General features: G+C 49.5%; 2 protein-coding genes across 3 annotated transcripts; one reads left to right on the top strand and one right to left on the bottom strand.

Annotated features, from left to right (window-relative positions):
• The first annotated feature begins 46,853 nt into the window (after positions 1–46,853).
• ABCG1 (ATP binding cassette subfamily G member 1) lies at positions 46,854–113,854 on the top strand. Of its 2 annotated transcripts, none has more exons than XM_058523156.1 (15): positions 46,854–46,932; positions 53,839–54,082; positions 90,925–91,042; positions 92,888–93,020; positions 95,522–95,572; positions 99,123–99,268; positions 99,559–99,682; positions 100,773–100,887; positions 103,682–103,866; positions 104,005–104,106; positions 105,038–105,206; positions 106,060–106,160; positions 106,258–106,416; positions 107,632–107,750; positions 108,907–113,854. In XM_058523156.1, the coding sequence occupies exons 1-15, from the start codon at positions 46,891–46,893 to the stop codon at positions 109,133–109,135; spliced, it is 2,037 nt and encodes a 678-aa protein (XP_058379139.1). In that variant the 5' UTR covers positions 46,854–46,890; the 3' UTR covers positions 109,136–113,854. The 2 variants fall into 2 exon arrangements, with proteins under 2 accessions (XP_058379139.1, XP_058379140.1); XM_058523157.1 differs by having other exon boundaries at positions 103,682–103,830; positions 108,907–113,853.
• A 14,744-nt stretch (positions 113,855–128,598) lies between these two features.
• Positions 128,599–131,388, bottom strand: LOC131392985 (trefoil factor 3-like). Its single transcript, XM_058523366.1, has 4 exons — positions 131,307–131,388; positions 129,774–129,920; positions 128,790–128,903; positions 128,599–128,612 (listed from the first exon to the last, which is right to left on the bottom strand). Exons 1-4 carry the CDS (start codon positions 131,386–131,388, stop codon positions 128,599–128,601), a joined length of 357 nt encoding a protein of 118 aa, XP_058379349.1.
• Between the last annotated feature and the right edge of the window lie 11,474 nt (positions 131,389–142,862).

Here is a 142,862-nt window from a genome sequence, read left to right on the forward strand (position 1 = left end):
GCCTCATCTTCTCCCTGAGGCCTGAACTTCCCTGGGGAAAACCATTCCCTGGCCAGCCGGTGCGGAGGCAGCCCCAGCTCCCAGCCCCTCACACTCGGGGTCAAGGGGCTTGTCCTCCGCCCACCCCTCCCAGCAGGGATCTGTCGGGGGATGCTGATGAGACTGGAGAGGGGGAGGTGGCAGGCAGGCGGGGGGAGGGGCAGGACGGAGAAAGAGGATCCTGGCACCCCAGCTTCCGACTTTGCCCTCAGTCTGCTCTGGGGCAGCAAGTCCATTCTGTGGATTTTTCTGACTCTGAGGCCCATACCTCTGAATCTGGAAGGACTTCGGGACGTCTGGCTCAGCTAGATGGTGAAGGATGAGGTCTGCTGAGGGGGCGTGGGGGGAACCTCAGAGACATGAACTAGTCATCCTGCTTCCTGATGTGTATTCCGCATGCATTTGTAAAATGCAATATGCTCGTCCCTGTCCCAGCCGCTGACGGCACTGACCCCTGCCCCACCTCCCTCCACCTGCTCTCAGGTGAGAACACTCGCCAGGCTGGAGGCAGGCGCCTCCACGTGAGCCAGCAACTGGAAACCCGAGATGTGGACTCTGGACTGGGAAGGCTGGGGGTGGGGCCTGACACTCCCGGTCCAGCTGTGGCCCAGCAAAGGGGCATTTTCTGCTCTGCTAATCTGTTTGAAGGACATAACGTCCAGCGACGGCTTTCTCCCAAGTCATTAAAGGACAAAGACAGACAAACACACCACCGGCCCCCCTGGCACAGGGCCACGCCGCGGTCAGGCATCAGGCAGATTCTGCAGCAGCATCTGTTGGGAAACAAAGCACAGCGGTCCTCGTCCCGAGGACGCGGGCTAGCTTTCAACTAAGCACTGTTTCTAGAAAAAGAGAACCAGGCTTCCCAGAGAAGCTGGTTCGTAAGGACGCACCCCTTCCCGCCTCTTGTTCCCGCAGCAGGAAAGATATCATGGCTCACTCACGGCCGTGCAGAGCGTCACCCTTACGTTCACGACCTTCTCTAACCCTCATGACAGCCTGCAGGGATCAAACTGCCATCCTTAGTCCTCTTTAGGGAAGCTAAGTGACTGCCCGAGGCCCCGGCTAGGTCAGCCCAGGCCCCCGGCTGTTACCCACGTGGCGTTCACAGTGGTCACGGAACCAGAGATGGAAATACGCAAGTTGTGTACTAGTTTCCTGTTGCTGCTGTAACAAATTACCACAAACTTCGTGGTTGAAAGCAACACAAATGTATTACCTTACTCTTCTGGAGGCTGGAAGTCTGACACCAGTCTCGGCTCAAATCGAGGTGTCGGCAGGGCTTGTTCCTCCTGGAGGGTCCGGGGCAGACTCCGTTTCTGGCCTTTTCCAGCTTCCAGAGGCCGCCCTCATTTCTTGGCTCGTGGTCCTTCCTCCGTCTTCAAAGGCAGGATGGTGGGTCGAGTCTTTCTCCCTTCATGTCACTCTGAGCTTCTCTTCTGTCTCCCTCTGTCACATTTAAGGATCCTGGTGATTACTTTGGGCCTGCCCAGATAATCCAGAATAAGGATTATTTTAATGCCTGTTTTAAGGCCAGCTGATTAGCAACTTCAATTCCATCTGCTTCCTTAATCCCTTTCGCCATGTAAGATAATACATTCACAGGTTCCAGGATTGGGACCGGGAGACGGTTTCAGCTGGGGGAGGCACGTTCAGAGCTGTGCCCTCCACGGCCGGCTTTCACTCCGTAACTCAGACTGGCTACCCTTCCAAGGTCCAGGCTCTACTGCAGGGGTGAGCTGAGGCCAGCTTGTACTGGCTTTCCAGAGCTGAGTGTTAAACAGCTGTTTTTAATAAATTACATAGACATACAATTAAATAAATTATATTAAAACAAAGCTAACAAATGCTCAAAGCTCACCACTTCCTAATTATTTTACTGCATGTTACCATCATCTACGCTCAAGGTTACTTACCTCTTTCATATCTGAATGGCAGGAATCCTAGGTAACACTGCCTACCACACATATCTTCCCAGCTCTGCGTTCAGCGACATCCTGGTGGCAGTTTGAAGTCACCCTTGGCGGGAATATTTATACCACAGGAATCAGCAAATGCTACAAATCAGGCCTTGATTTCTTTTCTTTTCTTTCTTCTTTTTTTTTTTTTTGGTGAGGAAGATTAGCCCTGAGCTAACATCTGTTGCCAATCCTCCTCTTTTTGCTGAGGAAGATTGGCCCTGGGCTAACATCCTTGCCCATCTTCCTCTACTTTATATGTGGGACGCCTGCCACAGCATGGTTTGACAAGGGGTGTGCAGGTCCATGCCTGGGATCCGAACCTGTGAACCCTAGGCTGCCAAAGCAGAGAACGTGGACTTAACCACTACCACTGGGCTGGCCCCAGGCCTTGATTTCTTTTTTTATTGGTTGTTTAGACTTAAGAAAGTGGTGGAGAAAATATTAGTAATGCAGGTTAACCTAAAAGTGTGTCACATTTGTAACTGTTAATAGTACAGAAAATTGTCAAATCATAATTGAACTGCAACTGTAGGTTGGCTACAAATACAAGAGTTTGGCAACAATCAATGAAAGCATTCAATGTGAATCAATTGGCTATACAGAATTTACAATAAAAAGTACCATCTATTTTATTATTATTTATAAACTACACGCTACACTCCCTGTCAATAAAATGGGGAATAAACTGATGTACAGATGTACGCTACACTCCCTGTCAATAAAATGGGGAATAAACTGATGTACAGATGTATGCTACACTCCCTGTCAATAAAATGGGGAATAAACTGATGTACAGATGTATGCTACACTCCCTGTCAATAAAATGGGGAATAAACTGATGTACAGATGTACGCACATCTGTCTTTTTGCAGAGAGCTTGTTGTTAAAGACTTGCCAGCACACCACTGCCTACCCCTCTCCCAGTCTCACCCCCCAGCACCTTGTGCTCTGTGCTCTTGCCCTCTGAACCCCTCACATTTTCCAGAGCCCTCCCTGCTGGTACACATGCTGTTTGCTCAGTGTGACATGACCCCACCCCACTCCACCCCTACCCCATGGCCCGGCAGATCCTGAAGGCACAGCCCAGGAGTGATCTTCCCCGGGAGGCTGTTCTGGCCCCGGGTCGGGTGGAGTGCCCTCGTGTGTTCTCGTTACTCCGCCCCATTCTCCCCATCTCGGCTCACAGCACGCCCCACGGAGTCAGGCTTGCTCCTCTGGCTTTACCACTGGCCCTGGCAGAGTAGAGTCTGCTCAGGTCCCACCATGTGAGTGCTCAGTCAACATCTGCGCAGCAGATGGGTAGAATATTCACGGAGGGAGCTGGAATTGTTCTCGACTGGCTGGGGACTTTCCGTCTCTCCCAGGACACAAACGAAAGAGAGGAGCGAAGAGAGCACTGGGGCGGATGCAGTCCTGAGGAGAGCATGCTCCCAGCAGGTGGGCTCGTCTGGGACCCCAATGGAGGGGCGTCGAGGAGTGTCCCCTACCAGGCCCTGTGTCTGGGGGGAGGGTCCCTCAACACCTTCTGCTCCAACACCTGGCATCCCTGACAAAGAGTTTCTCTATGCAGATACCCTGGGGTGGGGAGCCTGGGATTTAGGTAGATTAGCGTCCTCCCCAGAGGGATCCCTGGAGCTGAGATCCTGCACCAGGTGTGCTCGGAGGATAAACAGGAGCGAGGGTGATGCAGTTAATAGGGAGACGGCTCCCCAGGGAGCCCCCGGCACAGACGTGGAGGCTGTCTGTGTGGGTCCCCCCTTCTTCCACCCTAACAGGGGCTCAGCGGCAATGGAGGGAGGCGCCGATGGGAGACAACGCGGGCCTCCCCGGCTTCACGCTGTTGTGCAGCTATGATGGGTGGGATGATGGGGAGGATGCCAGGAGAGATGCCAAGTCAAGCAGTAGTAACAGTGGCAGCGCTGGTGGCATCTTGTAGCGCCAGGGCTGGGCTGGGCCCTTTCCTCATGCACAAGCCCGCGTGGGCAGCGCTTGGAATTACCCCATTTTACAGACGGGAGACTGAGATTGCACCTCGTGAATGTCGGCACCAGGACAGCCTCCTAGACCCAGGCCCTGAGACCACACAGAATACCCCCGACCACGGTCTTAAAATATTTGGCGCCAATTGCAAGTTACTCTCCTGGCTGGAGGCTGCAGAGCTCCCACAGGGGCGCCTGTCACGCCCTCTGTCCTCGCCCGCCCTGGGCTCCACACGGGTCCCTCTCCCACCCCCGGGGGGAGGCACCCAGCCTGGTGCCCTCGCTCGTTCTGCTTGGAGTTTAGAGTCAGCAGAAACCACCAGGAGCGCCCGGGAAGACTTACTGGCCTAGGAGACAGGAAGGAGAGGTGGGGGACAGAGACCCACCGCAGAAGGACCGGCCGCCAGCCGCAGGCCACGGGCAGCGGGGGCTCGGCCGGCCCCGGCCCCACCGCTCTTTCCAGTCCTGCAGGACCCACCCGGCTTCCTTCACACGTCTCCCGGGTGTGGCGGGGTGACTGTGACTACCAGGAGCCACATTCTCCTACCACCCGAAGGAGTGCAGACAACAAGGTAGGGCAAGAAGAGCTCGGGGGCAGCCCCGCCTGGGAACATCGCCAGGCTTTTCAACGGCTTCGCAAACGTAGTTAGGATCGCTTCAGAGAGGGAAGGCACGGGCTTGAGGTGGAACAACGCACGGGCAAGGGCCAGCCGCGGTGTTTGCTTATCTTAGCTCAGCAGGTTACACACCCACACTCACAGACACGCGCACACATGGGCACCTAGACACACACACACACACACACAGACCCACGCACAGACCCACACACAGACACACACACACTCACACACACACAGGCACACGCACACACACTCACACACACACACACACAGACCCACACACAGACCCACACACACACACTCACACACACAGGCACACGCACACATGGGCACCTAGACACACACACACAGGCACACAGAGACCCACACACAGACCCACACACACACTCACACACACTCACACACACACACACAGGCACATGCACACACAGAGACCCACACACAGAGACCCACACACAGGCACACACACACACCCACACACAGAGACCCACACACACACACAGACACACACACACACAGGCACACACAGAGACCCACACACAGAGACCCACACACAGGCACACACACACACCCACACACAGAGACCCACACACACACACTCACACACACAGACACACACACACACAGACACACACACACAGGCAGACACAGAGACCCACACACACACTCACACACACAGACACACACACACAGACGCACAGACACACACAGACACACACACACAGACACACACACTCACACACACAGACACACACACACAGGCACACAGATGCACACACACACACAGGCACACACAGAGACCCACACACAGACACACACACACTCACACACACAGGCACACAGACACACACAGGCACATTCACACACAGACACACACACTCACAAGGCACACAGACACATAGACTCGCACTCACACACAGACACACAAACCGCCCCCAGTGGCCGTGACCGGGGCTGTGGTCTAAGGGCCGCCCTCCTTGCACAGCCTGCTCCTGTTTGCATGAACACTACCAGACATACCCGAGTTTTCAAAATATTTGTAGTTATAATCTCCTCTCCTCACTCCAACGGTCTCTAGGGGAAGACTCTATTATTCCCTATTTATTTTTCTGATGAAGAAATAGACTCGAGGAGAGCTCTGGGGAGGGGACGGGTAAGAAGAGATGGAAGGAGGGGCAAAGCAGGCACAGAGGGGAGGGGAGAGGAGCAGCAGGGGCAGGAGGAGGGGACAGGGGTGGCTGCAGAGATGCCAGGGAAGATGGGAACGGAGGAGCAGCTGGGGATTCTGTCAGCGGACTCGAGGCGAGGAGAGCCGGCAGGGTAGGAGTGAGTGGGCCGTGGGGACCTGAGGCAGAGGGATTGCTTCTCAGGGGGCCTGGCAGTGACGGGCAGAGCCAAACCAGCCGCCAAAGACGCGCCTGGTTTACAGGAAGACAACGAGCAGAGAGCAGGTCCTCAGACAGTGGGAAGGCAGGGTGGAGGAGAGAGCACTGAGGCAGCGGATGCTGGAGTAACGGGCTGTGGAGGGGCAATTCCTGGGCGGAGGGCACGAGCAGGGGGGCACTGCCAGCTTCGGAATGGAGAGGAAGCAGGTGGAGGAGGAAAACTGAGCGGAAATGTGTGGATTCAGTGGGGACAGTATGGTGCCAGGTGGAACAGCGGGACCTGGGGGTGGAGCACGTGCTGGTGGCTCCCGTCCCACTGCAGTGGGAGGTGAGGCCACCAGCTCAGAACGAGGGGCTGGCAGTGTGATGGGCAGTTAAGGACTGGGGCCTGATGACCATTTGAAAACACTTCTTATTTTGAGACAATTGTGGATGCACTTCAGTTATGAGAAGTAATTCAGGGAGATCTGACACACCCCCTCCCACTCCCCCAGTGCTAGCGTCTTGCGTGACTCCAGGACCCTGACATGTTTCCTTGCACCTGGGCTCCCTCAGGCACCCCACCCCCTGCCCCGCCCAGCCTCTCTTGGAGACCGTGTGCCCGACCTTCTTGCCCTTGGCTTCTCCATCATCTTTCACCCAACCAGAAAACCTGGCCTACCAACCTGCAGACCCCCTGGGAGGACCCCTAACGGCCTGCGCTAGTTTCTTGTGACCTCCGGGTACTAGGACGGAGCTGGCAATCAGCCAGGCTGGTCAGGTGTCTTTGGTTGTAAGCAACAGCATATGGATCTGGCTGAGAAGCCAAGAGGGCAGGATACAGGAACTCATAGAACTGGTGGAACAGCCAAAGAACAAAATTCAGAGAGGATGGTCTCCAGGCAGTTCCAGGGGTCCAGATCACTGCCCCGGGGAAGAATTGCCTCCACCCCTCCATCACCCTGATCAAAGCCCCAGGCCAGAGAGTTCCATTGGCTGGGCTTGTGTCCAATCCCCACCCTGGGGCAGGGGCGGAGCTCCTTGATGGACAGACCCCTAAGCCTGCACACTGTGGTCAGTGGTCAAGGGCAGCCCTCCGCAGTCAGAGGGCTGTGGCCAGAGGAAGAGGGAACGAAACTGATTAGTTGGACTCCCCAGACCTCAGTTTAGTGTTGGGGAGAATTATAGGTGAAACCAGAGGCCAGAAGCTCCCACAATACTCAAATGAGAACCTTGGGGTGAAGAGGAGGTGGACAAACGTGTTTTTGAGAATGTCCTGGGATGGACATTGTCTGATGTTGTACAGACAAGCAGAGAGTGCTGGAAACATGTACAAATCTGAGAAAGAATTCTAGCTCCCCGGGGTCATACTTAAAATTAAATCCACATTTAGTCCGTGTCTTGCTGTTGTAAAACTGAGTCACTATTAGCAAGAAGCTTCCGTGATATTCTATTTAAACTATGAGAGTTCATTTTATATAACACTTAACCTGAAGACTATGATGTTTGTTTTACTTATTTGTGCTGAGAAATTATATTTACTCACATTTTGTTCATCATAGGAAACTAGGTTTACTCACTGACCTTAATATTTAACTCACAGACGATCTTGTTTTAATAACCCAAGCAGCACGATAAAAGAATGGTTTTAGATTTTCTTTCAACAAGGAAAACACCTGTTTTTCTTATTACACAGAGAAAAAAATGCAGTAAAAATGTAAATGCTGATTAGGGCTGATGCACTTTTAAAATGCACTGCTAGACGTCTGGTTTAAAAATGGTGATCTGTCAGCATTCTCCTTCTCCCTGAGGAAGACCCGCAAAGAACAAGAAGGATGAGGACAGAAGTATAAACTATCTCTAATGAAAAGAGGCTGCAAGTGAGACCTCAAGCCATAACACAGGTGGAAGGGCTATCAAAAGCCAAGGTGTAGGAGAAATGGAGGGAGGATCCTGCAGCTGCAAGTTTTAGAAAAGGCCATGGAAGGACTCCCTGCTAAGGCAAGATCTCTCGGATGGACAGGGGAGGTGAGGTCCACGTGCAGGCACAGGGAGCTTCCCCAAACTTGTTCTGGTTCTGAGAAGCAGAGCGCGTGGGGCTGAATGAGGATTTTCCCAGCAAACCATGCTCCTAGGAAGCTGTGTGTGGATGTCACATCTTCTTATGAAAAGAGAAAGCATAACCTATGAGAGAACTAAGATCAAACGCATGTCAGGTCATTTAATGAAAATGAGATAAATTTAACAGTTAAAAACCCAATTCCGGGGCCAACCCCGTGGCATAGTGGTTAAGTGCATGCGCTCCGCTGCTGGCGGCCCGAGTTCCGATCCTGGGCGCGCACCGAGGCACCGCTTGTCAGGACATGCTGTGGCGGCGTCCCATACAAAGTGGAGGAAGCTAGGCACAGATGTTAGCCCAGGGCCAGTCTTCCTCAGCAAAAAAAAAAAAAAAAAGAGGAAGATTGGCATGGATGTTAGCTCAGGGCTGATCTTCCTCACAAAAAAGCCCCCAAAAAACAAAAACAAAAACCCAATTCTGTGCCCTATCTAGGAGGCACCCCTAAGCCTGTGAGACCGTGGAAGGTTGAAAATCCAAAGGATGGGCGAAGGTCCAGTGGTTAATGTTAGGTGAGGCTGACTTTAGGTAGAAAGGCACTGAACACCAAGAAGGGTTCTTTAGAATAATGAAGAATGAAATTCACAACAAATATGTCCCAGCCATGAATACTTAAATATACCAGATCTGTTTCAACATGTACAGAGTAAAAATTACAGGAGATACAATGAGGTATATACAGGATCATGGTACTAATAGGAGACTTTGGTGAAAACTAGTAGAAGACTTTTGTGACTCTTGTGGTTTGTTAACTTTTTTTTTTATATTTTCCCCAATATTTTACTATGAAAAAGTCTCAAATACCCAGAAAAGTTGAAAGAATTGTACAATGAATACTCATATACCCACCCCCTAGATGAGGGGTCAGCCAACTCCGGCCCACTGGCTAAATCTCACCCATTGCTTGTTTCTGCATGGCCTCCAAGCTGAGCATGGCTTTACGATTTTAAATCGTTGAAGATTACGGGAAGAAAAATATTTCGTGACACACAAATATTATGTGAGATTCACATTTCAGGGTCCATAAATAAAGTTGTTTCAGCTCACGCATTCATTTACATGCTGTCCATGGCTGGTTTCTTGCACCAATGGACGAGGTGAGTGGATGCGACAGAGACCATATGGCCTATAAGGTCTGAACTATTTACCATCTAGCCCTTTACAGAGAAAATTTCCTGACCCCTGCCTAGATTCTAAAATTAACATTTTTCTGTAATTTCTTTTTCACACATCTGTCCATCCTCTATCCATCCATTAATCCACACCTTTTTGGGGGATGCATTTTAAAGTTGTGGACATCAGTATGATTCACTCTTTAAATGCTTCGGCACGCATATCATTAGTTAGAGTGCATTATTAGTTAGTTTATAGGGTTGTTTAAGTCAAAATTTACAACCAGCAAAATGCATAAGGTTTAAGTGTAATTAAACCGTGTATCAAGATAAAGAAAGTTCCTTCATGGCCTTTCCCAGGCCTGATTGCCCACTGAGGCAGCCAGAGTTCTAATTTGTTTCCACTATAGACTAGTTTTGCCAGGTATAGACCTTCATATAAACAGAATTGCACAGTATGTGCACTTGCATGTAAAGGTTCTGTCACTCTGCGTAACACATTGAGAGTCCCCCTGTTGCATGTAATGGTCGTGAAGACCGTTTTACTGAAGAGGATCATTCCATTGTATGAATATGCCACCATTTGTTTATTTATTGTCCTGATGATGGACACCCAAGCTGATTCCAGTATTTCACTATTATGGATAAAGCTACAGTTTCTGGAACAATCCTTTCGATGCTTTCACTTCTCTTGGGTAAATACCTAAGAGTGGAAGGTTGGCTCATGGGGTGGGTGTATGTTTAGTTTTATGACACTGTCAGACGTTTTTCCAAAGTGGTTGTACCATTTTATTCCCAATGTCTGAGAGTTCTAGTTGTACCACATCTTTACTAACAATTGGTGTTGTCACTTTTAATTTTAGCCATTCTGGTAGGTGTGCAATGATATCTTGTGATCTATTTGGGTTTTCCCAATTACTAATGCCGTTGAGCATTTTCATGTACTTTTTGGACGTTCATATATCTTCCTTCGTCAAATAAAAGATTAGATGGACTTTTGCCAGGTAAACATTTGTGTATCAACATTTATTTGCTCACAGATGAACATTATAAGGTTAATGATTCAGTATTGTGTATATTTTTTGATCATGACGTAATTAAACTCTTTAAAAATTTTACTTTATTGAGGTATAATTTACATAGCCAACAATACACCCATTTTAAGTGTATACCCAGTAACAATGACGTGAGGTAAGGTTTGAGATTTATTTTTTTTTCTCATATGAACATCCTGTGGTCCCAGCACCATTTGTTGGAAAGACTATCCCTTCCCCCATTGAATTATCTTGGCATCTTTGTTGACAATTAATTGACCATATGTGTGAGGGTATATTGTTGGATTCTCCATTCTGTTCTGTGAATCTATATGTCTGTCTTTACATCAACACCACAAAGTAGTTTTCTGGTAAGTCTTAAAATCAAGTAATGTAAGTCCTCTAATTTTATTCATTTTCAAAAAATTTTTGGCTCTTCTAGGTCCTTTGCCTTTCCTTATGAAATTTTATAATCAGCTTGTCAATTTCTACAAAAAAAGACTGCTAGGATTTTTTGGAAGAGTCTATACAGAATTGATATGATTTCTTCCTAAAATGTTTAGTAGAATTCATCAATGAAGCCATCAGGAATTAGACTTTTCTTGAGGAAAGTTTTTAACTACAAATTCAATTTCTTTAATAGATACAGGGATATTCAGGTTATTTATTTATTTGAGTGAGCTTTGGTAGTTTGCATTTTTCAAGAAATTCCTTCATTTCAAGTAACTTGTCAAATGTATTGGCAGAAGTTGTTCATAATATTCCTTTACTATTCTCTTAATGTTTATAGTATCTATAGCGATCTCCTCTTTATAATTCCTAATACTGGTGATTTGTCTTTTCTTTTTTTTAATTTTTGATTTTTCTGGGTAGAAATTTATCAATTATATTGATCTCTTTAGAGAACTTAATTTTACTTTCATTAAATTTTCTTTTTTCTATTTTCTGTTTCATTGATTTCCACCTATTATTTCCTTCCTTCTTTATTTGGATTTAATTCACTGCTGTCTTTCTAGTTTCTCTGCAACTGAGATCATTGATTTGAGGCCTTTATCCTTTCCTTACATAAGCATTAAAAGCTATAACTTTCCTTTTAAGCACTACTTTAGGCACATCCCATAAATTTTGGTATGTTATGATTTCATTTTCATTCATTTCAAAATATTCTCTAATTTCTTTTGTGATTTCTCCTTTGGCCCACAGGTTATTTAGAAGCGTGTTATTTAATTTCCAAATATTTAGGAGATTTTCCACATATGTTTCTGTTATTGATTTCTAGTTTAATTCTTTTATAGTCAAAGAACAGACAGTACATCATTTGAATGACTTTACACTTATTATGACTTGTTTTATGGCCCGGGATATGGTCTCTCTGGGCAAGTGTTCCATGTATACTTGAAAGGAATGTTTTGTAGTTGTTGGGTGGAGTGTCTACAACTGTAAATGAAGCAAGTTGGTTGACACTGTGCTCCTGAGTAAAGATGACATTGTTACTAATTTTCTATCTACTTGTTCCAGCAATTATTGAGAGAGGAATATGTAAATGTCCAACTAAAATTGTTAATTTGTCTGTTACTCCTTTTAGGTCTGTCAGCATTTCCTTTATGTATTTTTGAAGCTCTGTAATTAGGTGCATATATGTTTAGGATTGTTATATCCTCATGATGAACTTATTCCTTTATCATTCTGAAATCTTCCTCTTCATCCCTGGTGATATTCCTTGTTCTGAATCTACTTTGTCTGATACTAATATAGCTGGTCCAGCTAATCTCATGCCTAGTATGTGCATGGTGTATCTATTTCCATTTCTTTACCTTGAATCTATCTGTGTCATCATATTTAAAGCAGGTTTCTTGTAGACAACCTCTGTTCAGGTTCTGCTTTTTGGTCTGCTTGGACAATCTCTGCCTTTTAATTGCAGTGCTTAGCCCATTTATATTTGAGATAATTTGGGGCATGGTGGGTTTAAATCTATCACCTTGTTCCTTTTTTCTCTTTTTCCTCCCGTAGTTTGAACAACTGAGGATCAAGTATTTTTTTTATTGCCGTAAAATACACATAATGCACATTTTAAATTGAGTACTTTTTTGTATTCCTTTTTATCTCTACTTTGGCTTATTAGTTACATGTCATTGTTTTGCTATGAGTGGTCACTGTATTGTTTTTTAGTGTTATGCACTATTGCATCTTTAACTTCTCCCAATCTACTGTCATCACATCACACCACCTCACCTCAAGAGTGTGAGAACCTTGCAACTGTAACTCTGTACTTTTCCTTTCCCCTTCCCTTCCTTTGTAACATTGTTTTCTTACATTTCACTTGTACACATGTTAGGAATCCCACAACACGTGGTCATCATTTTTTAAATCTGGTCTTTTAAAATCACAATTTAAAGAAAAATAATCTTCAAATAAAAATATCATTAACATAAAATGCCGAAGTAACACAAGTGCACTGCCTCTTCCTCTTGCTTCCAGAGTGGACTGTTTGTACTGCGATTGCAGCATTTTTTATGCTGTTTTTATTTATTTGTCTTTCTCTCACATTAGACAATAAAGTCCTTGAGAGCTGAAACAATATCTATTCATCTTGTAACCTTCGCACAGTGCCAGGAGCTCAGAGGAGTTCAACAAATGTTGAGCCACTCACTCATTTCCTGACTACCCAACCGACTGACTTACTGATTGGCGGCTGACATACAAATACTAAACACAGACAGAACATGCTCTAGCAGGCAGACTAGAGTTGCACATGGCCTCCTAATCACTTTCATATGTACCTTCTCCCCTCTGTTCTCACTCTCACCATCAACCTGCCATTCAAAATTTGACAGGCAGGAAGAGGAAAACATGGACTTCCAAAGCTCCCTTCAAAGAGACATGACCTTAAAAGGTGACAGATTAGGACTCAGGGTGGAATCTGACTTTGGCTGCCTTCCAGGAGCCGTTGGGTGTGCCCTGTTGGGTATGTCATTGTTTCTGGAGGCTTCAGATATGCTTGGTTGGGAACAAATGTGACTGCAGGTGGGGTCTGGGAGTGGAGAATGGGGCACTTCTGGATTGTGCTCTAGCTGTCCTGGAAAGTGGTCTAGAGCCCTGTGCTTGCTACTAGAGTCTTTGTGGACCTGATTGCTTCTGATCTCATCAGGGAAACTGAGGCAGCTAAGCAGTGTCATCAAATGCAAAGAATTCTCTGTAACTGAACTACAGCATTGACTGCTTAGTAATGCAGATGTTATAATTATCTGGGATGTGGAAATTTCACGCCTGCAGCTTTGAAGTGAAGGACTGAACAATTGCTAAAGTGGTTGGGCAGCTCAGGAATAGTTACAGCCAGCTCATAATGGGCAACAGTGAGTTCTGAAAATGAAGATGTGGAAACATTTCTCTTCTAGCATTTTGAATTCAGAACAATCAGAGCATTATGGATTTTACTCTGCTTTGCTGACCTTTCTCTAATGTTCTAATCCTTGAAGTGTTAAGAGGCTTATAGAGATGTTCACAATGTGCTTTAAAAAAATTTCTACATAAATAAATAAAAAAACAAAAAATAATATTTCCCCCTTCCTGCTAGTTTTACCCTTCTGTTATAGGAGAGAAGTTATTTCAAAGAGGAATCTTTAATGCCTACATAAAAATTTTTAAAAAGCTAAAGAGTTTTCTTTTTAATGTAAAATTAAAATTAAGTTCAACAATCTTCTTGTTTCATCTTTTATTTATTTAGCACTACATATTAAGAACTTCTCGATGGGTGAGGAGGCTAACATGCACCCATCACTGTGGTAGAAGGCAGATGGTGTTTCATGCCCCAAGACAGGTAGGGGACAGTTCCCCACAAATCATCACCCACTCTCTCTACACCTATTTTCGTCTTTCTCATGCACTTATGGATTAGCTATTAGTTTCCCTATTCAATGCACCACAGAACTGGAAAGGCCTTTGAGGATAATGTACTGTGGTGGTTTTCAAGCTTTTATTTTTAGCCAAGGAGCCTGCTGTCCGGGATTCAGATGGAAGAGGGGCTGCCCGGATGCAGGCAGGGACAGGAGACTTACAGCTCTGTCCCCTCCCCACCAGCCCACTGCCTGGTCCAAGCCTTGGACTGTGGCCAGTTTGAAACCCACTGACCAAGCCCAATCTCTTCATTCATACATGGGGAAGTTGTGGCCCAGAGAGGCGCAGTGACTTGTCCAAGGTCCCACAGCCCCCAGTGGCAGAGCTGGCCCAGATATGGGGTCTTGTGACTCCTGGGCCGCTGTTGCCACATTCTCAGAGCTTTGTCCCTCTGTGGTGGCCAGAGGTGTGGGTAGGGAGACAAAGGGCTGCCTTGGGAAGTGACCTGCACCTCTGGGCATCTGGACAATGGCCTGGCGAGCTACAGGGGTGGTGACTGGCTGAGCTGGTGGCTGGGAGTCCCAGGACCTAAGAGACCTGTCTGAACCTGAAGGTTAGGCCAAGATCCAACAAAAAAGCCTGTTCTGGATCCATTTGGGCCCCAGACAGCATGGAGAGCTCCCGGGTGTGTCTGGCAGGGGTACGGGGACCTCTAACCTAGAGACTGCGTGGAGACATCAGAATCCAGGAGATCCCCCAGGAGGAATTGGGGTAGAGCTTGTTCCTCAGGAAATGTCCCGCATGGCTCATGGAGAAGAGAGGCAGCCCATCTGCCCCAGAAGAACTTTCCGCATCATCATCTAAGATACCAAGTGACTCTGCCGCATACAACAGTGCCAACATCTCCTTTGCATTTAAAATGGCAGTCTACTGTTGGAACATAGAGTTTTCTGAAACTATTCAGCCTGATTCAACAATTCAAAAACTGCTCCAAGAAAGTGAGCCAGGTGTTGTTTTAGAAATTCCTTTAATTCTTCAAAAATGATAAGGTGCCATTCAGTAAATTACCACTCTCTAGTACTTCATGACATCTTCGCACCTGGGGAAGCTTCATCTCATAACTCTCTTGAAAATGTGTGTGTGAGAGAGACACAGATAGACAGAGAGATGCAGAGAGGGAGAGACGTAGAGAGGGAGAGAGGGAGAGGGTGCTTTGGGAAATAATGTATAAATGCAAAGGTTTGTCTGTACCGCTAAAATGTAGATCATTCCTCTCTCAATGGCCTGAATTAACAGCCAGTTCTATTTCTATTTTAGGCAACTATTAGCTGTAATTTCCTTAAAATGCCACTTTAAAAACCATTATCATGAAAGGCTGTGTAAGTCAGGACTCCCTCTGAGCTGCAACTACCTCAACCTAGCCTAAGCAAAATAGGGCATTCACCGGTTCCCGTAAGTGGGAAATCCAGGAGCACATAGTAAGCCCTGGCAGGGCTGGAGTGACGTCATCTCTCAAAGGCACCCCCACGGCCAGGCAGGGGAGAAGGCTGGCAGAGCCTCGGCTCATACCAGTGGACACAGACAGCTTTCCCACAGCTCAGGGGCAGAGGCCCAGGCGGGGACTCTGGCCCAGCCCAAGTCACATGAGCATGCCCAAACCAATCACCATGGCCCAGAAGCAGAGGGCTCTGATTGGTCAGGGCTGGACCACAGGTTAGCAAGTAGTCCGCCTTACCTGGGACAGGTGGAAAGGACTCCTCCCAGGACCAGGGGGCTGGTCAACTGAAAGAAAGGCTGGAAATTGCTGGACACACAAAACCCAGCAGAGTTAGACCCTGTTTTTCAGACCCCTGGTTTATCTATTCAGTTACCTTGATGCTGATAGACCCACAGTAGCACATACTCGGCCACTCCAGTCCTTTCGGCAGCAAGGCAGGGTATCAGCGCAGACATGTATAAACATACATTGTGTTTCATTTTAAAACCTTGTTGCCTGTGTCTTTGGTGCTGGAGCTTTAACTGTATTTAGCTTTCAGTCTGGCTGCATTTATCGTATAGAGTCCACTTGTTCCGGCAATCCACTTCAAGCTTGACTTCAAGAATTCAGAGCGATTTCGCAACACCTCTAAGTAGGGAACTTGCAAAACCGGAATGTCTTTGCAGTTTTCACTTTTCCACCTGCTGTCCTTGGCTGCTTCAATTCCCTAACACATCGACCTGAAGCTGCCAGAGAGGCCTTCTGCAGGGCATGCTGCGTGGATATTCCTGCTCTTCCTGGCAGTGTTCTTAAAAAATGTCTCTGTATTTTCCCAGTAGTTCTCAAGCACTTGGTTGCACGCCTTCATCCCAGGCCACCTGCCTACTGCAGAAAGCAGGCAACTTCTCACAGCCTCTTGGTAACTTGTGCCTTCTCTTAGCTGCCATTTAGATATTTTAATCTGATGGATTTTTATAAGAAATGACCTCAAATTGCAGTATTGAAGTTGGCTTTATAAAGCAGTGGTGAACTACTCTATATCTTTAAAGCTGGGGACTCTATCGTTGGTCATTTGGCAATATCGCGCAGTGGCTTCTGCCCTGCACTGCATTGGTAGAACTCAACTGTTAAGGAGCTCGTAAAACTTGAGGTTGGGGACCAAGAATTCCACAGCCCTGGACTCCTCACAGTGCCTGCCTCACAGGATGACTTACATCAGAGCGGACGCTTGATAAATGACCTCAAGACCTATTTCCGCGTTTACAAATGTGTCTTCTCCTTCCCATGTTCCACTCCCCAGCTCTGCACGTCGCCCTGATGCTCAGAGTCCCCCCCACACCGGCCGGCTCCTACACCCCGCAGCCCCCAGAGCCCATTGGGGGTTTGCTGACTGCCACACAGTCGCAGCAGGGGGACGATGGAACTGCTTCCACGTCTCTTTCTGGAATCTCAAAGTGGCGCCTACTTTAAGGTTCAACATCTGAATGTACAAAACCCAATGCTGAGCTATCAATGCATTTCCTGGAAGAGCTCAGAGTTACTGGTGCCTTCTCTCCCAGGAGCGCTAGGCTCCCCCAAAGCTGAGAAAGATCACCAGGTAGCTGGGGAGACACACCCGAGTGTCCCTAAGAACTCACAGAGGAACAGGAGAAATGCCAGGTGATGTGCTTCATCTGTCAAATAAAGAGCCTGAGTATGATGACCACACGCTCCCTCCAGCTAAAAAGGCTGACTCTTGGGAGCACAGTGGACTTATGCAGGGTTAGGGAGGAACAATTCCTCCCTTATGCAATGCCGTTCACCCAAAATCCAATTCGACTTCTTAGAAACATGGATTTCCTTCAGCAAAATACCCTTGGTTTCCTTTTAGAAAACAGGCCATCTTTAAGTCATTAAAACTTTCTTGGAAACATTTTCGCGTGGTTGCACTGGATGCTTCGTGTTAGCATTACAGCTAAAAATACACCCACTGGTTTTCTCCCTACCTGCAATTTTGACATCACTTATATCGACACACACAAGAAACTGACATTTGATGGTTAGATCCTCTATTTGGATTAAACACTTTGGAAGGTTTTTTTTGTTTTGTTTTGTTTTTTAAAGTTATGAGACAATCATTAGAGTGAAAAAAAACTTAACTTATTAAAATGTCCAAGTGCCATCAGAGATGGATCACCACATACGATGATTCTCTTTATTTGAGAGGCGGGTGGCCTGATGGACAGAACCGGGCGCTGCCACGTGCTGACCATGTAGCCTGGACCACGTGCCTCGTTCCTGGAGCTTTAAAGGGACCAGGTTCTAGAGGACAGGAATCTTCACGTTCACCAAATGCTCCCAAACTGCCCCACAAGCGGTTGTACGATTTTATGAGCCCCCCGAAAGTGTGTGAGTAGTCCTGTTCCTCCACATGCTTGGCGACTCTTGTTATCAGCCGACTTACAATGTTTGCAGTCCGACCAGTGTGAAATGTTAATCGTTGTTTTAATTTCTAGTTCCCTGTTGACTGACAATCTTGAACATCTTTTCATGTGTTTAGTGGATGCTTGAGTTTCTTCTGTGAATTTCCTGTTTATCTACTTTACACATTTTAAATGTCTGGTTGTTTGGTTTTTTTGCTCTTAATTTGTAGGATTTCTTTATGTAGTTGAGATATTAAATCTTTGCAGTTGAGTTGCACATATATATTTTTTATTATCAAACATAGACTAGCGTCTTAAAATGAATTGTCTACCATGCTCTCTTTTTCTATTCTTTGAAACAATTTGTATAAGATGATGATGATCTATTTCTCGAAGATTTGATGAAATTCACCTGGAAATCTGTCTGGGGTGCCTCGGGAGGTGGGAGAATTTTGACTACCGATTCAGTTTATCTACGGGTTATAGGTATACTCAGGCTTTTGTTTTCTTCTTGATTCAGTTTTGGTGATTTTTACTTTTCTAAAGATTATCCATTTCATTGCTGTTTTCAGATTCATTGGCTAAAGTTATTCATAGTATCTCTTAAATGTGTTTTTAATTTTCACTGCAATTGAATCCCACTTTTTATTCCTATTAGTCATAATCTGTTCTCTTCCCCCTCCTCTCTCCCACACCCCCACTCTCTTCTATACCATTCTGCTAGAGGTTTGTCTATTTTCTTAGTTTTTAAAGAGAACCCACTTTGAAGGTTTTTGCTTCTAGAGGTGATATGTAATGTTACAAAATCATTTGTTCTTCTTAGCCATGCGTTCAAGTGGCGCTGGTGAGTCATAATTTCTATTGTAATTTCCTACCTCGAGTCGTTTAGGAGAGCATTTACACTTTCTAAACACACTTTTGAAGTGTTTGTATTGTTGATTTGTAACTTAATTGCATTGAGGTCTGAGAACATGCACTGGATGATGGCAATTTTAAAAATTTGTTGAAACAAAAAAAAACAAAACAAAAACCTTTGCTTATGGTTGATTAACTTAGTCCCATGTGCACTTGAAAGAATGCACGTTTTCTATTTCTTGGATGCTAATGTGACTGCTGTGGGCAGTGAGGGTCTTGACCCAGCTAGGACCTGTTGAGGAGGGCATGGAATTGCCCCAGACTTCTCTGTCCAAGGAATGAAGGACAGGCCCCCGTTTCCCATCCTTCACCCTGTGGGTGAAGTTAGTCCCTGGGGTGTTAAGCTCCCATACTTTGGGGCTGCTCAGGGCTGAGTGCTGAGTGGGATCCTGCCTACATCCTACTTCCAAGGCACCAGAGGAGCAGGGGGCAGAACACAAGAGAGGTGGGGCCGGCCAGGCGTGAGGGGAGGCATCAGCCAGGAGGGAATGGAACCTCAAGCACCTGTTTGCCGAGGCCCCAGCTGGCGTCAGAGGGAAGCCGGCTGGATCTGAGCTGTGTACAGGCAACTGGTGCAGTTTGTTTCCTAATTTATTAATATCTGCTCTGCATTAATTACTTCCTTCCTCTCATTCTGCTTGTGCTTTTCTGCTTGTTCTTTTTCTAACTCCTGGCGTTAGAAATATTTCATTATTATTTTAACCTCCCTTGTTTTCGAAGGTAAGCTTTTATTAAATATCTCTTGGAGAAACATTTTAGCTGCATCCCTCCAGATTTAAGATGCAGTAGTTCTAATGTGGCTGTTTAAAATATTTTCTAATTTCAACATAGTTTCTTTTTTGACCCTTGAGTTAGTTACAAGTGCATTTATTACTTCCCAAACATATGTCTCCCTCCTGCAAGTTATCTTTGTGGTTAATTACTCACTTAATTATGGGCAAAGAATGTGATGTTAATGAAACCAAATTGGAAATTTTTTGAGGCTTGCTCGGTGCCCCAGATTTAGGTAAATTTTTGTAAATGTCTGTGTGTGCCTGAGAAATACCTGTGTTCTCGCATGTCACAGGTGCCGCTAGTGTCCGTCTACGCCCCCCGGAGCCTATCATTTTGGAACGTTCTTGCCGGCTTCCAACTACCAGCATCTGCATCTCCGTGTCTGAAGGCTTTTCTAGATCTACAGAAGGCAGGGCAGGTCAGGAGCGCCTGGGAATCCACACCCCCAGGGAAGCCAGCAGACAGTGAGGATGGGAGCTGGGGAAGGGACGCTCCATGCTGCAGAGCTTGAGAGTCCTATTGTCCTGTGAGTGGACCTTGGCATGGCTACTGGATGCTTCTGATTTACTGTTTGTGCTTTGCCTTAAATTTTATTTTGTCTGATATTAATATATATTCTTTGGTTAATATTTTCCTATTATTTCTCTTTGTCTCTCTCTTTACTTTTTAGTATAAAAATTTCTAAGCATAAAAGTAGAGAGAATAGTATTACAAACCACTATGTACCCTCGATCTTGCTTCAAGAGCCATCAACAAACCTGTTTTTATCTTCTGCACTTTTTAAATAATGAGGTTGTCTCTTAGTTTTTCTATTGTGGAGATTTTTTTCAAAGGAGCAATCTATTCATTCACTCATTCTACTAATTGTCTGATTTCTAATTCAGTAATTTCTACTTATATCTGTATTAAGTTGTTGTTTTTACTTTATGCCAGATTATTTCAATAATTCTATTCTTCTTTTCCAAGATTTCTAAGTGGCTCTCATATATATATATATACATATACATATATAGTTGTTATTTGTCTAATAATTTCTTTTTCTTTTTTAAAAACTTAAGCATTTTATTCATTTGTTTCTGCCAGAATCTCCTATAAAGTTAATTTTATCTGAAGTGAATTCATGTTCCAAATATTGATTTTGTTGGCTGATCACTGGGCATTAAGTTTCTTCCTGTGTTTTAGATTTTGGTTTGCAGGCTCAATTTGGGTGAGGCCTTTCGTTGCTGGTTCTCTGTGCCCCTGTACCCCGCTCACCAATCAGTGGTTTTGTGGCTGACACGGACCCCCACGCCCACCCAGGCCAACCTCCTGTCTTTCCCCGTGGTTGGGGGCTCCTGTCGAGCAGTGTCATCAGGATGGCCATGTTTGGCGTCCGTCCCCTCCCTCGTGTCCTCTCCTAGAAGCCGAGCCCACACAGCAGTCCGCAGCCGCTCTCTCTCAGCCGCATTTCACCAGCAGGCAGGGCTGACCCCTCCCCGGCTTTAGGCGGGGATGCTGCCTCTGTCCTTGCCTCACGCCTGACCTCCAGCTCCTGCTTCCTGCCCTGGATCCCAGCGGGGCTGTGGCTCCGCCCTTCTGTGCCCTACCTGGGCCACGAGGGTTTCCGACTTGGCTTTGGCTGCAGTTACACTTTCCAGACTTGACGTTCGGAGCAGCTCGAGCTTCCTGCACCAGCGTGCCAGAAATCCCCATCTCCCTTTCAGCTGAAGAGGTTCAGAGAAATGAAGCACTTGCCCAGAACCACGTGTCGCTTAGCTGAGGGACAGGAGTGGAACTTCCCGTCTCCACTTTCAGAGCTCTCTTCCTTCTGCCATGTGACTCCACGGCACTAAAACCAGGCTTTAAAATCGCCAGGAACCAAGTGGACAACTGCAAAAACTTATGTAAACTATTATGAAACCGCTTAGCAAATAAACCATTCAAAGCCAATCTTTTCTTTATTAGAAAAGGTAAAAATGTGTGTGTGTGTAGAAAAGTAATGAGAAGCTCCCTGAGCTAACATATCAGGGGCCTACTGGAAAATTGGGCCTAAGATTTTTTTTAAAAAACCTTAATGGTTATAAGTCGGGGAAATAATTTTTTAAAACCATAAGCAATTCTTGTGCCCAAATGTCAAGAATTCCTTTGGTCGACGATTTCATTGTTCTGGTAGACCTCCCATGTGTAAGTGACGTACATTTGGCTGGCGGCAGGAAGAAGAGGAGAAGGTCGAGACAGATGACCAGCCTGTGGAGACCTCAAATCCAGCGTGTGCGGAGCTGGCTTCTACCAGCTACTAAGAACCAATTGTCAAATCCAGTCACTATTCAAAATCAACGAATTTTAAACCCAAAGGTAACAGATACTCGGACCACATCACTTCCTAATTATTTTAACAGATTTGACTATTATTTATGTTCTTGAGGGTATTTATGCCAATTGCACCTTTACGGTGGAAGTGCTCTGTGGTGGTCTACCAACGCACATGTCTTCCTAACGCTGCGTTCAGTGACATCATGTTGGCAGCTCAAAACAGGTCAAGGGTGGGAGTATTTACACCTTGGAAATTGGCAAACTCTACAAGTCAGAGATTTCCCCTCCCCCCACAGCCAGTTGTTGAACACTGATCAGCACACCACTGCTTAAAGCTATAGCTTTTTGGTTTTCCAGGTTAATGAAGCCTCATCCTTCACATCTGTGTCATTTCAGCCAGAATAGGACCTGAGCAGAGTGAGGGGCTCTCTCACTCCCCTCCACCCGGAGGGGAGACATGGCATGGGGTGTCGGAGCCAGAGGGAGGTGTGGAAGTGTCCATGGTGGGGGGCTGACACGGGGCGAGGAGGGCGCCCCACACAGGGCTGCATGGCGCTGCACATGGCCCGGCAAGTCCGTCCCACTTACTGTGCCTTATGTCTTCAGAATTAATTTAAGGCTTGGAGAGAGACATCCTCAGCACACTCTCAGTTTGCGTCTAGACCATTAAGAAAGTTGTTTTGATAGTTCTGCGTACCTGAGAGCAGGCCGGAGGGAGCCCGTGGTGGAGTGGCCAGGAGCACAGGCCCTGGACTCAGAATGAACGGGACCAGGATCTGCCAGCCCCACCCTCTGTGTGCCCTGGACAAGCTACGGACTCCTCTGGGCCTCAGTTGCCTCACCTGTAAAATAGGGATAATATAGGGTGACCGGGTCATCCTGGTTTTAGCACTGAAAGTCTCATGTCCCAGGAACTCCTCTCCCCTCTTCCCCATCCTGGGAAAACTGGGACAGTTGGTCACCCTAAATCACGCCCCCACCTCTAGGTTGTCCTAAGGAGTGAAGTACACAACGTGACAAACAGCAGAGCAAGGTGCGAGCACATGGTAAGTACCTGATAAAAGGTGATTATTGTTTTCGTAATAATGGAAAGAGTTTACAGACATCTACTTGGGAGAAAGTGAAATATTAAAATCTAGTGTACAAAGCAGATTAGGGATTATAAACAAGCCAGCTTACATGGCTGATCAGAAGTCCATATTTATATTTTACTTAATTCTGCAGGCCAGTGACAAGCTGAAGGGACGGCTGGATGCCGGCTGCCAGAGCCCGCTCCCACCCCCGCTTCGTGTGAGCACCTCTAAGTCTGCTGCACAGGCAGCAGCTGCTCATCGGGATAAATGCAGGGGTGCCAACCCTCCAGGAGGGCAAACTGCCCGCATCCAAGGTCTGAGAGTGCCAGGCGTTAGAGACTGTAGGGCCTGGCGGCTGTCTCCTTCTCCTCCCCGAGTAGAGAGGGCTGCAGGGAGTGCGAGCAACAACAAAGCCAGAAGGAGAAACCAGGCTATTTTCCATGATCAAATCTCACAGCCGAGGCCATGAGGACCAGGGTGCCCTGGAGGAGCAGGGCAGCCATTCGTTAAGGCGTTTGCTCTCGAATGCGGGGCAAGCCGGCAACCAGAGGGAGCTTTGGCTGCAGCCTAGAATTCAGACCAAAGAGGTGAAGCCAGATAAAGACAGGCAAGAAGGGGCCTGGCTGGGCCTTTACTCGTTTTAAAATCTGTCATTTATCCATCTATCATCTATGCATCTATCTATCTATCTATCTATCTATCTATCTATCTATCTATCTATCATCTATCATCTATCTATCTCTCTCTCTATGTATTTATCTATCTATGTATCTATCTATCTATCATCTATCTATCTCTCTATGTATTTATCTATCTATGTATGTATCTATCTATCATCTATCTATCTCTCTATGTATTTATCTATCTATGTATCTATCTATCTATCTATCTCTCTATGTATTTATCTATCTATCTATCTATCTATCTATCATCTATCTCTCTATGTATTTATCTATCTATGTATCTATCTATCTATCTATCATCTATCTATCTCTGTATCTCTCTATGTATGTATGTATGTATGTATCTATCTATCTCTCTCTCTATCTCTCTATGTATCTATCTATCTATCTCTCTATCTAACATCTATCTCTCTCTCTATGTATCTATCTCTCTATCTATCTATCTATCTCTGTATCTATCTATCTATCTATCTATCTCTCTATGTATCTATCTATCTATCTATCTCTCTATGTATCTATCTATCTCTCTATGTATCTATCTATCTCTCTATGTATCTATCTATCTATCTATCATCTATCTGTCTATCTATCTATCACGTATCCATCTATCATCTATCTACCTATCCATCTATTATCTATATCTATCCATCTATCTGTCTATCGATCTATTATCTCTATCTATCATCAATCGATCTGTCTAATCTATCATCTATCATATCTATCTATCTATCTATCCATCCATCTATCATCTATCTATTTACCTATCATTTATTTATCTATCTATCTATCAATCTATCTATCTATCTATCTATCTATCTATCCTTCATCCATTCATTCATAAAGATGTCCTAAATGTGGTTGCTTCATGTGGGTTGAGCTCACTTTTGTCAATAACAAGATATCTTTTTTATATGAACAGCATGAAAGATCTGCAGTGGATGTGAGTGGCGAGCTGTCCTCTGAGGGTGTCAGGGAACTAGCCGGCTCCTCCACCTGAAGCTCCAGGCCCAGCATATGCAGCTCCGCTGGACAGCCAGGCCACACGCCATGTGAACGCTTGTAGGGCAACAGTCCCCTGTCTTGGTTCTGAGCTGGGCTGTGCAGAAGCAAAGTCTTTCCATGCGGCATCATCTATGTTGAAATCTCTGCTGTGTGAACATCCTCCACTATCCCGGGATTCACAGTGCACTCCCCTTGAGACCTATAAACACCTGTTTGCACCCCAGGAACTACCTCAGGGGAGGTTCCCAGACACAGTGACAACAGCGTTTGAGGAGGCAGCTGTAGATGAAAAACATTTTACAATGACAATAACAGAATTTTGGCATTTTAGAGACAAGGCATCTTTTAAATTATGTTGTAAATCAATCAATAAAATACTATTTTACTTCCCCAAATATATTAATATGCAACTTTGAAGAGACATAAAGTATGGTAAAATTACGGTGAAATTCAGGTGCAATACTCAATGGCTACGAATATACGACGTAGCTATGTTTTTCCAGGCACTGAAGTAAGAAACACACAACGTTCAGTAGCAGTGATTTCAGCGATCCAGGACACAATTTTATGTACAGAAAAGCAATCCCTTTCCCCCAGAACATGACCACTTCCTTCTTCCCTACACTGTGTAGACGTTGTTTGGTATAGAACGTTTTCAGATTTATGTGCCCAGCTGTAGAATCCTCAACAAGGAATGCTTCTATTATGGACTTCTGAAAATTGTCCAAGTGTCTGCCTGCATATAAGAGCACATCTTTCCCTGGGGAATTCTAAAAATATGGCAGGTACTGACTTTCCCAGCAAAGGTGTGGCCAGGATTGGCAAACACCCTCCGTCACTGCCCCTTCCCTCAGTAGACATCACTAATCGATCGGTGCACCAAGTTCTGCTGAGTCCGGGCTCTGCCTGACAGGGATGAAGGCTACGCCAGCCTTACTGGTTGATCGGACTTGGTCTGTGAGTTGAACCCTAACCGCTCCCATCTGGGTTAGCTTGATGGGGAGCTCTGGTGGCTTTACTTCACCTGCCCTGGCTTGTGTGGGAGGTTACAAACTTCAGCGCAGCACTCAAGGCTCCACCTCCAGAAACTACTATACCAGCTAATGTCCTCTATGTTCAAAAGGCTGCCTTGGCCTGGGACTCAGCTCTTCCCATCTCTTCCTTCTCTGTTTCACCTCCCTGCCCCTGGGGTTGCCACCATGGCTCCTGACCACCCTCTGGGTAATGCTGGGCCATAGCGGTCCATGTGCTAGCCCCCTCCTGGACCCATCTGGGTGCCCCAGGATCTGCATCGCTGGAGACTGATCTTGTACGAGGGGGAAGACCTAGCCCATACCCTACCTCCTGGAGGGAGGAGGCTGAATTTGGGATACGTTCCGACAAATGCAGCGTTGTAGAGCTCTCTATACTGGGTTCCACGATTTAGTACCGTGGAGAATTGCAGTAATGCAATTTATCTGTGAATGAAACAAAAACAGGCTTTGATGGACTGGCCTGGGAACCTAACCCCTGCGTCTATGGGAAAATGCATTCTAAATTCTAAACAATAAACTGGAAAAAGCACTGGCACACCCTGCGTGGGGACTGCCAACACTCCGGATGCAGCGTGGCCCCCCCGGACCGGGGCTGGGCATTGCGGTGGAGCCAATGATGTTGCTGCCACGAGCCACGAATCCTTCATTCCCATTGGTGCGGGGGCTGAGTGAGGGAGCTGAGCTTAAAAACTCTTTTCTCCAGTGCTCCATCAGGATTTTGTAAAGAGATTTTAATATTCAAAGTCTTTAAGTTGGGGTTTCTACAATTCCAAGAGATAACACCTTTAGAAGGCGATGTTCTGATAACAAGGGCACATTTTCGTTCTGGGTCCAGCGTGACTTACAGAGCACACCCGGGAGACAGGGAGGCTGAGATTGAACCGCACTGTTTATTCCCTCGACTGACCTCCGGCTCTGCTTGGTTGGAATAGGACTGCTTACTGCCCTGAAGGAATTTTCTTAGATACTCAGCAGTCAAGGTTGGTTCTCACCAGTTCTAGACATTAGATGATGTTTCTGTGGCCCTGGCCACAAGCTGCTTCACACTTGGTGTCACCTTGCACAACACTCTCCACTTGGCTTAGCTTTCCAGGCGCAGACCCCACTGTCATCGCCCAGAGACCTGACTGTGCAAACAGCTGTCCACCTTTGATGGTGGCTGTGTGGATATTTGCAGCACATTAGACAAGGAACATTCATGTAGACCCCAAGCCACCCAGCATTCCTGCCTTCGAAGTCCTCTGACCCCAGGGGAGGTGCTCGCCAGGTTTGCCATTGTCTCTCCTCTTGGCTCCAAGGTTGCACACACAGCCTTTCCAATAGCCACAGGGATTGTCCCTGCCACATGAGCAGGAGGTAGGCTATCTTGGTGAGCAAATTTGAGGTTTGGCCAGCATCCTTGTGACTTATATCAAATTGTATACGTATATATACATATATGTTTTTCAATCCCAACTGTGTGAGATATTCTTATGTGCTTTTCCAGTTTCCACATTCTGAAATGGTTCAGCAGATAGATGTGGCTGTAAGAATCCACCACTGTCAACTGGTGACATCTTAGGACCCCTCTTCCTGTGCCAGGAAACAAAATGGTCTGCCCCGGACATCCTATGTGTTTTGTTTTGGTGCCCACAGCTCTTCTCAAGCCCATTTAACCTTTGGCACAACAAGAAAATACTCCGGGACATTTTTTCAGAGAGCACATAAGGCGGTGACTTGGGCTCATGCTCTATTTCTCATTTTTTGTCCTGTGGTTCATCAGGAAAAGAAGACCCACCTCATGTCCTCGCGGGCCTGAGCCTGTATGCCACAATCCTGCCCCATCGTGACCTCAGAGCACACAGCCATGTGGGACAGGCACTGAGGGCCTGGGCAACTGGACGGACTTAGACCAACAGGCCAAGTTAGGAAAGAAGACCGGCCACTTCCAGCAGGGGCACAAAGCTACCAGGGGAACTGGAGAAGGGCTGTGAGAGAAATGAGGGGTGTGTGTGGCCCTCCGCCTGGGCCGCCTCCAATGGCTAAAGAGGGGCTCCGAGGCATGGCCTTTAGGAGTCCTTTCCTGGATCCCACGCAGAGGTCCTCATCATGGGTCTGGGGTGATGCGGAGGCATCACTGTTCATTAGCAGCTCTTCCTCCAGGAGATGCTATGGGACAGCCTGGCTTTGGAACAACTTACTGCACTGTGTGCGGTCACTAGTGCAAGGGACAGGAGACCTGGGCATGTTGGGCGTGTGTTGGGGGCGGGGCTGGAGGCTAGGTAGCAAAGACAGGACTGGGAAAGGAGTCAGCAAGCTCAGTCCCAGGCAAGACTTCACAGTGACGCTACATTCACAAGAAGATAGAAGTGCTGCCGGTGCTTCGAGAAGCTAGTGAAAAATGCACGGTCCTGGACCCACCAGTGAGACGTGGGGTGGAGTATCTGACAAGCTCCTTGGTCATTCTTATGCACAGTCAGGTTTAGGCATCGGGCACTTGTTCTCAATTTTGGATTCCTATTTGAGTCATCTGGGGAGCTGTTCAAACTCCTGATGCCCAGACCTTCTCCCGTCAGAATCTCTGAGGGATCCGCTTGGGTGGGATCCTGGTTGCAGGCTTCAATATAGGACATAAGGAGGGGTGTGGAGTTAGTTCACCAGGAAAGGGCAGAGGGAGAGTGTTGGCAGTTGGAGACCCTCCTGGGGCCAGCTCACCACGGTGGGGATGGGAAGGAGGGTGACTGGTTTGGAAAGATGGCCACAGCCCACATGGGGCTGGAAAGGCACGTGTCGCTCATCCCTGATTCCTGAGATCATGAAGCAAAGGGAAGGAAGGTGAAATCTGGCGTTATCAGTTTCTCTCTGTGCTCCGCCAGACCTGCGAAGCTCACATGTTTGTGTGATTCTGTGATGGGCTGGCAGGTGCCCACGCTCAGCTGCGGCACGGGAAGGAACTCGGGATCCTCTGGAGTAAGGCGGCCGGAGACCATATCCAGGGAGGAGCAGATGAAGGAGCCAAGAAGGTTCAAGTCAGAGACCCGAAGGGCAGTGCGGGGACAGTGGGGTGCTGTGCAGGGCCAGGAGGGGGTCAGGGTGGTGGCAGATGAGGTTGGCTGGGTAAGACTCCAGGGCCATTGGGCGTCACAAAGCACACCCCAGGCCAGCCCTTGGTCCACAGGGCCCCTCCGCACAGCTCTCATGGCCTCGGTTCCAGGTCTAAATCCTTGGCAGGTGTTGGGTTTTCCCGTTTAGTCGCTTCCCAGCCCCTGCCAGCTGACAGGCTCCGTGGCTCCTCTAGTCTCTCAAATGGTTAAGAGTTGCCCACTTGATACAACTGAAATAGTGAAGTATCTACATTGTGTCAAACTCGACATCGTATAGCAATTGAGACTGATAAAAAACACTGTCAAGTTCTTCCAGGGGAGGTATTTATCAAGGACTCTCCAGGGCACACATGGGGGCTTTTCTGTAACTAATCACAAACCTTGACAGAATCCCTGGAAATCCTCCACAGACAGAAGCAGACGAGAACCCCAGGGAGCCAGTTATGGTATCCATGAGTTACCTTTGGTTTTAAGAGAATAGAGTTTGTATCATGCACAACATGCTATTTTAATTAAATTGCCATTAGGGTCAATGTTAGGACATTTTTTTAAAAATCAGGAACATTTTACTCAAATTGTGAGTTGCAATTTGGTGAGTTGGCAATCCTCAATGTGGATGGGCCAATTCGTGGAAAATGGTGAAAATGATTATTTATAGACCTGGTGTTGCCCAAGGCAGCTTCACAAATTGTTTCTAGGAGGGGGAAGAGGCCGCCTGATGTCCAGTGACAATGTGGTTTGGGGTGTTGCATCCGGGTTATTACTAAGGATGGATTGCAGTGTTCATCTACGGCCTGGTTCCTGGGAGGGCAGTAACAGGACTCGAAGAGACACCAACCCAAACAGCCGCAAGTTGTAGGTGAGACATAATGCAACAGGAGGGGTGACAGGAGTCAGGAGACAGGCTTCATTTCATCTCCTCTGTGGAAATGGCTCGATGCTTAGAGGTCAAACCTCAGAGAATGAGCCAGGGAACAGAGTTAGCAGTCAATGACTCCAAAATAACCGTGATAAATATGTTTAAAATAGAGTAAAAGATAGACGAAATGGATGCAAAGCGGGAATATTTCAAGGGAGAATCAGAATCTACGAAAATCATCAAAGAGACATTCTAGAAGTGCAAATAAATATTTAAAATGAGGGTATTTCAGATGGTTTGAACTGAAGTCTGGGTACAGCAGAACACAAGAAAATGAGTTTGAAGACAAATCAATAGAAAATATTCAAAATGAATCACAGAGAGGAAAAAATGGTAAAAAATGGTAAAAATGGTTAAAAAAATGTAAGACGTAGGAAGAACACGATCAATATCAACATAGATGTAACTGGAGTCCTGGAAAAAGAGGAAAGAGAAGGAGGGAGAGGGAGAGAAGCAATATTTGAAGAAATAATAGCCAAATATTTTCTAAATCCTATGAAAGACAGCAAGAAAAAATAATGCAACCTCTAGATCCAGACCTGCTTTGGGTCTGAGATTAGGTACTTGCTGTGTGACCTCAGGCAAGTTTCAAAACCTCTCTGTGCCTTACTTCCCCACTGTGGATAATCCAGTGTCCGGACCACAGAGTTGTGATGAGGATTAAGTGCATTAATGACCATAAAGTTCAAAGCACTGTGCCAGGCACCTACTACGGCCTCCATGGCTTTTAGTCCTAAAGGTCTGAGGTCTCAGATGCTTCACCAGCTCAGTTCGCAGCAACTATCATTGGCTAGATCATGACAAGACGTTATGCAAGCTATTCTAGACCTTCCACTAGGAGATGCTCCCTTCGCCCTTAACTATTACCCTATAGACCCTAATAAATTTCAGGTTTCTGCTGTAATTGTTTTCAAAGTATATTATAAAAAATAAATTCCGCCGTGTTCACGAATGCAAAATCTGTCATCTGACCCAAAGTGGGAAATAACTAGAGTTCGTACTCGGCCAGGTTGTGGACAGACAGGTGTGGGTGCTGTTTTATGTCAGTCACCTAGGAGGGAGCAGACTGCCCGCTAGTAACCTCTCTCGCTTCCTGTTTGCTGCAGGAACAATTACATTGGGCAATATTATTACACGTGTGATTGCCTCAGGCCTGCTTTAAAACAATCCCCCCTGTAGCATAAAACAGAAACCGAATCGTTGCTTGTGGTTTGGGGGTTTTCACATGCCCGCAGTGGTGAAAATTGAAATTCAAGTTTAGGCATAGGGCATAGGCAGGAGCTTCTTCCCATTATTAATTGCAAAATAAACATGGTTCCCTGAACAGGGGTCTGTTTTACAGCAGAAGGGCTCCTGCGGAAGTGTTCACACCAAAGCTTGGTTGTAAGTCACTGATAAAGTGCTTTTTAGTAAAAAAATATTCTTTTAATGTAAATGCATGGAGCAAATGTAACCAACAAGTTGCAGGTCAGAGAAAGTCAGTCATGTCTCTTAGTACAGGCAGCAAACAATAATTTATGACTTAAACTGTGATGTAAAGTGTCTGTGACTTAAATCAGTGAGTCAACAAATATCGGAGAGCTGCCCGGGAGGCAGGCATCTGCGAGATGTTGGGGATCAGTGAGAAGGAGTCAGACCCTCTCCATCCTCTGGGCCCAGAGACTAGTGAGGGAAATGCAATGAATCTGTAAACTTGGATGGGTTGAGTGTCAGGGAAAGTAAAACGCCTTGATATTTTTCCCCAGTTTTATTGAAATATGATTGACATATAACATTGCGTTAGTCCAAGGTGTATGACGTAATGATTTGACATATGTTTATATTGTGAAATGATCACAATAAGTTAACATCAACCACCTCACATAGTCGTAATTTTTTTTTTCTTGTGATGAGAACTTTCAAGTTCTACTCTCTTAGGAGCTTTCAAATAACAGTATTGGTAACCACAGTCACGGTGCAGGATGACCCCGGGACTTATTTATCTTCCAACAGGAAGGTTTTGCCTTTGACCACCATACTGATACCTTAATATTTAATGCTGTATTATTGTCCCTCCGAGGTTGGTGACCTAGGAGTCCCTTTGTATGTTTTTCCTTGCAGAACATCCCACACAACAGTTTATCACAGGAAGCGAAGAGGAGTAAAGCCATTTGGGGAGATGGTGAGCAGTGAAAACAACAGAGGGGTTCAGAGGAGGGTCCTGTCTTGGGATGTAGAAGAAAATGTAAGGTGCTTACGAGCTTCCCTCTCTCTGTCTTCTCGGCTCCCGGTCGCCTTAACTACCCCATCTTACTCAACTGTCACCATGGTACTCTTCTTATTCCCATTTTACTGATGAAGACTGAGGCTTTGAGAGTTTGGGAACTGGCCCAGCACCACAGATGGCCAACCATGGGGCTGGCATCCCACCCTCCGCTGTCTGCCTGTGGATGCCTGGGCGTGCACACACACACACACATGCACACACACATTCACGCACAGCTCTAGTAAGGAGGAAAAGCATCGTCCATTGCCCTCACCTTCTCAAGTTGACAGTTGACAAAGGATTGTCACAAACAGTCCTCTGTCCTGCAGCCCAGATGTCTAGTCCCTGGTGACCTGGCGATCTCGGGTTCCATGTCCCCTCCCTGCTCATCCCAAAGCCCCTCCACTCACTTCCTCACTCCCCTCACTCCATGTGACATCTAGTCTCTACCATAGGCTTGGTCCAAGGCCACCTCATCCAAAGTGGCCTGGCTCAGGACCGTCCTGTGACTTAAAAAAAATTAACCTTTGTATTTTGATTTAGTTGCAGTTGAAAGAAAGAACAGAGAGATTCCATGTAGCCTTTACCTAGCTTCCCTCGGTGGTAACATCCTGCAGAACTCTAGTACAATATCACAACCAGGATATTGACATTGATACAGTCCAGAAACAGAACATTCCATCCCCACAAGGATCCTTCCCGCTGCTCTCTTGTAGACACACCCTCTTTCCTTGCACTCCATCCCCTCCTTAACCTCTGACAATCAAGAACCTGTCCCTCATTTGTGTAATTTTGTCATTTCAAGAATGTTACATAAATGGAATCATGCAATACATAACCTCTTAGGATTGGCTTTTTGCAGGAGAATTCTCTGGAGATCCACTCACTTTGTTGCACATATCAATAGTTAGTCCTTTTCGTTGCTGCATAGTATTACATGGTGCAAATGGACCACAGTTTAACTATTCACCCGTTGAAAGACATCTGGGTTGTTTGCAGGTTTTGGCTATGACACATAAAAGTGCTGTAAACATTTGTGTACAGATTTTTGTGTGAGCGTAAGTTTCCATTTCTCTGAGATAAATGTCCAGGAGTGCAACTGCTGGGTCAAATGGTACCTGCATGTTCAGTTTTTTAAGAAACTGTCAGGCTGTTTTCCAAAGTGACTGTTCCTTTTCATTCCCACCAGCAATGTGTGAGCCATCCAGGTTACCTACATCTTCCAATTTGGTGATGTTGCCCTATTTTTTCTCTTAACGGTCCTGATAGGTGGGTAGTACCATCTAGTTTTGCATTTCCTTGATGGTTAATGATGCTGAACTTCTGTTCATGTGCTGGTTTGCCACCTGTATATCTTCTTCAGCGAAATGCCTATTTATGTCTTTTGCCCATTTTCTAATTGGATTGTTTGATTTTTTTTTTACTGTCGAGTTTTCAGAGCTCTTTATACATTCTAGATACTAGTCTTTTGTTGCATATGAGGTTTACAAGTATTTTCTCCCAGTCTGTAGCTGGTCTTTTCATCTTTTTAACAGGATCTTTCTCAAAGTTTTTAATTTTCAGTTTTGAAAAATGTACTAATTTTTCATTTAATGGAACATGCTTTTGGTGTTTAAGAACTCTTTGGCTAGCCTTAAATCCCAAAGATTTTCTCCTATTTTTTTTCCCTAAAAATTTTATTGTTTTATGTTTAAATCTGTGATCCATTTTGAGCTAATTTTTGTGTAAGATGTGAGACTTAAGCCCAGGTTCTTCTTTTTTATGCCTATGGATGTCCAATTGTTTTAGCATCATTTGTTGAAAAAGCTCTTTCCTCCATTGAACTGCTTTGTACCTATGTCAAAAATCAGTTAGGCATATTTGTGTGCATATAATTCCAGATTTTCCATTCTGTTACATTGATCTTTTTTCTTTGCCAATACCAAGCAGTCTTGATTACTGTACCTATAATGAATCTTGAAATCAGGTAAATCGATTTCCCTACTTTATTCTTCTTCCATAATATTGTTTTAACTCTTCTAATTCCTTTGCCTTTCCAAAAATTTTAGACTAATCTTGTTTATATCTACAAAAAATTTTGCTGGAGATTTAATAGGAATGGCATCCAACCTGTATATCAATCTGGGGGTAATTGACATCTTTACTATGTTAAATCTCCCAGTCCATGAACATGATATGTCTCCATTTTTAAAGATCTTCTTTGATTTCTTCCATCAGCATTGTGTAGTTTTTATTATACAATTCTCGTGCATGTTTTTGTTAGGTTTACACCTAAGTATTTATTTTTATTTGAACAATTGTAAATGACATAGTATTTTTAATTTCAATGTCCATATGTTCACTTCTAGAACATAGATCGAACATTTACTTTTATATGTTCACCTTATATCCTGCAACCTTGCTGAACTCACTTTTTGTTCTAGGAGGGTTTTTGTTGATTCCTTGGGATTTCCTATGAAGACAATTATGCCATTTGCAAACAGAGACAGTTTTATTTTTTCCTTTCCAGTCTGTATGCCTTTTATTTCTTTCTGCCTTATGACACTGAATAGAATTTTATCAGCACTATGTTGAATAAGAGTGGTGAAAACAAACATCATGCATTATTCTTGATCTTAAGGGGAAACATTCAGTCTTTCACCATTAATTATAATGTTAGCTGTAGGTTTCTTGTGTACATTCTTTATCTAGTTGACTAAGTTGTCCTCTATCTCTATTTTTCTGACAGTTTTGTGTGTGTGTGTGTGTGAGGAAGATCCGTCCTGAGCTAACATCTGTGACAATCTTCCCCTATTTTGTATGTGTGTCGCCCCCACAGCATGGCTTGATGAGTGGTGTAGGTCTGCACCCAGGAACTAAATCCACAAACCCAGGCCGCTGAAGCAGAGCACGCTGAACTTAACCACTACGCCACCAGGCTGGCCCCTCTGATGTTTTTTTTTTTTTTAAATCACGAATGGGTGTTGAATTTTTCTGCATCGGGCATGATTTTGTGATTTTTTTTCTGTAGTCTATTAATATGGTATACAACATTGGTTGACTTTCAAAAACAGTCTTGCACGCCTGGGATAAAGCCCACTTGGACATAATGCATAAGTTTTAAAATGTATTGTTGAATCCTATTTGCTAATATTTTGTTAAAGATGTTTGCATCTACATTTATGTGGGATGTTGGTCTGTAGTTTCCTTTTTTCACACTATCTTTGTCTGGTATCAGGGTAATATTATCCAAATAAAATGAATTGGGAAGTATTCCCTCCTAAACTATCTGGGCCTGGAGAGCTTTTTATTTGGAGTTTTAAATTTATGAATTCAATTTCCTTAATAGTTATAGTACCATTCAAATCACTTATTTTATATTCAGTGAGTTGTAGTTTTCAGAAATTGTTCCATTTCATCTAAGTTGTCAAAATTATGTGTGTAGAGTTGTTTGCAGTGTTCCCTTATTGTCTTTTGGATGTTTGTGGGATCTGTAATGATACCCCTTTCTCCATCTTTAATATTGGTAATTCGTGTCCTCTGTCTTTTCTCTTTGTCAGTCTTGCTAGAGGTTTGTCGATTTTATTGATCGTTTCTAAGAACCAACCTTTCTGTTTCATTGATTTTCTTTATTGTTCTTCTATTTTTAATTTCATTGATTTCTGCTCTTATTTTCTTTTGGTTAATTTAGCTCTTATTTTTCCTACATTCCTGAGGTGGGAGTTTAGATTATTGATTTGAGACTTTTCTTCGTCTCCAATTTATATGCATTTAGTGCTATAAATTTCCCTCTCTGCACTGCTGTAGCTGTGTCCCACAAATTTTGATTAGTGTACTTTTATTTTAATTCCATTAACTGTGTATTGTATTGTCCTTAAGACTCCCTCTTTGACTCATGGATTATTTACAGGTGTGTTATTTAGATTACAAGTGTTCAGAGATTTTTCTATTATCTTTCTGTTACTGATTTCTAGTTTGATTCCATTTGGATCAGAGAACACACTAAGTATAATTTTAATTCTTTTAAATCCATTTGTTTTAAAAAGGTTTGTTTTATGGCCCAGGATATGGTCTGTCTTGGTCTATGTTCCATGAACATTTGAAAAGAATGTGTATTCTCCTGTTGTTGGATGGAGTGATCTATAAATATGGATTAGATCTTGTTGGGTAGTGATGTTGTTGAGTTCTTCTGTATTTTTGTTAATTTTCTGCCTAGTTGTTTTAGCAATTATTGAGAGAGAGGTGTTGAAGTGCCCAACTATATTTGTAGGTTTATCTATTTCTCCTTTTAGTTCTATCAGTTTTTGCTTCATGTATTTTGTAACTCCATTGTTTGGTTAATACACATTTAGGATTGCTATGTCTTCATGAAAGATTGGCTCTCTTATCATTATATTGTCCCTTTCTATCTCTGGTAGTTTTCTTTGCCTGAATTCTACTTTATCTGGTATTAATATATCCATCCCTGATTTCTTTTGATTAATATTTGCATGATATATCATTTCCATCTTTTTACTTTCAAGCTGCCTATATCCATTATATTTGAAGTGAATTTCTTGTAGACAGTGTGTAGTTGGGACATGTTTTTAATCCACTCTGCCAATCTTTGTTTTTCAACTGGCGTGGTCCATTTACATGTAATGTAAGTATTGACAGGTTGGGCATTTTATTTTTTGTTTTCTCTGTATTTTCTGTTTTTCATTTCTCTGATTTCTTTTTTCTGCCTTCCTGGGAGTTACTTGAACATGTTTTAGCATTCCACTTTGATTTAACAGTAGTGTTTTGGGGTGTATTTCTTTGTATAGCTTTTTAAGTGGTTTCTAGGTGTTTATTACATTTATATGACTTATCAGTCTACTGGTCTCATAGTTTTATAAGTTAGAGTAAGTAGAAACCTTACTTCCCTTTATATCTCTTTACCCTCCTTTGTTTATAATACAATTGTCTTAAATACGTCCTCTACATACATTTAGAAGCACATCAGACAATATTACAATTTTCACTTTAACTATCAGACACAATTTGGAAAACTCAAGAGCAGAAGGAAAATCTATTTTATTTACTCATATTTTTACCTATAGTGTTCTTTCTTCCTTCTTACATAGTTTCTATGCAAAGTTTAGAAACTTACAAACTCTATACAAAGTTTGCTTCTTTTACCATTTTCTTTATGTTTAGAGAACTTCCTTTAGTCATTCTTTTGGAGTATGTCTACTGATGACAAATTCTCTTAGTTTTCCTTTGTCTGAAAATGTCTTGGTTTTCCCTCCATTCCTGGATATTCTTTCTGGGTATAGGAATCTGGGTTGGCAGTTTTTTCCTTTCAGCAAGTAAAAAGTATTGTGCCAATCCTTTTTAACATCCCTTGTTTTTGATGAGAAACCTGCTGTCATTTGAATTGCTTTTCCTCTCCAGGTAAGATGCTGTGTCTCTCTCACTGCCTTCAAGATCTCTTCTTTGTCTAGTTTTCAGAAGTTTGACTATGGTGTATCTTGTTGTAGAGTTCTTTGGATTTATCTTATTTGGAATTTTCTCAGCTTCTTCAATCTATAGGTTTCTATCTTTTGCCAAGTTTGGGAATTTTTTATTCATTATTTCTTTGAGTAGTTTTTCAACCCCAAACTCCCTTCTGAGACTGTTAGCTCTTCTGTTAGATCTTTTGTTACAGACCCATAGGTCTCTCAGGTCCTGTTCATTTTTTGTACACCCTATTTTTTTTCTGTTGTTCAGGTTTAGTAATTTCTATTATTTTATTTTCCAGTTCATGGATTCTTTCCTTTCTCCCCTCCATTGTGCTGTTCAGCCCATCTGCTGACTTTTTTATTTTGGTTATTGTATTTTTCTGTTCTAAAATTTCCATTCTATTCTTCTTTGTATCTTCTATTTCTTTGCTGAGACTTTCTACTTTTTCACTTGTTTCAAGTGTGTTCATAATTTCTCCCTGAAGCATTTTTATTATGGCTGTCTTTAAATCTTTGTTAGGTAGTTGTGACATCTTTGCCATCTTGGTGTTGGCAACGACTGATTGCTTTTTTCATTTGGATTATGATTTTTCTTCGTTCTTGGATGATGAATGATTTTTGATGGAAACCTAGATATTTTTGGTATCGTGTTATGAGACTCTATATCTTATTTAAGCCTTCTGTTTTAGCTGCCTTCCACTGTCATCACTCAGGCAGGGAAGGGGGAGGGGCATGCCTCATTCCCGCCAGGTGAGTGTAGAAGTCCAGCTTCCCTGCTCAGCCTTTGTTGACACTCAAGGGAGGGGCTTCTCATTACTCCTGGGAGGGGTTGGAGTTCTGGCTCCCCACTGGGCCTCTAAACATACCAGCTGGGAGAGCTAGGAGACCTCATTATTGCTCCTCACATGATCTCCAAGGTCACCATGGTTTGGTGGCAGTGTAGTATCCTTGTTACTGGGCAGTGGTGAAAGTCCTGCTTCTACTGGGTCTTCTCTGCCACTACCCCAGTGAGGAAGGGAGGGGCTCCTCATTGCTGCCAACGGGGGATTCTGGCCTCTCTATTTGGCCTTCTCTGATAACATTTTGACTAGGGATGGGGGCAAGTGTACATACAGCCTGAAGAGGGTGAAAAACCTAGGCTCTCTGCTCATCTTTGCTGGTGTGGGTGGGTGGGGCCACAGTTTATTGTGTGGTGTTTGGCTGGAGTAGAACAGTAATTGTTTTAAAAACTTTCTATATTGCTAAGTTGCTCCTTTTCTGTTCCTTTGGCTAGAGAGAACAGTCTTCCGTTGGGGCTTTTTTTTTTGTTTGTGCCCATTGACAGTTCCAGGCTGTTGGCTTCTTCAGCTGTAAGTCTGGGATATAGGAAAGTCTGGGAAAAGAAAACCAAGGAACCTCACCACAGTGACAAGAAATTTTCACATATTGAGGTATATGGGGTAACTATTTGGGTTCAAAATTGATTCAGCTTGAGCCAAAGAAGCTTGACTTATGGCCTATCAAACATTCATTGTACATCTGCTTTAACCATTAAAGCAAAGAATGCACTCTCAAGATAAGAATGCATACTTCTCCTCCTACACCCTCTTGGTAAGGCCCTATTGGTAATGCCCATATTAGTCCCTTTCCTAACATCAGGGTCATGATGGTCTGCTAATTTGCAGCTGAATACCTCTTTGAAACTTTGATGAAGATGTATCCTGGGCTTGTTTAATGTATGTTCTTTGTTATAAAAAGGTATAAGACTGTACTGAAAACCATGCTTCTCTAGAATGCTTTCTAAGGCCTTCCCGGGTTTATAATCCTCACTCCGGCTCAAGTAAAACTCACCTTATTGTTCTTATCTACAGAATGGTTATTGGTTATTTGTGTAGACATTTTTAACAGATGGAACTTGGGCTTCTTGTAGATCTCTCTCCCTATTTGAAATCAGTTTGTCCTATTTCCCAACAAATATTTGACTGCTGTGGAAAAGTGAAAAGGTGCTCAGCGGGAGTCAGGAGACCTGAGTCCTTACTTGGGTGTGGTGGTCCTAGGTAGTTTCAAACCTCATGGAGGCTCCATCTCCCTATTTCCAGGTGGCAGGATAATTTACTGAGATAATTTCTCACACTAATTTCCCTGCCCTAGCTATTTTCCCCTCCCCTCCTTTAAAAAGTAGCCAAGTCTTTTTTTTTTTTTTTCTACTTGAATTGTTTATCTCTTGCCTTGGGGACTTTTGAGTTGCAGGGCCCTGCCCAGAAGTTTCCAGGCCTGTGGAAGATAATCTCCCTGACCAGACTTTTGCTTTCAAAAGCCGGGACTCAACAAGGTGACGGCTGAGTTCTTCCTGGAGGGGAGGTGATGGAGAGCTGGGGCTCTGGAGAAGAGAGGCAGAGGTTGAGAACAACTTCTCAGGTCTAGGGCAGGAAAACGTGGGGTTTGCAGATCCCAGGAGAGCTCAGGTGTCTCGGGGGGCCAGAGGACTTTTGCTGGGGTGACTAGGGTGCTGAGCACGCTGGATCTGAGCTGTGGTCTGTGAGCCATGGAGAGTGGATCTGTGTCCAGCTGACATGGCTTGGAGGCACTGCCTTCCAGGGACCAGAGGCAGATGGTGTGACTAATAGAGAAAACACCTGCAGCTGGGGAGTCAAATTCATGGGTGTTCCAGTGACGGCACCTGCCCTCCTCCCTTGCAGGGGCATTCTGAGCGTTACACGGGATAATGCTTGTTACAGCACTTTCCAGACCATTAGAGGGTGTTCGATCACAACTCATGATTTTTATCAAGGACTCACTCTGGCTAGATGCCATGCTAAGAATGATGTTGGAGGCAAAGAAATATTAGAGAGTCTCTGGGATGTATGATCTCCTTGGGGGGATGAGGCATGTGCCAGGGTGAACAGAGTCTGAGGCAATAAAGGGTTACGGGGTTGACCCATAAACCATGTGTAAGGATTTTCCCATAAACTGGCTTTGGGCCCCTGACTTTTAATAACTGTGTCAGACTGTTTGTCGAATCAGGACTTTTTAGGCTGCAAGTGACTGAAACCTAATTCATGCTGGTTCAAGGTCAGAGGGAGAGTACTAGGTCTCATATTAAGGATGACAGACATTTGTTTATAAGATGCACACCACGAGTCAGACATGATTTTCAGAAATGGATTTATTTAGCCCTCATAACAATCCTGAGATGGGCACAACTGTCAACCACTTCATAGCTGAGGTCATGGAGGCACTGAGAGGAATGAGCCTGTTCAGGGAGCCAGCCATCTGGCTCTGGAGCCCAGCACTCACCACCATGCTGCCCAGCCTCTTGGAAAGGGCTCTGTCACTTTCTCCATCTCTCTGCTCTGCCTCTCTGGGGGCTTCCACTTCATCCTCAGCTAGACACTCTCCTTAGGCAAGAAAGACAGCCACTGTATATGGCTGTCAATCCCAAAAGGGAAAGAAACCCTCTCCTTCTCAGGGGCCCAGGCAAGTCCCAAGGAGAGCTCTGATGGTCCCATTGGGTTCAGAAATCCTTTCCAGAACAATTGCAGTGGCCTGAGGAATGGAATGTTCTGACAGGCTCCAGGCGGATTACATGGAGTTAGGGAGGGAAGCTCCTCAGAGGAAAAGTGGGGTGCACAGTGGCCCATGGGCTATCAGTAATTTCCCAGCTGGGACCTTCCACGGCGTGGTGGAAGGCTTTGATTTATGTGTGGGAAGGAGGCCTCCCGGAATTTTCCGATGTCTGTCTCTGAGACTTCTGTCCTAATCTCCAGCTTTGAAGGTCATCTCATTGCCAGATGTTCTTTCCTCTTTCTTCATTTGTAGAAATTATTTCCTAGATCTTTCCCACCACTCTTTGTTCCAGGCTAATGAAAGAAAACAGAAACAATCTGTTTGCAATACTTAACTTGCCTCTTCCTAACTTAGTTTATGAAATACAGACTCACATTTTTCTTTCTTTGAAAAAGTCCCCCATTAATCTCGTCTTTCCATCTCAGCCTTCTGGGCACTTCCTCGCTCCCTCTCTCCTCCCTGCACCACATTCTCATCTTGCGGCCCCTCCTCTGCCCCCACCTCCTGGCAGGCTAGGGAGGAGGGGCTCCTCTCTGGAGCTGGGCAGCTCCCAGGAGAGCAAATGGGGTGGGGGGGACATCTGGACATTGGAGACAGGACACCGCGGGAGTCACAAGGGCCAGCAAAACAGGAAGCAAGCAACCCAGGGAGATGAAAACGATGTTTCTTTCAAATAAACCAACTTACAGAGAGTACCTATTTGGTGTACCAGCCCAGACTTGGGCTGTCACCTCCCTGAGGCACTTTGTCCCGGTGTCCACTCCCCTGTCCCATCACTGCTAAGGCATAGTTTTCCTCTGCAACTATTTTTACCTCTTAAAGGTCTTTCTTTCTTTCTCTCCCTCCCTCTCTTCCTCCCTCCATCCCTTCCACCTTCTCTCTCTCTCTCTTTCTCATTCTCTCTCTTCCTTTTTTATTTATTTTTTTATTTTCATTTATTTTTTTGGTGAGGAAGATTAGCCCTGAGCTAAGACCTGTTGCCAATCCTCCTCTTTTTGTTGGGGAAGATTGGACCTGAGCCAACGTCTGTGCCTATCTCCCTCCATTCCATATGTGGGATGCCTGCCACAGAATGGCTTGATGAGCAGCGCGTAGGTCTGTGCCCGGGATCCGAACCTGCGAACCCCAGGCCGCTAAAGCAGAGCGTGTGAACCCAACCACTATGCCACCAGGCTGGCCCCTCTCTTTCTTTTTTTAAAGTGGAAGCAATGGCTCCTATGTGAACAGATGTAGAAAAGGCCCAGCGGCCCTTAATTCTCAGCTAACGCAATGTGGAAGGATCAGGGAAGCCAACAGGGCAGGGCCATCACCAGAGGGCAGGTCTCCAGGCCGGCCCAGGGCAAGTTTCTGACATGAATTCCTCCAGTACTGAGCACCTGCCGTGTTGTCACAGGCTGGAGACAATGGGACAGGATCCACCCCTGCCCTCCCTGCCTCCTAGGAGTCCCCATCACATCTCCCACCACTGGCAGCCAGGAGAAGGGACAAGCTCCTCTTTCTTCCTGGCCGTTGCAGCACCATATTCTGCTTTTGTCTGGCTGAAAACATTTACCTTCAGAGTCAGAGCTTTCGATTATAAAAAACAAGCAAGCAAACAGCTCCTTATACCATCCCCTCCCAAATCGAGTTTAGTTGAGGCTTTGGGGAAAGAAATCCCATAAACCCTCCTCACGTTGCCCCTGCACAGCAGTCGATGTGTGGGAGGGGAGTTGGGGACAGGGGCCGGGGGACCAGCCTTCTTCAGTTTTTTGTTTTCTTCCATGAAATGGTGACGTGTCAAATGACGGAGATGTTCCCCTGGTGGCACATGGCACGCAGGGCAGGCACATTTCCACACTGGGGGCTTCATGTCTGCTGGAAACGGCCTGGGCAGGGGAGCCAGAGGGATCTGGGGTGGGACCTTGGCTCATAGACTTAACATCTAATGAGCCTGGACAAAGTTCTTTTCCAGACACCGTTCCTGAGGCTGGGGATCCATCAGTGGATAGACATTCTGGCCCACAGGGAGCTTACATTCCAGAGGGGAGTGGTGGAAAATAAGCACACTCAAGAGTAAATTAATTATGTGATCCACAGACTACAAGAGGGCACAGCATCGGGGGTGAGGTGGTTTGGGGGGGGACACAGCTGCAGATATCAAGTCCCTAGGGTGGGACACCCGAAGGGTTGACTCCAAAATGGCAGGACCACAGAGGACCAGGAGGCCCACGTGTCCCGTTTGTCTCTTAAACTACACAGCAAGAGTTCTCTAGCTTAGGCAAACAATTATCTCTAACATATGTTAAGCTCATGGAACAAGTTAAAAACATGCCCAACCTAGAGAAGAACTTGCACTTTCCAGTCTCTCCCCATTACTGTGGGACTACACCTTGGTGCTGGGTTTTCTCTGTTTTGTCCAATGCATGTTTCCAGCGCTGAGATCAGTTCCCGGCAGAGCAGGCCATCTCTGAGCGTCTGCTGAGCGCGTGGCTGAAATCGTAGGTCTTGGAAAATGAAGTTTAGGTTGGTGTAGCTCTGTAGCTGAGCAGAAGAAAGTCAGCCGAGCGGGGTCCACTTAGGTTAATTCAGAGCTGGCCACCCTGTAATCAAAGAATGGTCAAGGTCAAATTGTTGAAAGCCAAACCACCAACATGTGAAGAAGACTGTATTACCAAATAAATTCATTGGATTTCCTCCTAGACAGCTGGGGGCGAGGGGGCTGGGAAGCCACTGGATGTCCCCAAAGGTTTCTCTGGGTGGATCCAGAGACCTTTGTTAGGGACTTCTGGAGTGGGGCAATCCGAGTTGCCAAGCCAGCCTCACCCCCTTGTAGCCAGCTCCCTCAAGAAGCTCACCTGGGTCAGTCCACAGGCCTGCCACAAGCCCACCTGGACATCTGACTTACCTGTACCCCCTCACCGGGGACCCCAAGTTTCACAAGTGACACCAAGAAAATGGAACACATGCAGACAAAAGTGAGAAGGGAGGAACGTCTTCCATGAAACAATGTTGGAGGGACTAGGTATGTTTGGTTCAGAGAAGCGAAGGCCTGGAGAGAAATATGGCGCCATGATTGAATAGCTCAAGGACTATCTTGAGGAGGAGGGGCTGACTGACTCTGTGTGATTGTGGAACACAGAGCACTCTGGGAGACAGGGCATCCAATTAGGCACAGGGACTGCTTGCTGGCAATAACAGCTACGTAATGCTAGAGTGGCTGCCTGTTGAGATGCCTTCCCACTGGAAGTTCTCAAGTCCAGCCTGGCCTCCTTCTGGCTGATGTCATGGCAGAAATCTCTATAGGGGTTGGGGTCTGGACAGTCCTGTGATGACGTCATCTTGTGTTTGCCTGCTTGGCATCCACACTTCTGCTCAGAGTGCCCCCAAATGGCCTTGGCAAAGCACCCATGGTTCCATTGGTGCTGACCTTCCCTTTGGCCTGTTTGGCCCATGTGACTCCAGCCAGACCAATCGGTGTTTGGCAGCCCTCTGGGCACAGAGGCTGGACGCCAGCTGATAGCATGCAAGCCTGAAGCTGCGGAGACAGCCTAGCTGAGGGGGAAGCAAGCAGATGGAGAACAGAGCCACGGAGAGAGCTAGAGACCAAGGGCTGGGGACACAGTGTGGCTGCTTGGCCCCAGCGGGCCTGAAACCAGCACACCCTGAACCTTTCTGTTTCCTGAGATGATGCATTCCCTTTAGCTTGAGCCGGTTGGAGTTGGGTTTCTGTCACTCACAACCACAAGTCCTCATGTTAACATCACGGATCTGACCCACTCTACCATTTACTTAGTCTCTGACTTGGCACAAGAGGGTTAACACTAGTTAGAATTAGAATGAGAGGACTTGCTATGTGCCATGCATGGTGGAAAGTGCTGGACGTGCATTAGTTCCCATGTGGCTGATTATTATTACCCCCAAGTACAGATGTACGAGTGAGGACTCTTTCGGAGCCCTGTAACAGAAAACCCAGCAGCTCAAGCCACAACGACAAGGACACACTTTATCACTGTCTTCCGTCTCTGGCTTCATCCTCAGGGTCCACACACTGTCCCCATGGTCATTCCCAGGAGCCCAGCAAGCATCGCCTTACACCTCCAGTCTCTGCCCCACCACTGCTACAAATCACAGGGCACAGAACTAAGGGGTAGGGGGGTTTCCAAGAGGAAATTCTGGGCACATTCCAGGGGACGAGGAGAATGGATACTGGACAAAGAATAGATGCCAACGCAACAGGACCACAATGTCACGTCACTTGCCCCGGCCACATAGCTGGGCAGTGTCAAGCTAGATTCTCACAGAGAACCTGTCCCAGCTGCGTTCTGTGTCTTCCTCTCCTGCTTTATATTCTGTCTGCCCCCGGAGTAAGTGGCGGGCTGCAGGGCTGGCCACCATCCCCGGGCCCCAGAGATGAGGCACCTTTGGCTCTGCCTTCCGGCCTAAACTCTCCCCAGGAGGTTTGTGAGTTTGAATCCTCTTTCCAGAACATTCGGGGTTTGCCGGTGTCCTGTTCAGTACGTTTAAGGCACCACACAGCCTCCTGGGCCCGGCATGCAGAGAGCAGCACCTGGAAATACAGCAGTCAGATTGCCTTCTTTATCACAGCCAAGGATAGAAGACAGGTCATGCATTGCCTCTTCAAGCGAAACTCTTAGACAGATGCAGGGCCCTCTCTGCCTTGAACTCATACATCACACCCCCTTTCCCTCCTTCATTTTGTGGGGATAATTTAGCTGTGGTCATCAGACCTGTGGGTGTGAGGTCCACCTGCCTGGCATGAAAAGCTGTGCCCCCTTTCTAGATGAGGAGAAAGACAGGGGCTCCACTCATCTGTGGTGTGGTGGGAGGGGTGTCCAGGTGTGCCAGAGGTGAGAAGAAATGCATTCCTGTGTGAGGTCCCAACATGCAAGCCACCGAACAAACAGGCTCTGAGATTTTTAGTAAAGAATGTCTTATCACCATGGTTACCAGGGAAATGGTCCCACTTATATATAATAAGAGCTCTAGCAGACGCCAGGCCATCTGATATTCCAGTCTGAGACCAAATGAGAGGGTGCCTGGAGTGTCATTCCTTACGTAGCTACATGAACACAGCTCTGAGCCAGGTACTGGGCCGGGCACTAGAAACACCACGCCTGCAAAAACAAGCCTTTTCTTTTTTTGTTGGGGGGGACACGGTGGGGGCAGGGGACAGAGGCCGGGGCATCTTCACCTAGCGCCCCTTTGTTACCCAGGACTGAGCTCTGCCCGCTAGCCACAGCAAGGTTGCATGTCTGAGTGCCTGCCTTGCCTCAGTGTAGGGGGTCACCCCGATCTGGAGCTGTAGTGGAGTGGGGGAGGGCGTTGGAATGTCCATCTCTTCTTCTTTAGTCCTCACGCTCCTACCTGGCAGAGAGGTGCCCAACAGCGAAAAAAGAAAAGAAAAGAGAAGACCTCCTGCCCCTCCTCCCACCTTTCCCGGACGCCCCCTCTGGCCCCATCTACCCCGCCACGCAGGCTGGGAGGTGGCAGTCCTGACCCGGGACCCCGCTGTCTGTCGGGCGCCCAGGGGCGTTAGCCCAATCCCCGCGTTTCTGCACCCCGGAGCTCCGGGTCTGGGGAGAGCCGCGGGCGGCTGGAGAAGCAGCGATGTCCGTGAACTCGGCGGCTGCCCCCGGCAGGAGCAAAACAAGAGCACGCGCACCTGCTGGCCCCGCCCCCCCGTGCGCTGGCCAATCGAGGGGCGTGGGCGGGGCCCGAGAGGGGCGATGCAGTGGGCGTGGCCACCACGGGGCGTGGCGTGGGCGTGGCCGGCGCGGGGCGGGGCTGGAGCCCCAGCAGGAGCAGGAGCGGCAGCTTGAGCAGCACCCGGCGCAGCCGCCGAGCCAGGAGCGAGCGCAGCCTCGTGCCCGCCGCCCGTCCTCGTCGCCCGCAGCCTTGTCCCCGCCGCCCGTCCCCGCCGCCTCTGCCGCCGCCGCCCCCAGGGCATGGCCTGTCTGATGGCCGCTTTCTCGGTCGGCACCGCCATGGTGAGTGAAAGCATCCTTCGCCCCAGGGCTTGGTTCTATTTTCCAGGAGAGCAAGAAACGCACAAAGACCCGTACCTTCACCCTGATACCCGCCCTTGGATCCCCGGGGAGGCGCCCGGCTCCCATAGCACCCCACCCTGGCCTCCTGGCCCCTCGGGATGCTTTTTGCACTGGCCGAGGACGCGGGCAAGGCGGAGGGGCCAGGAGTGGGCGGGAGGCGCCCGGCAGCCAGTAAGCGGACAGATGGCCTTGACCTCGTCTGCCTCCTGGTGAGGGGCGTGGGGCCTGGGTCCCGGAGCGCACTGGGGAGGGCGGCAGCCTGGGCCCGAAAGAAGGGGGTCTAATCCCTTTGCCAGCGCGCACGGCCGGGGAGTGGGCACTTCTCGCGCCATCCTCCGGAGTGCGGGGCACGGTCCAGGGGAACAAAAGAGGGAGCTGCTCCCCGAGAACCAGAGTCTGCGCTGCCCCTGCGCTCCACGGGGACAGCCTCTCCTGGACCTGCTCGCGGAGGAGGCGGTGGGGTCCAGAGAGGCAGACGAGGGGCGAGGCTGGATACCTGCAGGCCACCTTTCTGCACCCTGGAGAGAGACCGGGGTGGGGACAGAGACGCGCATCTCACGGCTCCTGAGGGTACCGGCTCAGTAGGGGAACCACCGAGTGCCGGCGAGTTCATTGCTAGACACAGTTATAGCAAGTGCTATTCCCAGGGGTGGTCCAGGGTGTCCTCTTGCTCGTTTATAATAGCTCCATAAAGTCGTATTAGGAAAAAACAAGCAACAACAAACTAATCATCGACCCACCCATCCTAGGGGCCTTTCGTTTCTATGCCTAGCACACCGACATTGCAGCTAGGTGCTTACGGACCAGATTTCAGGTCATCTAAAGTACAAATAGAAAGTATTTCGTATTCCAACCCATCTCGCCCTCCCTATCCATCCCTCTTTCTATCGTCTATGTATTTACTATCCTGCTAGTTTCTTCCCATAGGCTGTAAGCCCACAGCGCACAGCAAGCACCAGCTTCCCCCACCCACCTCTCGCCTTTATTTCATTTTTAGCATCCTGTATTTGAAGTCAGCAGAGCTCGGCAGGATTTGACCGGCAGTTACCTCTTGCCTTGAGCTTATGAAAAAAAAAAGTAGCCGAGTTTCTGCGCATGCTCAGCTCTGACAACTGCATCCTGTGATTCCAAACAGGTTACTGTAGAACATACCGAGCCTCGCCAGCTCATTATATAATGATTTTGTGTAAACCGATAGAATGGGGCCGCAGACACGTTAAGGAGGTTGGGAGAGCCAGGGTCGGGGGACTCACAGGCCAGGTCTCATTTCTGACCATGCTCTGCCTTTATTACTTAGCTTCTTACACATAAGAAGAGATGAAAAAAATAGAAAAGGCAATCCCTTCATCATAACATTTGCTTTTATCTGGTTGAATGTTTGGGTAGCACTTGGCAATTCTTCCTTTTACATTTGTTCATCTCTTTGGGATTCCAAAATTACGTTGATAATGGAAAATTAAGGAGATTATTATTGGTAGTTGTAGGTAAAGAAAGTTTCAGATCTTTTAGATGCTGGGTAACTCTTGAAGTCCTTTCAGAGCAGCAAAAGAGGCTTAGACGTGTGGGAAGATAATGAATCAGTATGTTTTAAGGTATAGAGGTTTTTATGTCAAGATTCTTTTATGTCATGTTATGGTTTGATACAGCCCCAGAACTCAAGGGTTTCATTCATGTGGAGATGCTAATGGCTGGGCTCATTTTTTCAGGGAACGTTGTCTTGTGTGAAAATCATTTTCACCCCTGAAAACCTTGTACTTTTTCTTTAATTAAAAGAATTCTACCCAAGTCATACACAAACAGGCCTTGAGAGATTCCCAGGATCCTGAGCTTTGCTTCCCCATTGCCCCCTGCTCTGGGGTCCAGCCCAGGGCTGACTGCCAGGTGTGAATCTGGAGAAGGTGCCTTGGAGGGTGAAGCACCGGGCAGCATGCTGGAGTCCCTGAGCTGGGCTGGGAGGGGGGCATAGGTTCCCAATGGGATGGTGGTATTGGGGCTGTTTGAAGCCAGGTTTTGGTGATGGTGAGGTCGGCATTCTGAGTGACCACACAAGTGGCATCTGCCCTTCACTTAGTTAAGGGAGTGACGTTTGGGTTATTGTCCTGTAGGCAGTGGCCTTGAGGATTCTCGGCCAGTATGTTTTCATTTTATGTGCCTAGGGTACCAGGGAGGGACCTGCCCTCCAACTGAAGGGTCCACTGGTCTAGGTGGGCACCAAGGCTGGCAGCGATGAACCGAGGAGAGAAGTACGTGCTGATGTCTGGTGTCTGTGCATTCCTCTTCCCTTTCCTCCCTTCCCCATGATGCTTGGGGGAAAAGTTTCTATCTCTAACTCTGCTTCCCTGAGTAGAGTAAACCAGCCTCACAAGGGCCTGGGGGGCTTGCTGACTGTTAGAGATCCTCCCCAGCTAAACAGGCATCTTCATATGCCCAGCATTCAAACTGAAATCAGCACCCAACAGAATGTCCTCATGAACAATCCAAATAGGGTCTTCTCGGCATTCGACACCTGTGAATGGACTTACCATTATTTACCATTTATTATGCGGCACAAAGTGTGTGTGGAGCGGGGAGGTCAAAGACAATCTTTAGTAAGATAGGGGAACATTCAATGAAAGGGACAAATGGGGAGGGAAGATGTATCTCTTTTATTTTTAATGAGCTCAGGAGGCTAAGGACAAGCTCCCTGTAACCTACATTGCCGGCCACTCTCATTTGAGGATGTGTTTCCAGAGAGCTGGTCTATTTTGGAGTGACAGCACTGCCTCCCATCATATGGGATTTCATGATTTTATTAATTGGGTGAGGCCGCTGGACAGCCCTGGAGGGAAGGTGGGTAATGGTCGCCACTGCTTTGGTATAAGTTTATTTGGGGGTAGGGTTGTATGGTCTCCTCAGTTTCTTGTGGATTTCCCTGTAATGGACAGGGGCTGGAATGACCCAGGGTCACCTACAACTTGCCTATGGAAAGCTAAGCAACAGTCAAGCACTGTTAAGGATGCTGGCTGGGAGAACGGGGTGCAGGCACGGAAGCGGCACAGAGCTGGACCCCGGCTCGAGCACTCATTAACCGTGGGGTCTGGGGCAGGTGGGGCAGTCTCTCTGTGCCTTAGATCCCTCCTCTGAAATGGAGGCGGGGGAGATGTAATCCCCCCTGCTGGAACTGTGGGGATAGTAAGAGGCATGGTCTCTGCAGACTGGAGTTTAATGGGCACATTGTGATGCTGGATCAGCGGTCACTCTTGCTTGTAATCACTGACCTTCTCTGCAGGAGGTGTTAGTCTTCAGTACTTTCAATAGGAGGTACTTCACTCTGGCTTCTCTCTCTCTCTCTCCCAAATCAGTTTGGTCACCCAGCTTTGTCCTACTGGCCTGTCCACTTGTCTCCATCCCCACTGCCACCAGCTGGTTAAGGCCACCGTCATCCTCCTGTCTACATGTTGCTGCAGGAGGTGCAGTTCTGGGCCATTACTTCCCGCTTTGAGATCCCTCAGTGACCCCCCAAAGACTTCTAGATTAAGTGCAAAACCCTTAGCAAGGTTTGCAAGCCCTTCACTGTGTGGATCCTGTGTCTCATCTTACTACAAAGTCTCTGGTCCATCTTACTCCAAAGGCCTCTGGTCTCATCTTACTCCAAAGGCCCCTCTCCTCCTGCCTGCCCCCCCCCTTCCCCAGCACGCCAAATCGGAGCCCCAGGCCCCGAATTTCCCTCGGATCTCTGCATGTTCCACTCTCTTTTGCTGCAGAGCCTTTGCACATGCTGTTTCCTCACAGGGAGCATCGTGAACCGCCCCCCCCCCCAACCTCGCTAATCTCAGCTTAGGTTTTATTTCCTCTGAAACACTTTGTGCTGCGTGCCCCCACCCAGGGTCTGCACTGCCTTGGGAGTCCCTGCTGGGTCTTTGCATGATCTCATTAGAGCTCTTGCTTCACAGTATTGTAATTGACCCCAATCTTGAACATGAGCTTGCTGACGCCACAGGTCATGTCTGTCTGGCTGACTGCTGACCCCTGGGGCTTTCTTTGGCTCTCAGTTTATTGAATGAATGAATGAGGGAGTGAGAGAAAAGATAGGTTAGAGTCTAGAGGGGAAAGTTAGACCCTCATCATCATACAGGTCTGGCACCTGCTACGGTCGGTAGGTGGGTGGAGTAATGGCTGTCCATCCCTGTATTCATGTGAGTTTCATCAGAAAGGAAAGCCACGACCTATCCCCCGGCTTCCTCAGGAGGTGATACCATGGTGGGTGCTGGGGGAGGGCATGGGTGGTCCCTGGCAGCTGGAATGCTGGGGTGAGGTCAAGGGGTCCATCACTAGAGAGGAGTTGCTGGATACTCCCCACCCCCAACTGAGCTCACAGCGATTGGGGATCGCTGGGGACAGAGCCAAGTCCACCAGCAGGTTGTGGGTTTGGAACCAGACATTTAGCCTTTCCACCTGGGGGGCAAGATGGGGGAGAGAATGGACTTTGGGGACTGGCCCTGGAGCTAATTGTCTTGCTCACTGCTCTCTCCACTACCCCCCAAAGCCAGGATTTAGTGCTTCCAGGGCTGTGGAGTCAGAATGGATTATAAACCTGGGGCAGGAGCATGTGCCCCGAAAGGGCAGGATAGGGGGTCAAACGGATGGCATTTGGTGCCTAATCTAGGTGCTGGAGCTGAAGTTGCACACTTTTCCAGTTGGCCAAAACCAAGAACGTGCTGAGCTGAGGCAGGGTCTCCTATTATTCCTTTGAGAGGCCCCAACACAGAAGGCCTGGGCAAGTACGGATGCAGAGGCGGCATCCTGGCGCTCTGTCTTGGGAGGTGGGGAGGCACGTTCTCACGCCCGCTCCGGCTCTGAGGAGCCCTGTTGTCAGACTAACACAAACTGTCCCTGACTTTGTCAAGAATGTGTGAACCGCCTTATGTTTGCATTTGAAACATCTCACATGCTCAGTGCCAGTAGAAAACCAGGCTTAATTCCATCAGAATTTTACTCTGCACTTTAATTTTTACCCAGGGAATGTTATAGTCAGTGAGCTAAGTTTTGATTCGGTTAAACTTGTCAGATGTAGGAGATACCCGGAGGTGTGTGCGTGTGCGCACGTGTGCCTTTTTCTTAAACGGCAAAGCAACATTTTCAAACATCCCAAGAACCAGAAACCCCTGTGCTCACATCTCCCCATCTCCTGTTTGTGTTTTAAATACTCGAAACCTCCAGGCCCCTCAAGGTTTTTGAGCCTTTACGTGCCATGATGGAGATGATGCCAGCTCTTCAACTATAGTCAGGTGCCCTCCAGAGGGCGTTCTATTGGGGGAGGGCTTGTTTTGGCCACTAAAGTTGCTGAGTTTTTTGTAGGGATATTTATGGATGATCCACTCTCTGGTTTTGTTTTGGATTTTTGATTAGAAAATAATGATCAAAAAGCTCTCGACTCTAAAGAAATACCTGACAAACCTATGGAAAAATAACAGTCCGATGTTGTTCCTCTTTAGAACAAATAACAACACAGCAGCGTCTCTCCAGTCCTACAGCAGTCAGAAAGGCCTGAGTGATCAAAAATGGTTATCGATGGGCTGTCCCAATTAGGCAGACTGCCATCAACAGTATGGAGGACTGTCGCCAAAGGCCCATGCTTTTGGCACCGTGGAACATTCTCTCTTGATTCAAGAGAGAGCTAGAGAAAGCACAGCATAATATTTGCCCACCCCAGGGTTCTTCTGTATTTTGGAGGTACCTGAAGCATATTGATTCATTCAGTGTTGCCAAGCCATTAAAAAAGATATTCCTTTCTTTGCATAAATACTTTTGGTTCTTGGCACATCTGTAATGGTTCTGTTGGCTCCCAATGGAAGCTTTAAAAGCCAGTGTAGCTACAAAATATTAGGTATTCTGGTGATGCAGTGGAAGGAGCACCTAACTGTTTTTTTTTTTTTTTTTTTTTCTGATGACTCAGATTCTGGGATCACTTCTACCCCTCACTTGATTATAGGGCTCAGAGCAAGTCCCTTAAACTGTCTGTCCCTCAGTTGCCTTGTCTGTATAATAGAGGGAAAAAATCAACCTTTGCAGCTTTTCAGTGCTATTATGAAGATACAATGAGAGAAGAGAGTTGTAAGTGATTTGGAAAATTTACAAGGAGAATCCGAAGGCCAACTCCCACAAAACCCAGCAGTTCAAGTGGTGCCACTGCTCTTGAAAAATGTTTTTGAGGTTACACAAGGAAGGCACTACAAGAGCTCATTTTATTTCTTTATTCTTTTTCTTGGTGAGGAAGATTGTCCCTGAGCTAACATCTGTGCCAGTCTTTCTCCATTTTGTACGTGGGAGGCCACCACAGCGTGGCTTGATGAGTGGTGTAGGTCCGCGCCTGGGATCTGAACCCGTGAACCTGGGCCACCGAAGCAGAGCACGCAAACTTAACCACTCTGCCACCGGGCCAGCCCCCGAGAGCTCATTTTAAATAAAACTTTGTCAGTTATACATTTCTTAGGTGGCTCATGCATCTTTACTGGGTTTTTTAATGAGTGGGCTGTAGATAGACAATTTTTTATGATGATGATGTTTCATTCTTTGAGACAAGTGATTCATTTATTATAGTTTTGTGATTAGATTTTATGATTCCAAAGTAGGACTGGTAGATCAGTTTAATATTCCATCTTAAGCCTGTTTTAATAGAAGAAAAAGTGGTGGCTAGAGATGACAAATTCCTCTCGGTGAGCGCCTTTCCTCTCATGCGAAGGCTCTCTGTCGTCCAGGACGTGTTACTCTAAATAATCAGTGACCTTAGCCTGATGACGAGTCCCTTGTGCACTTTCCCTTGATGTAGCTCATGACCTCTCTTGGTGCTTCCTCTCGTTTTTCCAGAATGCCAGCAGTTACTCTGCAGCAATGACGGAGCCCAAGTCGGTGTGCGTCTCAGTGGATGAAGTGGTCTCCAGCAACATGGAGGCCACCGAGACGGACCTGCTGAATGGCCATCTGAAAAAAGTGGACAACAACCTCACAGAGGCCCAGCGCTTTTCCTCCCTGCCTCGGAGGGCGGCGGTGAACATCGAGTTCAAGGACCTCTCCTACTCGGTCCCAGAGGGACCCTGGTGGAGGAAGAAAGGTAGGGAGGGGCTGCTGTGTGTGTTAGGAGGCAACAGGTTGTTGGGAAAATCTAGGTCTGGAAGTTGGGGGGCTGAGAGTCTCTTCCCACTCTGTCACTGCCGTGGCCAGTTTATTTAATTGCTTTATGCCCGATTTTGTCTCACCTATAATATGAACAAGTTGGCTTAGATGACTCAAGATTCATAGTGGCTCTTAAATTCTGATATGATTACAAAGAATTTCACAAAGGCTGACCGGTGTCCTGGTGCGCTGGCTGCCGGTGTGCCCTCGGGAGGTCCTCTTTACTGGATGCTGTTCATGTTAGTCTTTCAAGATGGGACTGTTTTTTAGCGTTTCAGAGCAAAATAGAAGATAGGTGCTCCCTCCCAAGTTTGAAGTGTTAGAAGGTAGCCAGTGACCTAGAGTGACTTCTCAGGAAACCAGTCATCTACGTTTGAGGATCTTAAAAGAACTCTCTCTTGGGTGGTGGTGGTGGGCTAAAAATAAAAATCAACTGTTGTCAAATGAGCCGTAGAAATAAAATAGAAGAGGAGAGAGGATGGAACTCCAGAAAGCCACACAGTACAGGAGTTTGTTGCCGGCTTGTAGCATGTTACCCAGAATTGACGACTGACGATATTTTGAGTTTTCTTAGCACTCTGGATATTCCTTTGCAACTCTAGATTCTCAAAGTGTGTAGAGTCAGTGCCTCCTTGGGTTGGGATTTCTTTTTCCAGCCTGACCTATTTCTTCCTGTGGAACTTCCTCCTCATCTCCCTCTGCTCTGTGCACCCATCATCCATCCATCTTTCAGGTGGGTGGGGGCCGACTGGGAGAGGACGTGTTAGACATCTCCAGGAAACAATGGTCCTTAGTTTCTAATGAATCATTTAAAACAAGTTGAAAATCTCTGAAGAATTAGGAACAATTCACAAAGTAACTCAGGTACCACTGGAATACTGTAATTTTTTAGGACTCTCAACTTAAATATTCAGTCCTTCTTTTTAAAGAACACCCACAAAGACTCTTTTTTTTTTTTTTATTTTTCTTTCTATTTGTTTTCCTCTATTACGTTCATTTTCTTTTTCCTACTCTCTTGAAGCCAAGCCATTGAGACTATTGGCATGCGCGGCACTCTGGACTCCTTGTACACAATTTTAGAACTTTGACTGGTCCCTGGGACCTGTGAGCCAAGTTGGTTGTTAGATGACTTTATGTCTGTATGCACAACCAGGAATAGATCCGGAACTTGGTTTCAACAGCTGATTGTATAGCACCGTCATCTGATACTTACAATTTCAGAGTATGCCAGCCTGTTTTGTTAAGAAAGAAATTCTGTGGCAGGCTCAGGGTGGGACCCATTCGTTTGAGCCTACTGAAATTTCAGCATAGAGTTATAGCCTTTTCCTTCTCAACTTGGAAAAAGATTTTACCGAAAAAATGCGGTATTTGTCTATATAGACAAATAGTGACAACCCTGTGAGTGACATGGATGGGTTTCTATCCATGTGTTACGTGTGGCCTTGGAAACGTTGTCATGGTGGTTGAAATGCTTGAATGGGTATCCTGTAAAGTGAAGATAGCTTGCAATGCAGAAATGCAAACATTTGAAAACTGTGGCAGAATCTTGGTTTGAAATCCAACACAGCAGGTGTGGAATGAAGAATGAAGAATATCATTTCCTAGTCAGGTCTGTGGCTTGTCAACCCTTTATTCTCTAAGTATTAGAATTGGTCACACTAGTTGTCAAAGTTAGCCTACAGTAATAGCTTCTTAATTAGTGAGGGAGGGGCCGCCCTTGGAAGCTCCGCCCAGGTGGCCACACTTGCCCTGCAGTAACCTTTGTGGGCTCAGGAGGGAAGGAGAGGAAGTGGGCCCTGAGGGACCTGCCTGCGAGTCGCAGATGGTTAGGGCTGGAGCGGAAGACAGTCATGATGGGTCTGGTGTGTCCCAGTTGCTGGTTTCTCAACCAGCAAGGCCTGATTTCCCTGACTTCCTCCCCGGCCTCCTCCTCTGCAGCAGCACCTGTGTTCACTGTGCCCTCCCTGCTCTTCCTCCTCCACAGGTGCCCTCATTGCCTTTGTTCTTGATACCCTGCAATTCAGAACGTAGGCAGTTTTTCACTCTAGCAAAAATTTCGGGTGGGAAATCTTTGTCTACCTTCTCCCTGAATAGAAAGGAAACTGAGTGGTTAAGAGGCTTATTGCCCATGTGCCTGAGCTAGTGAGGCAGGCCTGGGCCTGGGGTGGGGATTTCTAACTCTGTAGTGGGACTTGGTGCCCATGCAGTGCCTGGCACAAGGCCTGGGGGGCCAGGGTCCCTGTGGCTACAGGGGAGCAGTACTCCTCCTTGAGGCTGGGTGTCCGCAGGGCCTGCACTGCTGCTGCTTGGTGAGTCGGTTGCCCATTAGGCTGGAGGCTGCGTCCAGGGAAAGTGAGAGTTTTCCCGAATGAGGGGAGGTAGCTGCTGAAGCTTGTCTCAGCGCTCACTGCGCCCTTGTCACCAGCGGGCTCTTGAATGCTACATCTAGTAGGCTCAGAACTTGGGAACCATATTTCCCCAACAAAGAGCCACCCCCAGGATAGACAATAAAAGTAAGCATTAAGTCTGGACCCAGGCATCAGGGCTGCCCAGAGGGGGGAGTCCTTCGGGGGTTACGTGTCAATGCTGCCTGCTCCTTTCCTGCCCGGGTCCCCGCGCTCCTTGTTGGCTTCAGAGCCCACCCCTTCATGGGTTCTGTCTCCTCTCCCCTCCACGTGGGTTTTGTCTTTTCTACTTTTGTCCTTCTGATCACTGGCGATTGTCTCCGTCGCCAGCCATGATTAGGTGAAGCTGGGAGGTCAGATTCTGGCCGCTCTCTGCACTGCCCTCTTCTCACGGTGCCATCTTATGTTTGGCATCACCTCTGTGTGACACCAAGTGTGACCAGCCTTGGGCGCCGGAGCGTCTTCTGTTACTTTTCTCGCCATGTGAGTTTTGCTGTCTGTATCAAGTTTTTAATTTTTCAAAATTTCACCCTTACGTGTTGAGCCCCTTGTCGGGACTACACCGGGTTGGACGCCACGGCACGGAGCGGGAGCAGCGTCTCGGAACGTAGAGCTGACGCGGTTTCGAGAGGGCCTGGGCGTGTGGTGAAGGAAGGAGGAGCCTGAGAGCGGAAATGGTTTGCTCAAGGTCAGAGGCAACGCTGGGACCAGCTGTCTGGCTCCGCGTCCAGATTCCTTTCCATCACAAAGACACTGCACCACTCCAGCAAAGCCCAGGGAAGCCTTCTTCTCGCAGGATTTCTCCCAGAACATGGTGCCATGACACAAACTCAACACAGAATGCTGTAGCAAAGCTTGGCATTGTGCTTAGAATAATAATATAAACTCCTACATAATGACTTTAGAGAAAGAGAGCTTGGAAGAAAGGTGATGAGTGAAGTAATAGCAGTACTTTTAAGAAGGAGATGTCAGGCACCGATTCTTTGAAATCCGTGAGCTTGACGATTGCCAAGCATTGAACATGGCGTTCAACGAAACATCTTGTATTTTCAATTGTGATTACATTTTCACCATATGATTAATGATGTCTTTGGAGGAAAAACTAGATCATATAATAGATTCCTAGTAGAGAACATAATTGTGAAAGGAACTATTCTCAGGAGGAAAAAGTACACCCCAAGGATAATTTCACTGGCTTCTCATACAGTAATTACTTTCCCTCAAGGAATTCACTCACGTAGCATAAGTTGATGGGACAAATGATTTGGAACAATACGGACTTCGGTGCCGTCACACCGACTATTGTCTCAGGGGACGTATCGGAACAATCTAGTTTAGTTGTTCTCCTTCACCCCTCAGTGTCACTTGTTTTTGAAAGCAGCTTTTGCTTCCTGTAGGGTAAACACTACGTTGGTAACTTGAGGACGCCTTGTTGAGAGAGAATCCACATCATGAAATTCTTAGGTGAAGATGCGGGTGGTAAAGAGATTTGACACTTAAATAGCACTTTCTGCTTTCAGAGCCCATTCACTCAGGGTCTCTTTTTTATTGGGATGTGACTGGTCACATGACCAAGTGGAGTACTTGGGGTTCTCTAGATAATGCTGCCCCCCATGGAGACCAGCGCAGTAACCATTTGTAAAATTAAATAAGTTCTTTAGTCCACTTGGCTCAGAGGCCAATTCTGCCCTTTCACCCTGTGGAATACATGAGGCTCAAGGACGTGGCCCAGGTCACAGGAGCACAGACGATGGGACTTGAAAGGAGGTCAGTGGGGTTTGAGGCTAAGACCCAACAGGGAACCTAGGAAGCCCCTGGCGCTGAGGTGGGCACACCACTGGACCACCATAGCATGGATGTGCCTCACTCCACCTTAAAACCATTGGGGTTGCCTTGACTGTTAACGCTGACTTATCTTCCTTTGAATTGGCCTGCTCAGATGTCAGGCACCCTTTGCCATTCACAAGGATGCATACAGGAATTTCCTTGTCCTTTGCAGAGGCCCTAGCTGTCCTGTCCCCTCACCAGGGAGGTGTGGCTGATGTGTATGGCATGCTTTCACACAAACAGGTGACGTGATTCTTAGAAATTAAATACACCTCCCAAGATTACCTTGTGATGAAGCTTAGGTTGAGAACAAAAGTAATCATATCTGGGGCTTTAGAGAGTTTTCTTTACTATTGCTCAGCCAGGCCGTTGTCTCAACATGGTAACACTCTGGTGGAATGGAACAGCATCTCCTACTTTGAAATCCAACCCTCCAGCCTCATCCTTGCCAAATGCCAGGAAGGAGTTAAACATTCTGGGCAGGTCCACGGCAGATTATCTGTATTGGTTTGCTTCTGAGCTATAAAAATGAGTCTGAACACCCTTCTCAAATTCAAGTATTTTTTTCTCTTAATTTCCACAGCTATTTCACAGGGCCTGTAATGACAGGCTGGCCAAAATGAGTGGAATGTGCCAATAGTAAATCCCTTTCAGGAATTCCATTAAGGGAAGACTGGATTCCAACCAAGCGCTGGGTGACTTGATCCAACAGACTGCAGCAGGGATGGGCAGGGAAGGCCAGCTAAAGGAGGACTGTAGAAATCCCAAGGCAGCTGTGGGTTTTCAGAGGGGTAGGCTGCTCAGGTTCAAAGGAAGGTTTATATGCTCCTTCTTGGGAACAATCATGCTAAGGTGGGCTTTCTTTTGGGAGCAGAAGGAAATTGCTTTTAATACTTTGCCTTTGTCTTTATTGAGGCTGTAGCTAGTCTTACTGCAGTGTGGTGAACCTAAGCCTGGGTTGCAGGGGCTCCCTGCTTGAGGCTAGGGTGTTTACAATGGGGTCCGAATGGCCTAGGCTGCCTTGGTGAGAGCTCCTCTCTCCCCTCCTGGGGCCAGTTCTTAGGTACTCAGTACTTGGTGGCTCCTTGAGGCAGGCAGGCAGGCCACCACTCAGGCCCCTTTGGTGATGAGGTCTTCTGGAACAGTTCTGATCCTCTGCCTTAGAGGTTCCAAAAGAGGCTTTGAAAAAATGTTGAGGATCAGCAACTCTCATGGCTCCTGACAGATGAATGTGTAGTGACTATGTACAAAACCAAAAGGGTTTGCTAGTTTACAAGCAGAACTTTAACCCGCAGTGGTCTAGATGTTCCTCTTCTCCAGCCCACGTATCTTCTCCCTTTGAGCACGCTGCATGGAAGCCAAGCCATCATCAGCTGGGACCTGGGATCAGAGATGCATGATTCAAGGGTGTGGCACCGTCAGGCTTGACAGCCCCCGTGGATATGGCTTAGGTGGCCCTGCCAACATTGGCCTCAAGGTCTCCTATTCTCCTTCGCTTCGATGTGTGGCCACCCTTGTTCCCTTCCGATTGGCGGGTTCTTTATTCAGGCATGCCTCTACTTTGTCATTTTCCCAGAGAGCATGCCCGTTCTTGAGCCATCTGGTCTCTTCAGTGCAACTTTGCAGGACTGTGCTCCGCTCAGCGGGGGTTGGTGTCACTGTTTCACTTTTTGAGGACATTCTTGCCACACTCATTTTCACCTGCTGAGTGGGTGCCTTCCTGCCTGCCTTTAACACCTCAAATGTGCTCATATCTTGAAAACTTCACATTCTTGAACTAAAGTCCTCTCTTAGAAACCAGAACCTAATCCTCCAAGGCCAAGAAATAACCCCAGGTGACACATTGCAGAACACGAAACCATTTCTTTTGTTTATAAATCGGCAGGAAAAAAAATGTTTAGTAACCATACACCTGCTCTTTTTGAGTTCAGTTCTAGAATCAACAGATTTGCTTATTTAAGAAACAAAGGTCACCACGAGGGTCAGATTAAATATGTTTAGAAAGAATGAACTGTACAAAGTAGGGGTTTGTAGAATGGAGGTGCATTCCCTGTCAAACTCATGCTGAGGAGGTTCCACAACCTTTATAGGAAAGTTGACCCTCAAATAAAATATATCTAATACCACGTGGTTTTGCCCATTCTATATGAGCAAAGGCATCAAGAGGAGTTTTGAGAGTCAAGGATGGTGGCTGATGGGCCTGCAGGGATCTGACCCTCAGCCGTTAGTTTCACCTCTGGCTTTGCCAGCTGTGTTATTCCTAATCACCTTTATGGTCTGTGGGGTGAATGGCATTTGGCGTCAAAGTTAAGACATGCCAGAGGGACTTCAAGACTGTGAACTGTTATGTCCAACTGAGACCTATATCTAGAGCCCGAATCTTGGAGCTCCCTAGTCTGACCTCTCACTCATGAAGCAATCCTTCTTGCCTCATCCCCGACAACGGGCGGCCGGCCTCTGTCTGAGCACTTCCAGGAACCAGAGACCGACACCTCCCTGTCATGTTTGCACAACTCTAATTGTTTGAAAAGTCTTTGTCTGTTAAGCTGAAATCTGAATTCAAGTAATGTTCAATTGTTGATCCAAGTTCTGCTTTTGGGGACTCTGCAGAACATGGACAATCTTGGCCTTGAGATGAGCTCACATATTGGGAGGAAAAAAGCCTAACCAAGTACTAAACAGTAACCAAGTGCATCAAGACCCAGCAAAGGAGGAAATAAAAAGCATGTGGCCCTTGGAGGAAATGAGGCCTGGGTCCCGCCCTGGGTGTGGGCATCATGGTGGCATCCATGGGGGGCAGGGCAGCGAGCAGGAGCCCCTGCTGGAATGTCCTTGCTCTCCGTTTATAAACTGCTAAGGATGGAGCTCAAGGGGAGAGCAGATTATGAGTCACTCTTTCTGTTTCCTTTACCGTCATAGGCAAGCTGATGCACCCGTGCGAAAAGTCCCGTGGCTTAAAATCTCAATGGCCAATCTTGAAAGTGAACCTTTCAGCAGGAGTTTTATGGGATTTCTCTGTGGTTATTTCTGCCTGCTCACTTTTTAAGGGGAAGTGTTTATTTTTTCATTAAAAATAACTGTTTACTAAGGAAATGCTCTTTGCTTTAGCACATTGCATCCTTAAGCCCTCATAGAAAAGCCATGGGGGCACATCAGAATGGACATCTTGCCCAGGATGAAAGGAGGCTGAGAGGGAGGTGGCTGTGGGATTCAGGCTTAAACCTTGTCTTAACTCGCAGCCTCTCAACAAGCTCCTTGGAGAACTCATTTCCCTTCGTCATTTCTCAGACCTATGTAAAAGGAGCAGTGTTAAGTCTTCTGTGCTCATGACATGCACAACCCCAGACCCTGGTGGCAGCAGAGGTGCCACCAAAGGCCTCCCCACCTCCTGGGGAAGGGGGTTCCAGATTTCCTTCACGGGCCAGTCTGCGGGGCAGATCTGGCATCCGTCCTGTGTCGGGAACTCTGTCCACCTGACTGAGGGCTGTGCTGGGCACCTCTGCTCGCCCTCATCCTCGCCCTCCAGGATGGGGTTATCGGGCCACCTGTCCTGTACTCACATGTTCCTTACAAGGGCGATGAGACTGGTTCGTCTCCAAGGAACGAATTCATTCTGGCCAATTTCCACCTGCAGGCTTTCTGGAAGGTGAGGCTGTGGCTGGCCGGCGGCCGAGGCAGCAGCCCTTCCGCGGGCTTTAAATAGAGTAAAAACCCATCCCTTTCCCTGGCTGTGCCAGTGCTGACACGGCGGGCCCGGGGCGCAGGGTGACGTTTGCACTGTCCCCGCCCCCGGCGGCCGGGTACACCTGCTCTCAGATGTAGATCTGGCCGCGGGTCTGGTGGCGACTGCCTGCAGGACTTGCGTGTTTCCTGGGAACCCTAAATTCTGAATGGTTGGATGACAAGAGCACACCCTGGCGCGCGTGCGCAGTGGCCGCCCTCGCGCCGCCGCCGCCGCCCGCGCCGAGGTTACTCTCGGTCAACGCTCGCTGGTAACCTCGGCGGCGCGGCGCGATTGGCTGCGCGCGCGGCGCTGTTGCTAAGCGGGAGCGGAGCAAGTTGAGCAACTCGGTCCCGATGCTGCAGGCTCTTGGCCGGCCAGGGCCTCTGCCTCCCCCAGGCCGAGGCCGCCCTTGCAAGTGGGACCCCTGGGGGTGCAAATCCCCATGCTCCACCCTAGGTCCAGCCAACACCTGGGCCCAGAAAGTGCGAGAACCTTTCCAGGAGCCTAATTTCAGTCTAGAGGAAGTCACTAAAATGGATCTGATGAATGGAGATACTTTTTACCAGATGCTTATTATTTTGATATCTATTTAGGCGTAATTGGGAGACCTCGCTGGAATGGAAACAGCACAGAGATATTCAGAAAGGACATCCTCAGGAAAATGGCTGGCATCCTGTGTAGTGTCTGTGTCCTTGTGGCTTTCATCACAGCGGGCAGGCTTCACAAATTTTCCAGGCTTCACAAATTTTCCAGACTTCTATTTAAAGTGGAAGGTAGCACCATTAGATCAGGTCGCACATGTTTTCCAAGAGACAACCGATTTCTGAATCTTTATGAAACATTCTGGTTTTGTTTTCGGTTCACCCTGTGGGTGAAGCGATAAGAGGGAGGGCCTCTTGGGTTGGGCCAGGTAGGTTCAGCTGGAAGCAACCAGCTGCAGTTCTTCTCCCCGGTCAGCGTTTAAAAATGACCAGGGCAGTTTTTGGATTCCTGGAATTCCCCTTAGAAATCTGAAGTGGCAGATCCCGTAAGCTGGCTGGAATCCGCAGTGTCACACTGCAAGACTGCAGGGTCCGTGCTCCCTGCTGAGTCACTTCCATCCTGGGCATGTTGGCCAGGCAAGGAGGAGTAATAACTGAACTTTCGCATGTGTTTTCTGTAACATCTTGTTGTTGTTAGTGCTGATGATTCCGACTCCTAGCGACCCTGTGGACAACAGAGCAGAAGCCTGCCCGATCTTTTTGCTCCATCCTCTCACCTTACAGCGCCACATTAGACAACGCTCCACTGCTATCCATAGGGTTTTCGTGGCCAATTTTTTCAGAAGTGGGTGGCCAGGTCTTTCTTCCCAGTCTGTCTTAGTCTGGAAGCTCCGCTGAAACCTGTCCACCACGGGTGACCCTGCTGGTATTTGAAATACTGGTGGCATAGGTTTCAGCATCACAGCAACAGGCAGCCGCCACAGTATGACAACCGACAGACAGGTGGTGTCGTTCCCTGACCAGGAAAGCAACCCAGGCCGTGGCGGTGAGAGCACCGAATCTTAACCACTAGACCACCAGGGCTGGCTCTTCTGTAGCATCTAGCACACATTTCTTTTGAGAACCCATAAATGTGATAATAAATATAAACATGACTTCTACCAGTTGGGCTCCATTCCAGCGCCTCAAAGGCCTGGGACTGCCTTGGTGGAATTAAGGTGCCGTGCTTGCCCTCCCTGGGGACCAGGGCCTTCTCAAAACACCAGGCTGGTCTGTTCCTTTGGGCTTAATTTAGGTGTGCTATGAAAGGTTAAACACCGTCATTCATATGTTTTGCTCAACCCTTTGGGTCCCTGACAAAATGCAAGGAGACCAAGAGCTAAGCATTTTTCTCGTAGTCTTGGGTTTTACTTGGTTGCTTATTTGATTCCGTGATTGTAGAGTTGATATTTTTGTAAACCTACGTAGAGATTATAGTTCTCAAGTCTTGGAGACTCGCTGAGCTGAAGTTGGGTACGGGAAGTTAGAGACGACGGTGGGTAACTTTTATACAATAAATTCTCGTGTATGTTTTCCTGAGGTTTTGCTGATGAGGTGGCTGAAAACCTTTGGAAAAGGAAGGAAGTGCACATTTACAATGACAGGGATGTTCCATTACTATAAACAATAACGATGAGTATTGCTAACGTAGGAATACACTCTAGGCAAAGTCTGGCTGAAAAGTGGGGAGCCCGTACGTTTAGTTTCATATTTTATCACAGACCCTGTTAAGACTCGCAAAAGGAAGCTTGTGGGTTTCCTGTTTCTAAAGACCTGGGTATCAGCTGGTCCAGAAGATGGTTATGTCCTAATTGGTGTGAGCAGGGCGCCATCTAATCACATGTTTCTAGTCTCGTCCCCATTAAGCTGTCACAAATGCACTGTGTGCCCTGGGCCAAACCATAGAACCTTTTTTCATCTTTGATTTTTATCTGGCTTAGAGGGGAGGATGACGATTATCATCTCATCCCTTTCTCTCTTCCTAGGAGTGTTTTGTGCTTTTTCTTATTTTTTTTTTATTTTTTATTTTTTTGGTGAAGAAGATTCATGCTGAGCAACAATCTTCCTCTTTTTTTTTGTTTGAGGAAGATTAGCCCTGGGCTAACATCGGTGCCAGTCTTCCACTATTTTGTATGTGGGACACTGCCACAGCATGGCTGATGAGTGGAGTAGGTCAGCGCCTGGGATTCAAACCTGGGCCGCCGAAGCGGAGCACACAGAACTTTAACCAGTCGGCCACAGGGTCGGCCCTTGTTCTGTGCTTCTTGATTTCGGAATGGGATGTGTCTCTATAATATAAATTTCAGAGTGCTTAGCCGGGCTGAAAGGACCCTCCTTGGCTCCTTTCCTGCTTACCTCCCAGCCTCTTTTCTCCGCAGCCACTCGGCCTGGGCTAGCCAGGGGGAGCTGCCAGTTGAGAAAGGGGTCTGCTCGCTCAGTATTTGTGTGCTCTTTGCCTGGGCCATGCCCTATGCCAGGAACCCACCCTGCCCCCCCAGGCTTGGGGAAGCCTGCCTTCATTCATCCTTACCTCTGTGGCCAGCGTCCTTCCTGGGTACCTCTGTACCCCTCTGCCCTATAATCATGGCAGTCAGCACACAGTTTTCTGTTTTTCTTCTTCTGAACTTCCGAATAGGGACTATGTCAGTTACGCCTTATCTGTGTGGCCCAGCCCGGGGCCTGGCTCCGCATCGACACTCAGTAGATTTCTGCTGCCTGAATGAATGACATAGCAAAACCTGAATCACAGCCGAAGATCCCGTGCCTTCACCCCAGAAGAGAAGTGGGGAGGAAGGGCAGGAGCCTCGAGGAGATGGAATGTTGATCTTTCCTTGCTGAGTGGAGCCTGTGAGCCGTCTATGACTAACCGTCTTGGAGCTGGTTTCCGGGAGCTGATTCCTTGGGTCAGCCCCGCTACTGGCCTCACCTACAGCGTCATGGACGGGCAGGCGGGTATCACGTGGTGATAAGAGCCTGGATTCTGGGTCAGGCAGCCTGCTCTTGAATCCCGGCTCCACCCCTTACTGACCACCTGCTTTGGGCCTCGGTTTCCCCATCTGCAGAATGGGGCTGATGAGAGCACTGATCTCAGAAGGTCGGAATGGGGAGTGGCTGAGATCTGCTTACATCAGGGGCCGGCACACAGTGGGGCTCAGTGCATCTTAGTGCACAGGTCAAATTTTGCTGAAGGGTCAGTTTTTGTATTCTTGGCTATGTTCAGGATTTTACTTACGAATAATAATAATTGTAATAATCGTAATACTGGTATGGTATTTATTAGCTTATGCACAGTAGCTTAGTCTGTCTTCCCAGCCACCCCATGGGAAAGTTTTCTCACCATTCCCTTGTGGCTCAGAGCAGTGAAGTCCCCTGCCCAGGTAGCACAGAGTGCCATCTCTTACACAGAACCTGGGGTCTCTCATCCGATGCCCTCAGCTCTCTGCCCTCCCTGGGGAAGACAATTGACAAGTTCCCTGGAGTTGTTCTTCATGAGAATTTCTATACTGCTCCTTCCCTAAGGTATCCCAGTTTCCTGCTCGTGGCTACGATTAGGACTAAGTCAACCCCTACATTTCAGAGATGTGAATAAATGCCTCTTGTCGAAGACCCGTGAGCATCCATGGACCAGCTAGGTAGAGGTTCTGTTATTTCTGGGAGGTCTTCAAGAACTCCTAGATGGCTGGCTGATGACTGTTGCATCGCTGAGACTATTGACATTGAAGCATCTACATTTGTAGCCACTGGATGGAAATTTCCATGTTGGAACAAAGCTCCCAGCAACATTATACTTCAGAATTTGGCTCAGGAGGGAGGTTCGTGTAGGTTATCTTAGGAGGATGTGAGATTTTATCAGGTGCTGTGCATTTTAGTCTTGCGGCTAGATTTTCATGACTGAAAGTGAAAGATGTGCCCGCCACTCCAGCTGGCAGCCGTGGCGGGCCTCGGTGGTGAGCCACAGTCTTGGCGAGGCAGCGGCGTGGCTGGCCCGTGAGTGCTGTTCTTGCGTTTGCAGATGCTTAGTGAAATCCTGTCAGGTCGTGGTGTTGTAGAAAATGCATTTTCCTTCTTTTGCAGTAATTCTAAGTTAATGTGTATCAAGAAGGAGGTTAGGATGAGTTGAACTATACGTGGGGCTTAACTAAAATTTTCTCTCTTTCTCTCTCTATCTCTTTTAATAAGATGGTTCCAGGCCTCGCACCTTTTAGCATCATGCTTGTAGTGGAGGAGGGGTGGGTTTGGGAATGTGGGCTCCAGAATAAGAGAGTCTGAGTTCAAAACCCCCCTTTACCACTTGCTAGCTGGGCGGCTGGGTAAGTTATTAACCTCCCTGTAAAAAGGGCATCATCATCATCATCATCATAATGATAATAATAATCTGATTGGATCAAATAACTGATACATATGAAGCACCATGCCCGACATGCAGTGGTTAATAAGCAGTAGCCCCAGTCCTTATGAATTATTACATATGATGTAATAAAATAATGATAGCCTAGAATCAGTAGGATATATCAAAGGCTTTTCGTTGTCATTCTAAAAGTAAGTTTGGGGTAAAATTTCAGCCTTTAAAAATATAAGGAGAAGAGCTGGTACACAGTTATGGTGAATGTTGACTTAATGGAGTGTTTCCCAGACGCCAGGCATTGTTCTCAATGCTCACCCGCCACGGCCCCATGAGAGAGGAGAGGGGAGACGACGGGACTTGAAGGTCACAAGGCTGTAAGGCCTGTCTTAGACTGGGGCTCTGGTCCTGTGTGCTCATCGTGGGCTGTGAAGCGCCCAATGCGGGTGGAAGAGGAGGGCGGTGGCGCCTCCCCTACAGACTCGTTCTCGACGACGAAACCGAGGCCAGAGAGATGTAAGAGACAGGTTCAGAGTTCCCACGAGGGCCACTCAGACCCCGGGATCAAGTCCAACCTGACTGTCCCCCGTGCTCCTTTTTGCCCTGTGTCATGTGAAACAGATCGGTGATCACCCAGGTCCACAGCCATTTTTAGTGAACTTGAAACATTAAAATGTTTACTTCCTTCACGTTTGTGCCTTAAAGCATCGTTTTCAAGGAGAATGAGGCAGTGTCGTCAGAGAGAAATCTGATGAGCATGGGGGGCTGGGGAGTGGGGAGGCCTGCAGCCAGGTCTCCTGACCTGGCCCAGGTTAAACCCTGCTGCCCATCTTCGGGGGGAGCCAATAGTCGCGACAAGTGCAGGCCACACTCGCTCACACGTGGCAGGCGTGTCTGCTGGCGCCACCTGAGTGACCGAGGGCAAGGAAGGCAGTTAGGGGTGAATTCAGCCGCTTTGTCACTTTGTCAGCACAGGGCTTGGGCAAGCTTGCCAGAGGAAAATGGGGCACCGGGGTCTGGAATGGCCCTTGCGGCTGTCTGCAGCCCAGGGAATAAGCACGTGGATCTGTGGGAATATTGTAATTCTGGTGGTTGCAGACTCGTGAGAGCATCACCCACGTGCAAGAGTGACTGCTTCTCGGGATGCTGAGGGAGATGCCCCAGGCTGGGCCGCCAGGGTTCATGAAAACCAGTGCAAAATGGGCATTCGTCTTTCACCAGGACGTCGATGGGCTCGCTGTAGACTGAAAGGGGAGAAGGTGTCAGAGCTGTTTCCGTCGGGAGTTTGAACATCCATAGGGCTTTAATAATTTTATCCTGTTTCCTAAAAATTCCGCCGTGTTGAGATTGCCCCTGGTGCTTGGTTACTTGTTCTACAGCCATGCCTGTCATTGAGAAAGTGGAAGAGTGAGATAAGTTTCTAAGAAACAGAGGGCCAATGATACAGTCGATTCTGGTGCATTTTATTGTAGGCAAAATTATCAAAGTGTGTGCCGTTCTTACTACTGTATTTTGACTCTCTGAGTTTCCATTAGGGAATATTGGATTTTTTTTTTCTTTTTTGCTGAGGAAAATTGGTCCTGAGCTAACACCTGTTGCCAATCTTCCTCTTTTTGCTTGAGGAAGATTGGCCCTGAGCTAACGTCTGTGCCCATCTTCCTCTACTTTGTATGTGGGATGCCACCACAGCGTGGCTTGATGAACGGTGTAGGTCCGTGCCTGGGATTCAAACCTGTAAACCCCAGGACCGACAAAGTGAAGTGTGCCGAACTTCAGCACTGCGCCACCGGGCCAGCCCCTGGCTTTTTTTTTTTTTAATTTACTATGAGAGGGGAGGAGAGTGGTGTAGCAGTTAGGAGCGTAGATGTCTGATATGCAGAACAAACGGTAAATCTAAGGACAGAGGTCAAAGCTAAGAGATTCAGGAGGTGAATCAGCTGCTGGGAGAACGCTGACCTTTTAGGGGGCTCCTTCATTCTGCTCTGGCTCTTTTGTTATTTCTCACCTACCACCTCCATGGGTCCTCCCAGAGCGGATAGAGGGAAAGTGGCCCACATCTGGTGTTTTGATTGTTTATGCCTCCAGAAGCATGAAGTGACCAACTAGGGCAGTGGTTGCAAACCTGAGTGAGCACCAGAATGGCCTGGAAACACAGGTGGCCGGGCGCCACCCAGAGGGTCTGATTCAGCGGGTCTGGAGCAGGCGAGAGATGGCGTGTCTGATAAGCGCTGGGTGATGCTGAGGCTGCTGGCCCAGGGACCCCACTCTGAGGACCACTGAGCTAGAGCAAAGAGCAGCTGATGGCCACACTGACGCTTTAAAAGCTGGAGCAGGCAATGACCACGCCCACACTTCCACTGGAGGCCAGGGGAGTTGGGGGAGGGAGAAGGGGACCAGGCTCAGGGCTCTCAGGGTCTCAGCAGCTCCAGGGCCCACACTCAGCTTCCCTGGGGACTAGGATGGTGGGACAAGGATGCAGGCACTGCTTTGTGTGGGACTCAGGGCCGGGCACAGTCTTCTGAGCCCCCCACCGTAGACCTGGGGAGCCTGTCGGCCCTTCCTCCACAGGGGAGTAAAAGCTCACTGTCCCCTGGGGCATCTCTGTGGGGACAGCAGGCTTCCGGACGCTGGGCAACAGGGCAGGGATGCCTGGATTCAGCAATTTATATTATTCTTAGTTCAGAGAATGCAGGTTATATTTTTATCTTCATCTGACCCAGAGAACCGTGTTTCAGATGCCTCCGTGTGTGTGTGTTTATGCTCACTGTGCAGGACAAAGATCAAGTTTCCTTCTGCTTGTTTGTAAAACCTATTCAAGCCCCCAAATAAGGCTGTTTTGATCCCTGTCACCATTCGATTTATCCACTGGCCAGTTCCTCTGTGGAGTCTGGAAGGAGGGCTCGTGTGAAGGGATGTGTGTCGGCCTCAGGGTCCCTGGGACTGTCCAGACAGAGGTGGGAGGGCAGAGAGAGGTGCACCCAACCTGGCTGTTCTCCTCCCTCATCTGTAAACCCTCCTTATCTTTGACTAAAAGAAAAACTGCTCTCTTCTGGCTAAAGCATGTCTAGCTAAAGCGATAAAGTCGTCTGCAGAGGCTGAAGCCTGAGGTCGGCCTGGGTGGGGAGAGCGGGGCTGGAGAGACCTGGGGACCTGTGGGTATTCAGGATGGACATCCGGACCCTGACCTTCTCCTTTTCCCTCCCGGTGACGGGTTCCAACACAAGCCTCCTGAGTCATTTTCTCTGTTTTTAGTAAAACTCAATCATAGCAGGATAAGGTTGGGATTTCCACAATCCTCTGCACCAGCTCCAGGGAGCAGATAAGAAACAAGGGCAGTAGACACACTCATTGCTTTGCCAATAAGTCGGTGCATCTAAAAATCTTCAGAAGTTCGTTCTCTTAGGCACGACATTCCCTGCAGTCTAGTGTACAGAATCATCTTACGTTGCAATCCCCGCTCTTTTTTTGGTAAAGAATTTGAGCCTATTCCTCGTTTCACAGATGGCAGATTCTGAATTGCAGGGATTGTAATTCATGAATTTTTAAAGTTCTACTTGGAACACGGAGGTGGCCCTGATGGTTGGAGCGTGAGCTGGGTGATGTGAAGGCTTCTTGCTCTGTGCTGAAGGGCAGGGGCTATTTACATGGCATCCCGTTTCCCTGAAACAAAATGATTGACAACACAAAAAGCTTGGAAAACACCTGCTGAGAGCTGACAGTGAGCTTCCCTGCTGGGGAAGCACTTTCACATGCAGAATGACTGTGGGAAGAGAAAACCCCAAGCCTGCTGGTGGAACTTGAGGTTCAGAGAGGGTTGTTGACTTGGTAGGAGTTGTGCCAGGAGGGGTGAGTAGAAACCAGAAGTGTGAGCTCCACCATTTCCCGACTTGCTTGCTGAGAGTGGCCGCCAAGTAAGACAACCCTGTGCCTGGCAGTCTTGGATCCCCTAGTTGTTGGCCGAGCTCTGCCCCCCAGATGCCTCCTGGAATTCAGGCCCATCCTAGGAGCTGAGCGTCTGAGTGAAGAGCGGTGTTTGCTGGATCTGTGTCCCTGGGCCTGCCCCTGGGGCCTCCTCCAGTGAATTCTGGATGCCCTGTGCTTTGTTTCAGAGTGTGTAGGATGAAGCAAACTTCAAGATCACAGGACTTTTGAAAGTCCGTAAATGGAAGAACCAAAGAAAATGGGATTTATGTAAAAACTTGAGCTTTCGATTGGCTTGTGTATAAGCCTGATTTAGATGGAAGCGCTTGGATTAGGGGTTTTGTCGTCCTAAAAATGATAAGGAACTGGAAAATCGCATTCTTCTCTAGTTGGCTTTAGGCATTCAGTCCAGATAAAGGGATTACCAAATGAGGGAAACAGAACATCTCAACCCCGGTTTGCATCATGATGCTGCCTGGACGATGCGCTCTCGTGGAGAGTGGGATCCTTTCCTTTGTAAGCTGGGGCTTGCCGTGCATCCTACGATTAGCACAGACAAGATGGCCAGCCAGGGGACCAGAAGAGGACAGGACAGATGGGAAAGCAGAAACAAAGACTGAGGCTGGGTTCGCTTGTGTGAGGGAGGCATGGAGAGGCCGGGAGGCTGGGCATGCAGGCTCGAGTCCCATGACAGACAGAGAAGAGAAAGCAGCTCGGGGCTGAGAGGAGGCCAGGCCAGTGGGTGAGTCATCAGTTCACTGGGCCAACCTGTGGGGAGAACCAGGCAATTCAAGCGTTTTCCTGTCTGTTCCTGAGCTCCACCGTTTCTCGAAGGCACCTGCACAGCTGAGTGTCTTGGGGGTGCTCTGACAGGGCAGTAGGGGCCCCAGGCAGGGAAAATCCTGAAGTTGCAGGTGTCGGCTTCTAGATTTGTGAGATGGCAGTCCCTGAATTTGCCGTGCAAACACTTCAAAGGAATAAATGTGAGGATTTTTTCAGAGGCTGTATGCCTAAGGCAGTGTCCTACAGGGAAAAATAGTCACCGATGGATATAAAATAGCTTTTAAAAGGAAGTATTGCTATTGAGACATTTTTCACGTAAGATACTGGTGAAACAATAAAACTGTTCTGATAATTTACCTGTTAATGAATATTTTCATAAAGTAACCTCAGTCCAGTGCAAAAGTAGTAAACAGAACTGTTTGGGCTAAGAGGAAAAGATTGTCAACTACAGCTTTTCCTCACTGGTATAAAGGAATGAAATAAAATCCCAGGAGGTTTTTAGTTTCTTCTTCATAATTTTGCCTTGCAGAAAGTGAGAAGTGCGATTTCAAGGTGAATGGCATATGAATATATTTGTGCTTGTATATATAAATACATACATGTATGATTATATTTATATGTGAGAGTATTTTTTTAAAGTTAGAAAAAGACCTTAAAGGTCCATATAGTCCAGTCTTCTCATTTTACAGATTAGACAACCTAAGTCCAGGTTGAGAGATTTTTGGGTTAAGATAGACCAGCTTTTGAGTTCAGATCCTATTACTGCCACATCTAAATTTGTATCTTATATGCATATATTTTTTTGTTCTGGGCAAGAAGGTGCTATATCTTTGATTCTACTGTCAACACTAAAGTCTCATGTAACCAGATTAGGTTAAGTAAAAAAAAAAAAGAAAAAGCTTACAATTACAACAAATCCACAAGACTGTAAACTTGACCATGATTTTAAAGCTACATTAGAGAAACCTTGTTCTACTTCAATCAGACATGAACGTCTAAGGTAAAAAATGTGAGCTCTTGTGAACTTTGGGGAAACAATTTCTAGCTGATTCTCTTTCTACTTCTTGGTGAGTTTGCTTCTTTTGCCATCTGAATAATTTTCAGAGTAGAAAGTATTTGAATTTGTTTTGTCCTGTTTTCATTGCAGGGGATAAAGGCTAGAGCTGAACTGGGATATGGGGGCGTTTGGTGCCTCTGGTAGCATTTTGAAGGCATTTCAATGGACAGAAGCCAGATCCAAACCCAGTTTGCTCTCCCTGTGCTGCTGGGCGCCTCGTGGGTCTGTTTTCCTGTGGGTGCCCGTGGGTGTCCTGCACAGAGAGGAGGACCTCAGGCTGCCAAGGGACAGGCAGCAGCATGCAGTGGCGCTCAGACATCGAGGAGCCACACTCTGGCTGGCTCCTGGGAAGTGACCTCTTAAGATGGGTGCTGGGCATCCACGGGAATGAGTCAAGGCCGTTTAGGAGCTGCACCTCTTCCCTGGCCAGCTTGTGAGTTCTCACTGTGGCTGTTCACGGTCCTTTCGAGTGTAGTTCTTGGGGTCACACATGCTGTGGGCACACGTGGGCGAACACCTGTCTGCGTCAGGGTCTCCCGTGGTACGTGAGCACGGTCGTTTCTGGGTCTTGTGTCCACTGAACTGAAGATGACACTGAAGATTTTTTGTTTGTCTGCAATTACGCCTTTCCTCCCTACCATGCCTTATTGCTGGCTTTGACATGGGTCAGGAGTCAGGCCAAGGCATGGACGTGCAGAATGTGTGAGGCTTGTCCCACGTACCCAGGAGTGTCGGGCTCCCAGGGCAAGACCCACCAGACACCTGGGAAGGGAAATAATTGCAGAGCCAGTTCACATTCCTGCCAACAATAGAAGCGATCGCAACACAACAGCCATAATAGTAACCAGTGCGATGACCACCAATCCCGTGCCAGGCACCGTCCCCCGCCTCACATATGCTGCCTTGTTTAACCCAACTGTAGCCCTGTGATGGGGCTGTGTCACCCTCTCCTCACAGAAACTTGCCCAGGTGGGAGGCAGGAAGGGGATGTAACTGGTTTGTCACCAGGCCTGTCATTTTGACTCTCGGGGTGTGAAATGATGAATTGGCAAATTGAACACATTGATGAAAATGGCCCAGTTGCTTGGAGGAAGAAGCGGTTGCTCTAGATTTGGGTGGGGAAAGGAGGGACCTATGTTCATTGAGGCCCAACCATGTGTCAAATGCCGCCTATCCCTTGTCTCATTTCATCTTCCCAGCAGCCCCCGGTGGTAGGTGGGTATAGTTACTCCCAACTTACAGATGAGAAAACGGAGGCTCACAGAGTACATTAAGCTTCCCCAAATCCTATGATAAGCGAGGGGTGGATTTAGGATTTGAGCTGTGGCCAGGCACCCTATAAAGGTCATTCTCTTCCCTGGGGGCCACTTAACTGGCTCAAAGAGCAGGCAGGATGAGGATGGAGAGAGGACAGGGAGGGCAGTCTCAGTGGGGTGAAGTGCATCAGCAAAGGCACATTTGGGAGACCCTGAGCAGACTGGGCTGCTGTGCGGGACAGTTGAGGCCATGGGTAACAGAAGATGGGCCTAGAAGGGCCCACTGTTGAAGGAAGGCCTTAAACCCCATGCCTAGGCACATAGAGTTGGTCTTGGAGGGTGATGGGGGTCCCATCCAGAGAGAGCCAGGAGATGCCCAGAATCCCACCCAGAGTCCCCGCTGGTCCAGGAGGCTCCATGCAGAACTCATTCTGGGACTGATCAGCCCTTGAGCTTGGCTCGGGTGATGGATTTATGTTTCAGGATGAACACAGAGCTGGCACTTGTATGTTGGTCCTCTGCATGGCTGTCTCACCTAGAACAATAGGGAAATTCATGGAGCAGGTGGGGGCCAGTGGCATCCTTTATCCCAGCGGCCACCTTGGTTACGTCACCCGATTCTTGGAAATCCCAGCTGTGGAAATACAGCAGTCCTCTGAGCTTCTCCCTCTGAAGCCCTCCCCAAATGCTTGTTGATGTGGCCACGCACGGCGGTGAGCGGCTGAGTGTATATCTCCAGCTCCGCATGGCTACTTGGAGGAGAAGGAGCTGTTGACTGCTTTTCCTGTTTGAGAAATGTCACTAACGTAAACATTCAAAGAGTGTGACAAAGCCCAGTGGTCCTCAGCCAGGTCCTGCTCCTGGAAGCCATCCAGAGCTTTCTGCTCCTACAATTGTGCGTGTGCTGGGGTGGCTTCGTTTCCCCTTTCTCTTTCCAAGTTTAGACCTGGGATCGGGAATGCAGTAATCTGACATATTAGAGCAGAGATCATGACTTTTGTTGAATAGACCCACTGAGTACCGATGGGCCCAGGAGGGCTGGGAAGCCTGAGAACGGGAGAGAGCTGGGGCGACTGTTGTGTGTTATGCGGGTCTGGGTTGTCCTGCGTGAGACTCTCATCTGTGGCTTTTTTGAGAGTTTGTGGCTTCTAATAGGGATTCGACCGTCATCTCTTTAACGGGAAGTGGCTCCAGTGTCCTTCAGCTTTGAAATGTGTCCCGAGATAAACGTTTATTCAGAGAAAAGTTGCTTGGAAGACCAGGGGCAGCTTCCTGGCTGGTGACTGTGGGTTGGAGGTGACCCTGCCTTTTCTAGACCTTTCCTCCCCACTTCCCTGGCAACCAGTTCCTCTTCCTGGGCCCTGATTCTGGGTTTTGAGGTTCGCCACTTGGATTTTAACCGGCTTTGGGATGGGTTAGGGAAGTCCTTGGAGGGAAGCCCTCTTCCTGATGTCGTCCCGGGCGAGGTAGTGGTGGCAGTGAGCAAGGTTCGGATGCTGGGAAGCCGCTGCTTGGGGGTGGCAATGGAAAGAAGATGTTTTGTGCAGGGGCTGCCTGTGTGTTCTGCCTTCCAAAGTCCCTGCATGCCTGTGTGTGACATCAGCATGCAGGGATGGACGTAGCCAGAGCTTCAGGGTCTAAAATCCAGATCCCAGCCTTGGGGCAGCTGGTCCCCAGGGAGTGCATATGGCCTCCCCTGAATCCAGGGTGGGTCACTACTCCAGCGAGAGACACCAGGGGTCAGAGTGGGGTATGTTGGCAGAGCCTGTGGGTGAGGGGTGGAGACGTAAAGACCCGGTCAGCCACAGCGTCTTCAAGGGCAGGTGCCCAGAGCAGGTCACAGGACCAGACCAGGGACAAGCCAGTGCCCATGTGGGGAGAGCGCCCCCAGTCACCGTGGAGGGCAGGGATAAGCCTGAACCACCCAGGCTCAGTTCAGCAAGGCACAGGATAATGCCCATTTCATTGTTTTCTCACCCAAAGCCTTCCAATAAAGGACCCCTTCCAATTACGTTAGGGAGAAAGGCCTTCATTTGATGGGCCCCGCTGGGCAGTTGCTGTCAACATCCCACTGTCCCCCAGGCCAGGAGCCCCACACGGAGAGGAGCTGGAGATGCCGCCCTTGGTTCTATGACTGGTTTCTGGGACCACGAAAGGGAAATTGCATTTTAGCGACTCCGCTGAGTGGTCCCTGACATGCTGCTGCCTGCCGAGTCTGCGGAGTAACTGGGCTTCGAAGGGCAGGCAAGGGGCCCTGTGTCCTGTGTCCAACCATCATTGTTGGGACAGGCGGCGAGAGGAGCTATGTGCGCGCTGCTTGCGGGACGTAGAGCATCCTTTGGCATGATGTTTACTGACGTGATAATTCCCCATCGCAGTTCAAAATACTTGGACCCAAGCAGCAGAAAGAATAAAGAAGCTGCTTCTGCTCAGAGGCAGGGGCAGAAGCAGAACCTAGGAGGCACTGGGGCAGGGCAGGTGAGTGTGAGATGGCAGACAGACAGACCGATGGACAGACAGGGAGCGCTGGACATGGTGGAGACCACCGAATCCAGATGGCGAAGCGGGGAGAGGCTCTCAGGAAAAAAAGGATGAAAAAGCATCCCTGAGCTGTGGTCCATGAAAGTCGTGCCTGGAGGAAAACCGTCCAGACAGCTCCCTGCTTTGCCTGTTATCCAGCTGACTTCCAGAGCCGAGCGCCTGTTAGCAATCCAGGAGGAGACCGTCACAATCGAACAAAGTAAATAGCCGTTTTCAAGCCGGAATGGACTTCCTGCCGCAACCCCCACTGGGGGATGGTGGAGGGGGGTGACGTGCCATCTGCACGGTTTGGGGACAAAGGATCATGTCCTCGTTTTACGAGCAGTTCTTGCTCCCTGTGATTTGAAGCCCTCACACATATGTTTGGGTCCGTTTTGATGTTATTAAGCCCAGCTCCCCAAACCTGGTTCCTGTTATTGTCGTCGGCTCAAAAGCCCCCCTACTGTTTCAGAAGGTGCAAAAAACAAGAAGACGTTTGATCCGTGGATGTGGCTTTGCCACTTACTAAAGAAAACTGAGGCATTGATTAGACGGACCTTGGGCATTTGGGGGAAAAAGCGAGTAGGGTAAAATCGAGAGAAATGTCACTGGGTATAGGAGTGTGGACTTTTGTCCTTTTTGCCTGAGGTTGCCCTTGGAGAGGGAGGAGGGAGGGTCTGCAGACCAGGACAGCCTGTCCTCACCAAGAGCCCCTTTCAGCTCTGGGGCTGAGACTAACCACAAGAAGGGGATGGGGAGGCAGAGGGCGGCGTGCAGCTGGGCTCATCTTATAAATCTTGGCATCTAGAGAAAAATCACGACTCTGGGTGCAGAAACTGGGTACTGCTGTGCTGTTTTCAGGCTGAGGTTGACGTGATACTTGGAGATTACTTCACACCCTTTTTGGTGTTTTGGCATAATTTAAATAATCAGAAGGATTTTTTTTTTCCTTGGTTGTTCTAGCCAGGTTTAGAAGCCTGTGAAAGGACTAGTTCTGCTTTTAGAAGTATAAAAATATTGCAGTGATAGAAAACTGCTTCCTGCCTGACAGGCAGATGTAAATGACTTCCATCTATTTTTTAGTACCTGTGCTGGGGCGGGGGCTCCACCACCAGTGCTCTGATGAATTGGCGTGGGGGATGTGTGTGCGCATGATGTGTGTGTGTATGTGGTGTGTGGGTGCACATTTGTGGGTGCATGGCAGGTTCTTATTGTCTGGGCATCAGCATCAAAATGGCTCTGAGCACCCAAGCCAGGAGTGCTGGCTACAGGTGGCTGTGGCTCCAGGTGACCAGCATAGCCTGGGTGACAGAAAGTGACATCACAGCTAATATCCCGTCAGTGTTCTCTGGGACGCTGACCCACTGAGAGACAGCAGTTCTCGCAGTGAAAACAGGTGCAGATCAGCTCCCAAGGATACTGGGGCAGGGTTCCATGACAGCCCTGTCCCTCCTCACAGAGGCTGACCAGGGTCTTTGCGCACAGCAGCATTTGGAGGCGTTCTGGAATGTTCCAGGAACTGGCTCTGGCTCTTTGAAAATAATCACAAGCTTAAGCAACTGGATCCAGAATGTTAACCCTCAGGTCAGCTCTCTTGGTGAGAGCTGGCTCCCTCCAGATGCACCAGAACACACACAGGATCCTCAATCCACAGGGATAAGGATGTCCCTTCAGCTGTCGCTCCCTGAGATGAAGAGACATTGTTGTCACATGGCTTGCATTTTCCAGTGTGCATTTTGTTGTAATGTTTTGTCTCAATTTCAACTCCAGCAACCACCAGTTATTAGGCACTTTCTATGCCCCATATGAAGTGCTTCAAAGACATGATCTGGTTTGGTCTTCCCAAACACTGTGAAAGTTAGGAACTCCTTTCTTGCCCATTACTGGACGAGGAAAACAAGCTTAGAAAGATGAAGGAACTTGCCCCAGTCACACAGCTAATTGGAGGCAGAACTCTAGGCTGATTCAGGGCCTTCTGGCCCATTGGAATCTTCTGGGCCGTGCCCCAGACCAGTTCCACCAGAACTGTTTTTCAAAGCTCCTGGGAGATTCCAATGTACAGGTGACATTGAGAACCACTGGGCGGGAAGCTATCTAGAATTCTTTCACGTGCAGCATCTGGTCTGAGTTATTCCTCATTGTTTGCTGGTGTTATTAGTAAGGAGACACAGGACTGGTGCATATAGATGGGGCATTAGCAGGCCGTGTGCTGGAGTCCGTTTGGTGGTGGGGGATGGATGTGCTGGGACCCCTTGTCCACCTTCCTCTAAGCACCCTGTCCCAAAGCGTGTGGTTGGGCCAGTGTGGAGGGTATGGTCAGCGGCCCTGGGAAAGCACAGTGCTGGCAGGCCCAGACTTTGGCCAACCGCCCCCCTCTGGCCCCATGCCCGTAATGCTCACCACCTCCACAGTGAATATGATACTCCAGAAACTGGAATCTGTTTAAATTAGTGACAAAAAGGAGTTTCACACACTATAGGATGTGACTTAACCTGGCTACCGAAATGTCTGCAGCCCGAAGATGCCTCTCTACACGGTGGGATCGAAGCCCCAGCCACCATGCTAACAAAGGTGTTCCTGAGAGTGATGCTTCGTGACAGTGGAGCATGTGCATATGGGCTAAACCAGGCTCCACGCAATCTGGATAAAGATGGACAACACGGACATGCACACTTTGGTGTGACCTGAAGGATCAGAACACGATTTGCCCTCACTTGAACCACCGAAGCAGCCTCTCCAGAGTGCAGAAGTCTTCTCTATGCCCCCTGCTGCCACACCTTCCCTCTGTCATCATTCAAGTGATTTGCTGTTCCTGGAGTCCAAACATTGAGAATGATCTAGCTTATCTCTGTGCCAACCAGATCAGACAATCTTTTGGTTGCTGTAATTTTCGCACCCCATGACATCGGCATTAATTTTCATCAGTTGGGTGGGAATGTCAGACCGCATTTCTGCCTTGTGGCAGAGAAAGTAAAGTGTCAATGAAATTCAGTTCTGGGGAATGAAGGGTTACTGATGAATGTGGTATGAGGGATGGTGCCTTGGGGTTGGATGAGTCTTACCTGGCAGAGCTAGACAATGTCTAGCTCTAGAATTCTGTGAGTAGGCTAAGCAAAATTTTGCCATTAAAAAAATTAAAGACACACATCCATTTAAAAACAGTTAACAATCTGTGTTTATTACCTGGCTCTTTATAATTTGCTTGGGGCTCCTTTGTTTCTTTTTAGTTCTTGTTTAGAACCAACAGAAAAACATCTATGTGAAATGAGAGACCTGAGTCAGGTTGAGGGAAGATTCTGTGCCAGGCTCTGCGTGATGATGAACTTGGGTCCGGCCTCAATAGTAGGTGCTTGCCATGAGCATTGCATATGCAGATGGAATTATCTGTCTCTGGCCCTTACATCAGGGCCCCTTGGCCATTTCAGTAGGAACCCGCACATGAACCTCAGCTACCATTTGATTGTCTAAGGAAAGAAAGCCACATGTTGCTCACAACTGGCAAATTCTAGGCTCTAAGGGGCTTTGGAGAACAGACCTCTTCTTTTACCATGGAGAAACTGAGGCCCAGACCAGTAGATGGCCTGTCTATGGCCACTCCCTAGTCATGAGCAGGGCTGGAATGAGGCCCTGGGCTGCCTCCCACTGCCTTGCTCTCCAGAGGTCCCCACTGGAAACTCCAAGGCAGGTCATTTTTCTTTCACATTTAATTGCACAGATCTTAATGTGTTCCTTTAACTGCATTATGAAGAGTCGACACTGGGGACCTGTTCTAACCAGGCTTTGTGCCCAAGTGGACCCCACAAGGAAGTTGGAGAATGACACTGGATTGAAAAAAGAATCATGGATGAGTTGCAGGATGACAGCTCCCATCTCTTCTAGAGAAGCCCAGGGCTTCCAACTCAGAATAACAGCTGTTCCATCACATGGGCCCTGTGTGAAGGCTTGCTGGCTAAAAAGTGTAACTTCTACATGATGTTCATGTGGGAGGAAGGGAGTCATCTTCAGAGGGAAGTGGGTCCCCCAGGGAGGACCGGAGCTGGTGCGGGCAGGGTGAGTGTATTAGTTTCCTATTGCTGCTGTCAGTAAATCACTACAAATTTGGTGGCTTAAAACAACACAAATTATTATTTGAAAGTTCTGGAGGTCAGAAGTCTAAAATCAAAGTGTTAGCAGGGCTGTGTTCCTTCTGGAGGCTTTGGGAAAGAATCCTTTCCTTGCCTTTTCCGGCTTCTAGAGGCTGTCCACTTTCCTTTTCCTGTGGCCCCTTCCTCCACCTCCAAAGCCAACAGTGTAGCATCTTCAGATCTCCCTCTCTGTCTCTGACCTCTGCGTCCATTGTCATAGCTCCTACTGTGGCCTCCAACCCTCCTGCCTCCCTCTTTCCCTTATAAAGTCCCTTGTGATTATTTTACCCCACCTTCAGAATCCAGGATAATCTCCTCATCTTAAAATCCTTAATTTAATCCCATCTGCAAAATCTGTTTTGGCATTTAAGATAACATATTCATGGGTTCCAAGGATTAGGGTGTGGACATCTTTGGGTGCTCTTATTCTGCCCAGTACAGTGAAGTAGGGCACAAATCCCACCACCTCTCCCTCCCTCCATCCAGCCTTCCATCCCTCCCTCCACCCACCCATCCCTCCCTTCATCCCTCCTTCCCTCCCTCCCTCCACCCATCCCTCCATCCACCCATCCCTCCATCCACTCATCCACCTATCCCTCCCTCCATCCATCCCTCTCTCCACCCATACCTCCATCCACCCATACCTCCCTCCACCCATCTCTCCATCCACCCATCTCCATCCACCCATCCCTCCATCCACCCATCCCTCCCTCCCCCCATCCACTCATCCCTCCCTTCATCCCTTCCTCCCTCCCTCTCTCCCTCCACCCCTCCATGCTGCCTTTCACCCAGAGTTCTCCTCACCCTGAGTCCCCAACACTCAAGGCCTAGAAGGCACCCTGGGAGCTGCATTTGGGGATTGCTTTGAACGTGTTCCTCATGTACCCAGTTGAACTTTGGAGACATGGGCTAGAACATTCTGTCAGAGAACAGCCCCTGAAATCGACTTTCATCAGGCTCCCATGGGAGCAGGGCAGCCAGTAGCAGCTGCTCTAAGGGTTTCTGATGAGGGTTGTCCCTGCAGGTGGCTCTGGAGGCTGTGGCCCTTCAGATGGTGTCTCCGGGTGGTGCCTCTGGAAGCAGCTTCGTTCCCTGGTTAGAATGGTTCAGTGGGAAGTCTGGGAATGATGGGGAGACCAACAGCTCTAAAGCTTTGCTATCAGCTGGTACACCAGCAGGCTATCACATCTCATGCTGAGTGAGTTGGAGTAGTTAATTCCAGAATTCTGGAGAACCATACAGTTCAGAGCTCCTTGAGGTCTGGGTCAATGTCTTCCTTGTTCCTCTGTGTAGAGTCAAGCACACCTTCCTCTCAGACCTTCCTCAGTTCTCCTATTCCCCCTAAGAACAGGTGCACTCCATCCTTACCTGCCCTTTCTTGAACCTTGCAAACACACCTACCTGAGAGAGATGACTTGATAGGACCTCCGTTGTTGCTGATGCAGAGCCAAGCCCAGCCCCCAGGTTCTAGGGCAGCAGTTGGAACCTATGGCTTGGGGACCAAACCTGCCCACCTCCTGGTTTTGTAAATGAAGTTTTATTGCAATATAACCACGCCCGTTCGTTACATATGGCTGCTTTTGCAGCAAAACAGCAGGATTGAGTGGTTCTGACAGACTGTATAACCCGCAAAGCCTAAAATATTTATGATCCAGCCATTTACAGGATTCGAACCTTATCATCATCACCATCCAACCGTCTGTTCAAGGAGCGCTTACTGGGGGCCTCCCCAGTTGGGATTACCGTGCTGGCCCTGGGACTATGGAGGAGAATGGAGCCAGCGTGGCTTTTGAGGGGCTGGCCATCGTCTGGCTTTCCTCGGTGTCACTCATTTTATGATACTGGCAGGATGGCTGGAACCACGTGTTTGGAAACCATCGGGCACTTGCCTGGACATTTAATGCACACAGTGACTGCCTCCTGGTGGTGCTCCCACGTGATCCCGGTACAGTGAGGGTCACTGTCTCCTGTGTGTGTTGTTTTGTCAACAGCAAAGTTACGTCAGTGGCTCACGAGGCAGGAAGGGCGAAGGGTTGGGATTTTTCTGGATGATCCGCGGAGGAAGATGAGGATTCTGTGTCGTCTCTTGGGTAAAGCCGGTGACATGAGCCAAACACATTTCCAGTAGATGCTTGCCTCCAGCCTGCCTGCAGGTGGGATCAGGAGACTGGGCACCCAGCAGTTCTGCGACCTGACCTGTGTGCCAGAGCTCGATGGTGCTGGGCTGGACAGGACTTCTCCCGAGGGGCCTGAGATGCTGCATGGTCCACACCCTATGAAAACTGAACTGTGCCCAAACCAGGAGGTGACTGAGAATCCTGTATACTTCCTTCCCGGTGTCCCCTGATTTTGTTGTGATTCTTTTGCAGTTGAAAAGATTTTAAAAAGAGCTCACCCAAATATCTAAAACTGTGCCATTTGCAAGGAGGAAAGGAGAGCGTGGATACACATGAGTGGCATCCTGGGGCCATTAAACACCTGAGGTGGCCGGGAGGCTGTAAACCCACCAGGCCCCCCACCAGAGACGTTAGAGGCGGTGGCAGGAGCCAGAAAGGGTCTCTTAGTTCCTGCGCTCACCACTGCCCGCCCCGCCGCCAGCTTCTGCCAAGGACTCAGGGAGCTGATGGCAGGAAGATACCAATCTGCAGAGACAAAAAATAGAGAGACACCCCAGAAGTGCGAAAAGCAACCAGAAAGTCACCCCATCAGATGTGAGCTGCTGGCTCCTCCAACACTGTGTCCCCCTGCCCACCCGCTTCCAGCAGGGCATCCCTGACCACTATCTTCAGGGGGAGAAGGGCACCCCACTCCCCACTGGGTAGCTTAGGGGCCTCCTTTTGATTGCTTGCCGACTCACCAAGGAGGCATTTGCAGGGGAGTTCGGACGTCCCTGGTGGTCAGGCGTGATGACAGTGATCCAGCTTCTGTAGTTGAAATCTGACGTCCTGGATGCAGAGTGATGGGAGTAGGGCAGGTGGGGTTGTGCGCTCGGTGCTTTCTCTTCCCCTTATGAGAGGAGGTGTTCCGATGAGGATGTGGACCAGCGAGATTTGCAGCTCTGCCTCCCAGCCCCGGGCTGATGGATGCAGGGATCTTTGGGTGGACAAGAGGGGAACGTCGGGGGGAATTTGGGCAGCTCCCCCAGCTTCTCTCTACTGAAGACCGGGCCTCTCTGTGTGCACTGGGGACCCCTCATCTGTGATGAGACTCACCTCTGCCATGAGGCTCGGAGGAGGAATATTCCGTGTGGCCCAGTCCCTTCCGCGAGCTCTTGGGCAAGTGAACACCGTGAGATTGTAACCCTTTTGTGGCCTCTGCCTGCAGAGCTCTGCCCGCGGTGATGGCTGTTTATCCACAATTATCTTTATGCCACACTTATCCCCCAGGGGGGTCAGAGCACTGAGCTATCAGTGTGACTTTAACATTTGGACAGGCAGGAAACAAGCCCTGCTTCTCAGAGGGCACCCACTCCTCCCGGCCCCACCCACCTGGCCCCACCCACCTGGCTCCAGTCCACCTGGCTGCACCCATCTGGCCCCAGCCCAGCCTGGCAGGTGAGACAACACACCTTTGTCTGTGCAGCTTGGAAACCAAACTCAGTGACTGACAGGCCCTGGGATCTCTCTAGAAACAGCCACGCCTTCAAAATTGCACCTTGTTAGATGAAACCTGAAGGAGTGAGTCACTCACTGGAGTTTGAAGGACAAGCTGCTTGTCATTTTCTGCAGGTGACCAGGGTCGGGGGCCTAATGATTCCCAAGGGGCTCAGGCAACAGGTCCCGATTTGCCAGTGACACCCCCCACTAGGAGCTGCTCTGAAACGCACCTGCTCTAATCCCTTTGTTGTTTGGCAGCCCCCTCGGCAGGAGGCAGGGGTGTTTAATAACAAGTGGCCACAGGGAGCGTCCTTTCTGGTGGGGGATGTGCATTTCCTCACACGGGCAGTGAGGGGCCCTTAATATAAGCAGGGCTCGAGTCCTCCCCAAACGAAAGAAGACCTTCCAGAACCCTGACGAGAGGTGGTTTTTTTTTTTTTTTTTTAACTTGAGGATGTTTTGTGGAATAAAAGGAAAGTGAAGGATCAGGGACGATGGGATGAGTCGAGAGCTCTTTGCACGCACATAGGAATTTGGGGCCTTGGCTTCCAGAACATCTTGCCACTTCAGCACTGGGGGCTGCCCCGCACACACCCAGGGGGCAGCCTTGGCCCCCAGTGACCGAGGGCGTTTTGTCTTCTGGGGAGGAAAGGCATATAATTTCTTGCCATCCTGTTCAATATTCCACGCGACAGCAGACTAAATGCACACTCCTGGGTTGAGCTGACAGTAGTGATTCAGTGGGAGCCAGTCGGCGCATAGGAGGCGCGGGGAGGAGGGAGAGCTGGCTCAGCTGCGCTGCTGGGGCTGGCAGAGGCTCGTGGCCGGGTGCAAGAGCTGCCTCCAGTTGGGATGTTGGCTCCTGTGCTGACTTGCTGTGTGGCCTTGGGTAGGTCATTAACCCTCTCTGAGCCCTTGTTTCTCCTCCGCAAAATATATGGAGAAGTACAGGTTCTCAGCTTGCTGTGAGGTGTCAAGGAAAAGATGGGAGCAGAGCTGGCGCCGTGCTCATCCTTATCCTAAGTGAGCATGTGCCCAGAGCTGGCGCTTGCCCAAGGGCTAGTGTCCCCACAACCTTGTAGGAATTGGCAGGCACCGTTTCTCTTTAAAGCGCTATGAGTTAACATAGGAAATGTAAACTGTGGGCTATTTGTTTCTTGATGGTTTCCTGACATACATCCTGGGCAAGAATCAGCTCATCCGGGGAGCTGCTGTCTGGCCAGGGGTGTAGCCCATCTCTGGGGAAGGGGGTCACACGGCAACAGGCAGGCGTGCACGGAATTATTGGGGAGCAATTTCCCATCTAAGGAGGGCTCCTTGATTTTCCCAAGGGCAAAAGTATGGTGTCTTCATTTTCAAGGGAGGAAAATACCTTTTTTCACCCTATGTTTGGGAAAAATGCATTCCTCTGTGTAAAGATCAACATCCCTGGGGTTCTACTTAAGATTCAAAAGCAATTACCCATGGAAGTGATAGGAGGGGGGCAAAGGGGCTTCCAGGGGCTCTCTATGTCCCATTTCTTGATCTAGGGGCTGGTTACCCAGCGTGTTCCGTCCGGGGGAGTGTACTGAGCTGTACACACACTTATGATTCACGCACTTTTCTCTATGTATGCTACGCTTCAGTAAAATTTGCATCAAAAAGAGAGATTCAGGACTGAATAAAAGAGTCTGAAATAAATATAATATGCACATTTTGATTGCTATTATATAAGGGTTTATGGGTGACTTTTGTGCCATCCACTGGGGCATGGGTTTATCCTGACAGGACATGAGACAGAGGGACACAAGCAGTCCCTCTGAAATGCATCGCATGACAGTACGAGGCCCTGTGGGTTGGCCTCAGGGACTGCCGGGCAGCTGGACCTCCAGGGGCTTCTGGGCATTTCCTGCTGGCCCAGCACACGATGGCTCACATCCCAAAGGAGTCTGGGCCTGTTGGGTAGAGTGACTTGGAAAGAGGTGCCAACCAGGTGGTGGTGCCCGAGACGGTGACTGTCACTCAGGATTCGCTTGTGCAAAGGGCTCGCCTTCTGCTCATTAACTCCATAAACATTTTTGTAAGTGACCCCTACATGCCAAGCACTGTTCTACACACAGGACATGGTGGTTCAGAAGATGGTTCGGGTCACGTTGTCACAGACCAGCGGCCTCTAGGGGCAATAATAGAGCTGGGAGGCAAGATGAGGTGTGGGTTGGGGCCAGTTATCAGATGGCTAGGCTCATGTTGGGCACTCAGCTTTGGGCTTGCTGGTGTGCCCTTAATGAGAAGCAATCTTGCTCCCATGTCTCCTTTATTCTCACCATCATCGGTCTTCAGGAACCTTCAAGAACCCGAATCATTGAGATTCAGGACGTCTTGACAGGCTGTTTCTGAATTGCTAACATTCTAAAAGTAACACATCCTGGAGACATAACTAAGGAAGCTCCTTTGTTTTCACTTAATGGTGACTGTTCACAAAAGCGTTTATCTACAAGATGTTAAACCTCTATTCATTTACACCATCATTCACTAACTGAGTGTCCACGCTGGGCAGGGCAGTAGCCAGGGCTAGAGGTTCTGAGATGGAAGGTGAGGGGAGCAGAGGGGACAGGTGCACGGTAGACAATTACAGCCCCACCAGGTGAGTGCTGCGTGGATGCATGGCCTCCTTAGGGTTTTGTGGACACAGCACAACTCTCTTGAAAACCGGATTAGATCGTGGAGAAGTCACTTCCAGTTGGCTTCATTTTAATGTATCAGCGGGGTTTACGGGGAGAAAGCAGTTCCTGGTTCTGTTTTTCCTTCCTGGTATTCACTGGGAAGGGCACAAGGCCTGTCCACTGGCTCTGAACTGCCCAGAAGCCCAAATAGTGTGGTGGCGTGCAGGACTCGTTTGAAATTTTGTGATATGCCTACAGCTCTCCTTACAAAACACAGCAAGGTAATTTGTAAAGCAGAATTCTAGAAAGCAAATTGTGCTTCTCACCAACTGCTCTTCAACATCAAAGATGGAACTAGGCGAGGTGGTCCTTGGGCTTCCCTACAGCCAGTGGGTCTTCTCCTTTGCATCCACGCCTCTCTCCTTCCTCAGACATAAACAGTTATCCCATGCCCAGGGGGTACCCACTCTATCCACCCTGCCAACAACAGCGTTTCTTTCTGCAACTGCCGGGCTTGCGTAGTCTCTCAGCCAGAACCAAACATCACATTTTGCACTTATCCTCTTTCCCAAGAAGACCCCTCCTCAAAATCCCCTAGATGTAAAGCATCAGGGTCTATGAGACAAACTGACCCCAGGCTGGTACTGGTGCTGTGGCTGGAACCCTGTGCATCCATCTTATCCTCCCACAGGGCCTTCCTCCTGCCCATCACCCGTTTGCCCCAACGCTTCTGCTGCCAGGGTGGGCCCAGCACTCCTGCCTTTGCCCCTGTCTTCTCACTAAGCTCACTGCTAACAGAGCTCTCTCACTGGGATCCAGAGGTGGAGCAGAGTTCTGTTCCCTGTGATGGATGGACCTGGGCACTGTCATCTCTCTCTTTGTCTCTCTGTCTCTCTCCATTTCTCTCTCTCCATCTCTCCATCATCTCCATCATCTCCGTCTCTCCATCTCTCCTCTCCTCTCTGGTCTGGGTTTTGGTCTGGCTGTTTTAAGGATGGTCCGCCCATGCACCGATTGGGGCTGTTGGGTGTTCAACGGCCCTGCCTCCTCGGTAGTTTTCGTGTTCGTGTTTGTGATCCTCCGAGCGCTCACTGTCCTGACCAGAAAAGCAGCGCAGGACAAGCACCCATGTAAACAAGAGCCCACAGCGCGTGAAGGAGGCAGCTTCCCCAGTACGCCAAGGACTGGGCTGAGCAGAGTCTTTGGCGTCCATCGGCGGCAAAGTAGGGCCGGGGGGCGGTGGTGGTTGGGATGGATCCGTCGCATTTCATATTTCAGTAAGGGAACAAAACTCGAGCCTCTGCAGCAAGGACGATCTCGTTACAGTTGGACGCTCACGAACCCGACTCTAACGGGACTGCCCCTGACTGGAGCTCCCAGTCCTCGGCATGGTGCCGAGTGTGTGCTCTCTCCTCGGCCCAGCCTCTGCAGTCCAGAAGGACAGATTGATGCCTTCCTGACTTCTGTTCCCATGTCACTTTTTTTGGCGTGTGAAGAAGATTAGCCCTGAGCTAAGATCTGTTGCAGTCCTCCTCTGTTTGCTGAGGAAGATTGGCCCTGGGCTAACATCCATGCCCATCTTCCTCTACTTTATTTGGGACACCACCACAGCATGGCTTATCAAGCCATGCATCGGTGCGCGCCCGGGGATCCGAACCTGTGAACCCTGGGCCACTGAAGCGGAGCACGTACACTTAACCGCTGTGCCACCGGGCCGGCCCCCCCATGTCACTTTTAAGATTCTTCAATCCCAAATGCGTGTTGATCGTTTTTAAAGAAAAACAGGTTTCTGATATTACAGAAGAGCAGCCCTGAGTTGGTGGGCCCCACTTGGGTCTCACACCTGAGGACCCTTCTCGGCCGGCACCGCAGCAAGTCACAGGCACCCCCTGTCCTTCCATGTTACCCTGGAAGCCAACTTCCCTCTCTGAGACGTGCGTTGTCAGCCTCATGAGACAGCATACCTCGCTCGACTCAACCGTGTATCAGTTTAGTACCGGGGTTCACAGTCGGACCCACAGTTCCAGCCTGGTGGCTCTAAATGATGAGACCACTGTCTATACCCCCCACTCTGCCTGGCTTTTCCCTTGAAAGGGTCAGATGCTCCCGCAGCTCCCACACCCAGGTCTGTCCCCGGCATCCTGGCCGTGGGCATGGCAGCCTGTGTGAGCTTCCCGAAGCCAGTGTTATTATGTAGTGCCCCAGGGCGGACCCCAACACCAAGCGCCAGCCCCAGGTGCTGTCAGAGTGAGAGCAGCACCCACGGGCTCTGCCCGGAGGGAAAAAGCCTCCTGGAACCCCGAGGCATGAAGTCGCCCTCGGGGCTTCTTGACCCCTCAGCAGACTGTACTTGACCTCCGGATGGCCTGAAGTCATCTCTGTGAACTGTCTGCCTCCTCAGGCAGTTCCTGGTTTACAGGGACCAGCTGGGGATTAGCTTCGAACTTCGAGAGGGAAGAGCTTAAAGGAAGATTTGCTCGGGAGTAACCCCGATCCCGACCTGAGCCGACAAGAAGCGGGTAGTAGCAGACGCCTGGCATCTAGGACTCCCTCGGTGATGTCATGCTGGTCCCCTGTGGCTCAGGTCCCCAGAGCACCTGGCCCCACATCGCAAAGCTCTGTCCTGAGGAGGAGCCCGCACAGTGGCAGAGGAAGGGTTGTCCCCCAGCTCTTCTGTTCACTGAGCGGCAGACGTGGGGCTCTGGGGTCCCCGTCCCCTCCCCACACTGGTCTCCTCCGCTCTCAGTGCCCGTGTTTGCCGACCTCTCAGCCTCAACATCCCAATGGTGGGAGTCTGACTCCTTTGCGGTTCTGGTTGCTCTAGGCTGCCCCGCCCCCCCACCAGGATGACTCCCCCGCCCTCCGTACTGAGTCAGATCGCAGGGCTGCTGGCTTCCTGCCTTTTGCTCCCGCTTCACTCTGCCTGGTTAAACAGGGCCTCAGGGACTCCCCGTCCAAATCCAGGTGGTACCTGGTGACAGGTTGGTGTTCAGGTGTCCCATCTGTGAAAGTCGAGACCCTGACTGGGGCTTGTGGAAACATATAGATTTGGTGGTCCAGGGAGTGTCCAGTTGGCGATTGGAGAGAGTGTCCCAGACCAGGGACTCTGTGGAGTAGCCCACACGCCCCGTTTCTTATCGGGCCCCTTAAACCTTGTGCGTGAAGCTAAAACACTGCATTTGTATGATTCTGATGATTTAAGGGTACATTCTGCAAGTTTCTCAGAAACTGAGAAAGGTTTCTGAATTAGAAGTCTTTATCTATGAATCCAGTTGCTTCAATTTCATTCTTTATAGCAGATTTGAACAGTCTACTTGAAAAAAATCAATGTGGCTCTCTCTGTTTGGGATGTGTAGTTTTCTTCCTTTCACAAAGCCCTTGGATGGAGGCTTGGCAGAAATTTCAAAGCAATTTGATGTGGCTGCAAAAGGATAAACTTTTAATTATTCATTAATTAATATTTTAATTATTTAATTATAAAGTAATGATTTATGAATACATTCTATATAAATAATTTATATTTATAGAAATATATACACTATAAATAACTTGTAAATGAAATAAGACATTAATCATTTAATTAATAAAGGCACTTGCTTCCCATCAGGGGGTCGGAAGCAGCGTGGCTGGGGGTGCAGCCCTGGGTTAGGATATGTTCACACTGGCTGGGGGGGCCAGGACACGTTGCCCGGGCCCACTGGACACCCGCTTCCTCAATCTGAAATAAGAATTTTGGGTTCCTCTATCCTAGATGGTGTATGGGAAGTGCTTTGTCGACTCTAAAGCATTATACATATACTGGTCATTGTCATTAATATAATCAATGTAATTATATAGTTGGAATTAATTACATGAAATGCAACTGAGGAGGTAGACAAAAATGTAAAAGAGACGCGAGGTCCATTTTCTTGCCCAGAACTTGGCATTTCATACTATGGTGTGAAAGTCTTACCTCTGGCCTGAGTTCTCTAGTCAGGCATACTGTGTGTTTGCCTGTACAGCATCGGGGGTAAGACCAAATGAATCCTGTGATGGAAAAGGAATGTGTTCTGCTTTCTGCAGGATACAAGACCCTTCTGAAAGGAATTTCCGGGAAATTCAACAGCGGGGAGCTGGTGGCCATCATGGGTCCTTCCGGGGCTGGGAAGTCCACGCTCATGAACATTCTGGCCGGATATAGGTGAGCAGACCCTCCCAAGGAGAGTGAGGTCCTCACCCGGGTGTGGGCCTGGGTGAACAGTGTGAACAGTGAAACCTCTTCAGCTGTCCCACCATTTCTGTCCTGGCTCCAACAAAGCCTGAGGGGGTTTAGCAATAATAGGCCTTGGAATCTGTGAAGGAAACAGCCCGGGAGGAGAAGGACATTGAAGGTGTCTAAGGCAGCAGCTGACGTGGAGAATGGACGCGAGGGAGGGAGGTCGTGGGGTAAGATGGCCAGCTCTGCTGAATGAGCTCAGCCTGGCCAGGCCTTCCGGACAGGAGGAAGTGGGAAGGTCAGGGTTGGGGATGGGGACGGCAGGAGACCTCCGAGACAAGCATGCCTGGAGGCCAAAAGTCAGAGGAGCATTTTCCTAAGCGAAGGACGAGGACAACAGCCGGCCCAGAGCTCGTGTGGCTCTTGCTCATGGCTGTTAGTCATTTCCAGGTTTGGAAACCCCAGTCCCCGACATCCTGCCCACTGTCATTCCAGTGTGAATGCTGCGAAAACTGAATCCTTACAAGTGTTTGCAAATGCTCTCTTACAGCCAGTTCTTTTCAGCTCTCGTGGGTTCCATTTGCTAACTTTAGCAAATAATAATAATAGTAACAATAATTTCATTCACTGGGAAAAAAAGACAAATATCACCCTTTCCTTAGGACTTCTGAATTACTTCTTTACACTAGAAATCAAGATTAAAAAAAAAAAAAATCTCACCTTCAATTCCTGCCTGTTGCATTCATATCTGAAGGTTGGAGGCAAATTCCCAAACCCCAGCGTCGAGGGAGGGACGTAGGAGAGGGGAGCAGTTTCTGTGGGGCAGCCGTTCTCAGCACATCCCACACTCCCAGCTCCTGGCCGTCCTGAACAGTGCTTGGGAGCCATGGACGGCCGCTTAGAGACGGTGGGCACCAAGCCTCGCTCCCGGGGAAGCCGGTTGACCCCAGCCCATTCTCTGCAGGAAAGAAGGGCCCACCACAAGGCCCACGGTGATGGCCAATGACGTTGGAAACCAGATGTCATTTCACTGGTCTCCATAGACCCTCTATGTTTCTCTTCTCCACGGCATCTAGGAGGCAGGGCTGGAAAAATGCATCCTTATCGGGATACCCATGGCTCCCACCGCCTCCCCCGGCTGAGTTGATGCACCAGGAGAGCACCGGGCAGTAGAGATGCACAGTGGGTGTGGGAGTGAGGGAGTGTGGCTGGCAGGGCTGGGCCCCTCCATCTCCACAGAGCACATGGGACGCCCCAACGTGCCCACTGTGGTCAGAGAGAACAACTGCCCTGTGGAGAAGGACCATGCTCTTGGCTGAGCAGGTCCAGGGCCCAGGTGCCCTCCTCTCTGAGCCACCTGAGCCCAGGGACCCTGCTGTGTTGCCTCCCAGTCGGGTGTCAGAGGCGCACCCTCAAGAACTGGTTCTGAAGTGGCGACCACACCCCCGACTATAGAGTCGACCTTTGGGGCCATCAGTGTAGCCTGGGCTGCACACAGCATTGCTCAGAAGCCCATCTTACAAATGCCCAAAAAGTCAGGGATGTGCATCCGACCTCGTGGCTGTGGGTAGCAGCATCCATGCGTATCTTTGTTTGTTTAGAGGCACTTGTCACCAACACACCATCCCAGAGACAGCTCACCCTCACTTTCCCTGTCCATGCTGGGCATTTTCTCCCTGCAATTCCTCTCCATGAGTGCTGCTGCTGTTCCGGGTCTCCCGTCCCTTCCACCCCCTCGGTATCTCTATGGCAGGTGGTCCCACCGGGAAGATGCTGGGGGGGAGGAGCAGAGGGAGTCGGGCTAACAGCGTCCTCCCCTTGGCCTGGCAGGGAGACCGGCATGAAGGGGGCGGTCCTCATCAACGGCCTGCCCCGGGACCTGCGCTGCTTCCGGAAAGTGTCCTGCTACATTATGCAGGACGACATGCTGCTGCCACACCTCACCGTGCAGGAGGCCATGATGGTGAGCCGCGCCCCTGTAAAGAGCCCGTGCTCCGGCACCCGGCCGCCCCCTCTCTCTTCCTCATTAGACGGAGCAGTGCCCAGCATGGGGCCGGCGCTCTGCCAGGCCCTGCACAGAGTCAGCACCCCTCCCTCGAGCGGAGTTTTGACACCAGGCCTGCTGTTTGGACAGCTCCATCGAAAACAAACCCCCGAGACCCTGGTTCTCATAGACCCTGGATGACAAAATCGAGGTCAAGTTTCTGGAAAGGTTATTGACCCAACTGATGTGGTTGACCACTTCCAGGATGACCACAGTGCTTCTCCCCGTGGGCTGAGGGTCCGTCCTTCCTGTCAGCTGTCCTTGAGTCATTCTGTGGCTTTGGGCCCAAGTTCCAGGCAACCCATTGCCAGGGTTAGGGCCCCGAGGGTCCCGTCCTCTGACTCACCCGCCTGCCGGGTGGGTGAGTGAAACCAGCATTTGCTGGACACCTCCTGGGTCCCAGGCCCTGCAGTCACATAGCCCAGCCCAGTCATCACACACGTAATCCTACAAGAGCACTTGAGAAAGAGCCCCTCCAACACTTGAGCTGTTAGCCCAGGGAGTCCTGTACAATGGGGTCCAGAACGGCCTGGCCTGAACAGACCAGACCCAGCCAAGTGCAGTGACGCTGGACTTCCAGGGCCATTATTTTAAAGGCCCGGCTCATGCTGACAAGGACCAACTGACCCAACTGTGGGCAGTGGGGGAGGTGCTAAGAGGAGATGGGAAGATCCATTGGCAGCCTGTTGCTCATCACGGGGCTGCTGGTTTTTTCGTTTCTCCTTGTCACTGCAGAAGACGGGGCTTGGCCTCCTGGCCTCTCCTGGCGCAGTGGGGGATGTTCTCAGCCTATCTGCCTTGAGCCCTGGTCATAGACAGGCGTTTGCTTTGGTTTCCCTGCCAGGAGAGGTCTCACCCTGCACCCCTCACTTGGGCTGGGCAGAACTTCCTCCCTGGGTGTCTGGGAGTGGGGCTGCCGGGTGCTTCATCCCAGGGGCAATTCCAAGGGATTCTCAGCTGGGCAAAGAGAAGCAGGTTAAGGTGTGGGATACGTGATCTGCTCCCTAACCTGCTTTGTGGGCAAACAGAAAGAGAGAGCCCTGCAGGGTTGTTCTAGTTCTTCGTCCCTGGAGCTGAGGCTCTGTAAGTACCAGGAGACTTCTGCACCCGGCTCGGCCTCCCCGAGCAGACACATGCGCTGGGCGGTCCTAACTGTTTATCCGGCCTCCAGGTGTGTAGTCTGATGGGGGCCCCAGGGAACTTAGGAGGAGTTTGTAGTAGAATAGTAAATTTAGTAAATACAGGCTTTAAAGGTGCCCTGTTGACTCCTGAATTGCTACTTCACCTTCATCTTAGCTTCTCAGAAATTTATTGAATTAAGCACTTGGTCACCTGTTTGAGAAGCTTCCCTTTGATTTCCAGCTCAATCACTGCTTTCTTCTGCAGACAAGATTGGTGACTCCTGTTGTCACCTCTGACCTCCCCCTACCCTGTCGCCAGGCTCTGCTGTGAAATCCACTGATTTTCAGAATTAAATTAGATTTTGACTTTGAGACTTTCTCAATGCCTCTAAAACATACTTTCAGCTTGAGGCAATGGCACCTTTTACTTTTCAAGGTCCTGCCACCCCTGTAGGGGTGATACTGGCTGCTGGCTATTGGTTGTGCATTTCCACCTGCTGCTTCTGACCTCACAGCCACCAGGAGGACTGAGCAGTGACACTCAGTGTCACAGGCAGGCAGCTGCCCTGTTGAGCCAACCTAGGTCCTGGCCCATCTGACTTTGGGACCAGGGCCTCTTCACCCCACTCCCCTGAGTCTCGGTCTCTCACTGGTCCTCACGGAAACTTCACTAGCTCACTGGGTGGGCAGGTTCTAACTCATCATTGTGCCGACAGGAAACTGAGGCTCCTAGTCTCCCACAGGCAGAGAAGTCAGCAGAGCAGAACCAAGGCTGATACTGGGCGTGATGGTGGCCACCAGGGTGTTACCAAGCAGGGACAGGGGCCCAGTGGTGTGCTGGCAAACAGAATCTCAACAAAACAAAACAATAGCAGCAAAACCTGAGTCCTGATATGCAGCACCTGCCAATTTCTGTGGTGTAGATCCTCCCACTATGGATCATGTTAAGCTATCAATGGTTTAACAGGTGGCTTGTGAAATTCCTGAATAGACACCAATGGTCTTCAGGCCCCTGATGCCTGGGGTTTCCTTATCTCTCGACTGCCCACATCGGACTTCTTTCATGGGTACAGCAGAGAATTCCACTGCGATAACAGGAGGCACCCGATGTGGACTGCTCTCCCTATCCCGCCTTTGCTAAGCCCAGGGAGGGTGGAAGCCAGGACTTCCAAGGGTTTACCTCCATCATTCAGCAGCTCGGGGGCCACTGGGGCTCTGGGCCTGTGGTGTGGCATGTGAGGTGTGCCCCGCCCACAGCCGTCTGTTCCGATTCCACACTGTGGTCCTCGCCCCCTGTAGGTGTCTGCACATCTGAAGCTCCAGGAGAAGGACGAAGGCAGAAGGGAGATGGTAAGTGTGTGCTTGGGCCACAAGTGGTCCGAAAAGTGTGTGAAATCCATTTGGCAAACGTGTGTTGGGGGACTTGTTGGGGCTGGTTTTGTGTGTTGCTTTGTCGCCTAGTCTTCTGTGTGGGAGGGGACGGTGACATCTCAGTGTGCGCCCTGGCCTGGCGGCTGGGACCCCGGAGTGACCACTCCACCACAAGAGCCAGAGCTTCTGCTTCCAGATCCAGGCGCTGCCACGCAAGGACGTGGCAGGACACCGGCCTGAAAGCTTAGACGGCCAGGAGACCCAGCCTCAGGGTGGACCGAGCACCCTGCCTCTTTTAGTGTTCAATATGCTTTCTACTCTGTTGTTTTCTTTTATAAAACACTAACAATGAAGATGGTTAGTCATTCACTTAAAAATAACCAGCCTCCACCCACACACACATGCACAAGAAGAAATTTGGTTCTTATGTGTTATTAACCAGCCTTATAAAAAATAAAATAAACAAGTTTCTGGGATGACTGAGACATTGTCATCCCTTTCATCGTTTTTTTCAGTTTCCTAAAACCCCAGGGGGCCGGGAGGCTGGGTAAGCAGACCCAGCGTGGGCGGGAAAGCCCCACTTAGTGAGGGGAGGACCAGTGTATATTTAAGATCAGGAATCACACAGCATGGGGGTGAGCTGAGAGGGAGGTCAGAGGGACCTGCTGACATGGAGGGGACCCTGTGGTGAAGCAGAACTGAGCCCACCGGGGAGCTCCTTCAGCCCTGGCCTTCTAGAACCCACTGGATAACCTTGGGCCACCGCCTCTGGTACCCTGGGCCCCTGTCTATTGAGGGGACGGAAGGCCAGGCCCCACCTGCCCTCCAGGCAGCGTGAAGCTGCATTAGATGATGTCTTTAACGTCTTTGAGCTCCAGAGAACAGACGTGATCCTTAAGTAAGCAGGCCAGGGGATGATTTCCCTGCAGTATGACACGCATGGACCAGCCTTTCCCGGTGAGAAGGGGAACTGGGGAAAGTACGTTTTGCTGAAGGACTGGGAGGACGAGGGTGTGCTTCTCAGCCGACCTTCTAGATTGAGGAGCACAGCCAGCCAGCCTTTTGCCTCCTGCACCAGCTTTGTCTGTTAAGTCATGACCTTCAGAGGCCAGCTTCCAGCCCCCAGCTGGGTAGCTGGTCAGAGTCCTAGGGGAGGGCCACGGGAGCCTGCTCTGCCTGCTTGAGTGGAAGGGACGGGCAGGAGATGACCGTCTTGGTTGGGAATGGAGGTGTCTCCATTCCCGTGTGCCTGTCCGCCACATGCCTGGCCTAAGACACGATTGGAGGAGAGCGTCATACTGCTCTCAGCTGGGTTTACAGGGGCAAAAACGTCAAGTTGATAAGAGTCTTCTCTGCCACTGTGTAGCTAAATCCTCCCAAGGGAGTGAGAACCTTGCGTCTCTCTTCAGATTCGTTTGCTGCTAGATTGCACAGGACAACGAGCCATCCCTTCAGGGCCTGGAAGTGTTCTTAGATCCTGCACCCATTTCACTGGAGACCCCAGCTTGGGCTGGGCGGACCCTTCTTCCTGGTCCTCAGCCTTGTGTAGGTTCTACCTCCCCCAAGAATCCATCCTCAGGATCATGTGATTGTTTCGAGGATAAAACAGCCGCTGGTCGCATGCCCTGACTCATTTCCCTCCAACCCTCCGCGTGGACCCAGATCTCTATTGTTTATATCTCATGGAAACACAATAAAATGGAATGTTCCAGCAGGTAGTAGAATGTGTTATCCATGGCTTTCCTTGTTTCCCAAAAAAGTAGCCTCAGCCCTCGAGAGCCCTCAGCAAGGGGGCTTCCTCAGGAGCAAGGTCTCCCAGGGCTGGGACGTTGTTTGTTCTTTCTGACTAGTTTTCAAACAAAACCAACCTGCGGGGCGGCACTCTTGAGAGAACACTGGAGAACATGTGTTGGACAGGCCGGGGACAGGAAGGCACCGACTTTCGTCTCCACCTCCAGCATCGTCTCCGTGGGGGATGAGGGCAGGTCAGGGAGAGGGCATGCTCAGCCACAAGGGGAGAGCCGTGGGAAGAAAGATGGTGGACCGGGAAGGGGCATGTGCGTGTTTGTGGAGGCCTCGAAGCAAGCCTGGAACAGTCAGAGTGACTCTTCATCCCGCAGCTTCGGCCTGTGGTTCTGAAGAGTGCGATGGCCTGGTTGTTCCGGGAAAGCCGACAGACGCTGTCTGCATGGGAGGGAAAGTGTGCCAGAAAGAGCCCTCCCCACCCACCGCACCTGGATGGCCTCCTCTGGGCGACCTCGCTGACTTTCCTCCTGAGTTGGTTTCTTTCCCTCAAAGGCGGTGCCTTCTAGAAGAGGCAGTGGAGCTGGTATCAGCAAGGGAGAGGCTGAGTGGGATTTGAACCCAGATCTGTCTGACCCAACTGCTGCCCGGCCCCTGGAGCAGCAGATCCCTGGCTCTTTCTGTCACCAAGTCACATTTTGTACTGACCGTACGTAAGTAGTTCAAGAGCTGGAGTGGAAAGTTTCTTTCTTGTGAGTTCCTTCTCTTTTTGGATGACCTCATCTCCCCAGAGAAGCCACTGGACTGGGGTCTGCCCAACATTGCCACCAGGGCCAGGACAATGGCTGGGCAAATTCTGGAGTGACCTCCAAGGTGGGCTGCCCGCAGGAGGTGAGCCTGACATGGGGGCAGGGCGGTCGGCAGCTGAGCTCCCCTCCCTGTGGCCACCTCTGAGAAGATGCTGGGATGGACCGTGAACGCTGCGGCTGAAACCGGCACCAGAGCCTGCACTGAAGTCTGCTGACCATTCTGTTCCCTGAGTCAATACTGGATCAATAATCCGGAGCAGAAGGGGAGGGCTCAGTGCACAGCGGACTGTTTGTATGCCAGAGCCCAGCCTGCTTCCCGGGGGCGGACATGGGTGGGGCCACTGCAGGAGGTGGTGGCAGCTTTAAGCAGTGTCATTGCCTTGCTGCCACATCAGAGACCTTGTTTTCCTATTGACAAGCGCAGAAGGGGCTCCATTCTGTCTTTCCCAGAGGCCTGGCCTGTGTGGTTGTGTGTCTGCAGGAGCTGCGTGCGTTAGTAATAGTATGTTAATAGCTGCCGTCGATTAAATGCTTACTGAGTGCCAAGCCTTGCGCCAAGCACTTTGATTCCGTGGCCCTTCCCTCTGTGCTGATCAGAAACCTGATCATCTGTCCATCTATGTGTCCACCCGTCCCCCATTCTACAAATGTTTATTAATACCTTCCCTGACCGGGGCCCCGAGTGACGCTTACAAGTGAAGGTCACCAGCAGGAGGCAGAACAAGGGCTCCAGCCCGCGGAAGGCCTGGCTCCAGCATGCTTCTCAGCCTCCTGGGCCCAAATCAGGACCTCGAACTTCAAAATGCACCTGGCCACTTGGCAACAGCAGCCTGGGGTGGGCCCTGATTTGCATGTCTTTCCCTATGTGTCTACAAGCGGAGTAGGGGAGGCGGTGGGTGTTTCCACATGGGCCCTGGAGGTGGTGAGGTGTGGTGGGCGGTCCCTGACAGCCACTCTGGCTCTGCTGCCCTCCCCAGGTCAAGGAGATCCTGATGGCTCTGGGCTTGCTGTCCTGTGCCAACACGCGGACAGGAAGCCTCTCCGGCGGCCAGCGGAAGCGTCTGGCCATCGCGCTGGAGCTGGTGAACAACCCTCCTGTCATGTTCTTCGACGAGCCCACCAGGTAATCAGGAGCAGTGGAGGGAAGAGCCCCTGCTGTCTCCGCCAGCAGTTTGTACCGGAGACCCTACTGTAGCCTCCAAAGGGGGAGGCGTGTGCTCTGCCTGCCTCGTCTTTTTTGCCTTCCATTCCGAGGTCACAGAGCAGAGGCCTGATTTACCTCCCTCTCGCTGTCTGAGACTAGGAGACATCCATGGGCTCAGGCTCGCGTGCACAGACCTACCCAATGTGCTCTGAGTGTGGGGTACGGTTTGGGGGTCCCACAGGCATTTCATGGTGCCCCTTGACTTTCAGCGGCCTGGACAGCGCCTCCTGCTTCCAGGTGGTCTCCCTGATGAAAGGACTGGCTCAAGGAGGGAGGTCCATCATCTGCACCATCCACCAGCCCAGCGCCAAGCTCTTCGAGCTGTTCGACCAGGTATGCAGGCCCTGCTGTGAAACCGAATCCCGGGTACTCACAGCTTCCTGGGAGTTCACGGGGGTGTCTTCATTTTGAGTGGCCTTAAGTGTTACGTTTCATAAGACTTTAGAGCCATAAGCAGCTAAGGTGGCAGGGTGGAAGGGGGAGGAAGAGCTGGCCAATTTCTGTCTCTGAGGCTGGTGTCCGGCCATGGGGTCTTGGGTGAGCCACTAACATTGCTACGGCTTCATTCCCCTCCTCCCGTTACAATGGGGGAACACCTGTTTTATGGAATTAAATGGCAAGTTTTGATATTTGCACAATATCTTCTTTTTTATAAATCTTCGGTTTTGATATTGTTAGGAGCAAAAAAAAGTCCCAAGGGATGAGATGTGTATAGCTCCAAAATCTTTCCTAAGCAGGTGGTTAGTGTGAGGGGGAAAAAGCAATACAATAAGATAATTCCTGGCCGTGTGATATCCTCAGTCTTCCCTGACTTATCACGGATTTCCCTTGGAACTTTAACAGAGTCCTTGGGAGGTCGTGTAAAGCTCCTAAGAGAGAGAGAGAAATTGATTGATGGATGGATTGATGGATGGGCGGATGGGTGGATGGGTGGGTGGATGAGTTGATGGATGGAGGGATGGATGGTGGATGGATGGGTGGCTGGGTGGATGGGTGGGTGGATGGGTGGATGGTGGGTGGGTGGGTGGATGGGTGGATGGATGAGTGGATGGATGGAGGGATGGATGGTGGATGGATGGGTGGGTGGGTGGATGGGTGGATGGTGGATGGGTGGGTGGATGGGTGGATGGGTGAATGGATGAAGGATGGATGGTGGGTGGATGCATGGTGGATGGTGGATGAGTGGGTGGATGGGTGTGTGGGTAGGTGGATGGGTGGGTGGATGGATGGGTAAATGGATGGGTGGATGGATGGATGGATGGATGGATAGGTGGGTGGATGGAGGGATGGATGGATGAGTGAGCGAGTAGGTGAATGGGTGGATGGATAGATGGGTGGATGAGTGGGTGGATGGGTGGAGAGCTCCTGTTGCTTTACAGAGGAAGGCATTGTTGATCTTTTTCCTCTTCTTACTTTTTTCCAGCTTTACGTCCTTAGTCAAGGACAATGTGTGTACCGGGGAAAAGTCTCAAACCTTGTACCGTATTTGAGGGATTTAGGTCTGAACTGCCCAACCTACCACAACCCTGCTGATTTTGGTAAGTAAAGCCTTGACCAGAAAGAAGGAAAATAAAGGGGGTCTTTTCCACTCTTAGTGGGTTTCCACTTTTACCTGAAGCCCCCAAATCGGGAATTACTTGAATATTCCACAGATGGCCCAAGTGCCATCCTGTGGTGGAACTTTTACTAACAGATAAAAAGAGGTTTTCTTTCCTCCAGATAAAATATCTGAGAACTATAGCAAGGGAGCTTGCTATAACACTTTGCTGTGTTATTCTGAAAAGAAATAACCTTTAAAAAAATAAAACAACTCTTTTGCATTAATTAATGGAGATGTTAAAATGCCGATTTAAATTTTGACTAAATATAACAAAAAAGGTGACCCTCGGAGTCCAGAGACCATGTTAATGGTCTGAGTTACTTCTCTTGACGTGGAGGTCCCGAGGTTGGCGGGCCGTGACGCTTAGCAGCTGGTTGCATCATCACTCACACAGGCCATGCAATTTATGAGCTCATACCTTCTACGCTGATGGTGCTCCCAGGGCTCCTCCTCTGCCTTCTCTTCTCAGCTCACACCCTCCAGGGCATTGATGCCGCCATCAGACATCACTTTCCCACCAGATCTTCATGCTCAGCACCACTTCTCCACCATATGTTACCCTACCCATCTATCAGCAAACGCGACAGCCTCTTCATGTCTCGAAAACCAGCTCCCCCTCCCTGCCGTCAGATCTGCTCCCCCTTCGCCCCACTCTCCAAGTGGGAGATCTTGGCATTGCTCTTGCTTTCTCTTTCTCTCAAACTTCATATTAACTAGACCTCCAAGTGCTCACACACCCCCCACCCAGTCCTGTTGCTCCCCTCAGCCACTGTACTTGGGTCAAGTCCTTGCTTGCATCCCGCCTTCCTGGGGCTACCGTAACACAGAACCACACGCTGGGAGGCCTGAAACAACAGAAGCTCATTCTCTTACGGTTATGGCGCCCAGAAGTCAGGATGTCAGCAGGGCCGTGCTCCCCCTGAAGGTTCTAGGGGAGGGTCCTTTCTTGCCTCTTCCAGCTTCTGGTGAGCCCAGCATTCCTTGGCTTGTGGCTGTGTCACTCCAATCTCTGCCTCTGTCTTCACATGGCTTTTCTCTCTGTTTCTCTCTGTGTCTTCTCCTCTTCTTATAAGGGCACCAGTGATTGGATTCAGGGCCCACCCTAAATCCAGGATAATTTCATCTCAAGATCCATCACTAATTACATCTGCAAAGAACCTGTTCCAAATAAGGCTACATTCTGAGGTTCCAGGTGGACATGAATGTTCAGGGGACACTATTCAACCTGCTATAACCCTCCTCCTTGGTCCCTCAGTCATCAGCCGTTCTCGCTCAGTTGTTTTTCTTTCAAACATCTGGCCACACCACTCCCGGGACTCCTGTTTTCTACATCACCTCCCAGATTGTATTCCATGAGACACTGTTCCTGGGAAATCCTTCTCTCTTACACGAAATGGGCTACGACAAAGAGGAGCGAGAGCATGGTGAACTGGAAGGAGATGAGAGGGAGGGAGAGCTTCATTAGGGAAGGACTTGAATGTATTGAAAAGGCAGTGGGGCGGTCCTGTTTATAGTTGCATATTTGTTCATGAGAGAGAGGATGGTCAGCGACGGGTGCTGCTGAGCAGGGGGAGGGCAGTAGGTCCGTGGCCTGCAAACAAGTGAGAACTTAGAGGGAAGGATGGAGGGAGGAGAAGAAATAGGGCACAGGGGACTTTGGGGAGGTCCTAGAAAGGTGAGGGTGGGTCCCTTCTGGTGGCTTCTATTCCCTCAGTGTCACCTGAAGAGGGGGCTGGAATTGAGGAGAGAGTGGTGGGTGTGAGTGACCAGTGGAGAGGGCAGTGCTGGGCTTGCATGGCATCATTGACAATGACGATCTGGTGGGGCCAACCTGTCCTGGTTTATGACTGGATTTAGGAGGGCTTGGCTGCCTGGGTTCAGGCTCGGGGAAAACAGATAGCTGGTTTTGCCGGAGGACAGTGCTGATAAACCAAGGCCCCGGGGACTGTGGGCATTAGCAAGAATGGTATTGAGGTGAGGGGCTGGGATGTACACAAGGGGGGACGTGGGGAAGGGGAGGGCAGATAGACTGGGAGTGAGCGGGTCAGCGACAGGAAGGGGAGCAGTCGCCATGGGAGTGTGGAACCAGGACAGACAATGAGGCAGAGTGGGACCTTGAACGAGTTTGGAGTGCAGAGGAGGAGTGAGACCCAGGGCCAAGGAGGGACAGCGGAGGATAAGCTCCCTGGGGGTCTGAGAGGTGGGGCTGATGTTCCCAGACCTCAATGTTCCCAGGGTGCCAAGGTCACCCTGTCGCCCCAGGACTTCTCCATGGTCCCGAAGAACTGCCACAGCTCGTCACTCACACCCCACCCCAACACGAAATGTGAGCTCTCCAAATGGGAATCCTGCTCCGTTCTGCTCATCTCCCAGCTCCAGCTCTGATGCTTGCATGCCCGTAGCAGGCATTCAATAAACACTGGCTGGATGAATACGTTAATAGATGCACGAGCTAATTGCTTCTCAGGCTCTCTGACCTCACAATCCGTGTTTGCATTCCCACGCTCCTGCCATGAGAACTGGCCTTGCTGGGGGTTTAGAGCCGAGAGGACATTGGTTGCTCAATGAGTTTATCATCTCATCAGCATGCAGCGTCTACATGATCAGCTAAAACTATTCCCGCTAGATTAACGACTATGTTGTTGCAAAATGCAAGAGGCCTTCGGGACACATCAGCGGTGTCGGGGCGCCTGTCCTGGGCCTGGGGCTGACCCCGTCTGTGTCTTGTGCAGTCATGGAGGTGGCGTCCGGTGAGTACGGCGATCAGAACAGCCGCCTGGTGAGAGCCGTCCGGGAGGGCATGTGCGACTCGGACTACAGGAGAGAGCCGGGGAGCGACGCCGAGGTGACCCCTTTTCTTTGGCACCGGCCCTCTGAAGAGGTAAAGCAGGCAAAGCGATTGGAGGGGTTGAGGAAGGTAATGGAACTCCAGGGCCCCGGGGGAGAGTGCGTGCTGCGTCCTGCCCCCTGCCATGTGGGAGCTCTCTGTTAGCCAGGAGGAGAGGTAGGCGGGGATGGAGGCTCACCTCTTGTCCCTGCTTGGCTGCCTCCTCAGGACTCCACTTCCATGGAAGGCTGTCACAGCTTCTCGGCCAGCTGCCTCACCCAGTTCTGCATCCTCTTCAAAAGGACTTTCCTCAGCATCATGAGGGATTCGGTACGGTGGTTTCCAATATTCTCTCCTGGCCAAGGAAGCTGTGGGGTCATCTTCTGGTTGATTCCTCCTGAGTGACCTTTCAGATTGTTTTTCCTCCCTTTGCATTGGTCACCTTTCATTCTGTGATGCCGCAGTAACAAACACTCCCCAAGTGCCAGCGGCTATAACAGTAAATATTTATGTCTTGCTTGTGTTACGTGTTGGCATCTGAGGGTTGTGGCCCTGTCCCACATGTCTTCTCATCCTGGGACCCAGAATGGAGGAACAGCTCCTTTCTGGAACATGGCAAAGGGAAAGTGCAAGAGAGAAACCAAATGGCAGCTCTTAAAACTTCTGGTTCAAGGTGGCAAATTGTCACTGGTGGTCTTGTTCCATTGGCCAGAGCAAGGCATGTGGCCAAGCTTGATGTCAGGGAGTGTTTTGTTCCCTCAGGAAAGCACTGGAAGGCTAGGGCACTGGCGGGTTGTAGAGAGACTCGTCAGGCAGGAGCTGGTGAATGGTCAGGATCCGTGATAATGTCCACCCTTTAAAGGGGACAACCTAGCAGCCTGCCTAGGAAGGCTCGAGTGCTCCGGGGGCCTCTGGGACCTAGTTTGAAAGATGGAGGGGCTTGTAGCAACCCAGGCCGGAGCTCATTGAGGGTGGTCCTCTGCTGTGTCCATTCTTTGTCCCCCACCCCAATCATTGTTTTCACTTGTCCCCTCCTCTGAAGGTGGACTGCCCTTACTTGCCATTTTTGAACCATTCCTTCTGTTTTAACAGCCATAAAATGCTGCCCTGCGCGTGCAAGTGTGTGTGTTTGAATTGGTTTAGGGTTGGGGGCTTGTTTTTCTGGAGATCAGAGGTCGATGCTTCCAAAGGCCTTGGCCCAGTAGTTCTTCCACTGCCCGACCCCCGCATGTCCCCGAGTAAGACCCACGTCTGCCCCCAGGTCCTGACGCACCTCCGGATCACCTCTCACATTGGAATCGGCCTCCTCATCGGCCTGCTCTACCTGGGGATTGGGAATGAAGCCAAGAAGGTCTTGAGTAACTCGGGCTTCCTCTTCTTCTCCATGCTGTTCCTCATGTTCGCGGCCCTCATGCCCACTGTTCTTACATGTGAGTGCCTGAATGACCACAGACCCCCCCTCCCCTTCGTGATCTGTGATTCCGACCCATCAATGGGGGACCAAGGTCATAGCTTGGCTGGTAGATGAGTTTTCTGAACACGTAGCATCTTGTTTTATTAAAATACCATTTTCTTTGTTGACGGATGTAGGTATTATATTTTCTGTTAGACAAGAAAATACATATGATGTTTAAGCCAAAGGAATGAATCACTAATGGAAGACTTTTAAGAATGGTGGAAGGCTGATGAGAGAGAGATTTCTAACAGGTTTTCTAATTAGGAACCCCTCAAATTCTATTGCTTAAGAGTTACCTCATTCAGTTATTAAGAAATCCCTGGTACGGCCAAGCTTGTGAGCGGATGAAGCTGTTGTGGATGGATTTCTGTGCAATTCTAGATTACTTGCAAAGTAGTGTTCCCCTGGTCACTTCGGACTGACAGTGTAGAAAGCTGTTGCTTCTGCAGAACTCCAGCATAAACGCCTCTTCCCTACAAGGCCTCCCCGCTAAACTGCCCTGAATTTCCAAGACCAGCTTTTGAGGTCTTGCCCATGGGAAGGAATCACATTGTCACAGTCACTCAGTGAGAATAAGATTAGTAGCAAATTCTTGTGCTAATCACTGAAATAGCAGCATCCGTGTAAATGTCCTCTGCTGAATGGCTCTTCAAGTTAGAAAACTGGTCGGCAATTTTTCCAGGCTAGTAAATCGTTCAACATCTTTCCATTCAAACTCTCAGTCCGGTAAGTGTCGGAAGGCCCACACCGCATCCTGGGCCGCGTGTCACCTGTTGGCGCTCTAGGTACGTCTGCGTGACGCCCTTTTCCATTTTCCCGTCTCCTAGTTCCCCTGGAGATGGGCGTGTTTCTTCGAGAACACCTGAATTACTGGTACAGCCTGAAGGCCTACTACCTAGCCAAGACCATGGCCGATGTCCCCTTTCAGGTACATTCGGGAAGGGGCGTGACTTCTCCGTCATACCCTGGAGGACGGGGCAGGTGGCACCGAGTTCTGCGGGAGGGTGACAGTGCTGTGTCTGCAGATCATGTTCCCCGTGGCGTACTGCAGCATCGTGTACTGGATGACGTCGCAGCCCTCTGACGCTGTGCGGTTCGTCCTGTTTGCCGCGCTGGGCACCATGACCTCGCTGGTGGCACAGTCCCTGGGCCTGCTGATCGGAGCTGCCTCCACGTCCCTGCAGGTACTAGCCATGCGCGGGACGGGCCTTCCTTCCCCACCTTGGCAGACGGGGTGGCGGTGGGGGGGCTGCTGCCCTGATGGAGCTCAGACCCGCCCTCCTCCCTAAGACCCCTCCTCCTGATTCTGCCCTGACTTCCTGGCCTGGCCTCACCAGGTTGATCCCCAGGGAAGGAGTCGCCTTGTCCTGGCTAGGCAGGATGTGCAAACTGACAATAGCGGGTGTCCTTATGTGGCACTTAGTGTATATCAGGTGCTGATCTCACCGAATATTAGCTCATTTAATCCCCAGTACACCCACCAGTTAGGCACTGTGCTATCCGCATTCTACAGGTGGGGAGACTGAGGCCCAGAGAGGCAGCCTGATTTGGTCAGGGTCACACAGCTGGCTCAGGGGCCAAGCTCTTGGCGCCTACATTTTGTTGCCTCCTGCAGGATCCACTCGGCCGTCGCTCAGAGTCCCCATTGGACTCCCTGCTCCCACCCGCCCCCCGCAGTCCTCCCATGTGCTCTCTGGGGCTCCATGTGCCTCTTCTAGACACCTGATACCCCCCGTCCCAACCTGCCAAACCTGTGTGCCTATGGGGCTTCTCCACCTCTGTGGCTTTAGGGTGCTCAGGCCAGTCCGATCTTTAAAAACCAAAGCCAAGACTCTGGTGAATCACGTACCCCTGAGGCCTCTCGACATCCTCTGCTGGGTGTGATGGACTCCTGTTTCCGTCTTCAGAGCCCGCTGCTCAGCCTCTGGGGCAGCCCCTCATCCGTGTGCCACATGGCCGATGGCCAGAGAAAGTGCTTGGCTCGCACCAGCCCCAGTAAACTTGTTGCCCCTTCCTCCTTCGGATACATCAGCTCCTCGGATGGCTGTGTCCCCCAACATTAAGCTCCCTCATTACCATTCCCAGTGCCCTGCCACTGCTCTGCGGGGGCTTTACTCTTTTCTACCTTCATCCCCTCTGCTGGGGCCAGCTGAGCCTCCAACCACAAAATCCCAGCACCTCCCTGTGCCAGAGACCAGGCTGCTCACTCAGAAACAAGACACTGCTCAGCGCCATCCTGGCCCTTGAATGACCCATCCTGAGCACTCTGTCTCTTTCCCAGCTATCCAAGTGACTGTCCAGGAACGTACAATATGGCCTCCGGGGCCACCTGAGGAGGAGGTTGGGTGGGACTGCCCACCTGCTCCCTCCGAGTAAGTTCCCTTTCTGTCCCCCACCAGGTGGCAACCTTCGTGGGTCCTGTGACGGCCATCCCCGTCCTCCTCTTCTCAGGATTCTTCGTCAGCTTTGACACCATCCCGACTTACCTGCAGTGGATGTCTTACATCTCCTACGTCAGGTAGCGTATGGGGAGCCTTTATAGGTCGGGAGCTTTCCAAAGACAGAGGGAGGGGAATTTGTTAAAGTGCAGACGCTCACAAAAGCCACTTCTTGGCTGTCAGCTAAATGCTGGCGTGATTCCTAGGTCGTAAATTCAAGGTTATGGATGCCTTTTATTTTTTTCCTGGTTTTGTGTACCCTACCCTCACCAACACACACCCCAAGGATAAAATAAATCCTAGCAATCCATGCCCTGAAGGAGCCGTGGTGGACCCCATATTCTGCATGTTTTGGGGAGCTGCCTTGGGGGGAAGTGTTTCCATCTTTTAGGAACTTCATTCCTCTCTGGAATAAACACTGCTTACAACAAGGCTCTGAATATTTGTAAAACCTTCATAAGCAATCCGGTGGAAAATGAGTCGTGTTTTAAACATCCTCATATATTTGCACAAGAATGTTCTGGTGCCTCAGGCACTTGGGCGATCAGATTTCACCGTCTCTGTTCGGGGGTTCTTGGGCATGGTGGCGCTTGGTAGGCCGTGCCCATCTTTAAAGCTTTTCTCCCCAGCCATAGCTATTCCATGTGACAGCCGAGATCTGAGGTTGGGAATCAGCTTTTCTTTTCTAGAATGTCAGTTCAGACCCAGGTATATTGTTCAGGAAAACAAAATTGAAACAAAGCATTTGTACAGAGTTTCAGCAATCTATGCCTGCTCCAACACCACGAAATCAGAAACCCATGTCTTTCTTCCCAAAATTCGTGGCTTTGTTCGACAGCGTAGGGCCGGAACAGAACAAGAGATGGTGCAGAAATGTTTTATTTCAATGCTCTAAAGCCCTTGGAAGGCTATCAAGCCTTTTATTACATCTAACGGTTAAAAGAAGTATGTAATATCAGAATTAATCACAGTGTTTTCCGCTCCATTTCATCACTCAACAAATACCTACTTTTCGCTCACTTTGGGTTTTTGGTGGAGACTCTGGAGGAAGCAAAATTGGAGAAAACCCAGTCAGGCTGTTGCACGTGTTTATCTTAGGAGGAAGTTGAGGAGTTCAGAAGTATTTCCGTGGGCGATACTTGACCCTCCACCAACGGAGGCGGAGTGGGGAATAAAGGGAGTCCGCCTGGCCGGCGGGGTCAGAGCCTTGCTCATCCTCGGCGCTTTCCTCCTCAGGTACGGGTTCGAAGGGGTCATCCTCTCCATCTATGGCCTCGACCGAGAAGATCTGCATTGCGACATCGACGAGACGTGCCACTTCCAGAAGTCAGAGGCCATTCTGAGAGAACTGGACGTGGAAAACGCCAAACTCTACCTGGACTTCATCGTCCTGGGCGTTTTCTTCATCTCCCTGCGCCTCATTGCCTATTTTGTCCTGAGGTACAAAATCCGGGCAGAGAGGTAAAACAGCTGAATGCCAGGAGAGAGGAAAATGAGACATTGTGGCCAAGGGCCACTGCTAGAATCGTGGCGGCAAGCCTGTGCCGCGGACACAGAGACCACGGTGACCCAACCCCTAGAAGCCACGTTTGGTTCGCGAGTGTCACGTGTTTGACTCCTCCGCCCAGCTGGGATGGGTCTTCTCTCCATTACCCTTTCTAGCTTTAACTAGGAAGAAGATGTAGGAAGGTTTTTTTTTCACATGCAGAATTTTAAGATACCACAACTGGGGCAGAGTTTAAAACTGCAACAAAGCTGGTGACAAGAGGCTTCCTTGGTCGAGTTCCTCCTTCTGGTAACGCTGGTCCTGGATGGGGCATTCCAGCAGCTTCTTGGCTGATCACTGTGCAGTTAGATGTCGGGGGAGAGAGGCAAGGCGTGGCGCGATTCCATTTTATGACTGTTGTTTTAATAGCTTCATCTTTCTACGATTTGTCTCTTTTTCCAAGCAGAAGTCATTTTCCAAGCCAAAAGTTGATAGATTTCATTCATTTTAAGAAACTGTGTCTTTTTAGTACCTGTTGAAGAAAATTATTCAGGGTAAATAACATACTTTGTTTAGAGATACGAGAAGTTGAACTTAATCGCGGAGCTGGTCTCGTTTAGGGACAGAACTTGTGTAAGATGCAGAGGCAGGTGCCAGGAAGGCGGACTTTGGAACTGTATGCACTCAGCCCTGCAGAAATTTTAAAGAGTTATACAAAACATTGTAAGGTGTAATTGGCCAACTCTTTCCAAGTCTTTTATTTTCCCCATGCATCTTATTTTAAGCAAAATATATTGTTTCTTTTTTCTAACTTTCTGAGCACCTTAATTTTGCCTAAAAATACTCCAGAAGATCAACCCTGTTTGTGTTGTGCAAACATTTCTGTTTCCTCCTATGTTTCATCAGCTACCTCCACTGGACCTGGGAAAGCTGGGCTGAGGGAGATTCCAGGCAGGAATGTTGAGGGTTGTGCAGGTGCAAGGGGTGAAAGAGGAGCTACCTGCACAAGAGGGAAGATGCTGAGCCTTCATTAGCATCTAAGGCCTTTGCAGGAAACCCACGGAGACCTAGTGTGGCCGGGGCGTTTGCAGCGCCATCAAGCAATGCACTAGAGCCGTGGGTGAGTCCATCTCCCAAGTCTGTGTTCTGCAGCATCTCAGCTGCACCACCTTCTCAATGTTGGGCTTGTGTAGACTTCGAAGACCGGAAATTCCTTCTTCCCAGTGACGAAATCACGTAAGTGAATCCCTCTAGGTCAGGAACGGTGGGCCCATCTGCAGGGTAGACGGCCCTTGACTTCGTAACAGGGTGCCTGTGTGCTCTTCAGCCATCAGAGGCAGTGTGACTACACAGGGGAAAGTGATTCTGGCTAAAGAAGGTTATCTGAAGGACAACGGAATTACTTCCCCTTCTAGGCTATCATTATCCTGAAACTGGGGTCTCCTAAGGAAAGGTTGTATTTTTGTGGGCAAATTCATTAACCTCTCTGAGCCTCAGTTTCTTTAGCTGTAAATAGTCGCCCTAGATCGTTTTCAAGGCCGTGTTCAGCTCTATAAAGTTCTGAGCTTCCTCAGTTGTCTTCCTGAAGCTCTTATTTCCAACTTTAAGAGAATGAGAAGAGTCCAAATTGTACTTACATGTGGATTTGATTTGCAAACGCTTAGAGATATCTTTTTCACCTTTAGATCCTTTTTAGTAAATGCAGTTGAGATACATCAAAACGTAATTTTAAGTTTGCTTATTTTACACCAGTGTGGCATTGCCTTCCAGTAAGTGTAACCAGGGTCACACTTAGCCTTTATAGAAGTCCTCATATAATTTCAAGATAGATTTGCTTGTAGGACACCACACAGAGGAAGACACCCGTAGGAACAGCCTGGTGAAATACAGAGTTGGAAAGAAGAGAAAGTCCTTGCTGGGGACTCAGAATTACATCAGATGAGGTCAGTATTTAACGACTCCTTCCCTCCGGGTGAGTCCTTCCAGTTGCGGGTCTGTGACCCTAAGAAGGACGAGAGCGCAGGAGCCGCACTCTGTCGGGCCGACCATCTCCACTCCACAGGCAGCTCCATCTCATTCGTGGAGCCCGGGGTGCTGTATCTCAGCAATTTTGGAAGGAAACAGTGAGATACCCTGGATTTAAAATCTGGCTTCCAAGCACACATAAGCCCTCAGAAGGAATTATGTCCCTAGGAGTTCGTGCTCCCTGCATTTCCGTTTTCCACTGTTAACAGATTATATTCGTCCCTGAATAGGTGAGGAACGGATGCAGGTCCTCCCAAAGGGCAGATCGTGGGGGACGAGAGGACTGTTGGGCTGTGGGAAGGGAAATGCATATGCAAAGGAACACAGCTATTTTGTAAAGGATGCTAATGGCTTATAGCGAGTATTCTGAAGTCACCAGCACAGGAGAATTTGCTTAGGAAGACCCAGAGCCATGTGGGATGAGGATGGGTCAGTCTAAGATGATCCCTTCATTCCTCTTCACATATCAGCAGCTACCCCTCACTCTCATCTCATAATGGGTTAATAATGCTGCCATTTGTTGTAGGGTAGTTTGACAAAACCTCTTATTCCAATGGCCGAAGATAACATCCAAGCAACTTACTGATTTATTTTTCTAAGTAGTTGTGGTTAAGAGGTAGGTGATGATGTGCTGTCCTCCAGACATTGGAATTTAAACCCGGCCAACTTCCCAAATCTAATTCTTTGAAGCAATTTCTGAATGTAATGACTCAAATATTCTTTTCATCTCTGATGGCGCTTCTTCACTTAGAAGGAAGGATTAAAACTTGGATAAAGGATGCGCAACCTCTCCAGTGTTGGTAGAGGTAAAAATGGAACTCCATAGACGAACACTTTTCAGGGAAGCTTGTCAGGAGAGAAAGGGGAGCACCATGGGGTCCAGCCACCGTTCCTGCCCCGAGACAGCTTCAGGGCCTGGGTCTTTGCTGACAGCCCCATCCTGGAAGCCTTTCCCCTCTGCCCACATTTCAGAGCATTTTGTGCCTCCCCTTCTCCTCCTCTCGCTGAAGGTCAGCTAGAGAATTAAATTCTTGGGAAGTTCCTGCATGGGTGAAGTGGGAGGCTCTCCCCATGAAGGGAAGAAACCCGTGTGAATGTTTTACGTGGAAGATGCTGGAATCTGAAGACTTGACCTTGAGGGAGGGGCCTTCAGCTCCAGGAAATGGGACATCAGCTTTTAGGTTAAAAACCTATCCTAGAAACCCCCAAAGAGGCCGTTTCCCACCCTGACAAAAGCACTGCCAGGAGGGCAGGCACAGGCTGCATCCATGAGGCAGAAATCACCGTGGTTGTTTCCCTGATGAGAGAAAGCCTTGCGCTCCGGGCACTGAGCATCCTTCCTGCCGAGCGGTGCAGGTGCTGCACTGGGTGCCTCACGCATCCCTCTGTTCCTTCACTCGCTCAGCACGCGTTTATCAACCCATCCCCACGTGCTTGGTGCTGTCCCAAGCCCTGAGGGTTCAGAGGAGGGAAATAGATGCGGACCTGCCCCCACGGGGCCTGCCCTCCAGTGCAGGCTGCGGGAGGGGGCCCATGACCCCCTCGCTCTGTTCATCCCGCAGATGCAGAATGCCCCGGCCAGGAGAGGGTCAGGAGTTCCCGGGTCCCAGGGCCGGGAGAGAGCAGAGTTGGAATTCGAGCCCCAGTCTGGCCCCGAGGTCTCTATTTTTTTTGCTTTGCTGTGTCGCTTCCTGTTCATACTGTAGAAGTGTATATGAAAATCCATCCTTTGTTGGTATAATGTGCAATACTAGTTTAGTGGCTTTTCCTTCTGGACTTGCTGTCACCAAACAGATAGCTGAGATGGGAGGGTGGCACGCGCCCCTGCCCCTCAATCACCTTGCACAGAGGTGCACGAGCTGGCCTGTGGGGCCGGGCTTACTCCTGTCTCAGCGGAGAGGTGCCTTCCTCTGCCCTCGCCAGGTCTTAGCTTCCTAATGCAGCACGCCTGTGGGTCAGCGTGGACTAGGGAGGGTGTGTGCGTGTGTGTGTGTGTGCATGTGCAGGCTTGCTCCAGGTGTGTATCGAATAGTGTTACTCTGTGGTGTTTCCTTCATCTCTAAATCCTCGCTCGTCCTTTACTCCAAGAAGGAAAGGAAAAATTCCCTCCCTTCACGCCTATCGTGCAGATGGTAAAAGTGTAGTCGAACCTCATTAAGGCTTTCATCAGATGCCAGGAAAATTAGAATGTGACAAAACGTGAAACGAAGCACCTGGAGGGTGTGAATTTAAGTTAGATACTTTTAATAAATAAAGACTGCTAATAAAATATTTTATATGAAACTTTTTACTTGTGTTCAGTGTTAAATGCTTCAAACTCAAAATGATTTGCTTGAATCATACCAGGTAAAATGAATTTTCAGGTGGTATTTTGATTAGATTTGTTGGCAGTCTAGTGAGAGTTCTGCTTTTTTGTGTGGTGTTCTGGTCTAACCCGATGGTAAATCATCACCTTTCTCTCTCGGAAACCGTCATGTTTTATGTTGAACTGTCTTAAAGTTTTGTGTTTCCCCTCCGTTCTCCCGGACTCCTCAAGCACTTCTTCCTGCCTTGTTCACGTCGGCCTCAGCCTCAAAAAGTGCCGAGGCCCCAAATGCACGTGGCCCATGCTGTCTCGTCCAGTCCTCTCCACCCTCGAGATGGTCCCCCAGACACGGGCACTCGGGGGGTGGTTCCACCAGAGAGACTTCCCTCGTTTGCTGCTCCGGTGTTCTGGGAGGCCCATTTCTCAGGCCCCGGCCTCTGTAGAGGCAGCTGCTATGATAAAGCACCCCTCAGGTTTGGCCTCCAGAGTCGACGTGAGCAGGACCCAGAAGGAGCCCGGGGTTCCGTGTTGCGTTAGCTCACCAGCTCCCCGGGCTTCGGCTGGTACACATGCCCGGAGCCAGGACTTCCAAGGGCAGTGGTGCTAGGCCGGGCTGTCAGACCGGGCTTCCCTCCCACCTGGGACACAGAGCAGAGAGCAGAGAGCAGGGCTGAGCAGAGTCACAGATCCGATGGCCCTGCAGTCCCCTTAAGGGACAGGGAGAGAGGGGTGGCGTGCACAGTCAAGGAGCACCCCAGTGTGAGACAAGCTCCTGATGGCAATGCGTGCTGGCCCACCAGCTCCCTTGTCTTCTCCTGCTGTACCCCCCTCCTCTGCAGACCACCCCGCCTCCTGCAGTCCAGCCTACATCAAAGTCCTGGTCCTTCTGGGCCACTGTACTTGGCCTCTCACATCAGGAATGTTCCTCTGATATAATCACCCTCTGCAAAGGCAGGTGCTTCTGAGGTCTGTGTTTGGGGCCTCCCTGGGACCAGAAGTGGGGAAGAAATGGGGGAGTCCCATGGCCCCATTGCACAGTCTAATTTTCATGATTGCAAGCTTGGTTCAGCCTGAACTTAAAATCCACACCTCCTGGGCAGGAAGACAGTGTGAAGATGACAGCCAGAGGCCCATCCTTCTGCTGGGTGTAGCCTAGACTTTCTGATAACTATTGTCTATCCCTCCCCATTTGTTTTTCTCATCTTTGAGAAATCAGAAGGGTTTCGCCTTAGCCCGATCTTTTATGTTATCTCTGAATGTGCCAACTTGGAATCCTTCCCCAAACAGACAATTTATAGCTGACTCCAGTGTGTCCCGAGCCAGCCAGGGAAACCTGCTGTGCATTTACAGACACCTGGTTTATAGAAGCGACGCACACGAGCATCGGTTGGGCTTAGAGACCCTGATGCCTCCTGTTTTCAGAAATAGCCCGCTGGCATCAAAAAGGGGAAAACAGTCCATGCACACTGGCTACCAGGTCCTGCCCGGGCGACGCACACGAGCATCGGTGGGGCTTAGAGACCCTGATGCCTCCTGTTTTCAGAAATAGCCCGCTGGCATCAAAAAGGGGAAAACAGTCCATGCACACTGGCTACCAGGTCCTGCCCGGGCGAGAGATTGTCGCCGGTGCGGGCACCGCTTTGGCGCTTTTCCATACTATAATGACCATTGTAACGCCCATGAGAAAGGGACAGAAGCACAGAAGTGCCCTTGTTTTGTTACACACCCAATGGGGCCTGCCGGCTGGGTCTGGCCTCTGCTTTTTGAGGGCCCCCTGTGCCGCGGAGGCTGAACCAGTGGTGGGGTCTTCCACAGCAGCCCAGTCTGCTCCGCATTCCCAGGAGGCACCCCACGGCCACCCACCTTTCAGTCCAAGTCAAGGCCAGGGCAACCAGCACGAGTGACTTTCCCTCTGGGGTTCGTGGTTTTAGAGACAGTCTTTCAGCCCCCGAGCAGGAATGTCAGATCTTGGGAACGGCATGAGCCCCAGCCACAGAAATAAAAAATAGCAAGACTCAAAATGATTACGTTCGGCAGAAGTTTCTCTCAGCAGAGCGGCACGGTCCTCTCTGGCGTGTCTGAATGAACGAGAGAGACCCCCGCTGATTCCCTTTGGGTGCTTTTGGCCTAGGCTTTGCACACGAATTTGAATCGGGCCCTGATATTGTATACAGTTCAGTGGCATTTCCCGTGTTCACTGATGCCAGGAGATCTGATTTGGGGGACTTGTAAGTCACCTGCTCTTACCTCTCCTGGTGGGAGTCATTCCTCACGGGCAGCAGGGACCAAGGTGAGCTGGAACGAGATGCTGAGGCCTGGCGGGCAAGCGTTGAGCCATGAGGGGGGACCCTCCCTGCTGGCCTGCTCTTGGCCAGTTCTCAAGTCCCCCTGGCGGATCTCCCTGAGGGAAAGCTGAGGAAGCCCTTCCTGCCAGCTTTGGGAGAGGACTAGTCTCCTTTCACATCACCTGCCCTACAGCTGGTCCAGCACCACCCCTTCCTTCTAGCACAGCCCTGGATCAGCACACGGAGCTTACGAGAAAACAGTGTTTGCCAGGCGGGGCTCTGCTGGAGCAGCAGGCCCCTCCATTTCTGGGGGAGAAGTCACCAAAACTGTCTCCCCACTGGGGAGTCCTGAATGTCCCCTCTCCTGCTGGGTGGAATGGATCAGGCCTTGAAGGGAAAGGCTGGAAACCACTGGGTGTGCAGGTTTAAGGCTGAGGGCCCCAGACTCGTGGGTTCCTGGAGGTCCCAGACGCGACCCAATCTGAACCATACCATGGGGACTTGGTTTTCTGGCAGTGTTTCAGTGGCCATGGTAGCTATTTTGTTTTATACTCTTACATTTTTTTACAATTCTGTCATCATGTACGCTGGGGGTCTCTTTCCCATGACCCTGGGAGCGTAGACTGCCTAAGGTTCATCCTAGGTATCTCGTTTTTAAGTTATCGGCTGATTAAAAATGGTAGCAAAAGGTTCTTTCATCCAAATTGCTAATAAAAGAGACCACTAACCCCACACACAATGGATTTCCGTGTTTATAATGTTATGCTCCCCGTGGAGAGGGGTGAACCCAGATGGGCTTCTCAGTGGAACCTGTATGTTTAAATTAATATCTGTCACCGACCCCCTCACCCCGGTTTATTTGTTTTTTCCTTTGTGGGCATATTGGTGCAATACCCGATTATAGCTGAATCTGTCATGAATCGTTGCCTTTTATTTGATGAGCAACTACTTAATGTTTTTCCTCTGTTATTCCTTCTAAAGCAAGAGTCAATGCAAGTAACATTTTTAATCAGCAGGCACATATGTGCATTTATCTGTATATCTACTATGTAATTGTATAATCCCGGATTTTTATAATGCTATATCGATAACTTTCCATTGATTTAGCCTTGGTACTTTAGGAAATGCTGTTGCTTGCACGCTGTGAGAGGTTTGCACTGTTGTAGATAAATACAGCATATATACATACGTACATATATATATATATATTTAAAAGTAACATCGGCTCTCTTGGGCACTTGTCTCCTTGGCTGTTTCACTTCATTGGAACATAGAACCGAGCAGACCCTGGGATGTGAGCTTTCTAACTCTGCCTTCCAGACCGTGGCCCGGCTCAGCATACTTCTGTAGAGTCATCTCTTTAGAAGATTTGTACGTGCATTTTTTGCAGACTCGAACTTTGTTTTCTGAAATTAGATGCTGTTGATGAAAATGTGACATAAATCCAATAAAGCATCGTTATTTTCAGATTTCTCTTTCTCTCTCCTTCTTGCTTTCGACGACACCAGCTCTCAGACCTGCCGGGAGGATGGGGCTTGGAGTCTGGCAGAGCCTGTGGGGTATTTTCTTCTTGCATGGCCCTCCCTCTTAATGGAGCAATGCCTTTGGTCGGTGTTATAATGGATGCAGATGAGGTTGGGAAGAAAAACAAGAGTGATGGTAGTGTAGCTCCAGCCCCCCTCATCACATCAAGTGCCTTTTGATGCACTGTCTCATTTACCCACCATCCTCGGAGCAAGCCAGGGAGCCAGAGAGCCACCACCAGCCCCATTTCACAGATGAGGAAACTGAGGCTCAGACAGACGAGATATCTTGCCCACGGCAAGTGGTGGAGGCAGAATTCAGTGTAGCCGGGGAGCCAGGGCTCCTGACCTCTTCGTCAAACTCCCCACCTTGGGAAGAAGGCATTGAGGAATTGAGAGCAGAGGAGGAAAATCCATTTGTCACAGGAAGTGGCCTGGGGGAGTCTGTCCCCATGACCAGGGGAAACATCCCAGACACTTTGCTAAGGGGTAAGATATGGCAAATGTCCCCAGGAGTCAACTTTGGGGGTCTTTATGCTCTAAGGGCACCATATGGGTCAGCACTGGGGTTCGAGCTGGGCCTCGGTCCTGGGTCACTCTGGGATCGTCACCTGGGTGTGGCCGTAATGGGGAGGACGAGGTTACCCTTGCAGGTGTGGAGGAAGGTGTGCATGCAAGGACAGGACCGAGAGAAAAGCCAGCGCTCCCTATCCCTTCTTGCTGCCCAAGTTTCTCTGTCCCCAGACGCTGTCCTGTGCTCCCAAACCACCCATCACCTCCATCAAAATCCCCTTTCCTTCCCCACTGCTTCCACAATTATCTCTATCAGAAGTTTTAAATTACAAATATTCTACACACTTGTTTTAACAAATAAAACATACATTAATCATTTCACCCCCAACCCGCCCCAAGCGCACCCCTGAGGTAACCAGATGGGACAACCAGATGACAGTTCATTCATCCCCAGAAGGAGACGGGCGTGGCCCCCACACTCCTCCACGTGTTCCTTCCCTTGTACCGAGTTGCAGGCTGTGCACCCCACCAGAAGGTACAGTGCTCCTCATTCTCGCTTTAACCACAGCATGGCAGGCCATCGCTGGGATGTCCCAGCATCTGTGCCGCCATTTCCCTTCTGATCGATAGTCTGGTTTTTCCTACGTTAACAACCATGCGTCAATAAATCTGAAAAATCGGAAAACGCCCTTATACTTATGTCCTTACAACCTACAGTTTAAACCACGGAGGCTGCCTGGAAACACAAATGGAAGGAAATCCAAGATGTAATAAAACAGGTGTGTAGAGAGAGCTCCCACTGAAGGTGGGACCGGCAGACCCCTGTGTGCCCCTCACTCTCACGGCGCCCCGAGGGGGCTGTCAGGGCTGTCCCACCCGGCCCTCTGGCCTCTGGTTACACCCAAAGGCGATGACTGTTGGGGACTCCTGGTGCGCGGGTGCCGGGAACCCACACAAGGCTGCCAGGGTCTCGGCAGTTAGCTCTTGTGGGTCCCCCCTCACCCAAGGCGCCAGTCTTCACTGACAACATCACCGTGGCCTCGGCAGTAAAAGTAAGTGCCTCTTGTCAGCCACCTCATTCTACAGGAAGATGATGAGATAAGAGGTAGATGCAAACCCTATGGCAGGGTCCTCTTCTGGAAGAATCAACTGATTTTCCCCAGGTATTTCTTTTCCTCTCTTTGCTCATTCCCCGGTGCGAGCAGCTGTGTGGGTCCGTGCTCAGTGCTGCCCCGCTTGGAAGGTGTTAATGCAGTCACAGCCAGGAGTGACTGGCAGCCTGGCCACCTATCGGCTTGTGACCTTGGAAGTTGATTTGTTTCTCCTAATTTCCTCATCTGGTTGTCATATCTGAGAGCAGGCATCAGAAGGAAAAGGGATCTCTGCACATCACAGAGAATTCCCCTGGTTGGTGAGGGCTGGGGGGTGGGGATGGGAGGGAGAAGCAATGACAGAGGGATGTTGGTGTCCGGGGGCTCCCTCTAGTGGGCGCTGGAGCTGTGCACGGCGGGGTGCTGAAAGGCGGCCCCTCCTGGAGAACGGAGCAGGTTTGTGGCATGGGGGAAAGGAGGGGGGCTCTGCGCCCCACAAAATCCAGGAGGGAAAGGCAGCAGCATCCAAGCCAACAGGGGCAAAGACGGCTACCCAGAGAGAAGCAGGTAATAATTCCTGTGCCCCAAGTGGGGTCTGGGTACGGTGAAGAGCCCTCCGTGGGGAGCCACCTGGAAGGGGACAAGCCCCCTTCAGAGGCCACCTGGCAGGACCAACGCCATCAAGGACCAGATGAGCCAGACCACACCTTGGCCCTTAGAACTAAACTCTCAATTCTTGGAGCAGAAAGTCAGACATTGTCTAAAGTCAGTAACTCAACAAAGAGAGAGAGAAGCACATTTGGGTTTTTATATTTTTTATTGAGATATAATTCATATACCATAAAATTCACCCTTTTAAAGTGTACAATTCACTGCTGTTTAGTATTTCACAGAATTGTGCAGCTATTACCACTCTTTAATTCCAGAATATTTTCATCACCTGCAAAAGGAACCCCGTACCCGTCAGCAGCCACTCCCTGTCATCCTCCCATCCCCAGCCCCTGGCAACCACGAATCTGCTTCCCGTCTCCCTGGATTTTCCTATTCTGGACTTGTCATACAACATGCAGAGTTGGTGTCTGGCTTCTCTCACTCAGCTTAAAGCACGTTTACATTTCAAAAGCAACATACAACCCAAGGAAGAAAGGTGCCACAGCTCAGAAGGATGGAGAAGCCTGGCGCCACAGCATTGTGGCCAATCAAGGTTTGCCAGCTTGGACTTCCCAGGGTCTTTTGGAGCCCGCCTCTTGCCTTTGCAGCCACTAAACACTCTCTGATACAGCTAGTACAATTGTCCCTGTTTTGCCAATGGGGACTTTGAGGATCAGAGGGTCAGTGCCTCTGGTCCTCAAAGAGTGGACATCAGAGAGGAGAATTTCCAGCCTCTGCAGCCCAGGCCCCCGAGGGGCCTCCGAGCAAACACACAGGGCAGGAGGAGTTTCCGCAACAACCCTGGAGATGTGCACCCCGCCCCCCGCCCCAGACGTCCCTCCGAGAGGACCTGATGGAAGCTGAGAGATCACAGCCGACTGACACCACCAGCTGCTGCCCTCAGGGTCCACCGCGGCCCCACGCCAGGCCACTCCTGCTCGCAACAGGACTCCTCTAAGGGGCACTTTGGTTTGGGGACTGTCCATTGTCCTGTTGGAGACCTCCTCTGAACTTGGCCGTGGTCTGAGGCTCTACCCACCCAGTCCTTCCTTCCTCCTCTCTGTTCAGAGGTGTCAGACCTGCTGCAAGGCCTCAGCCTTCTTTTTATGCCAGATCTTTCTCCCTTGCAGGGTCTCCCCAGTGAGTCTGCTGATTTGACCCTGTAGTGGAGTCTCAGTTCAAAGCAAAAGCCCTCCTGTCTACGCCACTGAAAGTTTAAGAATTCTTAGAATAGAGTGATGAATTCCAGTGAATATCCAACACGTTGTGGAGCAATACGCGGCTACCCAGCTGACACGGAAGGAACCATTGCCAAATAAGAAATGTTGAAGCAATACTTTTAATGACCAATCGTATTTAGAATCAAGAGGAAAAGGTATGTAAACAGCACAGGAAATAATCATCAGGTTTAACGGTGGTCACAGTGCATTGGGGCAGGAGAAGCCCAGTGTTTATCTCCCCTTCCACCAGCAGCAAGGGGGTCTGGCTTCTCCTGGGCAAGTCAAAGTTCTCATTCCATGGGTTCTGGAATGTTCTACAAGCGTGTACCATTTCCAAGTCTGTGAGAAAGCTATTTGATATCAAAATTGGGATCCTATGGAACCCAATTCATTATTTCAATTCACAGTGAGGCACTGGTGGATGAATATTTTAGAGGCGCACTCATCAGGAGGTGGGGAGGTTCAGTGGGCGGTGTCAAGGCCATTTGGGCCCTGGACAGTCAGTGCCAATTGAGTGCCCAGGGTGCCCAAAGTCCAGCAATGATGACATATAACCCACAGCGCAGCAAACAGGTCTAGCACGTCCCAGATTTGACCCTGAGCAAGGTTGTGTCTTTGAGCAAATTTCTCTCAATTTCCTCATTGGTAGAGTAAGAATTAATACAAAAATCACTCAGTGCACTTTGGGAAAAGAGAAAAAAGTTTCTGGTCCACACTGTAGCACTTCCTAGCCCTAAATGTTAAAATCAGTTAGCATTCTCTGGGTACTTAATTGACCTTAATTGTTCAGAGCCAAGAATGTTGTTAAAATTCCCAAGGAAGACCACACACCTCTTGGCGACCCCCAGCAGGTCACATAGAACTCAAGAGCAGAATCATCTGGCTTCTGGCAAACGAATGCTTAGAAGTAATTATTCAAAATTTGTGTGTCAGCATTTCAGCGTCTCGTTTTTAAACCTAGCAAATTATAATGAACCTTTACACAGGCTGGGAACATGTTAACTATTGAATTTCTTTACCCAAAATCTATTGAGGCTCATAAAATGAATTAGACAGGAATGACCTATGGGAGGTGCTATAATTCAACCACAACCTTCTAGAAGGGCTCGGAGCCCTGGGCTGCCTCCTGCTGTTGGTGTTTCAGTTTTCCTGGCCGAGAATCCCCGACCAGTTCCTACGTGGCCCTGTGTCTGTTTCTTCATCTGAGAATGGGGATGGTAGCACCCCCAGCTCGTGGGCTTGATTAGGAGCATTTGATGAGTTAGCAAATCTCGGGTGCTGGATCCGTGTCTGGCACACGCCAGCTGCTCAGTGAATATTCGATCATCCTCACCAGTCACTCTGCGAATCAGCCCCAGCGACACCCGACAGGCTGCACCAAGAGATGTCCAGCCTTGGGGGAAGGATTAAAGGCAGAAAGCCCCCTGCCCCAGACAGGTGACCCTCCCCCATCTGGGCCGGGGAGGGGGGGGGGGCTTTAGGGAGGTGGTCCTAGGGAAACCAGAGACCACGGTTGTCAGCGTATGGGGTTTTATAAGTTCAAAAGTGGCGATTCAGGTTTAAGATTGAAGAGACGGGGACTGTGCAGGCGGGGGTCTCCTGTGCCACTGGGCGCCCCCTGCTAGGAAATAGCAAGAGGAGGCTAGAGGGCCTGGCTAGGAGGTGCTCCCCCTCAGCAGAACTCGCCTTCTTTATACCAAATTGTCCATAAGCCCCCTTTTGCTGTCCTGAAATGAAATTCATACTTAACGTACACTCCTACACACAAAGTTTTATAAAATAAATATGCATAATGCCCTATAAAAATATGAGAAATAGAGCCAGCCCCGATGGCCTACTGGTTAAAGTTCGGTGCGCTCGGCTTTGGGGTTCAGTTCCCAGGCACGGAACAACACCACCCCTCTGTCAGCAGCCGTGCTGTGGCAGCGGCTCACATAGAAGAAGTAGAAGGACCTACAACTAGAATATACAACTATGTACTAGGGCCTTGGGGAGGAAAACAAAAGAGAGGAAGATGGGCAACAGATGTTAGCTCAAGGCTAATCCTTCCCAGCAAAAAAAAAAAAAAAAAGAATGTAAATTCTGCTATTATTTAAAGCAGCGTTTATTAAAATAAAGAGAAATAAAAGGACAGTAGTATCTACTGCAATAAACCATGTATTTCAGTGTGTCCCCTCTCCAAATGACTGCACTGGAGGACATGGCGCAGGAGTGGAGTCGAGGCCAGAACCCGTGCACGGAATCCCCTGCACAGAACCGCCTTGAATGTGCCCCCTAGGAATGCAGCCCCCGAGTGCTGAGCAGACAGCTCACCAACCAGGGCCGCTGTCCCTGGAGATGATGTGTTTGAAATGATCGACTCAGCTAACACTCCAAGCTAAACGAAAGTCTTCCCCTGAGTGCATGATGCTGCATTCCTGGAAAATTCTGGTATATTCAAACCATGCAAAAACAAGACAACAATTTTGTGTTTAGATGTAAACAGAAGTAGGTTCTGGTCCCAGATCATTATAAACGGGTTGGTGGCTGCCCTGAGTGTCCAGCAGGACATTGGAAAGTCCACCGGATGCTCTGGCACATTGCAGACCCCTGCCATCGTGCCTACTCAATGCCAGTAGTGTCCCCCACTGTTCATATGACACTCAGAACCGTGCCCACAGATTTCCGAACATCCCCTGTGGCAGTGCAGGCCCACTGAGAACAACTGGCTGAGACCACTTGTCCCTGGGCCCCCAGCACCCCCACCAAGCCTTTGGCCTGTGTCTTGCTGACGTCCTCCGGCCGAAGACCACAGGAACACATGTGTTTCGAGTTGGCTGTTAGAAAGGATTTATTCTAGGATTGGGGCTTGTGTTAATGATTTGGGGGAGATTCAAGGAAATGGGGCTTTGATCAGGGTTAGATGCTGTCGGGAGGCAGGGTAGTTGGGTGACTGGGTATCTCAATAAGTCTCATCTAGAAGAGAGGAGGCATGAAATCAGGCGATAGTCAGAATTGCACGAAGCGCCGTCACTCATGTCCGCCAGCAGAGGGGGCTGTTGTTCACTGTGGTTTGGACCAGGTCTGCTGGGATTGGGAAGTGGGCTTGCTAGCATCTCACTCCGTCTCTGTCAGAGTGGTATGGCCGGTGTTGGTGCCCTGTGAACTCCTGTATGAGGGCATCACAGCCCCCCATGGGCTAAGGACAGGGCTAGGGTAAGACATGAAACGGCAGGGGGTGCCCCCAAACTCAGTCATTGAGATAAATGATATTTTAAGGTAATATTTATAAAAAGTGGCCTGACGGGGTCCACAGATGTCTGTGGTCTTCTTGGCCCGGAGGCTTTGTGGGGACAAGTGAGCCACAGGTTTCTCTTGTTTATTTAGTTTTTAACGCAGGCTGTGAGGGGACAGCAATCTTGCTTCCTGGGTCGGCGTCTGCATCTCCAGCTCTGAGTCCACCTTTCTCTCATTGTTGGGTGTCTGCCCTGCACAGATGGATGTACCTAGCTTCTCTGCCCAGCTAGACCTTACTGGGGCCCGGCCCACCCTCGCGACTGGGCTCTAATTGCCAGGCCTCTGAGATGTTTGAAGACTCCGCAGATGATTCTAACATCCACGTCCATTCCTTGGACCATTCGTGAAGCTATTGGCTTGAGGGGAGGTGGACAGTGTCCACATTGACGGGGACCCCCAGGGAGCCGGGGGTAGCCAGCCAGAAGCCTTACTTGCATGGAGACCCCCTACGCCCCCTGCAGGAACAACAGAGAAGTTTGGGGAGAGAACTTTGAGCCCCAGGACGAGAAGATTAAGCCTCCCCACTTCCCCAACCCCTGCCTGCAGATGATTCTCCTGAGCAGGGAGGTCACTGGAAGGAGGCTCCTGGGCTGGGCCTGAAGGTTGTTTCGTCTGAGTCTAGCCTGGGCTTTTCCCAAAATTCCTGGGGAAGCAAAGTCTCAAGATGGGGCCTCTGAATGATTGACAGGGGAATAGAAGATACTATCTGGGGGGTGCGGGATGTGGGTGAAGACTGTGCCCCTTGGTGGTCTCGGTGGCCTTGGCAGAGAAGCAGTGGCTCTGATCTGGCCACTGAGTGATGGCGTAGACAGTGGCAGCAGTGTCTGTGAAGGCTGAGCAGCTCACCTGGGCCGCGGGCTCCATCTGAGAAGGGTGGGGTGCAGAAGACTCTGGTGGGGGGCGGTTATCCCTTGTCACTGGCCCAGGCCCTGGCTCTCTTCTCACTTCGCAGGACTGTGGGGCCGAGTGCAGGAAGCAAGCAAGGCTCCCAGTGCCCAAGTCCCTCCTGGGGGTGAGCTCCTCTGAGGGCCCTGGAAGCCAGACAGCAAGATAACGCAGCAGCTGAGCCGGCCCTGATGGGCTAGCGGTTAATGTTCGGCGCACTCTGCTTCAGCGGACCGGGTTTGGTTCCCAGGCTTGGAACCACACCACCCGCCTTTTAGTAGCCATGCTGTGGCAGCAGCTCACATAGAAGAACTAGAAGCACCTACAACTAGAATATGCAACTATGTACTGGGGCTTTGGGGAGGGAAAAAAAAGAAAGAAAAAGAGAGGACGATTGGCAACAGATGTTAGCTGAGGGAAAATCTTTCCCAGCAAAAAGAAGAGAAAATGCAGCAGCTCTTGGGCCACCTGGAGCCCACCCTTGGGACAACCGGCCCCCGAGGGCAGTGATTCCTCAGCCAGAGGCTGAGAACCCCAGTAATTTTCCATGAGTCCTCGCACGGGCCGCCCAGGGACATCAGAACTGGTGCTGAGAGCCGCGGGGCAAGGCAGCACTGCTGTGTCCCGGGCGCTGTTTGCACATCTCTGGACAGCTGGGGCAGGTTGGGGGAAGCGTCAGGAACAGATGAGGACTCAGCACCATCAGATAGGAAGGACAAGGATGGATCCCTCTAGCAGGGTGGAGGGTGTGGGGAGCACACGGAGACCAGCAGCTGGAGGGCTGTCACCAGGCCCAGGTGTTGGGGGGGATGATGTTCTGCATCACAAGGACCTCACGTGACAAATCTCTTAACCTAATTCTTTTCCACTGGATGGTAGCAAACTCCATTCACCACATGTAGGGCAGTGGTGGTAAATGGAGAACTGTCCAGAACATGCCTGAAGCATTGTCACATCCAAGGAAGGGAGAGGCGGGACCGGGGGGAGCTGGGGCCGGTTCTGCAGTGGGTGAGGGAGGTTGGCCCCCAGCTGCAGGTTCTCGGGTGGAACCCATCCCTGCCGGGCACAGTGGCAGACACCAGACAGTCCGGGGGGGGGGGCCACAGTGGGAGGAGGTGAGGAGCCGCACGCAGGGATGGCAGAGGTAGGAAGAGATAGGCAAGGAATTCTTTGGAAGTACAGGTGGGCTGTTGCCATTGATCAGGCCCCTGCAAGGAGGCAGCAGACCCCTGCCCCAGAGGGAAGGCACCAGGCAGGTAGCGAGGGAGAGAGCAGAGCCCAGTATCAGAGCCATGACAGACGGCTGTCGCCAAAGCATCAGCACCATGGCCTGAGGTCGAGGCCCAGGGCCCAGAGTGACCCCTATACCCCTCCAGCTAAGGTCTGGCCTGGCCTCAAAGGCTGGGCTCATTCTATGAGGAGAGAGGGAGACAGAGGTAGGACCAGGGAGACATCCAGGCGAGAACTTCTCAGGGTGGCAGAGTCCCCAGGAGAGGAGGCCACGCTTTACGTGCACTGCTTGGTCTGAGCTGTTCCTGGAAAGGTTCACACCCGAGGCCTGGAAGGTGCAGCTGCTGGGTGTTAGAAGGGGCACACAGGGCTTCGGATTCAGAGACCCCGACATCCTGATGGGGTCCCCTCTCAGCAGAGGCCATTGGACAGGTTACTTAACGTCTTTTTCCTTGCCTTTCCTTATCTGTAACACAGGGGTAATAATATCTCACGTCCAGGGATAGTGTCAGCCCTGGGGACCTGGCCCCATGGGGGATGCCCCAAAACAAAGCCTGTTGTTTTGATGGGAGCCAGTGTCTCTTTTCCAGTGGGAAGGGTGGCTCAGACCAAGAAATCCCACCTCTGTGCTGTCTGGTCCCTGCGCATTGTGAACAAGCATGCGGCAGGATAGTATCTGTGGCCTTAAGAGAGTGCCGTCAGCAGAGACAGCACAGGACGCGCAGCTTGCACAAGTGTGAATAACCAGTGGGTGCACACTGAGCCTCCCCCTGGAGACCCTCCTGGTGTCCGTGGAGAGCCACATGTCCCAGAAAGTGAGGCAGGACAACTATCCATCTAGGGGCTGTTGAGACTCCATGAGGCCTTGAGACGGAATCCGCACAGTGACACTAGTTCATTTACTCACAAATCTGCCTCCGTTTTCAGAAGAAAAAAGTACAAGAAGCCCGCCCAGGGTGTCCCAGATGTTGAACCTGACTTGTGTCGGGGAAGAGGGAGAATCCCCCTCGGCCCTTTCCCTCCAGGTTCTTATGGCTGGCCAAATAATTAAAAGGCAGGTTAGCAGGAGAAAATAATACCAAGTTTAATAACATGTATACAGGGGAGAAACCAGGGAAATTGAGTTTCTCAACACAATAGCACTGATTCTTATCTTAAATACCATCTTCAGCTAAAGACAAAGGAGGATGTTGGGGGTGGGGGGAGTCAGCTATGGGAGATTCCCAGAAAAGCACAGTAAACATGAGTAAGGTTATTATGCAGATGTAAGGCCTCACCTTCCATATTGATAAGTTTCTAGAGATGAGGTCATCCCCCCTCTTCCCAGTACAGAGAGGGAGATACCTTTACAAACGGAGATTTCCCTTATAAATGTAAATGTTTGTCTGGCAACTCTTTGCAGGGCCATCTAGAGAATTTGGCCTGGGAGAGACTGAATTTTTGATAAGAGGGGCTTGGAGCCTTTCCTATTGTAACATCTATTTTACATGATAGTGGTTCCTTCCTGGAACAGGTCTTCTTCTTTTTTTTTTTTTTTGTGAGGAAAATCAGCCCTGTGCTAACATCTGCCAATCCTCCTCTTTTTTTGCTGAGGAAGACTGGCCCTGGGCTAACATCCATGCCCATCTTCCTCCACTTTATGTGGGACGCCACCACAACATGGCTTGCCAAGCGGTGTGTCAGTGAGCGCCCAGGATCTGAACTGGAGAACCCCAGCCCGCTGCAGCGGAGGGCGCACACTTAACCGCTTGCGCCACCGGGCCGGCCCCTGGAACAGGTCTTCTGTGTTAAATTCTTTAGGCAGTTTGGGGGAGGTCAAATGTCTGCCAGAGAAAATAATCAAGGTAAAGAGACATATTTCAGGGAGGCCAATTTTGATCTCCCACACTTGCAAATCAATACAAAAAAGTACCAGTTTGTGAGGTGATTTATTGATTTGTTCTCTTCACCCAGAATGACATTCATTATCTTTCTTGAAACTTAGGTTTGAAATGTCTGTTCTCAACCTACACGAGGGAGTGCCAGCACACAAGGCTGCTTGCCCTCCCCGTCACGGCAGCGCTGGGTCTGGCATGTGCAACCACCTCATGAGCCATGCGGCTGCTGAGGGGCCATTGTCCTGCTCCCCAGGCCTGGGGCAGACCCCCTGCTCTGAGATGCTACGACCCCCTCCCGCCAGCCTCATCTGCGAAAAGCTCAGACAGGAGTGAGCGACTTGGCAGAAATAAGACACAACAGCATAAAGTCTCAGGAATGAAGACTCGTCTCCGTGCTGAGTATGGGATCTTTATTCCTTAAGACATCAGGCCCCAGACATTAGCTTTCAGGTTGCCAGGAGCAGGCTGCTAGGGAAGCAGAGACGAGCAGAGAATCGTGGGGAGGGTGCCCAGAGTGTGGAAGGTCGCACCCCAGGGTGCCCACAGGCAGTGGGCATCGCTTCAAAAGTTGCATTCTGGAAACAAAGCACAGGCGTGCATTACCGTGAGCATTCTCATCTCCCCCTACCAGCTGCCTGGCTTCTCAAGGTCAAGACAGGCTTCAAGGTCAGCGCCTAGCGCTGCCTTCTCCCCCAAGTCGCTGGGGATGTATTGAGTCCCCCACCAAATAGGAGAGTAGCCACAAGCCTCACCAAGACTCAGGGGATAGCGGCAGATGATAAATGACATGGGCCTCGGCAGGGTCGCCCAGTGCTCAAAGCGGTAGGTGTCATCCCTGGCCGAGGAGCCAAATGAATGGGGACAGCCTGGGAAGGGGCAATAGGCAACTTTCCCTCCTGGTCCCAAGGCCTTATCTGGACTCTGCCTGGCTTTGCTGGGAAGAGGAGGAGGCCCTGGCATTGGGCAGGGGCCCCATCATTGATCAGGGAGTCAGGGTCAGCTGGAATGCAGCCCCCCTCCTCATCAACCAGACAAAGGGCCAGAGTGGTCCTTTCTGGTGCTGATTCCAGGAAGGTGCCTTTCGTACCTATCTCCTTAGAAGGTGAGCCAGCCCCTGAGCTGCCAGGTGGCTTACAGCAGACCTCCATGCCCAAGATGTGGTGGGCAGGGCCGATGGAGTCAGGACAGCAAACCACCAGTGTGCATGGCCATCTACTGCTGACGTGGGATTCCCTGGGGTGGTTGTCCTGTACCCACTGCACACCTGAAGGTGGTGGGCACGGGGTGGGGGGGAGATGGCGGGGTGCGGAGTGGCACCAGGGCACCGTGCCCAGCACTGCCACTATCCGCCATCTGCCGAGGGCACGTCACAAATGACAGAGACTCAGTGGTTTGCTGAACCTGGCCTCGAATGTCGGCCCTGCTTTCCAAACCTGGTATTTTCTGTTTCTTTCCAGGATAGTTTTTAAACTAGTTCCCTCTGCATAATACCTCGACTTTGAACACATTTTTTAAATGATTGCTTTTGTATTTTGTACAAATCCCTCGGCAAGGGGACAGCGGAGGACAAGGGGGACAGCCACTGGCTGTCCTTGGCGTGAAGCCTCTGACTGAGGCCTCCACCAACGGGCAGCCTGTGGGTGTCCTGCTCAGGGCCCAGGTGTGTGCAACTTCCTGGGGACCTGGAGGTCCTTCTGCAGGGTGCGGAAAGGACACGGTGCCGGGGGCCGGCTCACCTGTCTCCCGCAGCGGCGTAAAGCACCAGGGCACCCGGGGGATGCTCGAGTCGAAGCAGCAGCCCCTGTTGTTGCACTGCTCCGAGGTGATCTCGGGGTAGCCGCAGTCCACCCTGTCTTCGGCCGGGACGGCACACTGGTTTGCAGCTGTCCGGAACAAAGCCGGGTCATTTTGGCTTCGTTTTGCGAGTTTGCATCCTCCCCCAGCTCCTGAGTTCAAAGGATGTGACCCCACCCCCACCCCCACAAATGTTTGCTTGCAGAGGACCCTCTTTCCATGTAAATATTTAAAGAGAAGCGTTCTGTAGGAAATCTGGCCATCTGCCGGGGTGTCTCTCTCACTGGTGTGCTCCCAGCCCCTTGTCAGGAAGTCGGTATGAGATGGGCTTGGGTTCCCTCCAGCTGGCAGGGGCCCATGGGAATCAGGGGTCCAAAGTTCCCCTTCACTGTTTTATCAACGAAAACCTCCTCCCTTTTTAAAAAAATGAATAGTATAATAGGAGATAAACCTTCAATAGAAAAATCACAACGCATCTATTTTCTGTCTCTTTTCTGCATCTCCCTACCCCCAAATTGTTTGACTTGTCACATCTTCCCTGTACATCCTTCAGTCTCCAATACTCATTTTTCTAGCAAGCCTGTATGTCCGAATTTCGACAAAAGTCCACTTTGCCTCAGTACCTAACTGGATTTTTTCTTAGGAAAATAGAAATCATGAAAATCTCCTAAACCTTCTTCTATTGTTGCCAGTCCATAATTTCCTACTCCAGTGGTTCCCGATCTGCTCATGTTGGGATCACTGGGGAACTCTAAAAGTTGTTGATACCCGCTCCCACCACAGACGTGCTGATGGAATTCGTGCCTCCTGGGCTTTGGCAGTTTTAAAACTTCTCCAGGTGATTCTAACGGGCACCAAATTTGGGAGCCACTGCCTCTGACATGGCTCCGTAGATAACCCAATAAAAGCCACACCCTGATTTCTTTAAACTGGGTTAATGGAACAGCCACATCCCCCATCTAGAGTTGCAATGTAATAGCTACATGAAAATTGTTTGTAGGTATTGAAACGTTCTGGAAATAATCACTTTCATTTGTCTTTCCTTCTTGTTTTGTAAGTGAGCCAAAACCATGAATAAAGATCTTTGTTGCGATTCAGAAATCTCTGGCAAAGACGGCAGTGGGAGGTGGGGTTGGGCGTCGGCTGCCGGCCAGGCAGACCTGGGGGAATCCTGGTTTCAGCACTGACCAGGACGGCTGCTTCTGGTCAGTTATGGACCTTCATGAGTCTCACTTTTCTTGTCTGTCACGTGGGGACAGCAAGACCCAGTTTTGTAGGGCTGTTGAGAGAAGATGTGTGTGACTGCTAAATGGCAATTATTGAATCAACATGGGGGCCTGGCCACATTCCTCAAGCACTCAGAAAGCCCCTGGGCCTGCATCTTCTGCGTCCCTCCCCCTCGTCATGTGAGTCCACCCAGCCACCCACAGGGCCCCTCCCTGCTGCAGGGTGGAGGCAGTCAGAGGCATACTCACACAGGCCCACGTACTCCCCGGCCAACCTGGAGAACCCGCAGGCCAGGACCGCCACCAGCAGCCACAGCACTCTGGCCTCCATGTCACGGGCGGGCTCAGAGGACATGCCAGGTCAGCCAAGAAGACTCATTTATACCCCTGTGTTTGCACAAGCACCCGGATTCTGTTTGTTGGGGACAGCCCTTCCCTCTGGCTCTGGGCCCCGCCTGCCTTTCCCCTGCACAGACTGTGAAGCCCCCAGAGGTTCTTCTATCCCAAAGCAGAGAGGGTGGTTCCATCCTACCGTTTTGGTAGCAAGCAAGGGGCAACTGTGGGTTCCAGACTCCGGGTTAGCACCTCTCTCTCAGGGAGCAGGCTGTCAATGCCCCGGTTAGCCTGGCCTGGAGGAAAGGGTAAAGGCACAGTGTGGGGCTGGGCGTCAGTCCCAACAACCCACCCAGGAGCAGTCCAGAAGTTTCCCTACTAATGACAAGAGTTCCCAGGCCACTTAACCCCAGATCAGCCCTGGGTGCTTGAAAAGACAGGTGACGACCTTGAGTCAGGTGGGCTGTGCCCACGGATGGCTCTCTCTGGACTCTTGAGAGGCGAATATTCCTCTCCTGTTTGCTTTTTTCCAGCAACAAAATATTTTTATTGTTAACTACATTTTAATAAATATACTAAGTAATCTTATTCAATACATTTTAACAAAAATAATACGTGCAGTTGGTTTTTAAAATCAGACAATACAAAAGACACACCTCATGTCCAGAAGTGTTTTTCTGGTGTTTTTCCAGAAATGTTCTCTCTAGATCTGAGCACATTTTTAACACAAATGGGAACTCACTACCTTTGCTCAGCTTGGAAAGCTGTACCTTGGAAATTGTTTTATAACAGCATATCTAAATGAGATGGGAATTTTCTGGAGGAACTAAGGCTCCAAGTTGAAGGTGGGTGTCAAAGGTTACTCTGGTCGACCTGAGGGAGCTGGGTTTGAACCTGCCTCTACAGGATCCTAAGTCTCAACTCCCCGTGCCCAGCACCCGCCCCCCCCTGCTGGCTGACCAGTGAGAGCAGGAGAGTGTGGAGTCCTGGTGACTGTCGGGTTCCCCATCTTTCTTTTCTGCCTAGGGCACTCCTATCCATCTCTTCAGCACTGATGATACCCAGTAACTCTTCCAGAACCTCAAAGTGGACTTTGTGTGTCATCCCAGAAGCAGGTGCACCTGGCTGGTCAAACATAGCCTCCGGTGGGGGTCTGGTGTTGGAGGGACCTGAACCAATCAAGGGTTCATCCACATAGCTGTCCTTCACCGAGAGACCAATGGGTCCAGACTGTACACGCCTTGGAGACAAGGACCGTGTCCCACTTTGGGACTCCCCAGGCCCAGCCCCTTGTACTCAGTGAGCCCTTGATGAATCCATTTGAGGTGACACTCGCCATCTGGTTTGCCACTCCTTCCAAGACAAGTGCAGGGGTGAAGGCAGAGCAATTTCTGTGCTGTTTGCAGGACATGTGCTTTCTTCCCAGAGGGAGAGAGGGCACCCAAGCTAAAAGATGGCACCATGTTTATGTTACTGAAAAGATCGTCCTAGGGGAAGTGGGACCTTTTCTGGCCAGACCCTCCCTCCTGCGTACCCACCCCCCAAAATACCCCCAGGCCAGGCCAGGTTGTGGATCCCGGCCAGGTTCCAGGAAAAGAGCAAACACCCCAGAAACGGGCTTAGAAGGGACAGTTATCTGAAGGCTGCCCCATCAGGGAGTATCTCAGAGTGCCCGGGTCTCCACCTGGCTGCCCTTAGCGTCACCTGGAGAGCTGGGGCAGTGTGGACACCAGGCCCTGCCTGCCCAGGCTGGCAATTCAGGGACACCTGAATTCTGCTGGGCAGCCAGCGCAGAGGACCACCCCCTGGTGTTTGACTTCAGTGTAACTCAGTTAACGTCGATTGAGCCTGGGGCTTGGGGCTGAGGAAGGACTAAGGAAGGTGACAAATCCCTGTCCTTGAAGAGTCCCCAATGGGGAGACGAGGTCATGTTGTAGTTATGACAGAGAGGCCGAGAGACGTGGTCCCAAGTCACTTCACCGCTTGTGCCTCCGTTTCCTCACCCCCACCTAGTGCCTAGCCCACTAGGGTGCCACAGAGCCCAGCTGGGCGCCAGGGACACACACAGACCACCTGCCAGGGTCCGGGCTCCCGGACCCCCGGGTCCGACAGATGTGGCAGCTGTGGCATGGCGGTGGTGGGGAGGAGCTGGATTCCACAAGGTGGGAACAGCACAGACATCTTAGAGGACAGGGGCTTGAGCCGGGCTTGGGAGCCCAGAGCAATTGAGGTAGTATTTGTGGGGAAAGTCTTTATGTGGCCCCTTGCTTCTGCTCCAGTGAGCCCTCGACCCAGGAACCCCGGGCTCCCCACCAGGGGCAGAGGATGCCCACACTGGCTTCCAGGGCTCACAGTCCCGTAGCCTTCCCAGCCTCCTTGTCCCTGAGTGGGGAGTTCAAGTTCCAGGGATGAAGCTGCCGGCCCCGGGGTCACCAGTCATTGGCCCCACCCTGAGAGCTGGCTGCCGTGCACACCCCTAAACCTGAGGTGAACATGCTCTGGTGCCTGCTGGAGGCTCTCTCCTTCCTCCTCCTCTGCAGCCGCGTCTCTGCCTGGACTGTCCTGGGAGCCCTCCCCTGCTGTGGGAGCTGGTGTCCCAGGAAAGCGAGGGCCTCCTGGGTGGATCCAAGAAGCAGGTGCTCTGGCCCTCAGTGCTGGGCCTGCAACCTCCCACCTGCGGGATGCATGACCATCGGCACATATACGTGACAAGCACGGGCTGCGTGCGGATCACGGGCCAGACAGATGGCCTGTGAGTGCTGGGCTCTAAGGACGCCAGGCAGAGTCCCTGACCTCCGAGCCCACAGCCCCGAGAGGGAGAACAAGCCTTGAAGCATGAATTGTGATGTAAAGCGACCAGGGCTGGCAGGATGCTACGCTGCAGTCATCTCATGGGGGGTGATGTCTGAACTGGATCTTGAGGGATGAGTAGGAGTTCACAGATGGGTGAGGGTCAGAAGGGCATTCCAGTCAGGGGCCACTAACTGACCACCCCCGGGGAAATATAGAGTCAATGTGGCGTCTACAGGGTTATACATTCCACGTCACCTCTCAGCTTTCTCATACTGTCACTCTTGGTTACTCAAGCCAGTAGAAAGCCAGATGGAAGAAGGGTTCAGCTAATCGACATCCCTGGGCTGGTCCTGGGGTCACATGCCTCCCCGGGGAGCTGCCTGCTGACCAGCTGTCAAATCGTTCTGCAGCTGCCTCGGGTGCAGGCCCCTCCTGTGTTCCCCGCAGTTTCCTCCTGCCGGATCCTTCCTGAGCAACCAGGACCTGAGCATAGATGTTTTGGGGAAGCATTCTTAGTGACCTATTCAGGGATGCTCCTGTGTTTTGGGGTGATTTCCACTGAGGACAAATAGGGGAGGGGGGATTAGGCCATGCAAACATGTCACTCACCAACTGTGGAGGAGGCAGGGGAGAGGACAGAGAGTCCCGGTGAGTCAGGACGGAGGCCGTGGGCCCTAGGAAGCCCCTCATGGACCCTGGGTCTCCTGCCCCCAATACGGGGCCAGTGCCCGTCCTACCACGTACGGGGGGCGTGTGACGGCCCCGGGTGTTCAGGGGACACTGAGGTCCAGATGCAGGTGGATTTGGGTGGTTCCTGCCACAGTGACCTCTAGATCCAGAGCTTCTTCGGGTTTGGAATTATTGCATCAGTCCCAGGTGCTGTTACGACAAGGAAGGGTTTCCAGGAATGAGTCAGCAGAGGACCAGGACACCGCAAGAGCAGAGATAAGTCGGAAATAAACAGAGCTGATAACCGGGGAGCAGATGTGCCCGGGGGCACGAGGCCCCACACTGACAACCCTGCCTTTTGGACTCAGATGACCAGCAGGGAGCTGAGCTCCTCACAGCACACTGTAATGGGACCCGGATAAGCCCTCAACTCTTGCCTGATGAACGCCCACGGCCCTGCACTGAGCCGTGTCCTAGGAGGACAGCCAGGAAAGGTGGAAGACTGTCCCTGAAACCCCATGGTGCAGGCAGCATTGTACAAAAGTCCCAGGCAGTGGCGGGAGACCCCAGGGAGCCGATCCTCCCACCAGCCTGCAGCCCAGATGGACAGGCCACCGCGCTCTTGGGCTTCAGATTTCTTCCCTTTGAATCAAGCCATTGTCACTAAGTGACTTCCAAGTGTGCTGGGATGGATTGTGTCCTCCCCATACCCATGTCCTTCCTGGAACCTCAGAGCATGGCTTTCTTTGGAATAGGGTTGTTGCAGGTGTAGTTATTTAAGTTAATGGAGTAAGCAGACTGGAGTAGGGTGGGCTCTAAATCTAACATGACTGGTGTCCTTTTAAGAGGAGAGACACAGACACAGAGGGAAGATGATGTGGACACAGACACCACGGAGACACCATGTGACGACGGAGGCCGAGACTGGAGTGACTCAGCTAAGAGCTAAGGAACACCGAGGACTGCCAGCAGCCACCAGGAGCTGGAGGAGGCAGGAAGGATCCTCCCCTAGAGCCTGAGAGGGAGCTCGGCCCTGCCCACACCTTGATCTCAGACTTCTGGGCTCCAGAACCGCAAGAGAATAGATTTCTGTTGTGTAAACCACCCAGTTTGTGGTCCTTTTTACGGCAGCCCCAGGAAGCTAGTGTACCAAGGCACATCTGGCTCTGGGAGTCTATGTTCACTTGTCCTTTCTCATGTGAGGGGAAAGGATGGGCACGGTTAAAGACTCAATAGCTTGTCTCACGGGCGCCCTCTCCTTTCCTGCCCTGACCTGGCTCCCCTGAGCTCTGCCCAGTGCTCTGTGATCCCACACCCAAGACCCTGCCCCTCTGCTGACCGCAGGCCTGTGATTCCACATGTCCCAGGCCCCGGCCTCTGCCCTCCCTGTACACAGTTAATTGTTGGTCTCCATGAATCACTGGCTATAATGAACCACCAAATATTTGCTGAATTCCTTCCTGAGCTCTCACGTGACACCCAAATAATCCCCATGGGGTCTTTGATTCCAATTTCCTTGTCTCTGGGAGGCTAAGAGAACACAGGTTGGCAGGGGTGCAAGAATCTCGTTTCCTGGTCAGGGCCACGGCCAGGCTTTGTCCCCAGAGGGCAGGGCAGGTAGCGCTACTCGGGGACGCCCAGTAGGGAGGTGACCGTGTAATGAGTTATCCAAACTGGGACACTTTTCAGAGTGTATGGGGTGCTATTAACGATTTTGCCAGGACAACAGGCGTGAACAGGGCCAATGGGCAGAGGCCTACCTGCCAAGAGGGCATCCCCCCGCCCCCTCACTGGGTGGCAGTCATTTCTGATTCTGACTGGAGCACTGTGTGACCTTGACAGAGCACAGACACAGGCAGTCTCCAAAGTTCTGGAAGCAGACACAAGCCAGGGATCCAAACATGAGCATGTGATGTTCCATCGTGTCCTGACACTCGTGCTCGTGCTCTGGCAGGAAACGTGCGTGTGGATGTGAGTGTGTGTGTCTGGCCCAGTCTGAATGCGTTCAGGCTGCAATAACAGAGTCCCACAGGCTGGGTGGCTTCTGAACAACGCTGAGTTCTCACATTTCTGCAGGCTGGGAGTCCAGGATCATGGCGCCAGCATGGTCACCTTCTGGGGAGGCCCCTCTCCCTGGTTCATAGTCGGTGCCTTCTCGCTCACAGATGTTTCCACCCCACGTGGTAGAAGGGGTGAGGGGTCTCTGGAGCCTCATTTATAAGAGCATTGATCCCGTCATGGGGGCTCCACCCTCATGACCTAATCACCTCCCAAAGGCCCATCTCCTAACACGATCACCTTGGGGGTTAGATCTCAATATACAAATGGGAAGGACATGAACATTCAGGCCACAGCAGACCCTCCTCAGTAGTCAGTGAGCTGGGTAACCACACAGGGCTCGTGGGATTTCATCATTATGCATCTTTGTTTTCACCTCCCTTTCAGTGAGGACTGTCTTTCCCTTTGGGGATGAAAAATCGGGTGATCCTATGACCCCTCAAATCACAAAGCTTAATTGTCATTCAGGAACTGAAGCTTCCAGTTCCATGTGATAACCAAAATTCTCAACTTGATTTCATTCGGTGCTATAAAGGAATTACTGGTAATTTTATACCATGATAATAGTATTGTTGATTTATAAGTGTGTATCTGTATATACGTTCAGATACAGATATGTATGTGTGTATATATATATTCTTATCTCCTTGGGATATATACTGAAGTATTATGTTATGATCTGCGGCATTTCCTTCAAAATAATCCAAGAGGGAGAAGTGGAGGGGATGGATAAAGATAAAACGATTGGCTATAAGTTGATCATTGTTGAAACTAATTGTTGGGCACATGGGGGTTCATCAAACTTTTGTCTCTACTTTAATATATGTTTGAAATTTGCCATAATTCAAAGTTAACCTTCTCTCCTCTCCCGACTTGCTCCTACAAGAGTAGGAACCCCTGGTTGGGCGGGGGCAGGAGGGGAGAGGTATGGGGTATGGGAAGTTCTTCCTGAACTGGTTTTTCCCCAGCTGCTTCACTCTCTGGGCCCATCAGATGTTTAAAACAAACTCCTTATCTCAGGGGCTGCTTTTGGGGGATCTTTAGGAATTCCTTACCTGCAGTTCCTTTGATGCTGGGGATGCACTCCCCCCAGCTCATCCACTATTCCTCTCATTTCCTGGAAATGTGGTGATGTCTTGAGTTCCTCTGGGATGATGTCTGTTCACATCTCAAGTGTTCACACCTCTTGTACAAGCTCCAGGGTGGCCACAGATAGTTCTGTTGGGCCCCACGACCTGCCTCTGGTTCACTGGAAATATTTACTCATCCTTCAACCCAACAAACTCTGGGATGCAGGCAGATCCCACTGGCTCATCCTGATCATTGCTAGATATTTGAGTTTTCAGGAGTCACAAACCAGCCTTCTGTAACCTCCAGCGATGGCGGACATGGACCAGGCTCTCCGGGTGGTCCCACCATGGCTTTATTCACTAGGCTTGAGGTTAGGGGCAAGACAGACCTTGCACCCCTTGGGGCAAGATGGAAGTGGGAGGGACTCACAGCACATAAACTGCTCTCTCTAAATCTCCCACATCATTTTCTCCAAAGTTCTCTTCCCCTGAAACTTCTGTAGCTTCAATACAGGTACCATAATTAACAATCATCTAATGGTTCTTAGCCAAGTTATTTTTAAAATTTCATGGTCTGTCGTCTCACTGTGAAACATGACATTGTTGTTCCTGGATGTCTCAGCTGACCCTCCACTCCATCATCCCACTAGACTAGGAGTAGAGGAGCAATAGGGGTACTTACAACTGTATTGATTCATTGGATTCTGTATTTAATATACAGCCCAAAGACAGAAGGTCTAAATTTGTTTCTTGAGATCCTCTAAAGGGTTGATCACAATGACAGACTCCAGTGAGACAGAACACAGGCAAATGATGTCCATTTCCTTCTGGGGGGGACTTTAGAGTATAATGGCAGGCTAGATATGCAAGCAAATCATGTCCTGTACTGAAGCACCTGGAAGGAGAACTAAATAAGTAGAGGGGTGCCTATACATGGATGAGAAAGACCACATATTTCAAAGGTGGCAATTTTCTCAAAATTAAACTCTATAGTCAATGCATTTTTTATCAAAGTTCCAAAGGGAGATTTTCATGAAATGCCACAAATTGATCCTAGGATTTATAAGAAAAGTAAAGGGCCCAAAGTATCCAGTAAAACTTTAAAGAACAAGTAGTAAAAAGAGGAAGAGAAGAATCAGAGGTATCTATCCCATCAGAAATTAAGACTGATTATGAAACTATTGTCCTGGAGCAGGGAAGGATTGGTGCCATGATAGAATCTTAGACCACTGGAACAGAGCAGAAAGCCCAGCAAAAAACTCCCTCATGTAAGGAAACTTGGATAATAACAGAAATATATTTCATATCAGTGGAGGAAGAAAGGACAATTGAATAAATGGTGTTAGGACAATCAGTTATCCATATTAGGAAAAGATAAATTTAGATCCCTACCTCACACCATTAAGCATCTTTTATTTATTCATATTGAAAAAAAGTTACATTTAGATCCTCAACTTACAACGAATTAACAAAGTTCCAGATGAACTAAAGGCCCCAAAAGTGAAAAGTAAACCTTAAAGCACTAAAAAGAAAATATAGATGGCCAACTAGCTCACACCAGACCAAGTAAGTGACCAGGTTTCATACTAGTAATCTCTGGATCAAATGTGCTCTCAGTGTGTCCCCCATGCCGTGTACCATTTCATCCTTCACCTCAAAGTACATCAGGGAAAATAAACTAGAGATTATAACTCCAACTTCTTAGAAATGACCACTAATTTGTTCAAAGAGCAGGTGGTTCCAGCAGAGGAGAATAAATTTTATTAGATTTTTCACTAAAATGTGGAATAAGAATGATCAGAATGGAAGGTATCTTATATCTCGTAAAATGCAACCATATCTCATGCCTGGTTCTTTCCACCACATCCCTGACAATTGTTAGCTCAGCTGTGTAGAGAGTAGTTTTTAGAGAATTCAAAAGAAATTGAAAACAGATCCTACCCTTAATAATTGTGCTGTTTGCCAGAAGCAAAAACATCCTGGACCATCAAAACTGCAAAGAGAATGTAAAAGATGACCCAGACTGGAGTCTCCACATGATTCCTTGAACCCACCTACACAGGGGAAAGAGGGATTTCTCTGCGTGGAGGAGAAATTCCTCACGGTTGGCCACCTCTCCAGGGCTGCTGCTCACAGGGATTCTGGCTAGTTTGTGCTACAGGTGCCACGTGGACATTTGTTGGGTTTGAAGCAAACATCCATGTTGACCTGTTCATGCACACCATCATTTCAGTGTTGCAAAGAATGCTTTTTCCCTGCTATAATATATTCACCTCTTTAAGTATTTAATCCACCATGGATTGAAAGAAAAGTGTGAGATCACAAAGGATGACAATGTTTGCAGGCCAGAGCCCACCTCAACGGTTAGTGCTTTCCCGCAGCTCTTAGTTCTAAAGGTGTCCACCTGTTCTCAAGACGCATAATAACCCTGTTCTGCATATCAAATGGCAAGAAGCTAAATACCAAGGTTCATTAATAGATTACTCATATAGACATAGCACTCAGATGATATCTTGGTTTTGAATATCTTGAGGGGTTTAACAAAAGCATTAATATTTGTTGAACTCCTGCAGGTGGATACGTCATCGAACAAAGAATAATCAGTCAATATTTACTAAACATCCATTGTGTGCATAAGCTTCAGCCCAGGAGCCATGGGAGGTTAGAAAGGAAGAAGATGATGTGGTCACCATTGATAAGAAAGCTGTAGTCATGGAGGGGTCATCAGAAACTCAAACTCAGACCTGTATATGGAATCCACGCAGCCTTCCTCTTGTCATAGCTACTGCCCTCTAGTGGCTCGACCCATTAGGAAGGATTGAGTAGGTGAATATGCTAATTTCAAAAATAAATTCACAAATACACATGCAGCCGTGCAGGAGGAAAAGATGCATAGGTGTTGGGATCTCAATGTTAGCACATCCCTCTTCCTAACAGAGGATGTTTTAAAGGAGACTCTGAATTGGGCTCTGCCAGGCAGAGGGGATGTGATTGAGTCAATGGGGATGTGCTGCCTGAATCGTGAGAAGGAGGAACGTGAATGAAGATGCAAGGAGAAAATGCCTCTCCCTGGGGCATCAGAGCAGAGAAGACAGTCCCGAGACTTGGAGGCTATATGGTAGAAGAAAGCCTGCACAGCCCCTGGGCAGATGGGTCCGCAGTATCTGGCTTCCAGATGGCAGCTGCTCAAGAGCCAAGCACAGTGGTCATGACCTGGCCCTTCACCTTCCTCTTTGCTGAAGTCTAGGTAGGTTGAGAGAGGATGGCCCTGTAGGGTCTAGAGACAAAAGATTTTGTGGGTGTCTAGATTCAAGCTTTTGTGGGTGTTCCTGGACAGCTGAGCCATGGTTTCCTGGTGGATAACCGTGGTGCTTTCCAAGGTGGGTGGGAGGCTGCAAAAGTGCACAGGGTAGAGTACCATCCCCGTGCTAGTGGCCAGTGATGTTGCCACCGTTACAGGAGACCCATCCACAAGGACTGCTTTATTAAGGTTGTGACGATCTGGAGATGCACACCCTGTAGACATTCTCAGCCCCTCATGACTCGGTTGTTGACTTGGTCTAACTCACTAGCCAGCCTCCTGGACTGTCTCCCACTTTGGGTTTCATGCCCAGAGCAGCTGTCCAGTCCTGGAGCAGATCCTTGGCTTTGCCCGCCCTTCCAGCTCTTCTCCTGAGCCGCCTCTGCTCAGCTCCCTGGTATCCCAAAGGCAGGAGGATGGAAGTCCTTGCAGTAGGGTTATGTGGGGGTGGGATGGATAAATGAAAAGAATAAGGATGTAGACCTTGGCCTGAGGCTCGCAGATGAGGAACCCTGTAACACAGTGCTGTATTCTGCAGCCAGAAGTTGGTTTTCCACCAAATTGGGTGGCTCCTGGCAAGCACCCAGTGGCTATTGAATAAATGGAAAACAGTCCAACACGGAGGCTGGACACTTGCTTATCAGCACATTTTATAGCTCCCTGGCAAAGAAAACTGACAGCAGCCAGCAGGAACCCTGCGCTGGTTTTATTGCCATAAGGAGGATCATTTGGGTCAAAATTCAATATGCTCACTGTGCCAAGGTACATTTTGCTGAACAACGTAGCCATAAAACAGAAAAGTTCAGAGATTCTGGAGCTAATAAATAACTCCTGGGGTGGTTATGAGATTTAAGACTGATAAGGAATGTAAAAGCAGCCGTCGAGGCAGTGGCTCCCAGCCCTTTGAGTACTTTTCACAGTATAAAAACCCTCAAACCATTTTTTAAAAATTACAAAAAATGATTTGTAGTAGCTTTGTATGATATGGGACAAAGTGAATTGATATAAAAACATTTTATTTTAGATACGCATTTCATTCAAAACACCATAGTTGATATTATGGACATTACTTTCCTTTTTAACTTTGTTTTTACTTTCCAGAGAAACGTTGATGTTCTCTGTAAGTATTTAAATCAATTCATCGGATAACATACCTGTTGAAGATCTGAAGGTGAATTTTCAGTATTATTGTTTTTATTATCAGCCTCCCCATAGGGCTTCCTGTATTTCTTGATCATTATTCCTCTTGCTGTCTGCTTTTAACCAATAGTCATTTTGATTAAAAATTCATCAATATATTGCTAAAAATATAGAACGTTAAAACGCTAATGATCAAAAGTGACTTAACTCCTAGGACACTGAGCCAAGAGTGGGGATGTGATCTGAGATCAGACACAATAGAATCAGGCCAGGGCACAGACATCTGATGAAGGACACTTTATAAGCCCCAATCAACAGTGAAGGTGTAATAGTTATAATATCCTTGCGTGGATAAAGGGCTAGGCAAATGTATTCTACTTTACAGACCAGCAAGGATAGGGGATGCGGGCAGAAATAGGCAAAAACACAACTGATGTTGTG

This window comes from Diceros bicornis, chromosome 27 (assembly GCF_020826845.1).
Source record: "Diceros bicornis minor isolate mBicDic1 chromosome 27, mDicBic1.mat.cur, whole genome shotgun sequence".
Classification (NCBI taxonomy): domain Eukaryota; kingdom Metazoa; phylum Chordata; class Mammalia; order Perissodactyla; family Rhinocerotidae; genus Diceros; species Diceros bicornis.

Bases quoted from the DNA above. Each gene is read 5' to 3' on its own strand.
- ABCG1 (XM_058523156.1), top strand. From the start codon at position 46,891: ATGGCCTGTCTGATGGCCGCTTTCTCGGTCGGCACCGCCATG. The intron at 105,207-106,059 runs GTGAGTGCCTGA...CCCGTCTCCTAG, and splicing joins CATGCCCACTGTTCTTACAT to TTCCCCTGGAGATGGGCGTG. The intron at 106,161-106,257 runs GTACATTCGGGA...CTGTGTCTGCAG, and splicing joins TGGCCGATGTCCCCTTTCAG to ATCATGTTCCCCGTGGCGTA.
- LOC131392985 (XM_058523366.1), bottom strand. From the start codon at position 131,388: ATGGAGGCCAGAGTGCTGTGGCTGCTGGTGGCGGTCCTGGCCTGCGGG. The intron at 129,921-131,306 runs GTGAGTATGCCT...TGTTCCGGACAG, and splicing joins CGGGGAGTACGTGGGCCTGT to CTGCAAACCAGTGTGCCGTC. The intron at 128,904-129,773 runs GTGAGCCGGCCC...GCCCCTTCCCAG, and splicing joins TACGCCGCTGCGGGAGACAG to GCTGTCCCCATTCATTTGGC.